The sequence below is a fragment of the Brienomyrus brachyistius genome, chromosome 15 (genome assembly GCF_023856365.1).
Source record: "Brienomyrus brachyistius isolate T26 chromosome 15, BBRACH_0.4, whole genome shotgun sequence".
In the NCBI taxonomy this organism is placed as follows: domain Eukaryota; kingdom Metazoa; phylum Chordata; class Actinopteri; order Osteoglossiformes; family Mormyridae; genus Brienomyrus; species Brienomyrus brachyistius.
Window position 1 is genome coordinate 1,648,479 of NC_064547.1, and position 143,673 is coordinate 1,792,151.

The 143,673-nt window shown below is 42.9% G+C and overlaps 7 protein-coding genes across 20 annotated transcripts; 4 read left to right on the forward strand and 3 right to left on the reverse strand.

Annotated features, from left to right (window-relative positions):
* Window positions 1-9,750: 9,750 nt before the first annotated feature.
* Window positions 9,751-24,770, forward strand: LOC125709178 (neurturin-like). Of its 5 annotated transcripts, XM_048977363.1 has the most exons (4): window positions 9,751-9,929; window positions 10,332-10,567; window positions 19,037-19,188; window positions 22,231-24,770. In XM_048977363.1, exons 2-4 carry the CDS (start codon window positions 10,422-10,424, stop codon window positions 22,662-22,664), a joined length of 732 nt encoding a protein of 243 aa, XP_048833320.1. In that variant the 5' UTR covers window positions 9,751-9,929; window positions 10,332-10,421; the 3' UTR covers window positions 22,665-24,770. The 5 variants fall into 5 exon arrangements, 2 of the variants coding, with proteins under 2 accessions (XP_048833320.1, XP_048833321.1); XM_048977364.1 differs by lacking the exon at window positions 9,751-9,929 and having other exon boundaries at window positions 10,428-10,567; window positions 18,933-19,188; XR_007382640.1 differs by lacking the exons at window positions 9,751-9,929; window positions 19,037-19,188; window positions 22,231-24,770 and adding an exon at window positions 15,910-15,927 and having other exon boundaries at window positions 10,459-15,622.
* Window positions 24,771-46,555: 21,785 nt separating this feature from the next.
* Window positions 46,556-64,998, reverse strand: LOC125708673 (ran-binding protein 3-like). 4 transcript variants are annotated; one of them, XM_048976382.1, is made up of 16 exons: window positions 64,854-64,998; window positions 59,010-59,065; window positions 58,815-58,851; window positions 56,975-57,055; window positions 56,569-56,640; window positions 56,099-56,164; window positions 55,093-55,185; window positions 54,538-54,665; window positions 53,271-53,377; window positions 53,112-53,187; window positions 52,885-52,984; window positions 52,624-52,748; window positions 52,376-52,496; window positions 51,651-51,793; window positions 51,308-51,494; window positions 46,556-48,913 (listed from the first exon to the last, which is right to left on the reverse strand). In XM_048976382.1, exons 1-16 carry the CDS (start codon window positions 64,873-64,875, stop codon window positions 48,861-48,863), a joined length of 1,467 nt encoding a protein of 488 aa, XP_048832339.1. In that variant the 5' UTR covers window positions 64,876-64,998; the 3' UTR covers window positions 46,556-48,860. The 4 variants fall into 4 exon arrangements, with proteins under 4 accessions (XP_048832339.1, XP_048832338.1, XP_048832340.1 ...); XM_048976381.1 differs by having other exon boundaries at window positions 54,538-54,668; XM_048976383.1 differs by having other exon boundaries at window positions 54,538-54,668; window positions 57,602-58,851; window positions 64,854-64,920.
* A 1,917-nt stretch (window positions 64,999-66,915) lies between these two features.
* On the forward strand, window positions 66,916-75,432 carry ctns (cystinosin, lysosomal cystine transporter). 4 transcript variants are annotated; one of them, XM_048977242.1, is made up of 11 exons: window positions 66,916-67,157; window positions 67,490-67,584; window positions 67,747-67,825; window positions 69,476-69,563; window positions 70,704-70,807; window positions 71,185-71,322; window positions 71,453-71,552; window positions 71,908-72,027; window positions 72,151-72,321; window positions 72,927-73,044; window positions 73,989-75,432. In XM_048977242.1, exons 2-11 carry the CDS (start codon window positions 67,524-67,526, stop codon window positions 74,117-74,119), a joined length of 1,110 nt encoding a protein of 369 aa, XP_048833199.1. In that variant the 5' UTR covers window positions 66,916-67,157; window positions 67,490-67,523; the 3' UTR covers window positions 74,120-75,432. The 4 variants fall into 4 exon arrangements, with proteins under 4 accessions (XP_048833199.1, XP_048833198.1, XP_048833197.1 ...); XM_048977241.1 differs by having other exon boundaries at window positions 66,917-67,157; window positions 67,454-67,584; XM_048977240.1 differs by having other exon boundaries at window positions 66,917-67,157; window positions 67,469-67,584.
* Window positions 75,433-105,894: 30,462 nt separating this feature from the next.
* LOC125709237 (serine/threonine-protein kinase NIM1) lies at window positions 105,895-109,639 on the reverse strand. Its single transcript, XM_048977502.1, has 4 exons — window positions 109,260-109,639; window positions 108,054-108,288; window positions 107,179-107,447; window positions 105,895-106,950 (listed from the first exon to the last, which is right to left on the reverse strand). The coding sequence occupies exons 2-4, from the start codon at window positions 108,247-108,249 to the stop codon at window positions 106,219-106,221; spliced, it is 1,197 nt and encodes a 398-aa protein (XP_048833459.1). The 5' UTR covers window positions 108,250-108,288; window positions 109,260-109,639; the 3' UTR covers window positions 105,895-106,218.
* Window positions 109,640-119,607: 9,968 nt separating this feature from the next.
* On the forward strand, window positions 119,608-121,998 carry ccl44 (chemokine (C-C motif) ligand 44). The gene is made up of 4 exons (XM_048977503.1): window positions 119,608-119,763; window positions 120,562-120,691; window positions 121,009-121,156; window positions 121,592-121,998. The coding sequence occupies exons 1-4, from the start codon at window positions 119,703-119,705 to the stop codon at window positions 121,598-121,600; spliced, it is 348 nt and encodes a 115-aa protein (XP_048833460.1). The 5' UTR covers window positions 119,608-119,702; the 3' UTR covers window positions 121,601-121,998.
* Window positions 121,999-128,509: 6,511 nt separating this feature from the next.
* On the forward strand, window positions 128,510-130,731 carry LOC125709329 (bone morphogenetic protein 2-like). Its single transcript, XM_048977647.1, has 5 exons — window positions 128,510-128,807; window positions 128,978-129,114; window positions 129,297-129,416; window positions 129,606-129,801; window positions 130,178-130,731. The coding sequence occupies exons 1-5, from the start codon at window positions 128,510-128,512 to the stop codon at window positions 130,591-130,593; spliced, it is 1,167 nt and encodes a 388-aa protein (XP_048833604.1). The 3' UTR covers window positions 130,594-130,731.
* A 2,128-nt stretch (window positions 130,732-132,859) lies between these two features.
* On the reverse strand, window positions 132,860-141,558 carry slc1a6 (solute carrier family 1 member 6). Of its 4 annotated transcripts, none has more exons than XM_048977545.1 (10): window positions 141,155-141,558; window positions 138,200-138,426; window positions 137,705-137,846; window positions 136,866-137,073; window positions 136,719-136,761; window positions 136,309-136,598; window positions 135,843-136,076; window positions 135,410-135,604; window positions 135,047-135,181; window positions 132,860-134,769 (listed from the first exon to the last, which is right to left on the reverse strand). In XM_048977545.1, the coding sequence occupies exons 2-10, from the start codon at window positions 138,392-138,394 to the stop codon at window positions 134,571-134,573; spliced, it is 1,641 nt and encodes a 546-aa protein (XP_048833502.1). In that variant the 5' UTR covers window positions 138,395-138,426; window positions 141,155-141,558; the 3' UTR covers window positions 132,860-134,570. The 4 variants fall into 4 exon arrangements, with proteins under 4 accessions (XP_048833502.1, XP_048833500.1, XP_048833501.1 ...); XM_048977543.1 differs by having other exon boundaries at window positions 138,200-139,361; XM_048977544.1 differs by lacking the exon at window positions 141,155-141,558 and adding an exon at window positions 139,261-139,770.
* Window positions 141,559-143,673: the final 2,115 nt, after the last annotated feature.

The window sequence follows — 143,673 nt, forward strand, 5'->3', positions numbered from 1 at the left end:
CCAGTGACTTCATGACCCCCCATACTCTCTCAATCTATCTGTTGATTTCATAGGAAGATTCTCCAGAGACATGAATGTCGCTGCCCAGGTAAGTGAATCTCTCGACAAGGTCGACATTCTCCCCGCAGACAGACACACTACTGATGGCTGTGCCTAAGAGGTCATTAATGGCTTGGATCTTGGTTTTTATCCAGGACACTCTCAATCCCAGACACTCAGACGCCTCACTCAGTCTTTGGAGAGCCCCGATCAGAGCCTACATTGACTCCATGAAAATCACAACACCATTGGCAAAGTCAGGATCAGTAAATCTTTCTTCACCAACAGATGTTGGACTCCACAACCTTGCCCAACACCCAGTCCATGCAAGTAAGGAACAAATTAGGAGCAAGAACACATCCCTGGCGAACCGCAGAATCAACTGGGAAGGACACAGAGGTTCTCCCTTCACTCTGCACAGCACTCCCAGTACCAGTGTACAGGTCGGCCATTACATCCAGCAACTTCGGGGGGATCCCGCAAAGTCTTAGGATATCCAACAGGGCAACTCGATCAACTGAGTCAAACGCTTTACGAAAATTGACAAAGGCTGCAAAGACCCTCTGCTGATATTCATGTTTGTGCTCGATGAGAACCCGCAGTGCCAGGATGTGGTCGATGGTAGATTCCTTAAGCATAAAACCAGGCTGCTCCAGTCATGGATCCTGTTAAGGATGACCATAGCAAAGACTTACCTGGCACTGAAAGCAGTGTTATCCCCCTGTAGTTGCCACAATCCAGGTGATCACCCTTCCCTTTCCATATAGGGACTACAAGTCCTGCTTTCCAGTCAGTTGGGATGATGCCTGACTTTCAAATGGAAGCAAACATTACCCGCAATACCAGAAGGACAGCTTTACCACCAACCAAGAGAAGTGGATACCAGAGATACCAGAAGCATTGCCTACTGCCAGCTGATTCACCACCCACATAATCTCAGTGAGATTGGGTGGTTTGCAGATGATTTGCAATGGTTTGCAGGTCAGCCTCAAGAACTATGGACCCAGAGATGTCCAGCATCCTAGCCGGAGGATCAGCTATAAACAACTGGCCAGCGAGTCGTAGCTGGAGTGTCGTTCGTAAGGAACGTTCCATCACCTGTCCTGACTGCAAGTCTCAGAGGAACAGATTCAGATGTACGTAATGCTTTAATTGCTCTGTAAACAATATGCGGGTCACTAGACCACAGATGGTGCATCACCAGCTCAAAGACTCGTCTAACAAATGCCTCCTTATCAGAGCCTCACAGCCATCCTCCTCAGTTCCTGATACAGATTGGATTTGCCACCAAGTCATGTGCTGCGACTCCTCGCGATAATATCCAGGGTACCTTGTGAGATAGAACACCTTCTTCTGGAAACACTAGTAAAACCAACACAACCCTAGGAAACCTTCAGGGTCTTATCATGGATGGTGTCCCACATCACATTAGAGTCAACAGTCCCACCCAAGTATGCAAGTTCCTCACACAAACTGCATGCAAACTCATCAGAAACAGCTTGATCTTGGAGTCTGGCCAAGTCTAGCCTCATTCTCCTAATAGGTGTTACCCTACTGGATCTAAGCTGAATCTTCAGAGTAGTACCAATAAGTCTGTGACCAGAATTCACAAAATGGGAACTTTTGTATACCCTGCAGTTCTGCGGGAGCCTCCAACGTCTGTCCACGAGGATGTGATTGATCTCATTTGCCGTACCACCAATATTGGAGTACCAAGTCCAACGATGCAGCTCAGGGCACTGGAACCAGGATCCGCTATCACCCCCCAAAAATTTTCAGTACAAGTTGGAAGACAGCAGTCTCCCAAAAATGCCTTGCACCAGAGACCTGAGATCCTGTATCCACCAACAAATAAACATTCGCCCCCAACGATAGCACTCACATACAACCCTTTTCCACACAAACTTACTACAGGAGGTCCTCCAGACACCAGGCCTTCCTTTATCTGAGTGGGTAGGTGGCCTACTCTTCCGCCCTTGGGAGTTTCCTGCCACAAAGGGGCAGTCTTTACCGAGGTGCCTCTCACACCCACTGTCCTAACACGCCATGCGTTCCCCTCATGTCACACCCTATGCCCCGGCTGGAACCACCTCCGATGGCGTAGTAGTGCTCCCACTGGGACTCGATGGGGGCCCACCCATTTTCAATGCACTAACCTCAGCACGCAATGCTTGCACTTCTTGCCGCAAACCCTCCACCACCCCTAACAGCATCTTGACCCGATGAATACGCAAGTCCCCAGACCCAACATGCAAAAGTGGTCATGGGATAATGAACTGAGGGGTTATTACGCGGTAAGCACGCATGAGCAGTCGCCTAAGGGCAGTACTGAACTCCCAGGCTGACTCATTTGGTAAATGAATGCCAGAGGCAAACTCTGCTCCATGCCAGTCAGCACTGCCGCTAGGCTCTAACCATGTTTACATGATTTGCGGTGGGCTTGTGGAGGTAGTCCCCCCTCCCATAAATTTCTCTTACTTTACCAGATAACAATAAGGACATAAACTTTTGCTTGATTCCATCATCTCATGCGTATACCACAGTGGCCATCTCAAATTGTTCAATGCAATCCGACCACTCTCTATTTGTACCGGTAAACGTATCTGGCATAAACACTGGATAACTGAGAGCACACGCTTCCACCCCAGGGTCCTCCTCTTGATCTACTCATGGAGATTCCAGTGATGAGGTGGTTTGTGCCGGCGCTATCTCACATTGTGACATTTTACCCGTCAACTGTTAAATCCACCACAATCATAAATTTAGCAGCGATGCCACCACTGCCGGCAGTATAATAAGTCTAGAGCAGTCCGACCAACCGCACAGAACCATAACTTCCCTACAATTTCACTCCCCGCTCTTGCTTCGCTATCTTCACCCGCGGCCGACCTCATATTGGCGACGGGCCGCATCCTGTTCTCCACTCCAGACCGGCAGCAAGCAACAAAGGGGCTCCGTGTCAAACAAGCACACACTTCCTATTCCGTACCTTCCCAGCTTTCCCCACCAACCTCAGTCTCCAATAAAAAGACATCCCCCACCCTTTCACAAGTGTTCTCCACAACCCCTCACTACAGAACTTATCAGCAGATTAATTTCATTTAAGCAACACCAAAAAAATTTGTCACATAAAACGCCATAACCATCACATAGAAAGGAACTAGGTACAATATACAAGATAAACCTGTGCTGCTGAAAGGCTAGTTTTATGAGCCTGACCACCCACAGACTTCTCATCCCAAGGAGAAACAGTTGATATCAGAATGCAATCTGAAATATTTTTGTTAAATATGTGTTCAAATTGCAGTCAGCTGACAATTCAGGGTCCATGCAGAAAGTTTTACTGCAGTCATCCAGTTTTACCATGGTCATGAATCAATTTATGTTACAATGCATATTATTATTATCTGACAAAAAATATGAAACTGCAGAATGGAGAGGTGCTTTACCTCAGTGATCTACGTGTAAAAACTGATTTCCCAAAGCATGTTTTTTAAATGCCGACGTCGAGAAATAGGAGAGTATTATAAGAGCTGTCAACATACTCCTACTCATCCAATGCATTGTGTTGAGGACCTTCAGGGAGAGAAGCTACTACACCGGTTACCCTGCAGTCATCTGTCGCCAATCAAAATAAATTGCAGTTAACTGTGGAACACTGGATCAGAACAAACAGCAGCCTTGTACTGAAAAACTAAAATTTAAACTGCAGCACATTCCAGGGTTTGCTGGAGGGGTGAGCCTGCGTGTTTAAGCCTGAGGCAGGAGATGCCAGGAAAATGCAAAAGTCCTGGGCTTGGAAATTCATGGAGCTGAGTTTCTATACAAACGTCCTAAGGTATCATTAGAGTTACAAAATGCATAAAACCTTGTCATTCTAATTCAAATAATACCAGGTGGATAAGTCATATTTGCGTGTGCGTCCTCAGCGTTGTCACAACACATACAAATAGAGGTCTGCCCAAACAAGCATCTTTCCTCTCGCTAAAAAAGTTGGTTCAGACTTGCTCCACAGAACCTGTGAAAAGCGTGAAGTGGAACAGAGAGACCATTAAAAATGAAATCGACAAAAATGTCACATTAGAAAAATGAGACCACATTGTCATTCAGTATAGGCAAATTAGTACAGACGCACCTCTACTTACGAACTTTCAGACATACAAACGAAGAGGACTGTAAGTCCAAATTGTGTTCCTTGGGCTCCCGTTTCCTGTCCGCAACATCAGTGTTTTCTTTCTGCATGTCAATTCCGCCTGGTACGACTTCTGGCCACTACTCCCGCCGCGCAGCAGCGTAGCGCGCGTACTCCCAGCATCGTAGTTCTTTGTACTTGATTCTGATAACTGTAAGCATGGACAGGAGTCTTTACACGAAGGGATGTGGGTCAACCTCGGACTAATATGAAGTGTGAAAGAGCAACACCGCGTTTGTGTATAGAAAGACAGCTGCTCAGTAGAAGGTTAGGTAAGGGGCTAAAGACTAATTGTTTGTTGCTGATTGTGTGAATCACTTCTGATTTTTGTTTTTTTGGCGATTTTAACTGGCTATAACAGGAGCCTGGTTGTCTGTTTGTACTTCAGTGCCTGCCTGTGTTCAGTGCCTGCCTTTCCTCAGTTGGTCATTGTTAATATTACTGTGTGTTTGTTACTTTGTTCTACCCCCACTTCTATTACCTGTGATTTGCTTAGTTCCTTAGTTGTACTTTTTTTCATGGTTGTAGTTAATGTATAATTTTCCGGAGGTAGAGGGGCCTCGGGCGGAGCAGGGACAGGTGGAGGCAGAGGGGCCTTGGGTGGAGAAGTAGCCGGAGGCGGAGCCGCAGCGGGGACTGCGGGCGGCGCAAGGACCTCGGGTGGTGCCGTACCAGGAGGCGGGGCCATAGCAGGGGCCTCAGGGACAGGCGGAGCAGGGACTGGAGGAGCGGGCGGAGCAAGGACGGGCGGTGCAGCAAGCGGAGTTGGTGCCTCGGGCAGTGCAGCAGGTGGAGGTGGTGCTTCGGGCGGTGCAGCAGCCGCAGCAGGGAGCTCGGGCAGTGCAGCAGGTGGAGGTGGTGCTTCGGGCGGTGCAGCAGGTGGAGGTGGTGCTTCGGGCGGTGCAGCAGCCGCAGCAGGGAGCTCGGGCGGTGCAGCAGGTGGAGGCGGCGCTTCGGGTGGTGCAGCAGGTGGAGTTGGCGCCTCGGGCGGTGCAGTGGGCGGAGGGGGCGCAGCGGCCGAAATTGGCGCCTCGGGAGGTGCAGTGGGCGGAGGCGGCGCCTCGGGAGGTGCAGTGGGCGGAGGCGGCGCCTCGGGCGGTGCAGCAGCTGCAGCAGGGAGCTCGGGCGGTGCAGGGAGCGGAACAGTAGCCAGCTGTGAATGGTGTGTTGGTCAAGTGACTGAGTGCAGACGCGAGTGTAGGAGAGACAGCTTGGAGGAGATAAGGGGACAGGGTCCTGAACACATTCTGTTGGTGAGAAGCTCAGAGACACTGGAGATTGTGAGGCATTAATGAGGGGAGTGATGGATTATGTGCAGAGGAGGTTTGTATGAGAGTTTGGCTGCAGAGAACCAGCTGCCAATAGCTGCCACCCTCTCGTAGAAGAAAGGGGCAAAATTATCAGCAGTCAGCATGGTAGAGAAGTTCTCCAATCAGTACAAAAGTTTACAATATATGAATCACGCAGTTTACTGGATGTTAGTGTGTCAAAGAACAGTTATTGATGCCATTGGAATTATAGGTAAAGTCAAAACCAGGACCAAAATAACAAATCCGAAGCACAAACTAAATCTGAGAACCAATTCAGATATATAAGCATTAACGTATTAAACAGCAGAGCTTAAATGCATCGAGTGTGGGTGTGTTACGGTGGGGCATGGCACAGGCAGGATAAAGTAACGATTATCCCCTCCGGCTTCCTCCTCGCCTCCCCTGGTGCCCCCTCCGACTCGCTCCTTGACTCCTCTGCCTGTCTCCTCACCTTGTTCCTTGTTTTTGTTCACCAGGTCCTGTGCCCCCGGTGTCATCCTGTCCGCCGCTCCCTTTGGGGCTCGCCCGGGGGGGGGGGGGGGTGTGCCATGCCCCTTGATCATCCACGTGTGCTTCCCCAATTGTGCCCACCTGTTTCCTGTTATCTGTTTCCGAATTACTTTCCCCAGATCCGTCATTAATGTTCGTCGCCATCTGCCCTGTCGTCCTTAATAAACCTTCGTATCCCGCAATCCTGCTTACCTGCCTTGTCCTTCCCCGCTTCCTGCTTGCCCGTCTACCCGCGATCGTTACAGACTGGTCTTCATCTGGTTATAGTAGCATTGCATAGTTTGTATCCTTATAAACAGAAAATGAAATGGAAGAAATGAGCTAAGTGAATTACCTAAATGTACTTCCTCTTAACATTTTATTTATGTACAAAAAGATGAAAAGGACTCAGGTGGCATTTGTTTAATGAGATAAAAGGGATCATGAACCCGTCCACACAGAGACTAGCGCATTTGTGACAAGACTCATCCGTGTCCTTGGAAAAACGTTTCGACTGAGAAAAAACGCAATGTAGGTGACTCGACCCTGCTGCAAAATTACGCAGGCTGCATTTTTAAATGACATGTCCGTGATAAAAAAAAAATCCATTTTGGTCAAAATGTGCTTGAGAATTCACCCTGAACTGCAGACCTTATGACTGACGTATCCCTGTGAAGCAGTTCATTGGTGTAGATAACTGACTCTGAGGCTAAAAGACAGTGTTGGCACAGACTGCGTGTGTTGACATGTACATTTTTCCTGTTAACAATGTGTTTGTGTACATGTGGCTGAAAATCTACAAGATATTGGCAGGCCCCTGGTGAGTCATCCCTTAAACATATCCTGGCGATTTATTATTGTGTTGCTGCGGTTTAAATACATACCTGAATGAAGCTTCACAGCCATCTTTCTGAACCACTTGTTTAGCAGAAGGTTGGAGAGAGCCTGGAGCCAGCATGTGAAACAGAGGACATTGGTTCACCCAAATGCCTTCATGCAGACATAGAGAGAAGACGCCAACTCCACGCTGCTGGGGGACAGATTTAAAACCCCCTAGCTCTGGGGGGTTCAAGGCTGCACTGTCATTGTCATACAGTGTATGTCCAGTGACATTGGATTGACCGTTTTTTATACAGTACTGTGCAAAAATCTTAGGCAGTGAAAGGAAATGATGTTCAAATGATCTTCATGTTGGTGTAAAACTATGATATCATGTCTGCCAAAGTGTGTCAGCCTGGCTGATTCCAAACCTCTGCTAAAGTCCATCCATCCATCCATCCATCCATCCATCCATCCATCCATCCATTTTCCAAACTGCTTATCCTACTGGGTCGCGGGTCTCCTAAAGTCACCCCAGTAATTACAGTAACCATCCAATACATCCATGGAGTTCAAGACCTCATACCTAATTAAATTAATGAATTAATTGAGCTGGGTGTGAAATGTAACCAACACATGTAATGGCTGGGGTGCCCCTGAGGAGAGGCTTGGGACCTGAAGTGGTGTTCATCTAGCCGTCTAACTAGGTATCAGTCACTTTTTGGAGAACAAATAAATACTTGTTAGTTTCTGTTGTGTTACTTTTAACTTACATATGTTCTAATGTAAAATTCTGGTTTTGTTCTGTGCAAATACGCTCTTACTACTCAGATAAACTGCTTTAAATCCATCCATCCATCTTCTACTTACACACCTTTCCAGTAGAGGGCTGCATGGCTACATGGAGCTCATCCTAGGCGGGGCAAGGCTGCGGCACATTGTTATGGAATACCACACTAGCAGGCGAACAGGCACTCAAAGAGATCCCGCACAACACGGAGCGAACAGGCACACTCCACACACATCAGAGAGATCCCGCACAACACGGAGCGAACAGGCACACTACACACATACTCAGAGAGATCCCACACAACACGAAGCGAACAGGCACACTCCACACATACTCAGAGAGATCCCGCACAACACGGAGCGAACAGGCACACTCCACACATACTCAGAGAGATCCCGCACAACACGAAGCGAACAGGCACACTCCACACATACTCAGAGAGATCCCGCACAACACGGAGCGAACAGGCACACTCCACACATACTCAGAGAGATCCCGCACAACACGGAGCAAACAGGCACACTCCACACACATCAGAGAGATCCCGCACAACACGGAGTGAACAGGCACACTCCACACATACTCAGAGAGATCCCGCACAACACGGAGCGAACAGGCACACTCCACACACATCAGAGAGATCCCACACAACACGGAGCGAACAGGCACACTCCACACGCACTCAGAGAGATCCCACACAACACGGAGCGAACAGGCACACTCCACACGCACTCAGAGAGATCCCGCACAACATGGAGCGAACAGGCACACTCCACACACATCAGAGAGATCCCGCACAACACGGAGCGAACAGGCACACTCCACACATACTCAGAGAGATCCCGCACAACACGGAGCGAACAGGCACACTCCACACACATCAGAGAGATCCCGCACAACACGGAGCGAACAGGCACACTCCACACACATCAGAGAGATCCCGCACAACACGGAGCGAACAGGCACACTCCACACATACTCAGAGAGATCCCACACAACACGAAGTGAACAGGCACACTCCACACACATCAGAGAGATCCCGCACAACACGGAGCGAACAGGCACACTCCACACGCACTCAGAGAGATCCCGCACAACATGGAGCGAACAGGCACACTCCACACGCACTCAGAGAGATCCCGCACAACATGGAGCGAACAGGCACACTCCACACACATCAGAGAGATCCCGCACAACACGGAGCGAACAGGCACACTACACACATACTCAGAGAGATCCCACACAACACGAAGCAAACAGGCACACTCCACACACATCAGAGAGATCCCGCACAACACGAAGTGAACAGGCACACTCCACACGCACTCAGAGAGATCCCGCACAACACGGAGCGAACAGGCACACTACACACATACTCAGAGAGATCCCACACAACACGAAGCGAACAGGCACACTCCACACATACTCAGAGAGATCCCGCACAACACGGAGTGAACAGGCACACTCCACACATACTCAGAGAGATCCCGCACAACACGGAGCGAACAGGCACACTCCACACACATCAGAGAGATCCCACACAACCTGGAACAGAGACAGGATTCAAACCGACTTGTCTACAAAAACATATGCAAAGGATAGCGAAGGCAGATGAATAAAAAGATTAAATGTGAAAGACACAGTGAAAGGCTAGAAGTGCCTAGTGTAACAATTTTTCCCACAATCCTGTATAATGGGAAATGGGGCTCACACTGTCTCGCTAGGGTAGTGCTTCCCAAACCAGTTCTCAGGGATCCCCAACTGGTCCACGTTTTTGCTCCCTCCCAACTCCTGGTAGAGCAAAATCGTGAACTGTCTGTGGGTCCCAGCGGACCGGATTGGGGAACACTGCAATAGGGCATAACTGCAGCAGACCATGCGCTGAAGCAGCAGGAGCTGGGCACCTCCCCGGCCAGTTCAAGAGACAGGCGCAGGCAAGCAACCACTTTGTCTGTTTCTCCCAGACCTGCCAGATCCAGTGTTGGCTCATTAGCATATTAGCAGCAACCTGACGCTTCCATTGGGCATCTCACGCACACGCCCTCACATGGCACCGCCCCCTCCACTGACACCACTCCTCAACAGCTCATCCTACCTAGAGTGCAGCAAGCTGAAGCTGAGCACTCAGCTGGGAGGAAAGCTCAGCACTGGAGGAAAGTACCTTTGAGAAGTAACTGTGTGATTTGCTGACGGGCACCTAATGCCCTGGATCTGACGGAAGCCCAGAGCGAAAGGAACTGGCAGAAATTGGAGGATGACAACATGACGGTTTTCAGTACTTTCTCAAGACGTAAGTGAAAACATAATTTTGGTGGACATATCATAGCGATGAATCAGTGAATTAATCAGTTCCGATGATGCTCCAATGTAGAAAAAAAAGGACACTTACTGTAAATTTAAAACAATCGGGGCGTGATGATGACAGGCATTTGAACCCAGATACTCAATAAGATTTTCTTCTGCATATCGTACATTTTGATGAGTTGCTCATTTAAAACTTCTTCATTTTTTGAAATATCAGCCTTTCACAATAGTGATTTTAGATTAAATACAACATATGCTTGGCTTCACAAAACAATATTTTGATTTTGATATATTTTTAACCTCAAAAAAGCTTATAATCATTAACCAATGGATCGGTGACCCCAACAAGCAAAATGGAAATTTCTGGTTATTTTTCCAAAACTGAAAGCCCTTGGAAGAATGAATCTGGTCCTGAGACCCTAAGGTGCAGAAGAGTTTGAGATTTGCCGTCGTCCCTGGGGGCTTCGCCGGGCCCTTGATGTACGCATGGTCGGACACCCAGGTACCACACTCCAGCTTTTCTGCATCCTTCTGCTCCTCGTGCCGGAATGTCTGCACGGCTCTGATCTGGAGGTCAGCTGAAGTGGAAAACGTGCAGGCGAGTCTGGATAAGCCCAGCCACCGGTAAGGACACATCCTTTTTTTGCCATTATAAGCTGGGACAAGATGATAATCTTGTGATGAAAACTAAATTCAACACAGCATCCTTTAGGACTAATACAGTAATATCTGCGTCTCCGAAAAAAGTACATGTGTTTCATTTCATACTCAAATTCCTTAATTCAATATATAATTTAGTCTCAAGGTTTAATTGAAACTGGATACATGTGGCTTGTCCACAATTTATAATATTAAAGTGAACCTTCAAGATAGATGTATAAGATGATCTCTGAACTAAGCCTCTGGCCATAACACCTATTTGTTTTGTTCTGGCGTATCTGTTTTGCGTATAAATAATGAACATAGAGGGTGAACATTAATGAAAAGTTTAGTGAAACTTGTAAAGCGAAGTGGCTGTGAAGTATAGGGTTAAACCTGCTGTCTAATCAGTCTTTCAGCTGCGTTAACCTGGGTGAGAATCTGATTTCAGCGGCTCAGCAAAGGTTACTGCTGATTAAAGAGGGGGGGGGGGGAAATCAAGGTTTATCCCCCGCGAATTCTCTGTGCCGCAATTAGGTGGCATCAGAAGCATAACGGATTTATCGTACATCTACAAACCTATTGCGTAAAATGAACGTGGAAAATATGTTTTTGCGCTGTATGGCGTGTAATGCAGGAAAAAGCAGTGTACCATCAATATACCGGCATGAATCCGGCTATTAGAGTGACAGTATCTGTAGATATATTTTTAAAAAAGGAAAATATGTTTGCAGGAGTGTAACTGAGTTTCTCGATCGTTTAAAACATCAGTAAAACAGTGTTCAACGATTTACTGATGTGTTGATTCTACAGTAAACAGAAGTAACAGTACAGGTTTGTGCTTCACAAATGAATGTTCCAGGGAAAATACTTGGCCTGGCTTTCTTTTTTGCTTTTATTACTTGGATAGAGAATTGTATATATATTACATATTATTATTATTATTATTATTATTGATAGTAAAAGCATTCTGAAAAGTAAATCCTGACAGGGGAGTCAATTTCAAGCCAAATATATGTAATGTTATCATCCTTACAGATTAATGTATTTAAAAAAAAACACTCACCAAAAATTCATACATATTAAATTCCTGAAATCCGATCCTGAACACCAACAATTACATTTGCAATCTCAGTCTGCAGTGTCAGTAATGTAAGTTAATATTAGGTTTGTGCTTGATTTTGTTTAATTTTAACATGACAATTGGCACTTGAATGGGCTGTTACATCAGCCGTAGCTCATTCACCGGCAGCGTTTCTCCTGCCAGCCATGGAGGCAGAGATTTCTGGCAGCAGCCTGCTCCTTTGAAAAGTGATCCAAAGTGGCGGCTTTATTAAATCACAGATCAAGTAAGAGGAGACATTCTTCCACCATTTCTACGAACGGAACCTGTCCGCCCGCGCAACAATGATTTCAATTACACCACTGACAATGATAGTAGCATGAGTTACCATGGTTAAAGGTGTTTGCTGTTACAAACACAGGTATGTCATTACACATCTGGTGTGCAATGGACTGGTATAATTCCTGTATTTTGCTTTTGGGTGCCTGTTTGTTCTATATTCTGTAATTATTTTACAGTATGTAACGTATATATTTTGACATTATTTTAGATTTACTGATCTAAAAGTATAACAAATAGTTAAACATATATAAAACATAGGAACATATTTAAAACATATAGAAGGTTAAAAATATTAATATTTTATAGCTATAAATAGTTTACCCCTACCATTAATGCAGGTGACAAGCAAAATGTATGAAGAAAATGAGCCAAAACACTTATCTGCGCCTATAGCATTTTAAGATAGACCTAATTACTCTGTTGATGTGTAACAATGCTACATAGTTCACAGAGACCCAAAGATGGAACCTTGTGAAATTGAACTAGAACTAGGAATGTTTTAGAATGTATCACATTTTTTATTCCATAAAATACTACACAAGATACTCAAGAAATATTCTACTCTAATAAACAGCTGATGATCAACTGAAGATCAACTTAACTGCGGAGTTGGAGAGTTCGGGTCCCGAAAGCACTAATCCAGAACAAGGTTTTGTTCCAACTAACCCGCTGAAGACTCTATACTCAACTGGCTGGTTGAACCAAAACCTTGCTCTGGATTTGTACTTTCTGGATGTGAACTTTCCACCTCTGCTAAACTGTCATATGGCTGCGTATCCACAACATAAACTTTCACGAATGCATGTGTGTTAATATCAGTTAGACATCTTAGGGGCATGTAAACACCACGTTTATCCCGCCACACAGCCAGAGGCAGCATTGTCTGTGATCTCAGCGCACTTCACTTTTGGCATGGACTGTATGGTATGCAGGAGCTGGGCGCTGGGCTCAGCTAATTCGCTGCACTTAGGATACGAGTTGGCTGATAAGACTGAAGACAATGGTGCTCTATTTGTAAAGATACACGCACGACCAAGGCGAAAGTACGTGCACATTCCGATGGTTTGGCCATGTTGCATCCAGTGGAAGTTCTTTTCTACTTTGTTTGTTTTTAAAGTCTGCCTGGAAAGGATATATACCCAGCAAAAAATAAGAGAAGATATATAACAAAAGACACAAAAACCACAATGATGTTCCCCCTCAAAGACAAGGCAGTGTGACATTAAGTTAAATAAATTTTATCTTGTATTTTAATGTAATACCCTCATACCTAGACCACTCTGTCTTGCTGGAGGAAATGTACTGCCAACAGCAAGACACAATTAACAGTGTTAATTGTTTAATCAGTAAAAACAATAGCAAAAAAAAAAGATTTCATGCAACTATCAAAATTAACTGCTGATCCTGGTCAGTGTGGTGGTGGTGGGGGGGGATGCCAGTCTATCATAGGGCAACGGGCTGGGGTACTCCATGGATGGGATGCCAGTTTATCACAGGGCACGGGGCTGGGGAACACCCTGGGCAGGATGCCTATCCATCACTACAAAACAGATCTTATCAGGTTAATAATTATATGAAAAAGCAAGTATGGATAATTTAGCTAGAATTTTCATGTTTCCCAGTCTAATTTTTCATTATGCAGTAGAGTACAAAAGTCTTAGGCACTCCTAGGAAATGTTTAAAGTGGTTTATCTGAGTAGTAAGAGTGTATTTGCTCAGAATACACAATTTTACATTAGAACATATGCAAGTTAAGAGTAACACAACAGAAACTAACAAGTATTTGTTCTGTTCTCCAAAAAGTGACTGATTCCTAGTTGGACGGCTAGATGAACACCACTTCAGGTCCCAAACTTCTCAGGGGCACCCCAGCCATTACATGTGTTGGTTACATTTCACGTCCAGCTCAATTAATTAATTAATTTAATTATTTATGAGGTATTGATTAGTCATATGAAGTGGGGTAGCGATCGGGCCAAACAAATGTACAGGTGTATTGGATGGTTACTGTAATTACTGGGGTGACTTTAGCAGAGGTTTGGAATCAGCCAGGCTGGCTATAGTTTTACACCAACATGAAGATCATTTGAACATCATTTTCTTTCACTGCCTAAGACTATTGCAAACTCCTGTTTGTCCAGTGAAGAGAAGGGTGTAACCCTTTTAAGAGACCTTTAGCCGCATGTCTAGAATGTTCCACCTTGTGCCATTTGCTTCTTGGCATAGTCTTGCACTGCGTGAATCACTGGACGGAGAAAGGATAACATAGTAATAAAGATACATCTGACATCTGCAAATCTTACCTCTACACAGAAATGTCAGTCAAGGTTAAGATTTGCTAGGAATGACTAGCTGGATAATAAAGTTTTTCTTTTGATATTCTTACATGTTTTGCAAAACATGTCTTAACTGAAACATTAGTTAACATCTTATTTAACACAACTGACACCTGACTGCATTTACTGTTGGTGGATAGTGCTGTGTAATGATCACTCATTTGGTAAAAAGGGTAACTCAGGAAAAATGATGGAGTGGACATTCGTTTCAGTTGAAATGTCCAAACAGTTAATTCAAAAGAAAACACGGAAGCAGCATGGTGAAAAGCGACAGGGGCCTACGGAGTTACCCACTGTGCCCTAGCAGACAGACAGGGGCCTACGGAGTTACCCACTGTGCCCTAGCAGACAGACAGGGGCCTACGGAGTTACCCACTGTGCCCTAGCAGACAGACAGGGGCCTACGGAGTTACCCACTGTGCCCTAGCAGACAGACAGGTGCCGACAGAGTTACCCACTGTGCCCTAGCAGACAGACAGGTGCCGACAGAGTTACCCACTGTGCCCTAGCAGACAGACAGGGGCCTACGGAGTTACCCACTGTGCCCTAGCAGACAGACAGGGGCCTACGGAGTTACCCACTGTGCCCTAGCAGACAGACAGGGGCCTACGGAGTTACCCACTGTGCCCAAGCAGACAGACAGGGGCCTACGGAGTTACCCACTGTACCCTAGCAGACAGACAGGTGCCGACGGAGTTACCCACTGTGCCCTAGCAGACAGACAGGTGCCGACAGAGTTACCCACTGTGCCCTAGCAGACAGACAGGGGCCTACGGAGTTACCCACTGTGCCCTAGCAGACAGACAGGTGCCGACGGAGTTACCCACTATGCCCTAGCAGACAGACAGGGGCCTACGGAGTTACCCACTGTGCCCTAGCAGACAGAGAGGTGCCGACGGAGTTACCCACTATGCCCTAGCAGACAGACAGGGGCCTACGGAGTTACCCACTGTGCCCTAGCAGACAGACAGGTGCCGACAGAGTTACCCACTATGCCCTAGCAGACAGACAGGGGCCTACGGAGTTACCCACTGTGCCCTAGCAGACAGACAGGTGCCGACGGAGTTACCCACTATGCCCTAGCAGACAGACAGGGGCCTACGGAGTTACCCACTGTGCCCTAGCAGACAGACAGGTGCCGACAGAGTTACCCACTATGCCCTAGCAGACAGACAGGGGCCTACGGAGTTACCCACTGTGCCCTAGCAGACAGACAGGTGCCGACAGAGTTACCCACTATGCCCTAGCAGACAGACAGGGGCCTACAGAGTTACCCACTGTGCCCTAGCAGACAGACAGGTGCCGACGGAGTTACCCACTGTGCCCTAGCAGACAGACAGGGGCCTACGGAGTTACCCACTGTGCCCTAGCAGACAGACAGGTGCCGACGGAGTTACCCACTGTGCCCTAGCAGACAGACAGGGGCCTACGGTGTTACCCACTGTGCCCTAGCAGACAGACAGGTGCCGACAGAGTTACCCACTATGCCCTAGCAGACAGACAGGGGCCTACGGAGTTACCCACTGTGCCCTAGCAGACAGACAGGGGCCTACGGTGTTACCCACTGTGCCCTAGCAGACAGACAGGTGCCGACAGAGTTACCCACTATGCCCTAGCAGACAGACAGGGGCCTACGGAGTTACCCACTGTGCCCTAGCAGACAGACAGGTGCCGACGGAGTTACCCACTGTGCCCTAGCAGACAGACATGCTCACCATTCTCTGAGGTGACAGATCCGGGATACACAAAGGTAGGTTTTGATTTACTGGTCGTATTGCAGTGTCTAAATGTCTAAATCTGGTCTAAACCTGCTTTTTAACAAGTGGACCTCAACATGTCCCTGGGGATTTTTGAAAACGCCAACCTTACATATGCAGGCAAAAATTACTGAAGTAGAACAAAACACAAATAAGCATAATATGAGATTTTTTTAAGTAACACTATTACAGTAATTCCCCTGACAGCCCCTGAAATCAGCATTGATTAGGCTGTTCTGTGAGGCAGGCAGTTTCGCCCTTGTCCAGTGAGATCCTTGAACTGGGAAACTGTAATGGACTGGTCTGTGCCACAGCAGTGAAGACTGTACAGGGCGCAAGCGACCTTTCACCTCAGGAATTACCCTCCCGGGGATGTTCGCGGTATTTACCCAGACCTGAAATGTTAATGACATCCAGAGAGGTGCTGCCCGCCCTGCTCAGGCCCTCAGGCAGGCCGTGCTGCTCAGCCCCTGCCAGCTGTCATTAAGTAAGAGATTAACTCTCACTCACTAACACCAGAAACTGACAGAGCTGTTTGTTTCATGGGAGTCAGTCGTCAGGGTGGTAAAAAACAAAACAAAAAAAAAAACACCCAAGACTGTGTTAGAAAAATAAACAAAGAAGCAATAAGCAGTAGGGTGTCAAGAAAGAGAAAAAGGAACTGAAAGTTAAAGAAGGGCAGCCGGTTGTTTCCTGCCTGAGAGCAGTGTCTGGGTGGCCTTTGCATTTAGTCACACAGGAAATAAACATCCCAAACCCAGGAAAGAGAATCTTCAGTCCAGTAGACAATGATTGAAGGTTAGCTTTTAGCAAATGCCCCCCCCCCCCCCATGTGACCACGTGACGGATATAAATAGGGAGGTATTAGCAAAATCCCAGCAGCAAAGAATATGGCGAATGTGTTTACTGTCCTGTATCGTGTGAAGAATTAGCATAACGTATTCAATGCCACTCAGCCATTGTGCCTTAAATGGCTGAAGGCATTCCTGTATTCCGAAGGCATTCCTGTATTCCGAAGGCATTCCTGTATTCCGAAGGCATTCCTGTATTCATTGGATTACTGTCTTTGCATACTTATTGGATATATTTTTGCTTAATATCACTGCATTGTCATAAACTTTACCGTTTCTTTATTTGCAAAAGGAGGGAATATTTCATTTGAGGTGAATCACTTAAATTAATATGAATGTATCTTTGAGAAGAAACGTATAAATTAATCACTTTAGTTTAGCTCTTCATGTTACTAAACATAATCCTCTCTTTGTTCAGTTAAGCAGAATAATAGCTGCGGTTGTCCTCCAAAAAAACTGTGATTTGGCAAGAATATTGTGGGACATGTACCTTTCATTACAATATGTTTGCCGTACAATATTGAGCTAACAGTTTAGCACAGAGATTGTTGAACACTTAAATATATACTGATCACTTTACCTGCCATTTCTTTCACAAACCCTTTTCTTCATATTTCTGAACTTCTTAATGGATGTCAGAAATCAAATGTCAGTGTTTATGATGATGGACAGGCCACTCTGGTCCATAAACATCATCCACATTGGTCAGCTTTCAGAACTTCCATTTCAAGTAATCAAACTGTCTGCATTAAGATCAGTTGTCTTTGAAATTCCGGAACATTATAATCTGAAACATGTGTCATGGCGAACCAAGTATTTTTTTATTACTGTTAGGTCCAGACACATGCTTTACATACTCTCTAAATACTCACCAGAGATCCTTTTTAGAAGATGCTATGGAATATGGAAATATTTCAAACTTAAAGGTTCAGTTTTGCTCCTTGAGGTTGAAAGTGGAGCAGGAACAATAAATCAGCCGATTCCCTCTTTGCTTTGAGATGTTTGACACCATCCCATGAAACAACATGGATTTATTGAAATTTAAATTTAAGTGGCGGAGACGCTCACCACTCACTGTTTGATGTATGTTTTTGAAATGCTAATGAGACAGGTTGAGTCTTGGTTGCCAGAGATAGAATTTGCAGTGCTTAATGCTTGGGCAGATTTTGTACCTGAAAAATTATAACCGTCTTTTGGAGACGTACCAGTGCACAGAAGGACTGTCTGTTATGTAGGTCATGAACTAAACTGTGCTTCTTTAGGCATTCAGTCCGATAGCATGAAGAATGTCTACAATGGGATAGTGAGCATAGCAACAATGCATCTTTAAAGTTATCACATATCTCCAAACAATTAATGCAATTTTATGTATCAGACAAGTGAAATGTTTAATGATAATTTTGCCTAAATGTTTCCTGAAGGTAACCCGCTTCAGAATCTGAATAGAAATGACACATTTCACTTTTTTATGAAGCTGAAGTGGGTGTTTAACATCTGCACCAAAAACGCGGTCAGACCTCGCACTGAAACCTCAGGGAGAGGATAAACTGGTTGAAATAAATCTTCCCCTGGAATGAGGGATCAAGAGAAGACGATACTACTGATATGTTTTTCATCTGTGTGTCGGCTGAAGGCCAACAGAGAACTTCTCGGTGTATCGTTTTGGCTTTCGCTGGTTTCATACACTCCCCGGAACACAAAACAAATCAAAACAGAACAAAAGCATGTGTCAAAATAACCAAGTAGGAAAATGCAAGGGACAAGCAAACCAACACGTGTAACAGTTCAAGCCTTTGTAGTTTGCAGACCAGCTTTGGAATGTCTTCCAGCAAAACAAAGAAATAGCAGGGTGAGAACACTTACGGTAATATATTTGGGATTAAACAGCAGTTTATCATCAAGTATATTTGCAGCAGATGACTAATACTTTTACAATAACTCATAACTGATGGTTTGATTACCTGTGTGTCTAACTGTTTAAAACTTCATCTTTTTTTGCAGAGCTTCAATGCTCCTTCTCAGTTTAAGATGAAGTTATGGACGTGCACCGCCACCACTTTGATCTTCTGTACCGCAGCACTCTTCCTCTTCCTCTTCCTCACTAGAGCCTGGCTCCATCCAGAGCCGCAGGCTCCGCAGTCTGTCACTTTGGGCCCGTCGTCGCCATCTTCATCCTCAGGTTCCGCACCCCCCATGATGGACAGACATAGGCGCACGAGGAGAAGTACAGACACCTTCAGTTCCCTCCTCAAGGAATGTAAGAGGAAACATGAATCTTTATTCCTTACATGGTATTTATAACCCTTTTGACGTAAGATAAGCCACTGAATTAAGGATGGATGGATGGATGGATGGCTGGCTCAGAATATGTACGAGGTTCTGTTTCACCCACACTACTACATTTACTTCAGTACTTTTGAGATTTACTGTATTGGAGTTGCCATGGTTAACATGGCAACTGGGAAAAAACACCTGAAGGAAATTTTTCTGCAAGTGAGAGTGAAAAACTCCAAGAGACCTCCATAAAAATGTAACTCAATAAGGAACATACGTGTACAAGAATGCTGCTGATAATTACGACAATAAGCAGTGAAACCGGACAGGCAGGTCAGCCAGAAACTGATAGTCGAATGTCGTAATCACAGTCACATTCAGCGCTATAAGAAGTGATTTATCAGCTCTGACCAGCTGACCAATCAGACCAAGCCCCACCCCCAGAACCCCATTGCACTCAGGCGTCACTCAAGCAAATTTACTGGGGTTCAACCAACACATCTTAAATATTTCATACATATGAGAATCATATTATTTAGCAAAAGGCAGGGTAAGGGGTGGATTCCTTTGTGGGGCTGGCTGCCCTCTGTAGCAGGTCCCATATGTGAAACGGCCTTCATCTCAGAAAGTCACACATCCATGGAAGAACCATGGAAAATGAAAAACAACAATGAAAAAAAAACTGTTACATAGAGTGTCTTGGAAATGTTATTATCCTGGAAAATTCCCAGATCAGAGACGAATCACTAGTTGCTATTACTTCCTGTACGAAAATGATGAAATAATGTCGTATTCGCTAGCAGTGTGCAGAGCTTACACCGCTGCTGTGCTGTGCAGATGCGGGGCGACAGGTTGTGATCTGATTGGCTCTTCGGTGAGCCTCTGTAGTCAGGTGACAGCTTTGGAGGGAAGCAAGTTCATTATCTCCACGTTTGAGTCCATTGGTTACCTATTTGTGTTTTGTATAAATGCACACCCTGTACTTAGTAGTTATAAAAGCTGGACAGATGGATTGTTTTGTGTCAGTTTTGAATTGTTTTATTTCTATTCCTCTATATTACTTTTAATGCATAGTTATATATATCCCAGGCAGTGAAGGTCTAACGCGACATGCAGTGTCATTTCATACACATTCTGGGGATTCTGACACTCGTTACCAATTCATTACCTTGTGACTGATCACCAGCAGATCCACACACTCTAAAGGGTTTACAGAATCATGCAATTTTAGGCATCATACCTGAAATCCAAGAAAAAGAATGTTCATCATTTTAATGCAACTATTAATAGCCCATTCCTAGTCCAGCCAGACAAGAACATCTTCAATGTTCTTTGAAGGCAGAAACTTAATTTCTTAGGTAGAAATGTTTTCAGCGACAGTGTAAGGCCAACAAAAAATACCTACATGTTTGTTCATAGTAAAGCCATTATGCATTCCTGCATATTTTGAGTGAAATGATTTTGTGAAGTGAGTGAGAAGCATGGAAACACCCTTTTCCTCAGGGCTACTGAAAAGGATCAGACCGTTTACACAGACTGTAGTGTTTAAAACAAAGCTTGTTTACTGACAAGAACCCAGCTACATATCACTTGGAATGGCCTGTCTAGTTTGACTTGCTTGGTACATTATTAAATCAGTTTTAAAAATGTAGCATAACATATGTATCCTACTTGTTGCCAAGTGTTTTATAAAAGTTACTCTCAAAGGCCTCTTAAATCTGACCTTCCCAGAGCAGGACAGGGTGGATTGATTGCTCAACATAATGTTGATAAAGACACAAAGCACAGCTCAGGAAAATAAATATCTTAATTAATGATACAGCTTGCAAGATCCTTTCTTTGTATTTTGTCACATGACACCTGTCAGGGTGAACCAAGATGGGATTTAATAGATCGGGTCAGGGCCTAAATTAGCTAATCTTCAGTCAGGTAATCTTACAAAACTACTAGTAGACAGTGAAGTGAGCTTTGGAGTGAAACCTGTTTGATCTAGTATCAGGACTCTCAGAACAGCACTGTCAGGCAAACAAGTCACACCTGAAATCAAACCAGGTCTTTCTCTGTGATTATTGTTGTATGTTGTCTTATTAAAACGGCTGAATAGATATGCATTACACTGCTTCAAAATGACATTTGAACACTCAAGAATGTTTGCCTTTGGTGATTTTCAACAATGCCACCTTCCTCACCTATATCATATTAAACATGTATCTCTGAAATCCTTTAAGTGTCAGAAACAACAAACTTTCAGAAAACACATAAAACAGATTATTTCCTCAACCTTAAAAACTCTCCCTTCAATTTCCTTTATAGGACATGCTGACTCACATTTAGGTAACTAGTCAAGGTTTTCACCATATTCAGCGAAATGTATTGTGTTAGAACACGCCTTTGTCAAACAGGCTGGTTTGCATTGTATTAATATAAGTTTTAGCTGTTGAATTTTTTTTATCAGCATTGTAAAATTATACAATACCAATTTTAATGGTGTATCAAGTAAACTTAGCAGGTTCCAACATCAGAAATAGTCACATTCCATAGAGAGAGAGTAACTAAAAATCCTTTCCCATCATCCACTTCCTGAAGTTAATTTAGTCCTGCCAACATTATAAATCTTTAGGTGGCTACAAGACATATCCTGGCATTGTCTTGCATTAGGTGCCGACTATTGAAATGGTCAAGAGGTCTGAGTTTCCCAAGGAGAATGTCTGTTCGACATATAAGGATTGTCCAAGAGAACATTTCCTTAATGGCAAATAAATCAAAATCCTGTGACTGCTAAAAATAGTAGCAAAGATTCATGAAGTGGCAGAGTGTTATTTTAAATGTCTAGCAATATTTAAATGAAATAAAACCATCCACAAAATGCAAGTGGATTCGTGCAAAGCTATGGGAAAATGTTTGACTAGTATTATCTATTCATTAAGATGCCCTTAGGGAAGTTGCTCTGGCATCCAAAAACAGCAGAAACCCGATTTGTCGATTTGCACCGACTGCTCTAAGCACTTTCCTCTCACTTTCTCAGTCATCCACCTGTTACAGAGCTTCACGGAAGGTGAGCTAAAACAAATAATTGGGACCTTCGTGGAGAGGAGGGCCAGGAGAGACCTTTGGGGACCTGACAAGAAGAGGAGGAGCAAAGGGACTAAAGGCAGAGTGAAGGCGTGCTCGCTGAGGCATGTGGAGGTCACCGTGAGCGACCTGGGTCTGGGCTATGTCAGCGACGAAACCTTTCCCTTCAAGTACTGCAGCGGAGGGTGCAGCACGCACAGACGCAACTATGACATCACGCTGAAGCACATAAAGAATGCAGGCCTTCTCAAGGCAGCGAACAGCGGCAAGGCCCGGTACAAACCCTGCTGCCGACCTACGGGTTACGACGACTTTTCTTTCCTGGACAACAATAACAAATATCACACTATTCCCAATGTGTCAGCCAGCCAGTGCAGCTGTGTGTAGCATTTTTTATATATGACAAAAATGCGAGAAGTAGATCTCTGGTATTGCCTTTCATGGAATAACTTCCTACTAGTACTGTACACTTATCTTTTTACATAAAAATATTTGGCTGGCAGAATGAAGTTGACTGGATGTGAACTCATATCATATGCGTTTTTATTTTGGCTGAATGCTTCATTTGCAGCCTTTGGTTTCTCAGTTTGAAAATCTACCTCAATGTCACCGAAAACTCATAATCAAAACTCGCCTACCATCACTTTCGCTAGCTTCTGAAAACAGGAATAAAGGTGTTATGGGGTAAAATTACAATTGTTACATCACTATGATCCACCATTTTTGTTTGGAACATTGAAAACCTTTGTAAATACTATTTGAAAGATCGAGAAGAGAGATTTCTTTTTTTCATAATAAGGTTTTAATTGTTGTTTGTCTTATCCTGAAAGTATTGCCAAATCACAGTCGTATTGCTATCCTGCAATATTCATGTTATTATAATATTCCAAGCTGATGCAATCCAAAGTTCCAAAAATCAGCTGTTCCTGACACCTGGTTTTTCCGAGTGTTCTGTTCATACAGTCGATGACATCTCCACTTACTGCAAAAAGTGTGCAGAAGAGCGTCAACCAGAAGAAGTAAAACGAATCATGAAAATATATAAACCTGTGACTGTAATAATCACATGTAGATGCACTATTCGCTTGCTCGTGAAATAATTTTCAAGGCTAGCCCATCATGGAATGTCCCTTGTGGTTTTTGGGAATCTAGGAAGACCAACTTCATGATATCCAGTAGAAAAATGTATTCAATCAATGTACTAATATGAAACAAACAAGATGACACAACCTTGTTTGATGAGAATATTTAGACTGATATTGGTTAAATGCATTGATATTACATTGTAAGTGTGACTGCTGAATGTGCTTCAAAGAAGTGACTGTATTTAAATTTAGCAACAGTAAATCACGGCATTCCTGTTAATCCTGTAATACTCTACTTCATACCTGTCTCATTGAAAAATGTTATACTTAAGCAGGATACAATTGACTTAACAAAATTAACAAACCAAACTATTTATAATTGTTATCAACAAAACACTGGAAATGAGTTTTCACATTTTAAATTAAATAAAATAAAATTTTAAATATTTTAAACTGTTGCTTAATGTTATGTGAAATGACATGTACGAAGCTAATATAAAGTTAACGTGTCCTCTAATAATGTCCAATAGCTGATCATTTTATTTAGTTGTGGATGAAAAACAAATACTTAGAGCAGGAGAATGTACTGAATCAGAGACAGTGAGGGGCCCCTTAAGTTAAGGCATCTCAAAAAATTAGAGCAATAAGACAGTTAAAGATGAAGGTAGGTCAAAAGCCAAGATATGCTGGACTGGAGGGACACCGAAGGAGTTTATTCTGTCGATAAGTGTAAGGTGTCAGAGGCTATATAATTATCATTTAGGTGCAAGCATTCAGCTATAAGTGATACAAAGGAATCGTTTGCAAAATGGCACGGAAGTGAATTTAACCATTATTCATAATTTACATGGTGCCGTGCTGTTATTCCATAATTCTTGCTGTAAAATTTATCGTGAAACAAACAAATGCAAGGGCAGCTGTAATGGCTGATAGTCAGTCTAAAGTCACATTTCCATAATCACAAAGATATCTGTCTCAATATATATCACATTCTTTTTAAAAAAAAAAAACAAAAAAACACTCAAATCAGTGATTTAGAAAAAATGCATTGCTGATTTTAATCGGTTTAGGATGTCGATTTAGATTTTTGAATATACAGAATAATACCTCAGTCAATCTTATTAAAATACTATTTTCTGCTTCTTCTTCTGGTAAACAGTAAACCACAGACAACATTGCTGGACTATGTCGTTCACCAACTGCTGTAAAGTTGATGCAATGCATCTATCTGTATTATATATAATCTGTATTTATTGGAAAGTAAGTTATGTTTTATTTATTTACATAGTATCTTCAAAGAGCAAAACGTTTTATTTATTGAACTACTGGTGCCAAAGTGAACTTTACATGTATTATGCTCAATTATATTCAGTGCTGACTATTGAATAAACTCAAACAACTTTAATAAGTTACAGTCGCAATTTCCTTCTCTGCCACAGTTCATATACACATCACAAAATTTTATATGCTTATGTTTTGATTGTTAATATTATAAAATTGATAACTGAGAAACATGGATTGTGGGAAGTCTTGACTTTCCTTTTTTTCCTTAAAAGACGAGCGTAAATATTTACTTTAGCTGTAGATAGTACATTTACTCAGGCTGTGAATTTTCCATAATTGAAAAGTAATTAAACAAACTATTTAAGCTGCATAACTGATTTTATAAAGATTAGTGTGGGGGGCTTTAAAAATGTTCTGCAATGCAAACCTCTATTCCAATGTATGGCAGTCTTTAAAAATCATTCTGAAATATATTTCCCTGATTCTACTTTATATATATCTTAGCAAGAAATCTATTCAAATGAGGTGGAGCATTGTTACATATAGCAGTCATAAAACTGAGTGTTGCGATGTTTTTGCTAGCAGCAACAACATGAATAACAAAGAAATGCTTACCCAACTGGGGAGACAATCGATATATGAAATTGGGATTCAAGTAACCCTGCCTTGTGCCCATTGCTTCCAGGATAGGCTCCGGACCTCCCGCGACCCAGTAGGATAAGCGTTTTGGAAAATGGATGGATGGATGGATGGATTCAAGTAACACAGTCGAAGAATTTTGGTCTTTTTTACAGAAACGTTACACAATGTGTAATTAAATATTCACGTTTACAGGGCTGACGTAACGAATGGCTTACATGGAAGGATGCTATTTGGTTATACACCCCGAGCTGTAAAAAGTTGTACTTTTCACATAACATGAAGCAGATGTTTAATTTTGAAATATTCTGCGGTCATGTTCATTTGTCTTTTTGACAACTTTTCCCCTTTTAATAAAGAGAAAAATTAGCGTTTTGACATTTTTTCTGGCACTTAAAAGCAGCTAAAAATACTCACACTCATTTCTCCACTGGACCCACATTTTAAACTAACCATTTCTACGTAACAAAACAACAATAAACTTTACAGAAATGTAGGACAACCTCAGCCCTGGGTTTGAGTCACAGCCCTGGTCGTGCATGGACTTGGTATGTTTTCACCATGTTATGTGGGTTGCTTCAAGTACAAATAGCTAAACACGCATTTCTGAATTGCCCATTTTGTGTGTGTGTGTGTGTGTGTGTGTGTGTGTGTGAGAGAGAGAGAGAGAGAGAGAATGCACACAAATGCTGTTGTGGCTGATCATTTTCAGGAGAAATGGATGCAATCTTGGAGAGAACTTGCAGATTGGATTCTGTCACAAGTCTGTATTTGTTTCACTGTATATTTTCCAGGGAAACACTGGTCTAGCTGCGTATGATGTCTAGAGGGGGCAGGGGAGGGGTCCCACATTCAGATTTCCCCTGACGTCTATGCAGAAGTGCAATTGCTACTTGGGAGAATCCTGGCATGCTGCAGCCTGTGGACTATACCAGTCTGAAATAGATACACAGTAAGGGTCTCTGGCTTTGTGGTTCCTATGACAAAATGAATGCTGATACTTATAAATATAAAGAAGCCTTGACTATGCTGTAGAAAGTGACTGAGGCGTCTGTAATCTTACCTGCCACCTCCCAAAGATCAAATGAAAGATCAATCTGGTCTGTCGGCTGTGTTTAGCACTTTTAGTATGTGCCAAAAGGTGAGCGAGCGCGTCCCTCCTTGGTGAATTTATCGACAAACTGCAGGCCTATTTCTTGCTTGCTGATAGGCCTTTTTAAGCTGGGCCCCCTCCAGCTCTGTAACCTGCATCTCCGAAATCAGGCATCCATTTCAGCGGCTGAAGTTGAAGGATGGTCTGTAACATTGATCTTTTGTAGCTCTTGCTGACCCCTTTGAATCAGTCATTGAGCAGAATAAAGAATAAGCAGATTGTAACCTAAGCCAGATATAGCTATATGCTAACTAGAAGAAACTTGAGTCATGTGAGCTGTATAGTGCAAAAAAAGGGCATCTTAGCACTTAGAAGCTTCCAGAACAAATGGCAAAATGTGTGATCTAATAGGAGCATGTGAGATCAGCAAACGGCGAAGGGCCGGCTTCTTGTGTGGAAACGGGACAAGCTGCATGATGTATTGGCACATTCACATTGAGCTTCACTCATGGTGTCTCCCATCCAATGTTTTTTTTGTGTGTCGAAAAAAAAAATTTGCGGAAGTTTTCAGATGGTTTGGCAAGATTTCTGTTTTACCCCACGGGCAGAATGGAGGACTCCAGAGGACGCATTTGCGTTAAAAGCAAAATAGAGCGATAAGGTTTCCAGATCAATCACAAGCGTTAACACGTTAACGTTGGCAGCACTGAAAAATACTACAGGTCGATGTCGAATTACGATCTATGCGACTTACGACTAATTGACTTTGCGACAGTTTCGCAAATATGTAGCCATGACTGCACCGTGTTGCCCAGTGTGAATGTTGCCCAGTGTGAGTGTTGCCCAGTGTGAGTGCGCTTCAAGCTCTGTTTGTGGATTACTTCTCTGCTAGTAAGTTAGGACTGTTTGCTTTCTGTTTACTGTCTGTTGAAACTGTTGTTGTGTGTAGTGTCTGGCAATCAAGCGTAGTTTCGGTCTCCCTGAACTGTTGTTGTGTGTAGTTTCGGTCTCCCTGAAGGTGTTAATTAGGGGGCAGGGCTTACTGAGTTTAAATTGAAGGTGACACCGCCAATTTAATAATGGCAAACGGTCTAGTTGTTACTACTGCTTCTAAACCTTTCTCTCCTACTCTATCCTATCCTCTACTTCGCAATCTCTCACACCATCACTACAGACATGTGCCTTAGACGTATACCAGTACACTTATCTTTGAGACCTAGAATATCTCATCCAACATCCAGGCGCCGCACTCTCAGTAATCTTGTCTACCCTCCCATAACACCCCAGTCCCAGCGAAGCGTGTTGGGTGGCCTCTGGAATTGCCAGTCTGCTGTAAAGAAGGCTAATTTCATTTCCGCCCTTGCTTCACACCACTCTCTTGACTTTCTGGCTCTGACGGAGACCTGGATATCGCCTGAGAACTCGGCTACCCCGGCAGCTCTCTCCTCTGCTTATGCTTTCTCTCACTCTCCTCGCCAGACTGGCAGGGGCGGTGGCACAGGTCTATTGGTAACTCGGAACTGGTGCTACACGCCCCTCTCTCTGCCCCATCTCAACATTTCATCCTTTGAATTCCATGGAGTTGCTGTTACCTCTCCACTCGATATTCGGATCATTGTTGTCTACCGCCCTCCTGGCCCCCTAGGCTGCTTTCTAGAGGAGCTTGATACTCTCCTCAGTCTCTTCCCCACTGACAGCTCCTCTCTCATTCTCCTTGGTGACTTCAACCTCCCCCATGACAAGCTCCCTTCTTCTGGTCTCCTCCCTTTTCTCGATTCCTTCTCTCTAACATCCAACAGCTCCTCTCCTACACACAAAGGAGGTAACGTCCTCGACCTGGTTTTCAGCCGCCCCTCTCCGGCTACTGACATCTCTTCTACTCCTCTACACATTTCTGATCACCACTTTGTATCCTTTACCATTGCCCTACCCGTCTTGCCCAATCCCAGTTTTCAACGTTTCCTCCCCACTCGACCAAACCTCCACTCTGTCTCCGCTTCTTCTGTTGCTTCCTGCACCCTGTCTTACCTTCCTGACCCTGACTCCTTTTCCTCCTTGGCACTGGAGTCTGCAACTGATACTCTCATCTCCTCACTTTACACATCCTTGGACAACCTCTGCCCGCTGTCTTCCAAACCAAGGAAAACTCGGCCTACTCCTTGGCTTTCAGCTGCATTACGTACCAACCGAAGAGAATTGCGGGTAGCAGAGAGGACGTGGAAGAAATCTAAGCTTGATGCAGATCTGTCTTCCTACCGAACTCTGCTATCCAAATTCTCTATGGACGTGACTGCAGCTAAAACTGCCTTTTACAAAGACAAACTAGAATTATCCTCACGAGATCCTCGCAAACTCCATAACATCTTTTCGTCTCTTCTCAACCCTCCCCCTCCTCTTGCTCCTTCCTTCCTGACTGCTGAAGATTTTGCCAACTTCTTTGCCGAGAAGATTGACAGAATCTGTCAGACATTCTCTCCCTCATCTACTACACTACACACTAAGGATTTCCCTCCCCCCTCACTGGCCCAGTTTTCCGGTCTTACGGCAGATTAGATCATGAAAGTCATCTCATCTTCCAACCCTACCACCTGCCCACTTGATCCAATCCCTTCTGCATTGTTTCAGACAATCTCTTTAGACCTTCTCCCCTTTATCACGACTATCATTAATGGCTCCATAACCTCCGGTCATGTACCAACAGCATTCAAAATAGCCAGGGTCATTCCCATCCTAAAAAAACCTACTCTAAATCCCTCAGACACTTGCAGCTACCGACTAGTATCGCTTCTTTCCTTCCTTTCAAAAATCCTCGAACGTACAGTCTACAACCAGCTTTCTCTCTATCTCTCTCAGAACAACCTCCAGGATCCTAATCAGTCTGGCTTTAAAGCAGCTCACTCTACAGAGACTGCCCTCTTAGCAGTCACTGAGAAGCTACATGCTGCCAGATCAGCCAAACTGTCATCTGTCCTCATCCTTCTTGACCTATCAGCAGCATTTGACATGGTCAACCACAAAACTCTCCTATCCATCCTTAGGAGTCTTGGCATTGGTGGCCTGGCCTGGCGCTGGCTGGCTTCCTACCTAGAAGGCCGAACATACCAAGTGACATGGAATGGATCCACATCTACTCCACGTTGTCTTTCCACCGGTGTCCCTCAGGGCTCGGTTCTTGGCCCTCTCCTATTCTCCCTCTACACTAAATCTCTTGGCGAAGTCATATCCTCACATGGCTTCTCCTACCACTGCTATGCCGATGACACTCAACTCATCCTCTCCTTCCCTCCCTCAGACACTCATGTCTCCACTAAGATCTCTACATGTTTGGCAGACATCTCATCTTGGATGACCACTCACCAGCTAAAACTCAACACTAGTAAAACTGAGCTGCTTTACATCCCGGCTGACTCATCCCCCCTCCAGGACCTTGCGATCTCTTTCGAAAACTCCCTGATCCGTCCTTCGGTTTCTGCTAGAAACCTTGGAGTTACCATAGATGATCGGTTGTCATTTTCCTCACATATCGCCAGTCTTTCTCGCTCTTGTCGGTTTCTCCTCTTTAATATCAGGAGGATACGTCCATTTCTTTCCACTCAGGCTACCCAGATACTCGTCCAGTCCCTCGTCATCTCATGCCTTGACTACTGCAACTCGCTTCTAGCGGGTTTACCACTGAGCGCCATCCGTCCCCTCCAACTGATTCAGAATGCAGCTGCTCGTCTTGTTTTCAACCTTCCCAAGTTCTCCCACACCACTCCTTTGCTGCGCTCTCTCCACTGGCTTCCTGTAGCTGCACGCATCAGATTCAAAACACTGATGCTCGCATACAAAGCCAAAAATTCTCTGGCACCATCCTACCTAAAGGACCTCATCACACCCCGCTCTGCACCACGATCTCTCCGATCCTCCAGCACTGCTCGACTGGTCCCACCTCCCCTCAAGGCACAAGGAAGACACGCATCTCGGCTCTTCTCTGTCCTGGCACCTAATTGGTGGAATGAACTCCCCCTAGATGTCCGAACAGCTGAATCCTTGACTGTCTTCAAGCGACGACTCAAAACTTTTCTTTTTCAGAAATACCTGACGTAGAACTTCTATATTCTTACTCGACTCTTTTCCTGGTGTGTGTTTAAAAAAAAATAAAATAAATAAAAAATACAGCATGCTATACATATTGTCACGGGAGATCGGCAGCGATCGCGAGCAGAGCAGCGATCGTGAGGAAGGAGCAGGCAGGCAAGCGGGATACGGGAAAACGGGGGTTTATTCGGGGAAACCGGAGCAGGTCGGGAAACAGACATTGACAACATCAATGACGGACGAAGGACTCGGGTAAGACACGGACTGAAATACACAGGACTGATTGAAAATAATCAGACACAGCTGGGTACAATCCGGGAAACACACGTGGGTAGGCAGGGGGCGTGGCACACAGGAGGAGCCGACGAGCAGGGCATGACAGAACCCCCCCCCAAAGGCGCGCTTCACCGGGTGCGCCAGGGAGGAGGCGACAGACGGGACACGGGAACCGGGACCTGGAGCAAAAAAAAACAGAACCATCAACGAGAGACGGGAAACAGGACCGAGGCACAAAACGGGGCAAGCGACAGGACGTGAGACAGGAGCTGACAAAGGGACGGGAAGGCAGAGAGACAGATCAGGAAGGGAGACACAGCGGGAACAGGAGGAACAAAAGGACCAGGAGTGAACGAAGGGAACAGAGGAGGACGAGGAGCAGAGACGGGAGGAACAAAGCGAGGGGGAGCAGAGACAGGCGGGACAAAGAAAGGGGAAGCAAACGAAGGAGGGACCAGGGCAGGAGAGAAGGGAGAGAAGGCGGGGGAACAAAGGGGAGCCCGTGGGAGCCCCAGCGGGCGACGGGAGGCAGCCGGAGGGGCCGCAGGCGGCCGGGAGGCCGGAGCCGGAGGGGACCGAGAAGGGGCCGAGGAGACAGGGCGAGGGACCCGCGGAGGGGCCAGGGAGGGAGCAGGAGGGAGCACCGGGGAAGGGGACGAGGGAGCTGGAAGGGGCCAGGGTGAAGGCAAGGCGAGGGGGGGAGCCGCCGCAGGCGGCGACGTCCTCCGACGGGCCGAAGGTGGGGGCCCCGCAGGCGACCGAGGAGCCGCCGTCGGGGAACCCCCAGGCAACCGACCAGGCACTGGAGGGGGGAGCGAGGCAGGGCGACGAGGCACCGGAGGGGGACCCGCAGGCAACAGCCGACCCGGAGGGCCAGAACCCGCAGGCGCCAACCGAGCCCCAGCGCAGGCGAGGCAGGGCGAGCCAGGGGGCAGGGCGGGCGGGACCCCAGCCCTGCGTCTGTGTCCCCTTCCCCTGCGGGACACAGACAGGCCGAACCTAGGTCGGGGTCGACGTCGCCGGGGCGAGGGACAAGGGGTCACAAGTTCTGTCCCCGAGGGGTCCCATTCCAGCTCCTCCACCTCCAGAGAGGGAGGAGCTGCGGTGGAGTCTTCGGGGACCTCCTCGGGAACCGGGGCCAAGGGACTTGGAGCGGGAGTAGGAACGGGGCCAGGAAGTAAAGTCACTCGGGGCGCCTCTGGAGCTGCTGCAGGCGGAGGGGGCGCCTCGGGAGCTGCTGCAGGCGGAGGGGGCGCCTCGGGAGGAACTGGAGCGCGGTCAGGAACTGGAGCGCGGTCAGGAACTGGAGCGGGCTGCAGTGGGGGCGCCTGCCCGGGAGCTGCAGGTTGCTGCAGTGGGGGCGCCTGCCCGGGAGCTGCAGGTTGCTGCAGTGGGGGCGCCTGCCCGGGAGCTGCAGGTTGCTGCAGTGGGGGCGCCTGCCCGGGAGCTGCAGGTGGCTGCAGTGGGGGCGCCGGCCTGGGAGCTGCAGGTGGCTGCAGTGGGGGCGCCGGCCCGGGAGCTGCAGGTGGCTGCAGTGGGGGCGCCGGCCCGGGAGCTGCAGGTGGCTGCAGTGGGGGCGCCTGCCCGGGAGCTGCAGCAGGCGAAGGGGGCAGCGAAGGCGGCTGCGCGGGCGGCAGCGAAGGCGGCTGCGCGGGCGGCGGCCGCACGGGAGCGGGGTCCGCGGGCGGCGGCGGCCGCACGGGAGCGGGGTCCGCAGGCGGCGGTGGCCGTTCCGACGGCGTAGCCGGGACCGGTGCTCTCCGGACAGGAGAGGCTGCCTGGGGAGACAGCTTAGCAGAGCTAGGGACCATCCGGGCGATTGGGGAGACATCCCGATCCTCCTCCGGGAGGGCCGCCGGGATGAGGGCACATGCCCTTAAGGCGATCGTTGGGGCGATCGCTGGTTCCTTCCGTCTCCTCCTCCGGCTCTTGGTAGCGGCGGGAGGTGGAGCTACGTCCGCCAATGCGGACGGCGGAAGGACGGGTCCCCGCTCGCTGGTAGCGACTGAGCGCTTGGTCCGGAGCTGAGCTATACGCAGGAGACCCTCGCGCAGCTCCTCGGCCAAGCGGGCTTCTAGGTCGAGGGCTAGCTGGCCGAGGGTCTTCTCACACCAGCGGACGAGGCTCCACGCTGGACGATCCTCAGTGATACCGGGTTGGGATCTCCAGTACGCTACCTGTTCTCCGAGGCGGAAGTACTCCTCCTCGGAGATGTATTCCGCCTTGTTGTGGTCCGTCATTCTGTCACGGGAGATCGGCAGCGATCGCGAGCAGAGCAGCGATCGTGAGGAAGGAGCAGGCAGGCAAGCGGGATACGGGAAAACGGGGGTTTATTCGGGGAAACCGGAGCAGGTCGGGAAACAGACATTGACAACATCAATGACGGACGAAGGACTCGGGTAAGACACGGACTGAAATACACAGGACTGATTGAAAATAATCAGACATAGCTGGGTACAATCCGGGAAACACACGTGGGTAGGCAGGGGGCGTGGCACACAGGAGGAGCCGACGAGCAGGGCATGACACATATGATGATTTTTGCACAGGAAATAAATGGCTGACTTACGACCAAAATCGAATCTGATTGATCAGAATGGATCGCTTTCTGATTTGTGTTTTTTGCTTGAATACTCTAAGGAGGGATGTTATAGGGTTGAAAAATATTTCACGGCAAACAATATTTTAGCCACTTTCATTAAAATGTATGAGGACTTCGGTTCTTGGACAGGTTATCAGAATCTTTTTTTGTTGTAACCCTACAAATTTTAACACAGCACTTGTGATGTACTCTTGGTCATCATCATTCTTTATTAAATAAAGAAATTTGTGAAAGCTTATTGCGATTACATTGTTAAAAAAATATAGATTTTCATATTATATTTAAGATAATGTTGCACGTTTTTAATTAATTTAGTTTAAGAATATCCTATAGCATGAATATTAAGTATAGCTTAATTTGATGCAGTTAAGCATAGGTTTGATGTAGCTACTTTTTGCTCTGTACAGTAGCTTGTAGTGTAGTTAACCACTATATTAAAACAGTAGATTAAATGTAGCTAAACTGCAGCCAATCATAAGTGGTTGTAGCTTGAAAAGCTACTGTTTAAACTAGCTTCACCAAAACTGCTCACTTGCATGTTTCTTTAGACGAAAGCATCTGTTAAATATGTTCAGTGTAAACGTAAACTGCCTGTGAAAGTAGGCAGTATAGATTATCTGAAGTGAAGCAGAAAGTATATCCAAAAAAGATTTATAATGCAAAAATGATTTTGGCATGTGAAGGGAAAAAAAAGCGAGCTGATAAGAGGAAAAAAGGATGGGGACGTTTTATTTACACCACAAAAAAGATGGTGCAAGCCGTCAATAGCCCAATGAACAAGAGCAGCGCGAGTGTAAGCAGCACAGGACATCCCCGCGTCACAGCCCTCGACTCGGACCATCAGAAGCATAACTGCCAACGCAAGTCAGGTATGTTTTATGAACACTAAACTTGTAAATTGCAGGAGGAACTAAGGACAGAAATAAAGGAGAAAACGTGGGGGCAGCTTATAGCACTTCACAGGTGTGTGACTTTGATGTCACTATCGTATGTGATAGGGATGCATGTTATCCGTGACGACTGATATCACTCCAGCTGCACATGTCCTGGTGATGGAAGCAGATAACCGATCAGCAGCTTCCAGTCTGAAATGAAAAGAGGGAAGCGCACAAGAGAGATCTCAGTTTTGATGGGCATACTTTCAGTTTTTGCGGTATGTGCAAAGTGAGTCATGTGTGAGGCATTTTGAAATCTAATGCTTATGTTTGCGGTGGGTAACTTGTGTTTTGCTTCTTACACTCATTTGACCTCCATTTTTACAAGTTTATGCCATTTATTTTATAGTTATTACAATCAAAATTCAATTATTTGATCACACCAAGTTTTAAAAGCCAGGTGGGGCGCTTTGGAAAAGGTAGCATCCAAAATCATAATATCAATTAAAATTTATCAAATCGCTCTCGTCAGAAAATATCACACAAAATAAAAAGAACCATAATTGTCAGATTAGGTAACAATGTTGACATGGACAGATTTGCATAGTCTGACAATCCCCATGATGAAAAAGCAACACATGGTAAACACAAACAATATCTGTGTGTGTGTGTGTGTGCGCGTGTGAGCGGGTATACCTATCCTTTTGGGGACACAATGTCCCCATAAGGGAAAACTCTACTTTATAAAAATCGGTGACTGCTATGAAAAAACTAAAAATGCAAAAAACTCTTGGATTTTGCTTGTTTACTTAAGCTTATGGTTAGGGCAGGATGGGGGTTAAGGTTGTCAAAGTTAGCGTTAGCATTTTTCCCATAGAAGTGAATGAGCGGTCCCCATAAGGATAGGTATACCCTACATGTGCGTGTGTGTGCCAGTCCCTCCATCCATCCGTGTCACTGTGACATCCACCTACAAAACAAGAAGTACTTCTTCACAAAAAATCCACTCTACATGGGAATTGAAAGTTTTCATGTGTAATATTTAGTTTTTTTTGTCATAGATTTGGAAACATGCAATTGCATGTTTTTGAAAGTTACCTGGAAATTCATGTAAAATAATTTACCTGGAAGAGAGATATGTTATGCATACATTGTATTCCAAGATTCAGAAAAAAGATTTCAAGAAGGAAAGTGAAAACAGCTAATCTAGCTGGCGGTAACTTCCTAGGAAAACAGAATTCCCACCATGTGTGCTATTAGAGTAAGAATAACAAATCTATGCCATTTTTAAGCATATTAAATATAAAAACAAACTGTAGCGCTTTACATTAACTGCACCTTCATAAAGCCTTTGAAACGCCTTCATAGAACATTCAAAAGTGGTGTGACAGCATCCCATGGCATCGTAACATACCCTAACAGCCTTAATATACATTAATAAAGAACATTATATGATAATAAAAACATTGTAATCATATAACTGTATAATGTTTGTTATTAATGTACCATAAATTAGTTCCCAGCCAATCAGGAACATTGGCTGCCTGGTACACGCCGCTAGGAGCTGAGAGGAAACAAAAACGAGGACTGTCCGGGGTTCCCCGAAGACTGGGTTGGGGAAACACTGTGTTAAGGTATGTTAGGATGTTAAGGTATACTTACATGTTGCTTATGAATGGTCTATGAATGCATTATAAAGGCATTATGAAGGTGCAGTCAATGTAAAACATTTTCAAATAAACACTTAATCTAAGCTAGTATGGAAATAATTTAGATGAGTCTCTGCTCACAGAAATAACTCTGACAGTTCCATTCTGTAAGCACTTCCAAGGTCATTGATTGCTTCACTACCATTAAAATCAGCATAGATTAATACTGGTAATGATTATCTGAGAAGCTTGCACACAAAAAGAGGAGGATCGCCTTGTTTGCCTAAGCTGGCCCTCCTGATATTCCTTAGAGCAGACAGATGCTGGAATGTTCTCCTTGCGACCGGTGTGCGAGTGTGACCTACGATGGATTGCCATCCCATCCTGCATTGTTCCCTGCCTTGTGTCTGTTGTTTTGGTGACCGGCTCTGGACTCCTCCATCGGACAAGGGGGTATGGAAGATGGATGGATGGATGGTTGATTCAAAGTACCAGCATAAGAAACGATAACGGTAAACGCTGCTACATTGCAACCTACATTAATTTTCAGAATGATTAGGTCTCAGAATGAGTTACAGCCACATAATAACCTTATTGAATGTGATTGATGTTCTTCATTCTGACCCGTTTCAGAACATAGTAACCAGAAATGTTTATATACTATTGATAATATGAAACTTAATCATAATATTTTTTGTTTTAGTCTGGGAAGATATTGGTACATACATAATACCACCCAGATTAGAGAGACAGACAGACAGACAGACACAGACACACAGTACTGATAGGATGCTGCATAAATATTCATGTTCCTGGCTGTACAGAAACATGCACTTAGGTCAACCGGTGTTTCAGAATTGTCCTAAATTGTAATTGTGTATAAATGTTTTCCATGGAGTGACAGTCATCCTGAACAGAGCCTCCACTTGTTTCATGCTTTTTAGATTTTTTAGATAGATTGTGGGTTTACTGTGACTCATCAGTGCTGGAGGAGCAGTTATGGGAGGAGTATGGATGGATGGAAAGATTAATATTACTTTGCATGAATCTTTAATGGAACCAGGAACACTGGAATTCCTGCAAAACACACATGCTGTTTGGAAATAATAATAAAAAAGAAGTACATAGCTATAGATTGAAAGAAATATGTTTTATAGATTGAATATTGCTGAAATAACCAGAAACAATGAAAGCTGAAAGCCGGAATGGTTGTACGACCCTTAGATTCTTATCACAGGGCACCAGAGAGTAAGAACAAAATGAATGTATACTTCTGAGAGCAATTCTTAAATATGTAAGACTGAATGATCTTGACATTGTTTAAAAAAAGGCTTTCAGCTACACTTGTAGAACATCTGGACCTGACATACCTGTTCAAAGTGCCTTTTTACGACTTGCACATATTTTGTGAAGATATTTATAACCTTTGAAACCACTAAATATTTGTATATAGAGCTAGCACTTTACTGCTAGCATATGGGTGACTGCAAAAGCTGAAATATAATTCTGATTACACCAGTCGTCTTTATTGTCTTATGAAGCCAACATGTAGGGGGCAGAGTGCACAGGCTGAGTGTAATTTAAGAGTATGAAAAATATATTTTTTTCCAAAAAAAAACAAAACAAACAATCTATGAACAATGGGTCATGAGGAGACAATAATAAATATACCACACGTCACACCAGATAAATAACTCTTCTAGATATACGGCTGGAAGATGGATGCATAAATGGAAGGATGGATTGCAGACTGATTTTCTGTGCTGAAGAATAACATCATAGTGGGATGGTGTGTGGCTCTGCAGTTCACATGATCAGAAGGTCATTGGTTCGAATCCCATTGTGAAAAAAGTGATCGCACTACTGTGCCCCAAACCCCCAGCTGCCCTTACGGCTGTCTGACTCTGCGCTTTCAAAATAAAGTAAATAAGATTGTATGTTGTTTTGGATTAAAGTGTCTGTAGAATATATTAAATATGACAGCAGCTGCTTATTAATTGATAGGACAAGCTGAGGGACAAGCTGAGGTCAGATCTGACAGATGAAGGCTCAGTTCTGCAGCATCATCAGCCAAACACATCAGTATGTGTGTTACAATCTGCCACCGTGCCTTTTTACTCAGGTGAGCATGTTAACTATGTTAACATGTTAACACCAAGAAAACCACTAATAGCATCAGATAAAAGTGCAGTTGAGACTAGACTCGTCCATATCTTTACAGATATCCAATGCCACTGATATTACATGCTATTTTTTAAATTACGGCTTAGAAACATTTTCATTTCAATGCTCCTTGACACAGACAGAGAACAATAAAAAAAAATAATTAAATCTACTGCGTAGGGAGAAGCCTTGGAACAAGCAGAACATTTGTATTAAAATGATTACAAAGACATTTCATGCAGGGGAAAACATCAGGCTCCAGAAGGATGAAGTGGCTTGTTACAAGTCATGGAGAAAAGGAACCAGCCGTCCGTAATCAGAGACAGGTGCAGGAAAAATGAAATACAGATGTGGGTCATATACATGACTTTAAATATATTTTCTTCGTTGTGATTTTCAGTGCTTCCACCTTATTTGGAAATTGGGTAATTTGATGTTAGGATAAGCAGCACAAAGTCATCTTGGCATAATATTATTTAGCTGCATTTGCTCCCTTAGCAATGAAAACCGTCACTATTGTTGCACAAGTGTAGACATTGATGGCAGACTTTTGAAATACTCATGACAGAATCGTCACATTGATATGCTGAGAAGTTCTCAGAATGCAGACCCAACCTGCTTCCGAAGGGGATACCCCTTTGAGGAGGCCTCACTGTGTCATTCCCCTCTGTGCTCGGCCCTCCAGCATAAACAAATGAGTTTTATGGTTCCAGGGCTTGTGGCACGTTTGAGGCCATCGCTCCTAATTCACATTTAACCTCAACAGTAGTGAAGATCTAAGGTATTAACATCTACAGAATCATCTAGGACCGGCGGGTCACATGACATGGGTGACCACATGGTCACCTGCAAAGCCTTCTGACTGTGTTATTCTGGTTGTTAAAAAGTGATCAATTAATTATCTAATTGCTAAATAAAAGATTCCCCAGATCAAAACAGATCAAACCTCTATAACGCTTCCACGTTCCAGTCAGAGACCCAACTACAGCGAAAGAGTTTAAATTATGAGACAAATGGAAACCTCTGATACAGCAGGGCAGTTAATGCAGAGAAGATCTGCCAGATATACTGTACTGTATACTGTGGTGGTTATACCCTTTATGGATGTACATAACCATTCACTTGAATCGATGGGTTGACTGCAAAATCATGTATGATTTATTTCAATGACAAATTACAGCAACATTCAACTGTCCCATCACATTTTAATATAATAGCTGACATCACTTATGCTGAGCAATAGCCTCAACTGTGGCATTAGGGGTTTAAGATGGATCTTAAGGCTGCTTTCTAGATTTGATGCAGAAGAGCAGAGTGCAAACAGCCATAAGTCTGTCAGGAAAGATCTTGTTTCTTCTCCGAATCTAACATCGACTGCTGCATTTGGCATGATCTGATTGATGCAGTGATGTCCGCTCCAGGCTCTTTTGCCCAAACTCTCAGTCCAGCAGACGAGACGTAAATCATGTCACTTTTTATGGTGCCTCCTAAGCAGAACACCTCTGGCAGCAGGATTTCTCCTGCACCTGCTCCTCATTGCATTCTGTGTTCATGCAGGGCAGGTCGGATTGGAGCAGGAAGCAATGCAGGCAAAAAAAGGCTGAAATGTGGGGTGGGGTGGGGGGGGGGTGTGTGTGGTGAAAGTACAGAGCGGCAGGCAGGCCAGGAACACCGGTAAAGGTCTGCTTTTCGAGGGTTAGACCTCCTCTTGGTGGTTTTAATTGGTACCACGTGATTTTCATTTTCATTTTTAAAAAAAGCATTTTCAGTCTATGAATTCTAAAATGGGCATCTCATTCATTATAAGTAACTGGCTGATTGACATCCTCAGAAATATTCCTGTTTAATGGCATCCAAGCCCAAACGTGTATAATATAATATAATATAATATAATATAATAAAATAAAATAATCCACTAACATATCTATCAAATCACTCGAGTCTCTATCCCATGGACCACATGTAACCCCAACCAGGGGGAAGGGGGGGGGATGTTCACTGGATGAACAATGAAATTAAGACTGTGTACAAAACGTAACTCACTTATAAAATAAACCAGGACAGAAGCTGAATCCCACATGCAACATGCAGGTACAAATCAAAAATACAATTAAACCAAAATCAATAAAAAAGGAAAAGAAACAACCTGGCCACCTTCAAACATGCAACAATACACAACTCAAGCAAGGGCAAGAAGGCTGGTGAGCAGGACCCCCCCAGAGGCAGGGCTAAGCAGGCCGACCTCGGCCTGGGTGACTATTAATGCGACAATATCCACTGCGCTACAAACAACCCAACGGCCTGAACACTGCACATCCACACCACAGAACATAACCCTGACATAGAACCCCCCCCCCAAAAGGAAAAAAAGAAACAAACTAAAGAAAATATACATGAAACACCATACTAAGTCACAGCAGACAATATACAAGGAGGTGGTTTTACAGCTTGATATCCTTCACCTATCCATATGACATGCAAGGTGATCAGTTCCGCTTGGCCCAAACCACTGACAGGCTTAACAGGCCTCCCGGTCTGAGTGGTAAAAATGCAATGAAATACCAGCAGGGAAAGACAGTGGTCATATAAGCCTCCTTGGCCACATCACCCAGCCAAACTGACCCAGCGTGGCGGCTTGTAGCCGTCATGAAATCTGCTCCCATCCCAGACAGCGGCTCTTAATCCATGGTGCCTTTAGTTTCCGCAAATACTGTTGTTCGACCGCCACCGACATAAACCAGTGCGGAATATGGAGACTTCTCACTCCGCGCGGCTGCCATTTAAAGGGAGCAGGAAATGGTGAACCCTGTAACTACCACACCACATGACCTGGATGTAGCCCAGTATCCCTCCACCCCAATGCTGCTGGAGACCACTCCCACCTGTCACACACAGACCAAAGGAGAGCAGGAGAACATCTAGATGGGACATCAATCTGTCATAGCAAACAATACTCAGCTTATAAGCAAGTTTTATTCAATAGAGTCAATATTCGCATGTACATAGCTAACGTGGTACTGAAGCACCAATATTTAAAGCGGTGTATGTATATAATTTAGAATTTCATTTAGGGTATTGCTTCACATTCAGTAATGATAACTGATAAACAGGAAACTTATTACATTCACCATAAGATGTTACTACAGTATTGGATGATGAATAAAACAAGGCAGGAAAATGACCTTTATTGACTGAATAGCACTAAATACCACTGACTGCACTGTCAGAATTATTAAATATACTTTCTCATAAATATGTTTGCAACCAGGCCAGTAAACTGGGAAACATGAGCGATGCCAGTAAATTACAAAAATTCACAGTTTCATGGCCCATCCAATTCTCAAAAATAATTGCAATTTAAGAATTCCATTTCTTGTTACTTTCCAAAAGATTAAAAAAAAAAAAAAAAAAAAAACCTATGGACATTTTTCAGGATTTATAGAGAGTAGTTAATGTAAGTAAAGAAGCAATATTTGCAGAGTTTCCCAGTGTAAGCTGTGATTCATTAAGTGAAAAGCTGCACAGATTTCCAGCAAAGTGAATGCTGATAATTCTTTCCATTCGCAGTTGTGGCTTTTGTGCACGGGGGAGATAGTGTGTCATGAATGATGAGCCACTGATGAGCATTTAAAGTCACTGGGGGGGGGGGGGTTTGAAAAGCTTCAACACAGCAAACATACATTCTACCAAACGCCCATCTTTTCAGAGGGAACAGCCAGTGGCAGACTTTCAGAAACCCAAGTACTCAAAATCGGAATGAATGTTTGAGGTGCATGGATGTAAAACTGGACGGTGTTTCCTCGATGGCTGAAGCACAAGCCTCTGTGACTCCGTGTTTAATCCTCTGCATCAACGTTGCATTTATTCACAGTATTTTAAGCATTTTGCATTGTGCTCACACAAAATTCAGCTTTTTATACAGTTTATGCTGCTAGATAAGTACAATTGTCAGCCCTGGGGTGTAGAGGAAGCCTTCGGTGCAGCCCATCGGAATGGATTACACTGCATTTCATTACATCCACGTATAACAATGAACAAGTTCATTATGCAAATCTCCAGTCAACAGTTATAAACTGCCAGACATATGTATTACATGGATTGCAGTCATCTGGCACTGTTGCCTTGTCAAAAAAATTGAAACAGGTGCATCTTGTGATTTACTTGTAAGTAATTGCCCTCCATTATACAGCAACCATTTACGCATAAATTTTATCTTCCAGCTTAAACTGCCAGTTCTGGAAACAAAGAATTACAGTTCTTGAAGAATATGGAACATCCAGGTATCTGACAGTGTGAACAGGCTGTTCTTGCAAGAGGACAAGAGGTAAAATGTGGGGTGGTTTTGTAAGAGCTATCAGGGGCGGAGGGAGAGTTCACAGGCCCTGGGAACAGACTTTCCAAGCACCCCCTCCCTATATGTGTCACACTGCCTGTTCCCCCCGGACTGTGCAGAGTGAGGCAAAATTACAAGAAAATAACACCAAAGCAGCTGAGCCCACAATGACAGGCCTTTGGCTGAAAACACAGCAATGCAGCTAAACAACTCGATGATCTGAGCCAACACAAGACATGACAATCAACATCAAACTGAGAAAATGCACCTTAATGGAGTGATTCACAAACTGCAGATCTGTTACGAGGTGCAAGAATAGACTATATATCCTAGTCCTCAGTGACATCATCGAAATATCATTGTGACATCATCGAAATCCAAGGCTTGTAGTAAGTCAGATTCTATTGCCATGAATGACATGGGATTTTAAAACCAATTTTACGACCATACTCTCTAGCTTCTCTTTGGTAACTGAAGGAGCTTTGGAACCCCAAAACCCGCAGTTTCTGTTAAACAGTGTACTATCTAACACAGCCCCTGGCCTTCTTAAAACATCTAGCATTGCCTTAGGTACTGGAACATTTAACTTAAAAGTGGTTTCAGACTGTCTTTACAAACAAGCAACAGGGCCAGGTGTAGTATCTAAGACAGCCCTACGGCTTATTAAATAACTGGCACTGCCTAAGCTACGGGATGATGTAATCGGCAAATGGCCACAGACTGCCTCCCCAAGCGGGTGGGGGGGGGGGGGGGGGGTCATCACTCAGGCCTCCGCTAAGGTCCAGGGCCCAAGCGGCCCAAGCCCGGATCCACCCAGGAGAGGCAGAGAGGGACACAGTACAAGGACAAAGGAGATACAGACACAGAGCCATTGTAAACGAAATGTGGCCCACAATCCTCTACGATGTACTCAGCCATAGCCTAAGCATGACATGCTCATCTGAGAGAGCGGCATAAACTGCGCTGTCTGCAATCCAGGGCCTCAGGAGGGAAGACAGCTGTTTAATCATACAGTATTTCTTCATGGTATTCCAGTAACCGTGCTGGATAACCAAGACCCTCAGGGCCTTGGGTGGCACTGCATTAACAACAGACATGATTCTGTAGTGGAAATCACGTTTTTTGAAACGTGTTGCTGGCATCAAATTCAAATTGAGCATAAATCTGCCATAAAACAATAAAATGTCTCAGTTTCAGCATTTGATATGTTGTCTTTGTTCTATTTTCAAATTAATATGGGTTTATATGATTTATAAATCACTATATTGTTTTATTTAACACAATTTAATTTTACACAGCATCCCAACATTTTTGGAAATGGGTGTATAAATGAAAACTACAGCAAAAGTCCCATCAGAGGGGATGAAGTTGCTATATGTACCACATTAAATATCAGTTGCAAGAAACGGAAATTCAAAATTTTTGTTATTTAGTCTAAAATACCAGTTGCAGTTTGCATTTATAAGACCGACATAAGCATTACATTTTCATGGACCACACTTACAAGTGACATTTTAGTGTACAACTGGTGAAAACATGGATTAACTGTTTAATCTCATTTACTCCCTTGACAGGATTCTGCATGGCAGTCTACTCGTGTAGTAAGCAAACAGCTATCAACATTGCGACAACTTGCTTATACAATCTAAATATCCTGTTGAGGTTAATTGGTGATTTGGGATTGCTTGTAAAAAATATGGCAAGGATTTCTGAAGTGTTTGGACAGCATACAAAGCTCAACTTATGTAAATTTTATGCATTAAAAAAACCCACCCATTATTTATGGATAGTGCTTACACAAAGCATCTGAAGTACATTAAAATGCCTCGTTTTTAGACTGTTTTTCTATATATACACCTGTTAGCAACAAATGCCTAGGCTAGGCTAAATGGTAGTGGAGAAGGAGGAATCTGACACATATTAATTTTTACGTAATTTACATGGAAACATTATGGATTAACCATGGTAAGAGGCATTTAATTCAATGTTAACTCTGAAGCTGCGGCATTTCATGGGATTCTGGATCGGCAGACACTTGCCTGCACTCGAAGCCTTCAGCCATGGATGGAGACAGTTACCATTCAGAGGAAGTTCTGATTTAGTTATGGCACCTTCGGAACAGGTTGGAAATAAAAGGATCCAAGAACTTAAGAGATTTTAATTTATTATTTTAATCCTCAATTAAATCCTTGACAACTAATGTCCTTAGATACGCAGGAGGCGAACTGAGAGACACTTTTATAAACTACTAGCTGAACACAAGCCGAGGCAGATTTTGTAATAATTAAATATTCATGGAAACTGTATGCCTTACCCAGTTCTGAAAAGGTAAGCAGTCTTCTTCAGAAGTGACGTAGTAGATATTTGATCCCCAGTCCGTCCACAGCTATTTCCACATGCACGGGATCGAGGCTGTGCATCGGCTTATTTGGAAGCAGTGAGACGCAGAATTCCCCCCAACACCAGGCGTGTTTTATCCCCCTCTCTATATATATCTGCAGGAAAAGCAGGACCCACTGGCTGTTCTGAAGGGTGGGCGGAGAACGACAATTCTTTCAATGGTAATGGCATCCTACTATTAAACATCTTCTGTTGCAGTACCACTGGCCAGTAATTTTATTATTGCAACACCATCAAGTCCTTCAACATCTTCCTTCATTCTTTGAAAGTCTGACACTCATAGATGCAAAAATCTGCTGGAGCTCAGTTTATATTCTCCGCTATTACAGCAGGGCGCACACAGAGTGCTAAGCAGATTATCTGATCAACTATAATATTCCCCATTAACCCTGGAGATAGGTGAAATGTTAGCATCTTCCACATTTAAGAAGCAGCTACGTTCACACAAAAGCTATGTGATTATAATTTCTAGCCTTAATATTACGTCTTGAAAAATTCAAAGATTAAGACAACCAGGAAGCCAATATTTTGTTAAAAGTTTTAATGTAATCAAATACATTTTGATAGGACAGTTTCACATAAACCATTTTAAAACACAAGTGATAGTTTCAGATTAGAAATTTGTTTTTACTGAAGCTGAAAGCATGTGAAAGTCTGGATAGTTGATAACAGGGCTCAAAAATGAATTCTGATTTTGTGGGCAGTCAAAATTGCCATTCCTCACTCAAATTTACCTTAAACCTCCAGAGCAAAAACCCAAAAACCTTCCTGCTCCGAGTAACTTTAGGCAGGATAAGTATTAATAAATCATCGCGATTCAAAGTTTGAGAAAAAGGTCACAAGTGACCATTTGCCAGGTCTGTCTTTTGGAGCCGTATTACTCAGTACATTAGGATCAAAAACCTACTAGGATGTCAGAGGGAAGATTTACCTTTAACAAAATATAAGCTCATAAGAGCAAGGTTACATCCGTAAAATGTGTGTATGATATATATTTTATATACACAGACACACAATTCGGTTAGTTGCGTAGCTTCGCGTAATTCCAGCTTAATGCCCAATTTCAATACGGTCAACATTTTACCTATGTTGAAAACAGACTGATACTTTTGCATTGCTTGCTATAATTCAACTTTGCACTGAAATGAATCCAGATTAAAATATTCATATGTGACCCGGGGAGAGTCTGAACACAGGCTGCTCAGATGAACGTAAAACCACCTCGACAATCAAACCTACACAGCCTGGAATTTATCCCCACATGCCTGTAACTCAGAAATCAGAGGCAGGGTGTCCGGAATGCTGAAATGTGTCAGGGTGTGGAAATCTGCTATTTAAATGATATTAAGAAAGGCAAAGAAACTATGCTGAATAATACAGCAACTATAACAAGCTGTGTGTAAAACACACTGGTTTATGCTCTTAAGGTAAAAACGATGCATAAGTTTAGACGGATTCCATTAAAATGTAATGGAGGTTCAATGGAGAAAGGGAAAAATAAAATGAGAAAAAAAAAAAATCTCATGAAAATTCTACAGTTACCCCACAAGTGGGTCAATGATTTTAATCTAAAATGATTAAGTGTTAAATAGAACAGGGAGGGTCTGAGTGCAAACGCAAAACCAGAGGGATTCCTACAAAAAACCAGCAGCTTTTTGTATTTCACTAGTATTATAGCAGAAAAGAAGCTCTCCGACGTGTTGGAATAAACATTCACACTGCTTATTCCCATTTGCAGTAAACAGCCCAAGTCCAATGTAAACAGGACAGGAAAAAGGACTTAAAAAACTCAGTTAAAGCCAATTCCATTGCATTTATATTTTGAAATTCCACAGTACTGAGAAACAATGCCTTGAATTGTACAAACACGACACATTCATTTGTGAGCCCTGCGAGCAGAGGAATCATCCTTTGTATCTTGCTACATAAGCATAATATAAAACAAAAGTTAAGCACGAAAACCGGTGACAACTACGAACTGCAGTGAACAGTACAAAATGAGAAGGAATAACCCTTTACACTATAAGGCTGCCTGTTCAAGAATATACACAAGGAATTTGTACACATCTCCGTCAGTACTTCTACTTTGTATTGTCCCTTTAAGTTAAAATACATATTTCACATCAAAACGCCTGCTACCATACAAGAAAAGGAGCACATGAACATTTTGATATCAACCAGTTTTAAACTTGAGAAAATGTTCAAAACAAGGGCATTTACATAAATTTACCATTTATCTTACAATAGGGGTATTTTTGCAATGAACGGACTGGTGACTTGTCTTACCCTCATGTATGTACAGCGCCACCTGGTGTTCAATATGTAACATAGGAGGAAAAAGGGATTATTGGCCGATCCCAAAGCAAGCCTTGAAATAAGGTGCCAGTAGTCAAATTCTTTGGAAACACACACAAAACAAATCCTTTGAATTATAAAAAGAAAAATGCATAATCTGATCTGAATGTACAACCCAGTCCTAAATCTTATGTAGAAATGCATTTGCCTGACAAGAAGGTGGCGAAGAGGAAAACAATTATTGCAATGACTGTGACCTGCAGGCTGTTCACTTATTGTGCAATGCCATGATCTGAATAACTTAGTATTCCAAGAGGATCTCTCCCAGTGCAAAACCTGGTGCAGACAAGCCACGTGTCACCTTCTTAACGAGTGCTTCTCTAATAGCACGTCTCAGCATATCCATGTACAACTCCAGACCTATGTGCACGTCCTGGGTTTGTTCCGGCCCATTACGCCCTCTCCTGACAACATCCGTCACCACAGCGCTCACAGCATCAACAGCAAAAATGTTAAGGGATGCTCCAGGAATGCTGCCTAATCAGACAAAAGCTAGAGTAACATAAGCGGAAGTTATCACGAGGTCCATTAAGTTGTTCGAACAGTTTACTCAGGAATCACAGAGCACTTTCTCCAATCAGCTTGAATCTCACCATCACAGTGGATCATTACGCGATGCACAAATCAATGAGGTTGCACCAGCAGGGAAAGCCTCTGAATGCAGAATGCAGTTCACGCTTTAGAGAGAGGGTAGCTACTGCATTAACTGCATTGCTGAATCCGACGTCCAACCACATTCTGAGCAGAGAACCTCACACCCCTGCAAGTGGATTTTTAAAAAAAGCTTCAAAACACAAGCACGCGTATCAGACATCGCGTGTGAAAGTGTGCGTGTTATTGATAGATGACCGTCGTATAATAAAAAAAAAAAAAAAATTGAACGCTAAATGAAAAGTACTCAACACAGAACATTTAATGTTGCAAAAAGATTGAAAATGTCCTAAAGAATTGGGCAAAAATTCACAAAAAAATTCACACCAATTCCAAACTGGTGATCAAATGTACAAATTTTAGAGCAGACAATACACAAGCAGAAACCAAATCAGCACACGAGCGTTAGCACGTCAGATACTAGACACAGTGTAACATTTTCATTACGAAATTGGTGTTTTGACCGTTTGTGCATAGACCAACTGGAAAAAAAGAGTTTGACAAGTTTTATTTGTCCTAATTTTTTTTAACAGTGTGAAATTAAACCAGTTGCCAAAAAGTGACTAAGCAGTATAGCTAGGGAATATGCAACATTAGAATTAACCATGTAATCATGTAACAGAGGTCATTCAATGAATGATAATATGCAAATTACAAAGTAAGTTCACAACAAAATTGCGGCAGGTGATGATTTTGAGTCATGCTGCAAGTCCCACGTCTCCGTTCTCCTGCCAAATAATGCGATCTGATCATAAACAGGAACAAGTCTTAAAATGTGCATAACCTCACACTGGGAAGGGGCGGGGGACCCAAATCCATCTACAGGGCACCCTCTAGCTCATCAATATGATGAGTATGCAAAGTCCTCAACCAATGCTGGGAAGGGGGAGGGGTCTGAGATTTCAGTAAACAAAAATAAAAATAATCACCCTGGTTTACTATGAACGCAGAGAGAATAAACTGCTCAGCCGTCAAACATCCGGCGTGGACCGTCTCTTCTAGGCTACTACCAAAAGATTGGACTGGAGAGAGGAGTCCCTTGCGGTGCCTCGCCTGCAATGTGCCAGCCGCAGTGTCCTGGCATGCAGACAGGGGGTGCTATGTGCTGCCGGCTGCGGGGGCTTCTGCGCTCTCGCCAGCCTCCGGGGGGCCTGCAGAGAGAAACAATCCCAGCATTGAATTTACACGCAAGCCCAACGTCACGACACACAGGCCCTACTCTGCACGGAAACCTCTTACCAAGCAACGCAAATTCATGTTAGGCCACGAGTACAAGAGGAAGAGAGATAACTGCTAGCTCAGGAATGGGGGCGGTAAGCTTTAAAATCGCAGTGTCCACCAGCAGGACAGCGCTGCACAGACACACAGACACAGAGGCTTGGGTCAGACGGAGGAAGGCTGCTATCATGAAAACACTGAAAGGCTACCCAGAGCATTTCCCTTCCTGCCCGGGAAGCCCACAGGATAACCAAATCTTAACTGTCCAAGGTTTTATCCTCCTTGTCCATGTGTTCTTGTAGACGCAAGACATCAAACTCGTATATAAAAAAAAAAGGATAAAGAACTTAGCGTGACTGATTTGTATTTGCTTCATCTCCTAAAAGCAGTGGAAAATTATTTCCAACTGTAAATAATATTTCAAGCTCCCCATTACAGCTTTTAAGTTTAGCTGTGGGAAGGAGGAACAGTGAGGCAAGTCAACAGCAACAAAACACACTTAAAAATCCACTCTTGTTATACAAGTAATATATTAAAAAATTCTTATAAAGCTCAATGGTTTGTACAATGTTCCCAAGTCACCCCCCCCCCCCCCCCCCCAACAAACGGTTATGTTTCTACAACCATAAGCCTGCGAAATAAAACAGTAAGCCCAGCTAGACGAAGTTAAGAAATTTCACTGGATAGATTTAAATCCAGCTAATTCCAGTTATACGTGTTATAACAATGCAATAAACACCATTGTCATAAAGAGTCAGGAAGGCAGTAAATACAGCAGACACCAACTCATTGGACTTAAAGTTGTCAGACAAAAACCAAACATTCTAGAAAGATATGGGCAACTAATTCTACACCACCTTACCACACACAAGTCGGGGAGTTTTAAATGTGTCTAGGACCCGTAAACATGTCTTTATGTTAAGATGCCAGCTCCAAAAAAGGGAGACACCTCCACATTTGGGCACAAAGTGCTGGCAAAGTAGTGCAAAAATGGTAAAATAATTCTAGGTCTTTCACTACCAGGACAGAAAATTGAACACATAGACAAGATTAAACTGATTGTACGAAGATACATTAACACAAAAACAGGTCAGAGTACAAGTGTGGCGAGTACAGGAAATTAATATCTGAGAATGAGTTTGAGGTAAAGCAAACTCGATCACCAAAAAAAAGCCCTTGAAAAGCGAGACAGCTGAAGGCTGCATAGACGTCAAGTCAGCAGAGGCTAGCTGCTACTCAGGTCCTCTGCAGAAAGCTCCAAGATACAAGATGTCAGTGCATTTAATACCATGAAAACAGCAGGAAGCTTAAATCGGCAGGATCTGAAGATGCCCTATGGAAGCAGCTCCGAGTCCGCATTCTCCACCACCAGGGGGAGTGCGCCGCGAAGCCGCATTTCCCAGATAACTTAAGCCAAATGTGAAAACTGTACAGTAGGAAGAGGGGTAGCGTTCCTATTGGACAATCCTTACATTTGCCTTAAATTATCTGGCTAATGAAGAAAATCTGCTTTGTGGAACAACCCCCCTCTCGGGTGGAGAAAAACAAACAAGGTTATGCTGAGAGTCCCAAGCATAAGTGCCTACCCTGAAGAGCATGTGGCTGACGGGGCGGCGGGGGCCATGAAGGTTCTGTCATACAGCACCACAAATGGGAGGGGGGGGGGGGGACAGCATTTCACTACAGAGATCTCAGGCAAAGCGGGGGACAGACTGGGTGCCACCACAGGGAAGTCATTCACAAACTAAAGAGGTAACTCTTCATTGGGCTGTTGCTCAAATTATCCTTACGGTCACATGCTGAGACTTCAACAGGGGACCCGCAAGACTCAAGAATTCCGCAAGAATTAAAGCCATTAGCACAGTGTTTCCCGAATCGGAAATTCCACCGGGAGCTGGGAGGGAGCAAAAACGTGGAACGGCTGGGGGTCCCCGAGGAGCGGATTAGGAAACACGACATTAGAGAAAGCACTGGTCCCTAAGGCACTTCAGAGTCTGCGATCGAGTTAAGAAACACTGAGGTAATAAGTCAGATTCAATTTGGGGCTTTGGCACTTCACCAGTTTGACACTTGGAGAGCAGGAAGGGAAAAGTGCTTATTGCCCACATTTAACGAGTCACAGAAATTACTCAAGGAATAGGTACTTGTGGTGTCTTATGCCAGATTAGAAGAGGTTTGCCGCTTTTACTTGATATGTAAAACAGCACAGGCTAACACACGTACAGCCTCACGCCAGAGCAGGAGGCGATCGGCTAAAAGCAGAGAGATGCTTCTCATGTCCTTTACGCTGCTCTAAACGCGCAGCCCGCAGCCAGGCAGCTATTTACCACTGGCTGGGGTGGAGCCGGTTGCGGGGGCGATGTCGTCTTCGTCACTGTCGTCCTCATTGGATGGGGGCACCTCTGTCTCCGGGGCAAGCGCCTTGGTCTCGGCTTCCTGCTCGGCGCGGCTCCGCAGGGCCAGGATGCGGTGGTGGAGAGCGGCGTACAGCTGCCCGGTGTCCTTTGAACTTGCCTGGGGAAGATCAGACACGTTTGCAGGACAGAGCTTTGCATGGGGCTGAGGGTGCGAGAGTACATGCGCGCTCGCCGCATTAACGTTACGGCACGCATGCCTCAGCGCCTTTGCGGCTGTCGCATGGTCCTACGCAGCCGGAGGAGCGACACTTACCGATATGAGGAAGACTTTGACCCCCTGGTCTTCAGTGTCCATAGCGGTGATGCGGATGCTTTTCTCACTGGCCTTATCGATCTGCATCTGGGCCCAGAGCTTCGTGTTGAGGATCAGACGCAAGCTTCCTTGGGTTCGCATTACTGAAGCACAGGCACATGCTTAAAATCAGCTGACTGTAACATATCCCCCCACAGCTGGCCGTGCCAAAGCACGCAGCCCAGCAGATCACATTAACACTCATAAACAGCACTGACACTTTCACAATGCAATGTCACTGGCAGCAACTGAAATCACATATAAAACTGAGCAATGTTGCCAGGATGAGGCCTGGTAGCTAACGACAGCTAGCAGGCCATCAATTCCAAATCACTTCTAGGAGAATATCCTACTGTAAAAATGACTCAGGTACAAACAGTCAGTGCAATATTACTACATTTAAGGGGCAATGTATTTGGGAGCTCAGCGGAGTAAGAGTGATTAACTAGTTTGGGTAAGAGGTTTGACTTTTACTTCACCCGTTCATGAGTGAGAGAGTGATTACTATTAGGTACCATGATATATAAAAAAAAGTGCTTAATTAAAAAGGTTATAGATAATTTAAATCACCGAGATCCTTTACTGCTAAGGTGTAATGAGACCACGTATAACACCAGACTTTATATATGGCCATTAGCCTGCTAGCCCTGACGGGCTATCGGTGCATGCAAAGTGGCCCTCGTTACCTAATCTCGACTGCAGGGTCCCGACATCAGTAGACGACATGTCATTGAGGCGGAGCAGGCCGCGGCCCCTTTCCACCCAAGACTGGGACGTCTTGTCAAACACAAATAACTTGCACTGAATCTAGGGAGACGAGAAACCAGGATTAACACACTTCTACTCGCACAAGCCAGCGCGTCAAAGCACTTGCGGATCAGACGGTGCCATCACTTGTGGTGTGGGGGAAGCCGCTGGGGATCGTCAGGCATACCTGCAGGACGTTGCTTTCAGACTCCTCTCCAGTGATGACTTCCACCTTCTCTAACAAGCACTTCTTGGCTGTGGCTTTAGTGTAGGCTGCTGCAGACTCCTCCAAAGACTCAGCTACGCTATTAGCTGTCAATGACACATGGAAAAAGTACTTTGTTACATGTTGTGCCAGGACTGTGGTAAAAGCACACATAGGCCACCAAAATTAGTATAATTATTAATAAAAGGCCTGAGACTCATTTGTGAAGCCTATTTAACTTGCCTTTTTCAGGCGTGGCATCCTTTGAGGTAGTCTCACATCCTGGAGCAGCCGGGAACTCTCTGCTGCCCTCTGCTGGCGACTCATTACACTTTGGGGGACTCTTGAATGGAGACAATAAGCAAACTTACTTCTGTTCGGAAAGCACGAACCTGTCGGTGTTCATGCTCATTTCAACCTATAAAAAGTATTTTGCTGTACTTTTTTTTTAATGCTTCCCGAGGACTCACCAGAACACGATCAGACATATTCTGTCCAAAAATAAATTTTGATCCTGAATCGGCATTGTCAGAGACCTTCTTTGAGCTGAAAAACAAACAATTAAATTTGGAATAAACCACGCAGGGGCTGTGGGGGGAGGGGGGGGTGCTAATTCCCCTAAGCGTTACCTGGGGGGGCTGATGTACTGTAAGAAGTAGTTAGTCTCCCCCGACTGTGATTCGCTTGCTACAGAACAGCTCTCTTTGATTTCCAGATGTTCACTATTCTGCTCCACCTGAAGGAATAAGAATGTTGTAACCTCAGTTCTTCCATGGATTCCCCATCATGATCTACTGTAAACATGAGCACTGCAAAAACACAATTCACAACTGCTTAACTGCGTCATTGTTCAACTGTGACCATTAGCACGGCGGCGCAGCGTACAGCACTGCGGCAACAGACGTGCAGGGCGTGGCTTTCACATCCCCAGTCCGCGCTCTCAGCACACCCATCTGATGGGGGAACCCATTCATTTTCCCGTCATCATCCACAAACAATGACATGGATTGGTGTCTCTACAGAGTCTGTGTGCCAGTGCGACAGACAGGCATCCCGTCTAGGGTGTCGCACGCCCTGGACCAGCTCCAGGCTCAACATGACCCTGCACTGGACAAGCATTTATGGAAAGCAGATGGGTATTTTAAAAGCTTACCATTTTAAAGCCAGGCACTGTAACTAAATATAGAGTAAAGATGCGATGTCCTTATGACAAGCCTGGCTGCCATGGTACAATACCAGCTCTGAAAACAGTGAATGTCACTCCAATAAATTTAAGGATATTTCATAAAAACAAATACATATGGAGGAAGTTAAAGGGGCCAGAGACATTTTGCCTAGTGTGCTTGTTGTGAAATCTGACAGTGTGTCAGTCTTCCGAGGACACAATGGGACAACTGCAGGCTAAAATGCAGCAACAAATTATGCTAAAGATGGACTCAAGTAAACTCTGTCCCATATGGTATCTATGCATTTGCATGGTTAAATAAGCCACTGGTTCGGTTAGCTCCCTAAGAAGCTGGACCAGCTGGGAGTCTCCTAGGACGGGGCTGGGAAACACTGAGTGAATCTGCTGTAAAATCTGAGGGACTGAAGGCCACAATGGTTAGAATTGCCTGCTTACTGTTAAGCAGCACATTTTTATTCTAAATTAAATATAGATATGATCAATAAATCACATCCCCAACCTGCAATATCAAGTTCACTAAACCTGAAATATCTTTGATATTCTGTTCGAGAAAAATCTACCGTGGGCCAATTGTTTTCACTGAGTTGTCCCATTTTCCTACTTCCCGGGCATTAAATGAGCATGAAACTCACTTGGACAATAATGCCCCACACAGAAACACCTCCCCCTCCACACCAAAGATGTCAGAATGGGTAGCCATCGTTTCTTACCTGCGATTTGGCCGTCCCCTCTGAAACGCCATCCAAGCTCTCCGCGGTGCTCCGTGAGGTCAGCTGCCCCTCGGCCTTCCCCTCGGAGGACTTACTCACTCCGTTTGTCCCGCTGTTAGAGTCTGGAACTGCTACAAAACAAGCTGCAGTTACAAATTTAGCTGCAAATACATCTCGACATAGCTGACGGGTCACTCGAGCAAGTTGATTTCCTTGGCATTACATCTGGATAAGTACGCTTCTGAAGGATGTCCTTAACAACGTGTTACGTTTGTAGGTTTATGAAACATCCTAGCTTCTACTGACATTCACTTCCTTAAGAAATTAAAGCTTTACCTTTGAGAAGTTCCATCAGCAAGAAACAATGAATGTACATGCACTGCACCAACAGTCCAGTTTATACACTACTATACTGGCGAACGCGTTCGGCTCTTAAAAATGCAGCACAGATTTACATCTCCTGTATTATGTCACTGGATAAACAGAGTTGGTCAGTAGACATTCACTGTATAATGTCACTGGATGAATAGAGGAGGTCAACAGACATGGACTCACTGGACAGGATGAAAGACTTGGGCTGCGGAGCCTGGAGGACGGCAGGGCGTAACACACTGCGCTGCTGCTCCTTGGGCTTTTGGCTTGGGACCCCTGAAAGAAGACAGCCCCGTGGTTTGGGCTTAAAGCATCACAGCCTTCACTGCCCCTAATACTCTTATATTTCAAGCCTATTTGACAATGAGTCTTTGAAGACACTGGGTTCCCCGTTTCAGCCAGAGTGTCATTTACTATATTCAGTACTGGTCGTTTTCATGCCTTAGGGGCTGACTGTTAATCTTAGACGTGTCATTCCCTTGGATGATTTCCTGACGTAAAGCACGTCCCCTGACCCCGAGCAACCCCCAATATCCTTCACCAGAAGACCTACAGAATACCGTATTCCCAGCCCAATGTGTATGATTCGCGATTTTGAGTTCAGCTGCGTTAAACATAAATGTGTTAAGAGGGCGGCTCTGTAAGCAGCACTGCTGCCTCAGACCTCCAGGGTTGGGATTGTGAATCTCAGCCTACAGTTCATGTGCAGTGTGCATGTTCTGCCAGTGCCGTGGGGGCTTCTTTGACATACTCTGGCTTTCTCACACAGGTTAGGCAGACTGGCATTTCTCCGCAGCCCACTGCGTGCGTGCCTGGTACCCCAACCTGCCTAAAATAGCTTGTGGTGGATAAGCAGCTGGGTGATGGATAAATAGGGGGATGATTTTTGAAACTGGAAAGATACTAGGCTTACCCATTACCTAAAATGGAGGACTACACACTGGAGTTACAGGCGCAAACCAGAAGTGTTAAGAAGAAAAACAATCATGACAGTTTCACTATAACAGTTATTCCTAACAATTGTCTGCAGCTAAAGCACCGTTTAATATTCATATCATGTTAATTAAGTTTAAGCAGTTCATCCACACAGTTCAATCAAATCTAATTAAGTGCTTCAATGGACAGGAAGCCAGCATATACTGAGAGACATGAGGATGAGGGAAGGGAAAGACGCGAGGGAGGGGCCCACCTGCACTGGGAGCCTGCCCATGGATCAGTGTCGGGGGCTTCAGACGGAATCCGAAAGACTTCTCTTCTGCAAGGAGGTCCAAGGCCCAGAAGGGCAGATCAACGTAATATCGTGATTGTAACTTGAACACTGTTAAATTAGCTCAAGTGGTCATATCACGATGAAAAGATGCAGAAAGGAAGGGGCTAAAATTTGTTGCACACTTGTTCCCACGGTCAACCTCTGGAATTTTCAGTTAACAGAATAGCTACAAGTGGGACAGCAAAGTGACAGCTTAAAGAGCTTAAATGCAGGCTGCGTTGATGACACGACATACTCCTGCTTAACCGTCAATGACGGCATGGGACACTGCACATTGAAAACTGTTTTAAAATACGTAGGAATTGAATAGCAACAAGTAGTACAATACAAAAATGTAATTTCCTTTAAATGACAAACTCAAGCAAACTAACAAAAATCCAAGGTCTCACCAGGTTCAGAGTCAGAATTTCCAGATGGCGACTGACATAAACTTGATGGCATGAAAACATTGTTCTTGGAAACTGCAATAAAAAGATAGATAAGATAGATGATAGATCTTCATTACAGAATATTACAGAAACAGTGAAAAACGGTTTAGCAGCTCTGTTTAGCAGCATAAGTTAAATTAAATTAAAACACCAATATTTAAAATTATGGAGCAATACTTAGGCTTCCAGGCAATTTATAAACAAAATAAGATTAATAAAATTATCGCTGCAAAAAAAAAAGTCAGTCAGAAAAGTATGCAAAGAACTGCTTATAAACTACGAATTTCCTACAATTAATCAAAAAGGTAGAAATAAGACTAAAATATAAGAAAAATGAATTGAAACAAAGTGTGGAGAGCTACCCTACCAGAATGTGATGGCGGGAACTGCGTTAAGGAGGATGTTCTCTCTCTCTTCACCGGCGGACCACCATCATCTTTGTCTGAATCTGCAAAGTAATAATGCCCTAGTGACAAAAAAGCAGGTAGATGTGCCTGTACTGACATAATGTTTCAGCAAACAGGGACGGCCAGTATTTGTAATACATGCAGTCCTGCTACAACACGACGTCACACTAAATCTGTTCGCGATTGATATTATTATCCAGGTCCAATGCAACATGGAATCACATTTGTATTTGCGTGATTTGCAGCCGGAGAGAAAAGCACTACGTACAATGTGATATGGTCTTAACGAGAAATACTACTTGCAAGCAAAAACAGCTATTCAAGGGAACTATAGTGATGTCCAATTGGTGAACAAATTGTTCTTCTGTACTGGTTCTTTTCAGTGAACCGGACAAATAAGTTTTCAGATCTTAAAGAATCAAACTTTTTGTGTATCCATGCATTTGCACAGGTCAAAGTTGCAGACTAACAATCTAAAAATATGACAATTTATCATATAAATACACAAGCAACCTTTTCAAATTCATTTATATTTGGTTTTTGTAGACTGTCTGTAGGCAACTTGGCTTCAGCGCCCCACCACATACCATAATCAGTTGTCTCTGTGCTGCGTGCATGCCTGGCCGCATGGTGCCCCTCTGCATATCATAATCAGTTGTCTTTCTGCTGCGTGCATGCCTGGCCGCATGGTGCCCCTCTGCATATCATAATCAGTTGTCTTTCTGCTGCGTGCATGCCTGGCTGCATGGTGGCTGTGGCTCACTACTCCCGACTCTCAACAATGGACAAGTTAGTGAGTTCGGCACGTTTGGTTGAAGTACTTACTAGGCAATTAATGCGACACTCATAAGACCCACAGGAGATGTTAATGATGCAAATTTCTTAATGTATTTTTTCCTATTTAAAATTCATGTAATTACATTATTGGCCACCAGTATTAATTTTATTATGCAATTCATTTTGTTTGGTGCGGGTTAATAAATTTTGGAATTGCAATCCCTCTAAGCTTATTTTACCATTGGATGCGTGTATTTGAGGTTTTTCGGAGATGTATTAGTCACGTTGACGCAGGACTGACTATTTCAAATATATATTAAACACAAATTACAAAATACAATTTTGCATTTCACTTGTTCCATAAAAAAACACTTTAATGTGCATTATTTTTGTAAGTACAAGAAATACTGCCCCCATAATAGAGAAGCAATAAGTCACGTGTGCTAAACGCTAAAAGTTTAGCGTTTCCAAATATTTTAATGAAAGGCGATAAGAGCCAACAGCTGATCACTTGTGTCGAACCAAAAGACTTACAAATTACATTCAGGTCTATTCGTATCTTAAGATTCAGATATTGCTGAGAGGTGTTTAAATCGTGTTTGTCATTTTCCATTTTAAATATTGTCGTTTTGAATTTTCATCTGTGGTACAAAAAAGGAAGCGGTTTTGTCAATTTTTTTTTTATTATGTTTTCATGTGCGTAGTTGGAATATATTTAAGATACTTCAGAATATCTGATTTTACTTAAGACAATACAAATGAAGTCAAGTACTCAAAAAATGTTGCTCCTCTGCTTAGCCATTTGAGTCAGTGTGCTTGTGAAGGAACAGGCTGATACAGCACAGAAATACATGAAATGTATTTTTGAATTTATTAAAATCAAAATACTGTAGTTTATTTTGATACTTTACTGGGTGATTATTTTATAGTTTTATTTTGACACACTTACAAATAGGATATTTTTTATCAAAATACATTTCGATGTATTTTTGCCCATCTTCTGCCTTACAAATCCAGACTCACCATCACCATCTTCTGCACTGGACCCATCAGCTGATCTCTGAAAGAGCAGCCAACATGCAAAAATCAGTGGTCAATCATCGTCTGCCAGAACGGCTTTACCCACATAACCTTAGGAAGGGAAGACCCATTGCAACAGGAACACTGATTTCCAGAATGAAATTCCCCAGCAAACCAGCACAAAGTCACACAGCTCACCTTCTGGGCTTTCTCTTTCTGAAACACAAAGACTGGAGGAGCTATGGCAGGTTTTTCTATGGAAGGGAAAGAAAATGGTCAAACCAGCAGACAAACATGCTTTCTACTACAGAACTTGGGCAAACAACTAAGACTAGGTAATATAAACTACATGGCGACATACGATTTAAATAAGAGAACGGGAAATGTTGATTAACTGTCAAAGATCACAGAAACACATACGATTCAAGCCAATCAGATGGCAGTCTTAAGAAGGCATGGCAAGATTGGTGGAGACAGCGAAGTCTGCCATGTGCTATTGTTATGGTTGTATTATGGAAGAGATAAGGGTCCCTCGGGGGGAGCTTCCAGTGTCAGTGCAGAAAGCGACAGCAATACTGGCGCGTTGACACTGTAGAGGCACCAATACATGTGATTATTTGTGGACATCTCTTATAAAAGGAGAACAAACAAAAAGGTCAGTAATGTGGCGATAGGTTGGCAATTTATAAGTGACACAGAACAGACTGGTGCTGCGTACCGGAAGCTGCCAAGAACTGGAAATACTGCACCTGAAGCCTTGATATCCAACAGAACATACTGAAGGTTTTCTACCTTCCGTTACGAAATATGAGACAAATCAGGCACTGCGTAGGTTCGGAATGGAGCGTTTTATTTTTCCAATACGGGACAATCCCATACAATCGGGGACGGCTGGCAACCCATCAAACCTGCGACCGTACTGTCAAGCTTCCTAATATTATGCCGAACCAGAAAAAGCTGATTTTTGTATGATTTATTAAAATTAGATTTCAGTTTTATGTCCATTCAGTTTGTCATCTTTATTCGGTTTCTCAATGTGAGAGGAATTCTAAGGGAGTCAAAAATGAAGCCCTGAAGGAAAGAAATAATGACCTGAATCACATCATAATTAATATCCATGGACTGATATGAAAGAAATAAAAATCAGGGTAATATAAAACGCAACAACTCACCACTCATAGCCGTCTCCATTTTAAAAGCAGAGCTAGACATGAGAGCACCCCACCTCCCTGGCAATGTTTCCCAAGACTATCCAGCTGGTTAATCACACACTAATAACCCACTTGAACCAGTAGTTCTAAATCCACGCCTCCCCCCCCCCAAATAAAACTGTCATGGCAGGAGTAACACTTGCTTGTAATATGGCACAATAGCTGCTACCAGACTCCCTGTTAATGGCCAATTGTACGAGGCGATTTCATTACCAACATGAATCACCCAAGAGCAGAAGTGCAGCACTCTCTGCTCCCAGATACCAACACATGCAGAGCAGATTTCAAAATGTCTGCAGCGTATGCAACGTCTTGAGCTTGGTGCTCCTCTTAGCATGGTAACCAGGATCATCCAGTCACAAACCAGACTGAATGTCTTCAGTACCAGGGACCAACATGTTTCTAAATTTCCTTTCTGCTGTTCCCGGAAACAAACAAATAACTAAACACAAAAAACGGGAGTATCCAGGGAACAGAAGGAAAATTTAAGGTTCAGTCTCATCAGCCATAATGGTAGGCATGGCTGGACCATGACATCACCCCCCTGTATGAGCTGCAGATCTTAGGGTTAAGGCTGGCACTTTCAATTTACATAAATAAGCAGAGCCAAGCCTGAAGCAGGGAAGGGGTTCCCCAACAATACAGTCTGCTGAGCAGGGGGTGGATGCACGATATTATATGGGATGGTTGGCAACCTCTAGGCATAGGGATGGGGGGGGGGCAGTGGGGTTAGTCAACCATGCTTTTGGGTGGTTATTTTTGGTTCGTCTTGTCAGCAGCTATTGCTGACGCGAGTGCCACAGATTGTGGGCTAACTGTTACCTGAGCCAAAGAAAAGCTAAAGTTAGTTTCACTAACAGCTACATCACCATCGTGGCTGCGAAATGCCAAAGGCTTAGTAACCAGCAGTAGATGGCTGCAATGGCTTGGTGAAAAGCAACATTAAGCCATTTTCGTATGTCCATTTCTTATCTTGGTCTACTTAACTGGATAGGCGGCATACCATCTCCACTGTCATGAAACCACTGCAAGTACTATATTCTTCAAACTAGCCTGTACTGATAGAAGATGAGGTTACTGGAGGACTTAAGGAGCTGGCCCAATGGCAATCCTTCACAAGACCAGAATTATTCCAAAAATACTATTCCATCCATCTTCCGAGCACTCACCCAGCAGAGGATCATGGTGAGCCTATCCCAGGAAGCACAAGGAGATGCCGGTTCATGGGTCAATAAGCCTAACCACAAGCTTTTCAGACTGAGGGAGGAAACTAAAGGACCTGAATGAAACCAAGGCAACACAGTAATAACATGCAAACTCCACAAAGGCACAGCGGACGCAGGATGCAAAGACCCAATGGACTGAGGAAGCAGTGCTACAAACCGAGCTACCACGCCACCAAAAGCAAAATCCTGATAACTTCAGGATGGTCACTAGTGTAATACTATAACCAACAACTTCTTACCAAGCTGACAAAATGCTAACAGTTGCAGGCTGAGAAAGCATTCAGAAAGTCAACTGTGGTCTGAGGTTTGTAGCAGCATCCATGTTTCTGAAGTATATTAAAACTGCTGTAAGCACAAACACCCACACAGCACAACTTCAACACTAAAGCCTCCCGTCACCCACAAAATACTCTCATGTTCTTCCTGTCAACAACTTCCCCAGCCTTGCTGGTTGGCTCTAGAATCTAAGATCGCAACTTCCTCCAAAACCTTTCCACTGTTCTGCAGCAGGGAAATTAGCTGATCCCTCTTCTCCATATTTAGGCCAACATGTACTCTACCAGGTTATTCTGCAAGTAGCGATCATTCAGATTATTCACTGACAGGCAATGAAGATCGTTCATGTCTCATAACTTGAAGATCTTTAGCGCGCGTCTTTGGATGAATGAGGCACAAGGCATGGGACACCCTGGATGGCATACTGGGCCCACACTCACCACAGATACACGAATTCCTTCAACTCTAGGAGAACACTGCAGTACCTACTGGAAACCCTTACGAAGATAACAGACTAACTCTGTATGCGCACGCACACACACGGTCAGGAACCAACCAATTCTAGATCCATGAATGTTATAGTGACAGTGTTTCCCATTAAGCCATACATAACAAAAAGTCTCAGGTATTTCATATATTCAACAAAACACAGGCCACACCATCTTAAAGGAAAGCATCTCGCTCACTCAGCACATGGGCAGAAGCTGGCCAATCACTGCTGTGGCATATTAAGGGATTTTGAGACTTCCTGCATTTATTCCAAAAAGACCAACCATGGATAACAAGGTAAACACAGCTCAAGTATGCATCTACCTTCTGATTTTGACAGACCTGCTTTTTAATTAATTACCTATAAACAGCTGGGGCGTACCAACAAACAAGCATTAAAACAACTAAAATTAACAACAGCCATGGAAATTAAACCAGCTGCATGCTATTTTACATACTGCACGTCAGCAAATTTAGCCACCTACATTATTATAGATAATACCATCTTACAGTTCCTTTCTTTTCAGAACAGAAATTCTAACCGTATTTCCTTCCTGAAAAGCACATCCGTAAAATGGCTGGTCAAAAATAAACTTTGGTTATAATTATGATGATATTTATCTTAAGACCCGATTTTGTGCAAAGAGTCACGCAGAGGAAGGTTTCCCTCAAAAAAAAAAAAACAATTAATGAAAAACCTGATGCAAGGGATTTTTTATGTCAACAGTCAAAAATTACAGGAATTTCTGGGTTCCTGCACAAAAACCAGCAATTTAAGAGTTACTGGCAAGAGTTCAGTGAGCTGCAAGTCACAAGACTAAACTCTGTCAATGTGCCTCCCAATATCTCATGACAACTTATGTTCGCTCCATAAAAATACTCACAGCTGCAAAAGCAATGACAGCCTCACATCCTGTTCCAGTAGACCAATTTAAAGATAATATCCATAAAAATTCTATACAAATACAGCCCCAAACACTGCCACTAACCTTAGCAGATTATGGACTGCTCAAATAAAAGGGAATTTCAGTACCACTGTACTTCTAAGAATACCCCAGGTCCAAGTACTACCAGGTGCAGCAAAAGGCATCAGAATTCACCACTACCAATGCGATACAAATACACAAGTCTCACTTTTACCAGAGTGCATCCCAACACCAGGAAAAATTAATCTATTATGCTGAAAGATCACTTGTGCATTACATGGGTTTTTAGCATTAATCTATGACGATCTCCACTATCACCATATCTGTTCCATTCAACCACCAATCCACAATCCAATATGCATGAACTTGTGGACACCTTGCAAGGTTGTTCCATATTAAAACTGAATAAGTTCAGCTAAAAACATTTGCAGCCCCAAAACCAAATTTTCACTGTACAATAGAGAACGTTCAACAGGCCCTATAACCCTGAGCAGGAAGAGATGACCGAAGATGGACACAAATTAATATTTCACATTTTGGCTTACAGTAAATATATCATTATGGTTCATCATGAGCTATTCCGGACAGAGTTTGAGCTGGGATTTTACTACAGTGGCATTCAGGTTAAATAAAGGATAAGCACACGTGATGAGCGCTACTGAGCCATAAACAGCACTGAAATCGTCAAGGGCGCGTCCTTCATGACACAAGGCAAGTCCGTGAGAGGAGGGGCAACATTTCGTGTGGCAATAACAACAGATGCAACTTCACGTGGATCGGCAAAACACACAAACCAACTGGAGTTGCAGTGGGTGAAGAAATAAGTCAGGCAGAGGTGGGGGAGTAAAAAAGCACAGATAAGTGGACGGCTCGGAGAAAAAAACTCCGCACAATGTAGCGGAGATGAAAAGGCTCAGTCGGGCCAGACAGGCAGTTCTAATAAAACACCTGGCCGGATCCATCTCGGCCCGAATGACACCGCGAGCAGCAGCTGCCCTTCATGCCCAGCTGCGACTGATATTTAAAAAATACACATAATTCTACCCCATTGATCATTCACCCGTTTGGCATAAGACACACCTATATGCAGTTTGTTAAAAATGAAACGTGGTATCGCCTATTTCCTAACATACCTGCTAACGCGCTGCTGTCATTAGGCTGTGTGCTGGGCGACAGCTGGCCCTTCAAGAACAAAACCGCCATGGCGACGTTCACAGAAAGTGAACATTTTGCACCTTTCATTGCTGCACCTCAAAGCATGCCAGCGAGACAGACTGGCTTTTTATTCATTTCAGAAAAAGCGAGCTGCCCGGTTACGTTATTGGGTTTGCAGTTCCATAAAAGAAAAAAAAGGCTGAAGATCCTAAAGGAAAGATGAATGTCTAGTAATAGATCATTTACCTAAAAATAAAGCAACAGTTTAAAGGATATCTGTAAGAATGCCATAGGAAAGCTATCCATTGACTATGTTATTTCATTTGACACTTAACCTACTACGGAGCCAGACGGCTATTAATAAGCCGATGCTGTCCAAAAGCAGCCAGACGTGCCGATGCTTACGGCCACCGACAAAACCGACAGCTCGTTTTTTTTCCGGTTCGCACTGAGACCAGGGCGATGCCCTCCGCTAAAGGGGCGCGTCCCGACCCGAATGCCCCCCGCTTTGGCCTGGCTGTCCCCAATTTCGCCCCGTGTGGGATTATCCCACAGGCCAGGAATTTAACGCGCCGTACGACGCCAACTGCCAGACATGTAACGCTATCGCCGTCCCGTCGATACCGCGTCTAGTCCCGGGTGTCTCGGTGCCGCCAGCCCGCCTCACACGGTCTCACCGGCCCCGGAAGCCTTTTTCAAACTCCGACACGCACGTATTAGTGTTTGTTTTGCTTTTCCCTCCGCTCCGCCACCCCTTACCTTCGTTTGCCAGGTCCGCCATTTTACTTCCTTACTTATAGCGACGATGCCCCGCGCTGGACATGCGCGCTATTTCTACCCGACGGCGGGGCGAGCATGTTCACGCGCCGCTGCGTCCTCGCGAAGCTGGGGGCTGCTTTACGGACACACCGTCTGCGAAACGTACATGCAGCACCAACACCTATTGCTGCTCAGTAGCGTTAAGATGTTTAATTGCGTGCACGTCGTATATTATTTTTCTTTTATTTTTGTGTGTACACTATATGATTCATCAGCTATATATAAATACTTAGGCCTTACTAATAGCCCTGTCTCACTGTCCTAAAAAAAGTAAGTGTGTAAAGGATGCACATTACAAACCGTGTTGCAAAATATACTTTCTTGACGTCCAGACAGTAACTGAAGTTCCTCTGTTTTGGGCACTTTTCTGCTTCATTAGTAAGTTATGGGTAATATGCGATAATATGGCATATGATTTACATTTGCAACTACAAACGAATAATTCTTTAAATAAAGAATTTCTTCTCTGAGATTAATAAAAATGCAATGCAAAGACAGAGGTTATAAAACATGAGTACACTTCGTTCAGCTGATGATGCAGTTCAGTTGGATATAGCTGGTTACGTTGTTGGAGGAACATGGGCTGATTATAAGGTCACTAACCAAGCATATTACAGCTTGCCTTATTTTTTAACTTAAACCACCAACCAAATCCATGGCCCTAACCCGTGAATTAGCTAATGCTCTTAAATTACTTTCTTACTTATTTAATAGCATTTTCATATTATATTTCAAAATCTTATATGTGCTGCAATTTATTGCATTTTGTTTTACACTTGCACTGTAACACTGAATGACATGTTTTTAATGGCAGGAGAAAGTATATTCGTCATGTGTCTCCTCCGTGCAACCTGCAGAGATTCAAAACTTCAGATGTTTCCTAATAAACATGTAAATACATTTTGGCAGTAATCAAGTATTACTGTACATGCTGAAATGCAGATATTATGCTGGGAACAGGCAGCAGATTAATATTATTGTGTATAAACAGGGGTAAACAGGCAATTGAGGCCAAAAAAACAAAACTTTGAAAAAACAAGTGCCAGCTGGTTTTACAATTTTAAAAAATATTTACATTTTTTTACAAGGCACGTGGAATCAGCAACATGTGAGTGGACCATTTATGTGGAGGCTATAGAAACGGCTGTGATAAGCTGATCGCACCCAGTGGCACACAGGACTAATGCTGCATTGAGTTGACTGGTGGTTTTGGTTTCTGTGAGATGAAAATGTAAGTCACGTGTTCCCGGCCATTCCATTGCGGCATCAGACTTTCCATACCAGCTATTCGTGTATTATGGCTTATAGGAAATATGTTTGTTCTTATATGTGATAAAATATCTGATCAGTTTCTTAAACAGAGATTTGTTGGGCTGGATTTTTCCTGATCAGGAAAACTTTTTGCATCAGGTTAGTGCGTGGTACACTTGATTGCACTCCTATACAGTAGGTGGCGATATGGACTTTGTTTTAGAAAAAGGAACTTGCCTTTATCCAGGTGTTCGGAAAAGATCACCCGTATACCTTACAGTCATAAATCATAAATCCGGTAATTTTAGGTATTTGATCTATTCGACCGGTTGACAACATCATTATTCTCAAGTACATACTTATTTTAATCAGGCGATGAAATATGATGAATATGTAGGGTATTCAGAGAGAGGGAGAGGGCCATCTATAGGGTTTGCAATGGATGGTATGCTAAATAAGCTTATTTGGAACGTTGTTTATCGTCATCTGTGTCTGGGGAAACATGATGTCAGTATGATGTAGAAAGAATAGGATATGATTACGGTGTTCATTGGCAAGTTTACAAGGCACGATACTGTTTTCTTTTCAAGAAACCATACTGAAATTTTAAAGAATTAATGGTGCAGTGATAGTCGATGCAAATGCACGTGTTTTTATTTTTTCATTTGTTTTATTCTGCTTTTGCCCTGTCAACTCAGTAACAAATAGCATTGTTATGTCTGTGCAGTTTTTACAAATATTTGTGACAACTACATCACAGATAGCGGTGGTAAATAATGTTGAGCATATGGCGAACATAGCTGAGGAAGTGAGTTCGCACAGATGGAATATCCGAAATGTGCGGGCTTTACTGAACAAACAGCATCTCGGAAGGTACAAAAAACTATACGTCACCCGCCCCGGGCACAAATCAGCTGACTTTTGTCATGTGACCCGCATGACGGACGCGGAAGAAACAACGTGAAGCCGGACAGTCTGCGGAGTTGTGAGTTTGTAAGTTGTATGTCTGTAAAAATATGGATGTGAGCGTGTGAGCGTTACACATGGAACGGCATGAATATGTGATTAAAATAAAGGCCGCTTTTATTTTGCGAGTTATTTGTATTTAACTTACTTTGTACCATACACTAAAGGAGAAGTATTTGTGTATATACATATACTGTATTACAGTATGTATTCAATGTGTTATGTTGTATATTACGTAAAGATGTGACATAATGAAGTTAAATTCATTGTTTAATGTTTTTCTGTTACGGCGTGAAAAATGAGCCATGTTGCTTGATTTGTAGTTTTTTTTATACCAGGAAAGGGATTTTTTTCTAAAGCAGAAGCCCACAGGTGCCATTTTTAACAGGGAGGATGTCAGCATACAGAGTTCTCTCTACTCTGGCTCTGGTTTTAAGAGTTCTTATGACATGTGGTGAGTTTCTAAAGTACCGTATGGAATATTCAACGAAATACGCGATTGCTTGGTTATCGTGCAGCTAATATTACGCTTTATGGTAAAATTTGAACAACATTACTAATGATGAGTATACAATTATCTGCAGTGCAATGCTGTTTTGGTTTCTTCTCCCTATAGACGCAAATGTGACCCTGTCTGCTCCACCAGTTGTAAGTTTAGTGGAGAATACTTCGCAAAACATCAGTTTTGAGGCAAGGTAATTTATAGAGTTTAAATTGAGAAACGCCATTATAACAGTCCATCGTTATACGTGATTACACCTATATGATAAATAAATTAGAATGTTTATTTTTTAAATGTATTGTGATTACGAAAGTCTGACAGGAACCTGTCATTTTTAAGAAGTCAGTAAGAACATGATACTGTATTCAAAGCTATATTTGCACACCAGTTTAATGTTCTTGTTAAAAATATGCTATACAGCTTGTTATTTATCTAATGGAGGCCACATCATTACAGTATCAAGTTATTCTATTATATCATCTTAAATGTATTTTGACTTCTCTTAATTGTCTTCAGTTGCTCAGTAGAGATTAATATAATCCATATACATTTGTTTTTTTCCCCATATACCCTTTGTATGGTAATACAAATGAATTGTTTAACCTCTACAAAGAGGGATCTCAGCCTATCGACCTGAATGAGAAAATGGCTGTGAAAGTCAGACTTCAATGGGATCAGTCTCAGAGAGAAACAATTTCCCTTTTCAGAGTCGAAGCAGATCCATCTTGTGATCTAAACTTATCGTGGCCCAATGTGTCAGAACCATTCTGGATCAGATTATCACAAAGGGGCAGCTTTAAGACTATTGTTGGAGTTCTTAGAATTCAAGACAATGGGTTGTAATGTTGACCATATGTTTTTGAGGAGTGTGTTGTGGATATTTCGGTCAGATACTGCTGGGGTGGCAGCATGTGTGAAGGGTGACAATATGAAAAGCTTTACAAATGATCCCACAACCACATGGGAAGGAAATTCAGTGATGAATATACTTAAGGTGATTTTTAATATTGAGTTTTAATGATTCAGGCCTTTTACTCCCATGTCACACATTTTAACACACAGCTCTCGGTAAAACATGTATGAACTGAACAATGCTCGTGTGTATAGGTTGCTTGGGTCAGTGGAATAGAAATCAGGACTGATCATCCCTGTAAGTGTAAGCAGCACTGTAAGCAGCACTGTAAGCAGCACTGTAAGCAGCACTGTAAGCAGCACTGTAAGCAGCAGTACTGGCTGGTTTCTTATCTGCTATGGGTTCCTGAAAAAGACTCAAGACTCTGCTCCGCTTGGTGGAAGACTTCAGGAGGGTGTGTTGGAGATCACGCTCCACATGTGAACAGTTACGATTAGTGGCACTACCTTTAGCAAAAACATGAATTTACTGTGCAGTTTCTGTTGGAAACTGCAAAACTGTTTTTCCTGTAGCATTGCACATACAGAAATCAGAAGTGGGATCTGCTGTCTAACCTGCTGTAAATTTACTTGAAGTGAAAGACTGTGAAATGGATCGTGTTGTAAATGGCAAACATAATATTGTAAGCTATGATTTGTGGTACAGTGATGCGGAATGTGCATAAGGGGTGTCAACTAGGCTTACCAAGATTATTGAAGGGTTTCCTACTGTGAGCTGGCTTTGTAGCTGGGACATTTGTATTATTAGTCATTTTCAGAAGAAAGTATTACATGATTGCATCAAGATGGTAGGGCCTTTGTTTGACTCTTTGAAGTACAAGTTTCTTTTTGCGTTGCATTTTATTTCAGGCAGAGCTGTGTTTAGATATTCAGTATATTTTGCCATTGAAGTTGATTACTTAGCAGAACAGTAACTCGTGTTTTTTTTTAGTTCTCCAGTGAACCACACTGTTGTCCTGCACTTCAATGTTACTTATTCTTCTCGAAATATCACCGGCATTATTCTGCTCCCTGAAGAGGTAAGATGTTTTGTGCTGAGGGCTTCTCTGGCATTTCTGTCCTTATTTTTGCCAAATATAGGTACTTTAGATTCCTCCCTTAGTCGAAAAAGGTATTGGCAGACGAATAAGCGTATTTAAATCGTGCATTTGCAGCAGCTGCTGCCTTTTGCCATGTGTTTTGTGCAATGAGTCTCAATACAACTCTATACTGCACAAGGATGGATGGATGGATGGTTGTTCATTAATATTTTTCTTGCCTTTTAATATATTTCCATATGAATTGTGTGCTCAGTGTCCACTTGAAATATGTGATGTTTATACGTGTGAGTTTTGAGGCCCATCGCGGCTTCCTGTGTGTGTGACTTTTGAGGCCCATCGCGGCTTCCTGTGTGTGTGACTTTTGAGGCCCATCGCGGCTTCCTGTGTGTGTGACTTTTGAGGCCCATCGCGGCTTCCTGTGTGTGTGACTTTTGAGGCCCATCGCGGCTTCCTGTGTGTGTGTGACTTTTGAGGCCCATCGCGGCTTCCTGTGTGTGTGTGACTTTTGAGGCCCATCGCGGCTTCCTGTGTGTGCGACTTTTGAGGCCCATCGCGGCTTCCTGTGTGTGACTTTTGAGGCCCATCGCGGCCTCTTGTGCGTGTGACTTTTGAGGCCCATCGCGGCCTCCTGTGCGTGTGACTTTTGAGGCCCATCGCGGCCTCCTGTGTGTGTGACTTTTGAGGCCCATCGCGGCCTCCTGTGCGTGTGACTTTTGAGGCCCATCGCGGCCTCCTGTGCGTGTGACTTTTGAGGCCCATCGCGGCCTCCTGTGCGTGTGACTTTTGAGGCCCATCGCGGCCTCCTGTGCGTGTGACTTTTGAGGCCCATCGCGGCCTCCTGTGCGTGTGACTTTTGAGGCCCATCGCGGCTTCCTGTGCGTGTGACTTTTGAGGCCCATCGCGGCCTCCTGTGTGTGTGAGTTTTGAGGCCCATCGCGGCTTCCTGTGTGTGTGAGTTTTGAGGGCCATCGCGGCCTCCTGTGTGTGTGACTTTTGAGGCCCATCGCGGCTTCCTGTGTGTGTGAGTTTTGAGGCCCATCCTTGTTGCTAGCAGCATGTCCTGAGGTCCATACCAATGTTAATGTAACACTGGTTTGATTATTGAATGCTTTTTGATAGGTTCTGCTGCTTGCAGGAGCCCAATCCAGCAGCTTTGAGGTCCATGCTGAAAAAGTGGGTCAGGTAACCGCTTACCTCTACAGCAACAGCAGTGACCTACTAGGGTAAGTCACCAGAACATGACAGCGGGCAAGTAGGACGCAGAGGAACCGGAGTCATGCTGACAGATCAGCGTTAAAGATTAATGAGAGTTTTAAAGCCCCAGCTAGTAGATGACAAGTAAATATACATTTTACGTTTTGGTATAGCTGAGATCAACCAACTTTAGTCATATCCAACAGTAGTCAGTTGTATTATTACTGAATGATTACTGAATGATTTTTATGTAGAACAGGAGGGCCTTGTAAATTTAATTTAGTAACTTTTTTGTTTTTGTCGTGTAGCGCAAAGAGATTTCGGCAGATCTGCAATGGGAAAGAGAAACTTTAAGACTTGGAACTTGTGTTTGCTTGTCCCAAAAAAAATCTCCTGTTCGTATCAGATTTGCAGCCCGGATCCGGTTCCTGGTCATACGCAGCAGAATACTTGAGATAATCAACCAAGTGATCGGCTGGATTTACTTCCTAGCATGGTCCATTTCATTCTACCCTCAAATATATGAGAACTGGAAAAGAAAAAGGTTTTTCTTTATACATATACTATAGTATAAGCTGTTTGTCTGTAGTTTTCCTTTATTGTCATTTCAAACTGAATACAAATTGGCCATGTATTGACCGGTAACATTTGTTTTTGTTTCCCCGTCTCTGCAGTGTGGTCGGCCTGAACTTTGACTTCCTAGCCCTCAATCTGACTGGATTTATTGCTTACAGCGTCTTCAATGTGGGCCTTTTCTGGGTCCCCTATATGAAGGTAGGTTTTTAACTTGTTAGCTTTTACACGGGGAGTGTGAGGTTTGCAAAGTAAGAGAAGCTTCGTGCATATTTTATTGTGTGTGGTTATATTAAGTAACACAATAAGACTTCAGTGGCTGTATACAGTCCTGGCCTTTCAGCCAAGTTTCAGTGGATGTAAAGGCATCTGCAAGGATGGGGAGGGAGGAGATGCAGGGAGGAGATGCAGGGAGGAGATGCAGGGAGGAGATGCAGGGAGACCCTCTGAGGGCACTCATTGCAGGGGCTCACTTCCTCGGGGTGGGGGCATATGTGTGCAGCCCATACAGGGGATATTATGTGTGCTGATAAATGTTGGGATTTTCTCTTCCCAGGAGGAGTTCCTGAAGAAGAATCCAAATGGTGTGAACCCAGTAGATTCCAATGATGTGTTTTTCAGCCTGCATGCGGTGGTGCTGACACTGATATACATCTGCCAGTGTGCGCTTTACGAGGTAAGCGGCCCTTTACGAGGTAAGCGAGCAGCCATTTTGCTGACCATTTGCCTGATGATCTCTCCATCTTCCCCCAATGAGAAAAAAAATGGCAGAATGTGACTCTTGTTTTTTGCCTTTTAGAGAGGTGGACAGAAGGTGTCTAAGGTGGCCATTGTTTTGCTGGTGATCGGCTGGTCATTTGCTCTGGTTACTCTCTTCCTGGCTCTGGCTGGCACCATCACATGGCTGGAATATCTCTATTACTTCTCCTACATTAAGTTAGGTGTGACTCTGGTGAAATACATACCACAGGTATACTTGTCTGTTGCTTGCTGCTCTATATTTTGTAGGCAGTTCAAATCGTATTGTGATTACAGGGCTGCCAGCTCTCACGCATCTGGCACGACACTCACACTTTCAGACTGTCACGCTCACATCAGAAATTTTAGGGCAAATCTATGTTATTCCATTATAAACCTAAAATTAGCTACATCAAAAGCACTGGGCCAGTGTGCAACCCCCACAGACCATTTACAAGGTAAATAACTCTTACATACGTGTAAATGTGTGCAGACTTGTCTCAGATTGAAAATCTCACTCCATCCAGCTGACCAAAGTTGGCAACCCTGTGATTAATGCTAAGTAATAAGTGCGATATCTGGCCATTTTAATTCATGTTATTATTATTAGCTGATGACCTTGGATGAGACGTCATGATTTACCTCATCTCTGAGCTCACGGTCTTGTTGTGAAGAGCTGCCTTTCTCAGCCATACAGAAGCTCTGATCCTCATGCCACTTAACGCCGTAACATGCCTTGGATCACAGCCCTGCCTGGCTCTGCATGCTGCCAGTAACACGGCAGTCTTCCTTTGTTTACTCGCGCCTCACTTCATGGTAGTCTGTCTGTTCCCTAAGGCTTACATGAACTATCAGAGGAAAAGCACTGAAGGGTGGAGCATCGGGAATGTCCTGCTTGACTTCACTGGGGGCACTTTCAGCCTTCTGCAGATGTTTCTGGAGTCCTACAATAATGGTGAGGTTCAGTACCCTACGCTGCATCTGGCGTGATACTCACACTTCCAGATATAAATGCATAATCTCCAGAGGGAGAATCTAAGAAATCAGACTTGCCACCTTATCCTTGATGTCCTGTGAATCTCCCGCAATGTGACGGCACCCTTCTGTCACTCTCAGATGACGCATAATGTCCTTGTCATTATGCTGTTCACTGGTTGTAAAATTACCCGGCAAGAAGTTTTACTGCCGAGACCCCGACCAGCACTATGCCTGAGTGGTATTTGATCTTTAATACTGTCATACCATCCAGACATTAGACCACATTATACGGTATTTTATAAGGTGACACTATTCTGGTGAGCGCATGGCGGGGATATTTTTGGCCAGAATGAACACGGTATGTAGTATCACCCTAACCCTACCCTGCCCAATCTGGCAGCCCAGCTCCTGGCTGGCCTTCATCTGCCTCCCTTCTGACCAGAACCTGAAATGGTTCTGTTAGGAGAGGAACTAATGGCAAACCAAAGTTTGATAGCATTCTGCCATCCATCCATCCATCCTCCAGCAGCCTATCAAAAGCAGGGTCACAGCTGGCCCTGTAGCCAATCCCAGCAGTACAGGACGTAAGGCAGGAGTGCAGCCTGTGGGGGATCAGTCAGTTATGGGGCAAACATAAACACACACTTCCGAGAGTCTGCATGCCTTTGGACTGCGGGAGGAGCCCAGGATACCAAGGCCCTCCCGCCTGGCGCAGGGGGATGTTGCACACTCAGATACAGACAGAGTCAAGGTGACACTCTTGTATGTTTTCCAAAATCATTTTCCAAGAAAATAATGGAATAATCACTGGGTACTGCAACGAACAGCTACAGGGTCTTGCGTAAAGCAGATAAACCTGAGAAATGTATTTTTCTACCTCTGTGCTTCAGTAAATACTGTTTGGTTTGTGTTTATTTGCAGATGAATGGCGGCTGATTTTTGGGGACCCGACGAAGTTTGGCTTGGGCGTATTCTCCATTTTCTTTGACGTGGTGTTCATGGTCCAGCATTACTGTCTGTATCGGAAACAAGAATACCAGTTACTAGACTGATCTCCACGGGACAAGGCATCTGCGAACTGGGACCAAACTATCAACGTGAAGCAGGGCATGGACTCTCATTGTCACCAGAATATGAATGAAGCACTTCAATCAGCAAATCACGTCAAATGAGATGTTTCTTAATGAATATTTTTGGTAAAACGATGGGCATTGTTTTGTAAACGCCACTTTGAATTTTTACATTAGTGACACTGAGGTTTGTTCCCTGTAATCTTGAATGAACTTGAAAACTCTTTATGAATGATTTTTGTAGCTCTTTTTACCTGCAATATTCAAAGAAGGGTTTTAAAAACTCGGGAGAGCTGTTTACCAATGACGGTAAGAAGCTTCGGTTGGGCTCCTTCCTGGATCTTTGTCAACCTCCCTCTGTGTGACATGAGGGCTGTTCCCGGTAGTGCAGTCTGCAGCTGGAGGGAAAGCTGTGAGCCTGGCTGCATGGTGGCAGGGCACCGTGCTGTTCTTCCTGCTGTTCTTCCTGCTGTTCTGTTCTTCCTGCTGCTCACCGGCGTCCAGCTCTGTGCGCTCGGCCCTGAAGTGCACGCAATGCTGGGCACAACGTAAGAAGGAAGAACATTTGTCGTGTTTTGTGATACTTTACAAAACGCACCAAATTGAGAAATAATACCAAAGCGTGCCGTCTAGAGGGGCTGTTCATCCCCTATGGTGTCACTTCAGGAAACCGGGGCCGGCTGGCCTCTGCTCGTGGGCCATCTGGTGGCACGAGGTCGGTGATCAGCTGACATGGCAGCCGCTCGCTGAAATCCAGCTCCTAGGTTTCACTCCTGGCACCGGCTCAGAAGAGTATTAATGTGTTTCCACAGCGGCGGGTGTTGTGTGATACTGTGGCAGATTGGAGGGTGTTCCGGCCTGTGTGACCCTCCCCAGCTCCAGACTCACAGACTGAGAGCTTTTACACACAGCTGGCTGCCGTTTCCCTAACAAGTGGTTTCTGAGTATAAGGACCGGCTGTGGTGTTGGGAGGGGAGCGGGGGGGAATTACTGCAAATGTGACATGACATGAATACTGACTTCTGTTAAAAACATACGTAAGAAATGGCCATTACTGTGACCTTGGCTGGTGCCTCTGGGATTGTTGGTTACCTGATTCGCAGTCTGTTGATGTTGCAGGCTCTTTGCATTAACACGGATACAGCCTGAAGCGATAACAGAACACAGATCGAAACCCCAAGCTTCTCCTGCCATGTTATGTGTTTTCTACCTATTTTTTCAAGAACACTGCAGATGTTTTCAAAATATGCAGAATTTTTTTTGTTGAATAAAAATTTCCATTCCTTTTTCCAGAATTTCTTGAAAATTACTCTGCCAGCGTCACTGACCCCTTAAAGATGAACAAAAAAAAAATCGAAACTGACAGATTTTGAAGTTTATCCAAGAAATACACGAGAACAAGTAGGCCTAACATGAGATTGTATATTTTCTGTTGTAAAAACACGAGCAGCATGCATGCAAATCCTATTGCAAATCTCCTTCTGTTAATGTTAAACTGTGTTTAGACTACCTCCAGCTTCTACACTAATAGCTGGGGGCTAACTGTGGGGGGAGCAAGCCATTACGAAGCGCTGTGCAGGTGGTGTATGTCACAGTCAGTGAGGATACCTGTGGTACTTTAGTACCCCTGAAGGTGAGCTTGTGGCTGGGCCATGGAGTGTGTCATCCTTGCTGGTCCTACAACTCTTCCATCAGCCTGAAGTAAATGAAGGTATTGCTGAGTTCCAGGCAGGCTGTACTTATAAATGCCAGGTTCTTGTGAAGTAAAAAAAATGAGACTAAGATGAATCATTTCAAAATTTTCCCACCTTCAATTTGACCTATAACCTGCACAATTCAATTGAAAAACAAATCTGATTGGGAGAGCTTACAAAGCATCAAAGGGATCTCATTGTAGAAAGATATGTCAGGAGATGGGTATAAAAAATTTCCACAGCATTAGATAAACCATGGAACACAGTGGAGAGTCATCGAGAAGTGGAGGAAATATGGGACAACAGTGACGCTATCAAGAACTGGACGTCCCTTCAAAATTAATGAAAAGACAAGATGAAATCTGGTCAGGGAGGCTGCCAAGAGGCCTACAGTAACACTGAAGGAGCTGCAGGAATTTCTGGGTGTGTCCTACATGTGACAATCTCCTGTATTCTCTATATGTCTGCACTATGGGGTAGGGTCGCGAGATGGAAGTCTTTTCTTACAAAGTTGACAAGAGACGCCCTCATAATCTGACATATTTGGGGCACTTTTTCAAGGAAGAGTGGGCAAATATTGGCAAGTCAAGATGTAGACTCGTATTCAGAAAGTCTGAATGCTGTAATTAAATCAAAAGGTGCTTCAACAAAGAATTAACTTAAGGGTGTGCAGACTTATGCAACCAGCTTATTGTACATTTTTTACATATTCTTCCAGACACCACCAGACCCAGTTTTCCTATCTCACAGCATAGAATTATGGGTATTCTTGCGTATGCCACCTGATTTTCTACTTCCACTTGGCTCAACAGCCTTCTAGGTTTTCCACATTTGCTCACTGGAATTCCTCATGTTGCCCGTCACGGGGAGGTCAGCAAACTGTATATGTGCCATTTTTTAAAGATGACTTAAATGTCATATCATACATTACACAGGTATCCCCTGTCTAACGTCCACATTACCTTAAGAAAAGGATGTCAAACAATTTGGGCGTTGATTGAATATTTCCATAGTCACTTACAAAGTTATGGTACTTTGCTCTGCCATAGTGTAAGATGTCTTTCATACTGTACTAAGTAGTTTAGATACTTTGCAGATAAATAAAATATAGGTAACTGGAGTTCTTTGCAGTACTGTAGCATTATACACAAGGCAGCACTGTACAGTACACTGTCTGTTGGCTGAGAACGCTGCCTACAGCCTGCCTGCTCTAAAATGACATTTCGACAAGTGAAATGATCTCACCTTCCTTGCACTGCTCATGCTAAATATTTAAAGGGACATTGCCGCTGGGTTTTCCTCCAGTGTCGATATATGCATGTCATCTTAAAAACAGGCAATTTAATCAGCCAGATAATATATCTGCGTAAGGTAGGCCATGTATGCAGCACTCCTGTGGTTCTTTTTGTGGCACAAATGCTCCTTGTGACAATCTTTGCAACTGCAGATTCTGCGGGGTGTCTTTGAGGAGCTTTGAAGGTATACAGTGTTTCATACTTGTGTTCGTGCTTTATGTTCTCTCCCAGCTTCAGTGACCTATGCACGGTCATGTAATGTGCAGTTCCAGTGATTCCTTCCATTTGCGGTCATCCTTGTAAGTGTATAAAGGAAAGAAGCAAGAACATTTGGGGAGAATCATGTCAGCACACTGCAGAAGATTCTAGAGAACCAAAGCACACTTTTGCAGCTGTTCCTGATGATATTAAGGACCTCAGATGTGCACATCCATCTTCCAGCCACTTATCCAGTACAGGATGCTGGGGGGCCTGTCCCAGTCCATACAGGACATAAGGCAGGGCTGCTCTCTGAATGCAGTTCCAGTCCAGCATACAAAGAGCAATTTATTGCATGTGTTTGGACTGCTGGCGAATTCTGGAAAACCAGAGGCAAACTGTATAACAAAAGGGCGACGTGCCAAGAAAGCAAAGGAGGGCTATGAGCCCCTGATCTTTGGGATGTCAAGCAACAGTGGCACCCATCTGTGTGTGTGACCAAATGTCCCCCACAGTGTAATCAAAATCATTTTAATGTTGTGGGGGGACCATTTTTCAGGTAAAACCTAAAAATGCCAAAAGTCTCATATTTTGTTTGATTACTCATGGTTATGCTTAGTGCTGGGTAGGGATTAAGGTTGTTAAAAGTAGATTAACGCTAATGAATAAAACCTAGAGGTTCTGACACTTCAAAAGGAGCTCATTCAAAGTGACTGGAGAAGTTTCACTTACTTCATTATGTGCATCACGTTTTATGCTATACATACAAAAGCGAAAATGCTCTTCTTTTCAAATATTATTTTATAATTATTTGCATACTATGCTGCAGATTCACTTTTAGCACGAGGTGGCGATCCAGGGTAGCAAATATTAATTGGACTATGATAAATGTCCTGAAACAGGCAGACAGAATGGGCCATTTCTGTCTTTCAAAACTAAGGACTGTTAATGTTTTAAATTGCTTCATGCTAATTGGATGGTAATATTTGGGGTTCATGCTATACTCTGGGTCGGCATTAAAAGCATTTTTGTATTTAACAAATAGCCAGTTAAAGGTGGCACGCTGCCTCGGTGTTCAGCACCCTCCCACGGACGGGTGAATCTCGCCTGTGCAGTTTGCACCTCTGCATTGCCCCATCTTTGGAAAGTCAGCCTGGCATGGTGAAATTGCCCATTGTGTGTTACCCTGTGATGCACTGGTGTCCTCTTCAGGATGCTTGGTGCTACTTCAGCTATAGGGAGATGGCTGGTTGGATGATGATGTCGGCACGTATCTCGGCACAGATCTCGTTGTGTCTTGAACTGTACTTCCTGTTTTCTTGGTCCCCGTTTATAGCTTAGCTTATAAAAATCTTTTTAGTGTTCTCAGCACATGCTAATTTACTCACAGAGCTGTTTTTTTCCTTTATATGTCAGACGTACTGCCTGATATGTGAACGCTTCTGAACATCGATGATAACAATACTGGCCTTTGATCACTCCCCAGGGGTATCAGTTACAGGGCTTATTCTTGCCCTGTGAGTTAAAGGACTTTCTCTAAGGCTAAATGTAGATCAAAACTCCGTGGGGCTTATCTATCCAAAGATAGGCTGGTACGATACCCAAAGGAGAAATGAACTCTGTTACGATTTGTGTTATATGCAAGCGTGTAACCCAGTCAGCCCCGCATTAAAGCTGATTCCTACAACTATGTTTGCTGCAATTATTTGCTTAATTTCCCAGAAATCAACAAAAGCAGGGTGGTCGGAATTACCCAGCTGCTGACCTGGTCTGAGAAGTTTGGTTTGACTGGTCCATACAAATCCATTATGATGCAGCAATACAAACAGCATTCCTGTCGCAGCTTGACTTTATTTTGTTTTTAAGCAGAATCCATGCCAAAAATAAGAAAAGCTAAGTGCTTTTTAGATTATCCGAGAACAGTGAGTCCGTACTGTAATATGAGAAAGCACAAGCGAAAGTAATCGTGATATGTGAGGTGATCCAATTACGTGCAGTAAGTCCAAAGTGAAGTCATGTGGAAAGATGAGTTTTGCTTTAGTGTTAATGTACGATTCCATTTCATTCTGATGTTACTGTTAATGGATGTGAATAGCATACCGCTGAATATTATCTTTGTTTAAATATTTCATACTGAATGAAGTTCAATATATGAAAGGAACATTAAATGAAAATTTCAAAACAACTATAAGCCATTTGACTGAATTTTAAATGAAACTGCATGTATTAGGAAGTGATGTATAGGTGTTTTTGATTAAACTTAATGCAACTATGACTTTTCAAAAGTAAAAAAGTAAAGAAAGGAAAAAGCCGACTTAAGCTGACTTTTTATTGTATTGATCGGAACCATCCCCATCTTGGAGATTCATTGTTGTAGTTTTGGCTTTTCATTAATATCAAAGTTCATTACAATTACTGCGTATATGACCTCTATGAGGGAATTTATTTTGTCAATTATTATTATTTTTTTTAATTCTTGCGAAAACTTTAAGTCTGCCAAGAAGGAGGGGTGAGCTTCAGGGGGCTGAAAACAGGGGGCGGGAGAGATCATAAAAGGGCCCTGATCAAATCCCAGGCAAGAGAACTTTCTGGAAGGAGCTCAAACATCCAGCTTTGTTACTGCTTCTCATTTGAAGAGTGTAAGTACCTTTAAATTTTGTCAGTCATCCTCCTTGTTGAATATCGTGAGCACAGTGGTTTGTATATATCATTGTATAATTTTAAGGATAATAGTACGTACACTACAGTATCAGATATCATAGTAACTCTGGTAACTGAAGTCAATGATAAGACCCAAACCAGTGCATTAATTTGCAGCCTATCACCATACATTAGTTATGGAAGCCGAGAACAGTCATGGCTGCAGTTATTCTGTAAATGCAGAGTAAATTATTACGAGTTAATTATTTCATTATCTTGAGATAACAAAGCTTGTATTATATTATATGTTATATTATATTAAGACGTACTGTTTGTATACGAGTGCAACTGGTTTAAAATGAAGACTGTAATAGCTCAATAAACACTATAATTTAATACTGGGATTTTTGCATTATTTTTAAGTAATAACACATTATTACAATGAGATATAATGCTGACACTGCCAAGAATCATTTGTATTAACCACCATCGAATTAATCCTTGCAGCATTTTGATTAGAATAGAATAGTATGAGCGCTGATTTTAAATAAAACCTTTAACGTGGCATAAAAATGATTGCAGGCATGGCTGTTCTCGCCTTCTGTATAACGCTTCAGATAGTCACATATTCTTCATCGTTTATGCAGCCCTATCTGCTCAAGCCATGAAGTTCAGCGTGTTTTTCTGCATCCTGATCTTTACCTGCCTGTACCTCACCCTGGCACAAGGTACAGTATGTCATTTACGCATGGTGTATATATACTCTATGTAGATCCAGAATTTCCCTCCCGGATCAATGAAGTTCATCTTAAACTAATGTACTGCACAGTATGAAAGCGTATAAGGATGCTCTTATACTGTATACTAAGCTTTTCCTGACCATGCAGTCCTCAAACCGTTTTCCTTAAGGTATTCAGCATTGCCTCTAAAGGAAATATATGCAGTGATATGGCTATTGACTGAGCTTATGTTATCTGCACAAAAAGATCTTGCTGATCTTAAATGACACAGAGAGATATGCCGACATGGTCGAGAAACGTTTGTATTGACCACAAACTCAAAAAATATGCCAGTGGTACGACGCATACAGACAGATTTTGCTCATTTTTTTCCAAACATGCAATATGTATTTGGATCACATGCTGATGATTATGATAGACCAGCTTAACATAAAGAAGTGGGAGCAGCTGAAGGGGTGGTAGCCAGAAAGCTCTCCAGCGGCGCACTGGGGCAGCCGACCCCGGAGATGCGGTTTCCATCACCACTGCGCCACATTAACTTGTCTGCAAAAGGAAAAAGGCAGAGAATAGAGGCTGGTTCGGATCCGGCAGGTCGCCGAGATGTTTGGGTTCCCACCAGTCTCACCGTTTTGGCTGGAGGGGCTGGGGCGGAGGGCGGGGGGCGGGGGGCGGGGGGCGGAGGGCGGGGGGCGGAGGAGGAAACAGCTCAGTCTTCCAAGCTTGAGGAGTTGCTCAATAAAGAGAGAGAGAGTGTGAGAAAAGCAGGTAAGTGGTGAGCGTTTGTGTGGCGTGGGAATCCACCAGCATGGCAGTGTGCGCTACGGGGGAGGACACTGCATGTACATAGGGTTATGTGTAAAAGAAGCAGATATTTTACAATTTCGCTGAGGCATTTGTGAGCATTAAAACTCATTTTGTACTACAGAGTGGACGGCACTGTATGCTAACTGTATGTCAGTTAGCATGTGATAAAGAGATTGATACAGTCGTCAGTTTTCAGACTTGAATACTCATGCACTGTATATTGTATCAGACCACACTCCTTAGCCGCTGACAACAGAGCGAAATGCTTACATGCTTCTGAAGGGGATTAATATCATGTTGCTGCGTTAGTTTCAGATTGAGGGAGCTACATGTTCCAGCCTTGAAACTAATGCTTACAAACTCAGTACATTTTAGCATGAGGCAAGTTGCCATTCTGTGTATCACAGGTGTTTCTGCCTCTAACTCGAGTCCCATCGCTGACGTTTTTCATGTTTTCTTTCCTTTTTCCCCACAACCCTTGGGGGGAGGGGGCTTGTTTTTAAATTTACTGTATGTGGCCCCAAAGCTTATTTTACTGTCAAAAAACATTTTTATGGGCCAATCGACACCAACCAAAAATGATTCACCACTTTACAGTAAAAGTCAATATCTAAATCAATGAACAGGATGCAATACTCTTTGGTTGCTGTGGATGGCAACGAAAACAACATTTGCTTTGTTCTTCGTTGTTACCACTTATAGGAAATGGAATTATGTTTTAAAAGCCTAAAAATGTATTTCACTCTTGAACATGGAATAGTAAGCTGTGGTGCAGAAGCGGAATTATAAATCTGAGCAAACAGCAGTGAAAATGAATTTTAAGAACATGTGTTAGGTAATGAGTCTTCTGACCTCTTTGGCTGGTATTGGCTACAGGGCAGGCTACAGGGCAGGCTACAGGGCTGCCTGTAAGGGAGATGATGGTGTATCTGCTAATGATACTTAGTAACATGTTGACTTACAGGTTCATACGAGAACTGCTGCCTCAGGTATGTACAAGGTATCAGGAAGTCGACGAGGAGACTGGTGGTGGACTACAGGAGGCAGGAAACAGACGGCGGCTGCAACCTGCCGGCTATCGTGTGAGTACTAGCCAGTGAGCGCAGCATTACTCTCCTTGTCATGGATACAAGTAAAAGTTCAACAATACCAAAAGAGTAATGTTACTAATATTTACAGCCATATTTATATCTCTGTTTCAAGTATACTAACATGGAAAATGGGAGAGAAGCGGATTTATCAATTGCACTATAATTTTGTCCTACAGGTTCAGAGTGAACTACAAAGGAAAATGGAAACAAATCTGCACTAATCCCAGTGATGATTGGGTAAAATCACTGATGAAGATCACTGACAGGTCGCTTTTGATTAAACAAGCTAAATACTGATACACTGTAATTGCCATCACAGTAACTTCTGCTTTGTAAGAGCTGAACACCAACCCGTCATGCATGTAACCTTGTAGCTACATAAAAGCTTGTTTCCGCATATACTTTGGAATCTCTAGACACCATTAGGTTCTAATTTTCAGGAATTTATATAGAAGGTCATTTTCTCCAAGGTTACAAAAAGCTTATATCTCTACTCATTCTGATCATAACTAGTTTGGTTCGATAGCGGGACTTTTTCCATTACGCTTTGCTGTAAAAGCACTCTTCTTATTTGGATAAACAGTGAATTCTTTTATTGCACCATACTCAATGGAAATGTGCATGTGGAGAAGGCAGTAAAACCATTCATACTACTCAGTATGCATCGTGTATAAGCGTCATGCATATCATACCGGCCGGTGAGAGCTCGTGCAGGTATATCAGCATCTAAAGCGCGTCTCCCAGTAGAGGAGCCAGCGAATGGACCCAAATGGGGCTGTGACCAGTGGTTAAATGCTTTTGTGGATAATAGCAGCATGTTAGATTCTTAGGAAACCGCAGTAAAGTTCATCTAAGAATGACATACAGTAACGTGCAAAAGGCTGTCAAAGAAAATGCGTAAAAGTATTAATCTGTACGCTTTAATGTGCTTAGAAAAAAGCACAAAAAAAATCTTTTGTTACCTAAAAAAAGCTACTGGTGTCTTGTTGATGGATAGAACACTGCTTCGGCTCCGGAGCCTCTCCGCAGGGGGGCTGCTGCTTAAATTTCACCATCAACTCCCTTAATTAATTAACTTAAATGGTTAAATGATGAGGTATTGATTAGCCAAACATGGTATGCTAACGAATAGATGGGTGTATTGGATGGTTACCGTGGATACTGAGGTATGGAAATAGCTAAGCTAACACACTGTAACAGATTAACTGTTATCGTTTTACACCAATATGACCAACATTTAATCATAATTTGACTGCATAAGACTTTTGCACAGTACTGTACATATCCTTCAAAAGTGACCTAATGGCCTTTAAATGTATATATGATAAAACATTTTAAAACATTGCTTTGAAAACGTATGAATGCCTGACCTGGTTAAATCCTGAATTGTTTTCCTCATCATGTAAATTGTTTAAAGTCCATGACAGACAGAGGACAGAAGGGCCGCCTGCGTTTGCTTTCTTACAGCAACAGAAACAAAAATAACATGTTTCTCCCAGAACTGAGTGGTGTTGTCTTCGCTGCTCACTTGAAATATGTTAATTATTTTTAATACATTTTTGAATCATATGTGAACATTTCCAGCTTTTTATACATTCCTAATATTTCACGTAAACAGCTATCAGAAGAAAACCGAAGGGATTAATGTATCGGTTACTTTGTGGTTTCCTTGAGTTTGTAATTTTATATTATGCATAACTTAAATATGTGCCACTGCGTTTTTGTAAGCTAAGCTGTAACATTGAGAAAGACAGTGAATGTGATGTTTTTAGAGAACAGGTTCTATACTTACTGCATATACAGTATCTATACTTCTTGATAGGTGCGGCATCAGGGACGAATAAGATCAAAGAACTCAAGATGCCTCAAAGAGGCTCAGGTGGCCTCGACTGTGAATGGAGATGTAGGAATTGCTGAGTTTGAGCCAGCACTCTGGATTGTCTATGTCCTTCTTTTGTCTTGTATTCTTTATGTACGCCTTGGATGTTTAAGCAATCGTCCTATACACATAATAAAACTGATTTCTTCTTTTTGCATATAAAAATGTGTCTGCGGGTGTATCATATACTGGGGATGTGGCTTTATTAAAAGGAAAGACATTGAATTTTTATGTGGATACGCATCACTTTTACTGTTAAGGGCTTAAGGAAGGGCAGGTTCACACTTGTGCGCCTCTGGCCTTCGGTTTGGCTGTTAATGAGCTTTTCTAACACAGCCCTGTGAATACTTCTGCTTCATTGAAAACTTACGACAGCTTAAAAATGAGTCGCTACTTGTTCTGGGTTTATACAAATCCCACATAAAAACCAGTTACCTTTGGGAGCTTGGCAGGGATGTTGGGAAACAGGCCTGTGCGAAAGTGCTTTGGCACACAGACACACACACCCCCAGACACACACATTCATACACGTATAGCATTTCAAAGCCAGACATTCCATAAGCATAATCCATGTTTGGGGAGTTATTAAGGGGCAGGTTATGCAACCTGACAAGTGTCTCTAAGCTTTGTTTGCCCACAAAACTAAAACGAGGAACTTGAATTACATCCTCGCAGACGGTCCCTTAAAATAATGAATTCAATGAAGGTGTAAGATACCATGCAATCCTGGAAACTGATGACTGTCAAAATAAAAAATATAAAGAATATATGGAATAAGATGTTAACTACCGAAATGGCACCTCGGGCAGGCAAACCAATCGCTCCTTCAAAGCCAAAATATTTCCTTTGGGCAGTTAAAATAAGTCACGCAGTACAAAGGATCATGTTTTACGATTTCTGTTAAGTGCTTTGTAATTTATTCAGCTAGTGTCTGCCCAAATTAACTCTCCTTCCTGTCAAACTTGGAAACGCATGTGAGACTTGACATAGCAGATTAGCATGGATCAGCTTTTAACAGCTTTTTACACAGCAAACATTTTAGGTTTTTAGCAACAAGAAAGAAAAAGATAATGAGATTTGTTGTGAGAAATAACCCTACCGCTCACACGCATCTACATAAACGATGATACATGATACTTCAGGATCAGCCTGCTGACACTCAGAGACGTATATTGATGTTCGACTGACAATGACACACCATGGTGTTATTGTATGTTATTGTAGTCATCACGCAATTCTGAATATTGATGTAAATAGGAATGGTGTTGTGAATTACTCCTTCACACTGAAGACAATAACATTGTAAACTAATATTTATCTGTGTAATGCTAACAAACAATGGCATCAGAAACATGGGGGCAAGCCCCCCCCCCAATAAATAAATAAATCCGCGCATTGCTGAGGCTCTTTCGCTGCCCATGCAGAGAACGAAAACGAAAAATATAGGCCTAGCTAATGAAGATCGTAGTTTGGTGTCAGACAAAATGATTCTATCATATGGATCACTTATTTTTTGTTATGTTTATTTCTAAACTGTTAAACTTATTTTAAATAATGAAATCTTTTACTTTTATTTATTTTTTTAAAACCCGATGTGGCTATCATATGTGTGCCTGCTGTATCACAATATACATTGCACCCCCTGCTGCAACAGGGGCAAATCCCCCCCCCACACACACATCAAACTCCTTCTGACACAACTGCTGGCAATGATTGATATCCATCCTAACCGATATCCATCCTGATCAATATCCATCATAACCGATATCCATCGTTAATTGTAATCCTGTACACTCACACATAATGTGAGGAATGGCAAATCATGGGCAAGATACAAAGCAAAAGGCTATTGCACAGTGATGTGCAATAAAGCACAATAATTATCTGGTCAATTTGCTGAACTGCCAGAGAATTTGAAATTGTACGCTTCAGTGATTCTGTCTGCCCGCGGGGCTTTTAACAGAATACCCCTCGGGGAATATTAACTTTGTGAATTTTCTGATATTATTATCAAAGTGAACAGGAGAAAGGCAGTTTCTTGAAACCATTTAAATAAACACTAAAAACACATCAAATGTGCAAAGATAGCAATATATGAGGATGCCGTGTAACTTTATTGCACTAATGTAGCTGCCAAGTATTGAACATATGGAACAAATGTTTCTGTTCAACAATAGTTCAGAAAAAAGGCGCTATACACTTATTTCACGCAGATGTCAAGATCACTTACTTGGTCCCTTATTCTCCTTTTTACTTCATGATCACTCAACTCACTCATTTCAGCTCAATGGATCCAATACAAAAAATAACGACACAAGACAGAACAAAGATAGTCACAGAAAGAAAGTGCGATTCCCTTACAAATATGCAAATATTTCTGCAGAATTTATCTATATTTCCAGCATGACAAATGATGCTTATTCATACTCACTCATGCATCTTACTGCCCTCCTGCATGAATGGCCTTTGGTCTCTAATGGCATTCTGTCATAATACCATTACAGTTCTCAACTTGCAAACAAGTATTTATCATATTTTAACCGTTCATCCGACACCATATCGCTGGTCACAAACAGCTGGATCCTGTCCCCCCCTCCTTCCCAGAAACCTGCCCCACCATGCATGTGCTCCTGCCCAATTTCAGCACTCGTTTACCCCTTTTGATTCCCTATCTGCTTTGGGTTGGAGCTTAAATCGTGACGCGATGGGCATCTCCTGTACCACAGCGATTAGAATATTAGCTTGCGTGTTTGGATGCTGGTGAATGCACATAATGAAATGGTTACCCTTGCTTCGACTGTAAGGTGCTTTTGATAAAAACTGCAATCAAAATAAAATGCATCGTTTCTTTATGCCTCCAAGGCTAAGTGTTCCATTCCTGCCTCTGCTCTATGCATCAGGAGCTTGCATGCTCTTTCTATGGTGAGTGGCTTTTCTGTGGGTGACCTGGCTCTCCACTGCAGCCCAATGACATTTCTCCATGCTGGCTGACCCAATAAGGACTCCTTCCCAGTAGCTTGTGAGATTCTCGCTTGCTTCAGTAATTGAATGGCAAGCCTGCATGTGACTAACAAGTAAGTCTCCCATTAAAGCCAGAAAATTCTGTGTGTACCTTGTGCCAACCCCACAGGCAAGGGTGTAGGTCTGTGTGTCAATGGTAGGCGCACGTCCCTACCAAACAAGCGTGCAGATATGGGACTGGATGACAGGGACATTTAGCAATCTCCAGACTTTCTCACGTTAAGGTGAGAGCAGAATTAATGATAAAATGTTTCCTGCTGATGTTCGTTGTGCATCCTGATGTCGGTCCATTTCCTTCCCCGTCTGTCTTGCTAACTCGTCCCCTTTAACGTTCACGAAGGAGAGGAGGCAACTAAAAGTATCAAGTTACACACTAATACACAGGTTTGCGAGACGTTTGTCGCTCCCAGTAACAACATGCAGCCACTTTAGATGGGAACTGACTCACTGATTACCAGTATCGTTCAATTTGTTTATTATAAGTGTGTTCCGTGAAAATTTTTGATGATTATGTTAGGTACAGTTTTTGCACGTGGCTCAGTGTGAGTGGTAACATTTTGTGACAGACGAGCTTCTTCCGTCTTTACACCATTACAGACGAATCTGCTGTGATTCTTTCCCCAAACAAATTATTATTGCATCTTTAGACTATTTTCTTTCATTCTTGCACTTTTTATATTTGTTATAGTGCATTTTTATAATAATTATTAATTATCATAATATAATTGTTTTGATAACCTATTTTTTGAGTTAAAGTTTTGGTAGATCTATTGTCTAGTTGACAGGGTTGCAATTCTGGTGTAATGCTCAATTAATCTTTGGGTATTCAATGAACAGCCATTTCGAAGTATGCATGACTGTGTGTGTGTGTGCGTGCGTGCGTGTGTGTGTGTGTGTGTGTGGGGGGGGGGGTCATGAATTTGTATATACAAAATGTCCCCACAGTGTGATAAAAACCTGTTATTTTGACCTTTCCTCACAAGGGGAAACTCAATTTTATCAAAATATGTGACTGCAATCAAAAAACTAAAAACACCAGGAGTTTTGTATTTTGTTTGGTTAGTTATGGTTAAGCTTAGAGCTCGTTGCTGGGATAAGGGTTATGTCCATAGAAATGAATGGATGGTCCCCACAAAGATATGAATACAAACATGCATTTGTGTGTGTGCCTGCACATGTGTGTGTGTTTAGGGGTGTTGGGGGCTGATTTTGTCCTCACCAATGTTGAAAGTAAACTCATTCCCTCGCCCATAACTCTGCCATCTCTTTTCAGCAGCTGTTCACAGATGTTAATCCGGCTTAAACCGTGTAACTGACCAGCATTATCACATCACTCAAAAGCTCTGCTGACTTAACCAAAGCAAATATTATCTCTTTGGTAGACAACACTGTCTTCTCATTTTACACAAGTTATCCCTTAGACCCGAATCATGTCCTCTGGCTCTGTGTGTGCTTTTCATCCTCTTGTTTATGTAAAAACAAATCACATTAAAACAAAGTCGAATCTGTCGCTTGTGTTTTTTAGATTGTCAGTCAGGTTTCCAGTCAGTTGAATCTTAATCTTTGGTATTTTACATTACAGGGAATCATGTCAGGGAAAACTTGGTCGTAAAGTAAGTAAAGTAAGATGATATTTTAAATAAGGAAAAAATACTTTTAAATATATGTTATGAGAAGGCAACAAAAGGACAGTCTCTTTCTTTCTAGTTTTGCATTCATGCAATATTGGCAAGTTCACAATCAAAATAAGAATTAACTTTAATCACCAATGACATGGCATCTGCCCAGAGCAACATCTTCTGAGGGGTTGAGCCCTGAGTTGCTTCGGCTGCCCTGAAAAGAACCTCTGCTGTCCCTGTTTTATGACGCAAACGTTGTTATCTCACAGGAGGAGAACAGTTCCCAAGAATTTCAGTGACTCGACCATGTCAGATGTTGAGTTCTTTAAGACAAACTTCTTCTCCAGAAGTCTGTTACCAGCCACTGTGTCTTATTGCAGTCATGGGCTAGATAGTTTGACTGCACCAGGATGACCGATGTTCCACCTCATGCTTGTATGTCGACAGATATCAATTTTTCAGGGTTCCCGTTTTACAGAGCGGTTCAGGAAAACTCATTAATATTCATCTCTCCTGTGTGTCCTGGGTCTGCCCTGGGGTCTCTTTCTGGTCGGACATCTCCGAGACACCTCCCCAGGGAGGTGTCCAGGGGGAATCCTACATCAATGCCTGAACCACCTCAGCTGGCTCCTTTCGATGCGGAGGAGCAGCGGCTCTGCTGTGAGCCCCTCCCAGATGTCCGAGCTCCTCCCAGATGTCCAAGCTCCTCCCCCTAACTCTAAGGCTGAGCCCAGAACCCTGTGGAGGAAACTCATTTCTGGCGCTTGTATCTGCGATCTCAGCCTTTCACTACCCAAACCTCATGACCATAGGTGAGAGTAAGAACGTAGTTCGAATGGTAAATCCTAACACTTCTGGCAATATAGTGTAGCAACAACTGCCCCATGTTTTAGCGTTATCAGGAACGATGCATATCATTCACGTCCTTTAACTGTAGGCCAACACACAACTGACGAGCAACACATTTTTCCTAACCCTTACTTACGCCTGTAGACAATCGAACCATTCACATCCAGATTGGATATTTCGAAAGGGCTTACAATGATCACAGCTATCTAAAAGTTGTGGAAACATATAGATTAAACAAAGATGGGTTTATAATATCTCGTCTGCATATGCCAATTTCAGAAGAAGTTCTGTCATTAGTTTTGAGAGTATGGCTCATGTAAGCAACCGGATGGTTTTAGTCAACATGCTCATTACAGCATCTGTTAACAATTAAGATTTCAACATATATAACAACGATAACAGCATATGTTAAATCTCATCTCCGCTCTTAAGAATGTTGGAATCAAAGAAAGTAATTAAATGATCAACAGTATATAACAGGTGGGATTTTCCGTAGCTGCCTGTGTGTCGTAGCTATGTAAAGTTACTGAAGATACCGTTAGATATTTCTTAAAGTCGTCAATGTGTCAACACAGGACATCGTGTGTCGACCTACCCTCTGAGAATACTTTCCCATTAAGCAAATATAAGTGTATTTGGCTAAAAATGACCATGCCATTGTGTTATTTGGGAGAGCTTTCACAGCCAGGTGTGGTGCCTGTCCCAGGAGACTTACTCATATGTTTTTAGTTTTTCACAGTTACTGCTGCACTGTTTCGCTTAGCGTGGCAGTGACACGTTTCAGTTGGTTTGCCAGCCAGAGTCCCAGTTTAAATTAGATGTTATTGAAAATAATGTCAATGTTATTCAGATGGTATTTGTAACATCAGGACACTTTATTACTTTTTACAGCCAAACTGGTGTTCCCTTAATTTTTTTTCCCCCTTTTTCCAAGTTTGGGCACAGCACACATTTACATAATTGAAAAAATGCTATAATTTGTTTCCACTATGAAATTGAAAACTGTTTTGCCAGACTAGCATATGGTTGCATGACAAAAGCCCATAATATTTTCCCATATGAGGATATATACACTCAGCAGCTACCTTATCTTGCACGCGTAGCTAGTACTGTGTAAGGCCAGCTTTTCCTTGAGAGCTGCTTCAAGGTTGGACAGGGTGGGCTGTGTGTTCAGACAGGTCTTCCTGCACACCTACATCAGCTTTAATGATTCTGGCTGACCTCCCTCATTAATAATGTTGCTGCCCACAGAAATGCTTCTGATTGGATGCTACTTGTTTACTGCACCATTCTCTGTCTTATACCATTCACACATCCTAAATGATCACAGGTAAATGGTAATTAACCATTAACCAGGTATGGATTCACTGGTGGGGAGTGGCTTGTCCCCTGAGACTTACTGAAGGATGTAGTCTGGTTGCTGATCTTTGACGAGGTTTTTCAGAGGTCATTGTGTACTGACACTAACCATAATCCAAGTTATTCATGTCTGTGATGCGGTTTCCTTGTGAGGGAATGTTTAGGATTTTAATGAAGAAAAATATATAGTCATGCTCTTTCTCTGTTAACCTAGTGGGATAGTTTATGCTATCATAAAACAGGTTTCCTGTATACTGATTGAAATAGTTTCTCTTTGCATGGGTGGATACAATTTAATTTTGTCATACAACTGCCACATTTTAACACAAACATTTTCCAGAAGTTTTACAACAGAAATATGTCTTGTAGCATTATTATAAATTGCATGGCAGTGTTCTACCCAGTGCTTCTGCTGTAAAGGTTATATGTTCCCTTAAAATACAGTCGTCTGTCCTTACAGGTAAGTCCGCAATGAACTCCTCTCCCCTCGAAGTCTTCGGAAGGAGGTGGATCCCTTCAAAATCGCAAAGCGAAGTTTGCTTCAATGCCATGGATCAAACTACCGATTTTTTAAAGAGCTTGAAAAGAGGAAAAAGACTGGAAAATGATGGAGTCTTTCTTGAGGCTATGACTTATTCGTGAGACAATTTCAGGAAAGATCGCAAAAAATGAACCATGAAAATACCACAGAAAGAAACACATGCTAAGTGAAAGCGACACGAGATATTTCATCATTGCAACAGGCCGCGGTATAGAGCACATATGGCAGTACAACTGCCGCACTGAAAGAGCTCCATATGGGGAGGCGAGGGAAGGGGAACATAAATATGAATTGCAATTGTATCCAGATTAATGGCAATCCATCTCAATTAAATTTAATAAAAAACCTCTAAATTTCCCCTTAGAACAGATATCAGACACAAATGCATGAAACCAAGCAGACTTTCTCTGGTTGGGAAGAAATTCTGGAATTTCTATTTGAGGCTGAAGAAAGAAGAATCTCAAAGACCAAGAACATCCTAAAAGAATGAAGCTCTGGATGAGGATGAGGCTCTTAAAACGGTAACAAACTCGTAAAAACAGAACAGTGCAAAAAGGCATCAGATTAATAACAGAGGATGACACTGCTGGTTGTACTGTCATTCTGAGAATTTTGTGGTATTCATCAATCGCTCTCCAAAGCTTTTGTGATGAGGTCGGCTTCATATTGTGATTTAACAGCCTGCACCCTGCTGACTTCAGAAGGGAAGTTAAACCAAGTCAACAAAAAAATTCAGTATGATGACAAAGTACGCTGTCTTTCACTCTTTCAGTGTGATGGTGGACCTCGATTATCATACATGCAGAGTCAGGTAAAGGAGCATAGATTGGACTGCTGGAAAAACATCAACAGTACAGTATTGAGCCTTAATTTTTTTCATTGGAAAAGCTCAAAGCTTGGAAAAAACTCCTGATTCCAGCTTGTGTTAATTGAACCAATTACGTTATTTGCAAGTTAAAAATATCAGATGAATGGATTTTTGAAGAGATAAAGGAGACTGAGTTACGTCCTCAGAAAAAAGAGTTTCTATAGTTACATCCGGGGTCCGTCTGTTCATGGTGGCTTATGATTTTCATGTAATTTTTTTGCATCTTTTGGTTTTCATTAAACATGGATTCAAGTATTTAGTGCTTTTGCACTCTCCTTATTTAATATGATATATTTGCTTTTATTAATAAACCTCACCCCTGTCCCTGGCAGAAGTCCTCCTTGTTATCAGTCACCATATACATTTTATGAAATGTTCAGCAGCTGTGTTCAGAATTTTTTCATTCGATGGCATTCACAACGTGCGGCACAATGTTGTGAATTGTTTTAAAATGAATTTAAATGTTGTTTCGATGCTGACAACTGTAATTAATAACAGTAATTTAAACTGAGAAAACTGCTTTCCGGTTCACTGCCGCAGTTGTGCTTACAGATGCGTCTGTACACATTTTAAGTATAAAATGTGTCACCGCAACCAGCTGACGATATATTATCTATATTTCTTCTGAAGGACAAGGAGAAAAATGAATAGCTAAGGACTGTTTCTATAGTTCGGGGGCTGAAGGAGCTGCTGTCATGTGCCACAAAAACTTTTCAGTGTCGTCAGATGAATATGGGGAAGAGCAGCCTGCCTCACAGAGAAGCAGAAAGCGAGCAGAGACCCAGATGTCCACTGGCGATACTGAAATGAAATGATACTTTATTGATCCCTATGGGGCAATTCTCTTTTTGCTTACCCCATGACACACAGACACATATTCAGATGAGAGCGAGCTTGGCAGTGGAGGGCAGCCACCTAGAGCAGCACCCACACTGCTGGGGATTAAGGGCCTTGCTCAAGGGCCCACAGGCGTGACTATTCTGCCGAGGCTGGCATCAAACTGGTGACCGTCCGATCACTGGTCACAGAGGCTCAGCCCACGGAACCAAACGCTGCCTGGATACATGTGGCAGGATCAGGATCAGAAAGCAGAACCTGGCCAGCTTTCCTGGAGCAGTTGGAGATAAGAGCCTTGCTCAAGGGCCCAGCAATGACTTGGTGACTATCTGCAATGGGATTTGATCCCACAACCTTCTAAATGCAGTTGTGCTCATACATTTACATACCCTGGCAGATTTTGTAAAATGGGTAAATTCTTTAAGGGAAACATGAGTAATCTGGCAAAACATCTCTTCCCCGAATGCTTTTTAATGGGATTCAGATTAAACTACGAGATCTCAAACTAGCACAATCGTTAAAGAAAACATACCAATTAAGAAAATACTGAGATGGTCCCTGTTCAAAAGTTTGCATACCCTTAGTTCTTAATATTATGTATCCCCCCTCTAGCATCAATGACGGCTTGTAGTCTTTTGTGATAGTTGTGGATGAGGGACCTAATTTCTCAGATGGTAAAGCTGCCCGTTCTTGGCAAAAGGCCTCCAGTTCCTCGAAATTCTTGCCCCGTCTTGCATGAACTGCACATTTTCAGTTCAATTTTGGTCTCATCACTCCAAATGACTTTTTTCCAGAAGTTTTGATGATTGTCTTGGTGCTGTTTTGCGTATTTTAAGCAGGCTATTGTGCATCTTGAAACATCCACACCACTTTTCTCTAGAGAAGCCTAGATGTCAGCTGAAGATATTTGTGGCTTTTTCTTTGCATCCTGAACAATTCTCCTGGCAGGTCTGGCTGAAACTGTTGTTGGCCTAACTGACCGTGGCTTAGTGTCAACAGAACCCCTCAAATTCCACTTCTTTGTGAGAGTTTGAACACTACTGATTGGCATTCTCAACTCTTTGGATATCTTTTTATATCCTTTTCCTAATTCATAAAGTTGAACAACTTTCTCTCTCCGGTCCTTCGGTCTCCGGTACAGTTCTTTTGCTTTCCCCATGGCTGACATGTACAGGTGACTATGAAGAGCAACAGAAGAAAAGGATGCAACATAAAGAAATTTTGATCCAGGCCATTTCTGTGTTTCCACTTGTCATTATGATTTAAAAAAACACAATTGTGTAATAATAAATGATTTTGCCCAAGTGCTAACTCTGAATGTAAGACACCACGCAGTGTGTAATCGCCTCACATTTGTCTATTATTGACAAAGTTCACTTCCTTTAAGAACACAAGGAAAAGCCAAGAATGAGGCTGACTGAGAAGATCCTGATAACATGTCATTATTAATGGATATCTGAGATTGTTCAGTCTTGCATTGTGTTACAGGGCTGTTTCTTGTCTAGGAAGCAACAATACAGAGAAATGCTTCAAGAGTTCTCCCATACTATGTTTGGGTTAATGGATAAAATTACTCCTAGTGCATCTCATCCATTGCCAAATGCTCAGCTTTTATTACACGATGTGTTCTGTGAATGTGTTCGTGATCTAGCTTTGCACAGAGAGCTGAAACAATGTGTGTTTCCAACACAGATGCATGGGAAGGAATTCAATGGCTCTTGGATTCTTGCTTCTATGTTATTGTTAGATGGGGAGGGGTTGCTGTACCTTGCTTATTAGATGACTGATCCATGGTGTCTATGCTGACTGAAAGTTTCCTTTTACAGCATTTCCAAACATGGGGTTCTGAGGGGCTTCAGTCCTGTCATTGGCTGCACCTAATGGCATGGAGATCCTATTTGTAGGATATTTAGAACTTGACATTGAGGTGGTCATTCCAGATCCTCCCAATGCCTTGTCCAGTGCTCCTGTTGTATTGGGTATAAATGTGATTAGGGAATGTTATCGTGAATTGTCTGGATGAAATGGTTCCACTCATTTGGATGCAGTGGACATCATAGCTTCCAGCCCATGGCAGCCAGACTAACCTTCATCCACCCCCTGTCCAGTCTACAAAGGTTAGTGTTTGAGGGAGGAGACCAGTCTACATACCTGGTGGTTCCATGGCGTTAGTTACTGTCATCTGTGCCACCACTTGTTATGGGGCTTTTGAAATGATGATGTTTGAACCTTCAGGCTGGGTTGTTGGCTTCTCCTGCTTTGGTTTATGTAGTTAGAGGCACGACTTCTATCCCCAAACTAAATGTTGGGCACACTGATGTTTTGTTGTACCCATATTTTCAGCTAGATGCCCTGTACCATGGCAGGCTTCCTTGCCGGCATTATGGCGGGTTTCCATGCCTCTCCCTTTGTCTTGCTGAAGAAAGATATGAGCCTGTGAATGTTCCCATTCTATTACATTCCCTGCCACTTATCTGGGGTCAGGTTGTGGGGGGCAGCAATCTAAGCAGGGATGCCCAAACCCCCCACTGGCCAGCCTCCTCCTCCAGCTCCTCTGGGGGAATACCAAGGCGTTCCCCGGCCAGTCGAGACACATAATCTCTCCAGTGTGTCTTGGGTCTGCCTCGGGGTCTCCTCTCGGTTGTCTGAAACACCTCCCCAGGGAGTCATTCAGGAGGCATCCTAACTAGAAGCCCAAACCACCTCAACTGGCTCCTTTTGATGCAGAGGAGCAGTGGCTTTACTTTGAGCCCTTCCTGAATGTCCGAGCTCCTCTCCTTTTCTCTAAGGATGTGCCCAGACACCCTATGGAAGAACTAATTTTTTGCTGCTTGTATCCGTGATCTCATTGTATCGTGAACTCACTACCCAGAGATCATGACCATAGGTGAGGGTAGGAATGTAAAATGAAAGTTCCACCTTCCAGCTCAGTTCTCTCTTAGCCACGACAGAATAGTACGGGGTTTGTATTACTGCTGATGCTGCACCGATTTGCCTGTCAGTCTCCCGCTTCCTTCTTCCCTCTCTCGTGAACACCACCCCATGAACACCACCCCGTGAACACCACCTTAAACTCCCCCACTTGGGGCAGTAACTCATCCCCCCACCAGGAGAAGGAAATTCACCCTTTGCAGGTCAAGAACCATGATCTCAGGCTTGGAGGTCGCTGGCCAGCGATGCCAGCAGAACCACATCATCCACAAAAAGCAAAGATGCAATACTGCAAAAGATGCAATCCCTCAGCCCCTTGGCTACGCATAGAAATTCTGTCCATAAAAATTATGCGCAGAATCAGTGACAAAGAGCAGTCCTGATGGAGTCCAATAGTCACTTACTGCTGGCAATAAGAACCAAGCTCTCGCTCTATTGTACAGAGACCTGATGGGCTGCAACAACGAACCCCATAACCCATACTCCCAAAAGCCCCTACAGGACCCCCCGAGAGCCATGATGATATACCTTTTCCAAGTCCACAAAACACATGTTGACTGGTTGGGCATACTCCTACGAACTCTCCTGTATCCTTGTGAGAGTGATGAGCTGGTCTAGTGTTCCAGGGCCAGGATGGAATCGGCATTGTTCCTCCTGGAGCCGAGGTTCAACCAACGGACAGACCCTCCTCTCCAGTACCCCTGCATAGACCTTACCAGGGAGTGAGATGCCCCTGTAGTTGGGACACATCCTTCAGTCCCTTTTCTTGACAATTGGAACCATCACCCCAGTCTGCCAATCCAAAGGCACTGTCCCCAACGTCCATGCATGTCAGCCAAGACAGCAACATCAAGAACATTTAAGAACTCAGGGCGAATCTCATTCACCAGAGAGGTTACATTCCACGTACCAAGAGCCAGTTTTGATCACAGACGATTGGTCCATCGAGGCTCCAGCCCTAGGTGGCCACCAGTTCTACACTGCACCTGACCCCCACGGTCCCCCCTGCCGGTGGTGGGCCCACAGGGGGAAGAACAGAATTACAGAAAAAGCTAAAATGAAGACTGCATTTTGCACTTCCTTTGGATTATTTGTATGGAAACAACTACCTTTTGGATTGTGCAATACACCAAGTCCTTTCCAGCATCTCATGGAAAGCATGTTTGGCGCCCTGCACTTCAGTTCCCTATTGTTTTTAATGGATGATATCATCATGTTTTCTTCCAATGTGACAGAGAGCCTGAAAAAGCTGGAGATGATGCTAGCATGTTTGAAACAAAGGTTGAAGACAAAGTTTAAGTTCCCATTTCTAAAACCAGAGGTTGCTTATCAGGGTTATGTCATTTCTAGCCAGGGGGTAGCATCTGATCCAGGTAAGATTGAAGCTCTAACCATCTGGAAACCCTTCACATCAGTCATTTTTAGTATTTGCTAGGTATTTGCTATGGCTCTTTATTGAGGGTTTTGCAAGATTGGTGGCACCATTACATTGTCTGGTGGCACAAGGCTTCCCAAGCCTACTGGGAAGTCCTTGACAGGCTATTGGACGGAGGATTGCCATAATGCATTTGAAGAACTGAAGCAACGATCAGTAAGTGCACCTGTATACTGTATACTATATAAGAACCTCAGCTTCCCATTGACTTCTCTTGGGGAGAATATTGAAGCAGTTCCTAACAGTGTGTATGACTGGGTACATCAGAGAACATCAAAGAACACAACAGTTCACCTTTGAGGGTGCAACTGAAGGTCTTTGTGCTGCTACTTGATCATGCGGCCCAAAAAACCTGAGAGTATTGTTGTGTTCACCCCACAGGAACTCGGTCCAAGTTTCCTTGGAGGTAGTTCTGGAACCTTTTTTAGCCCCTACTAGGGCTGTGTTCATATTCGGGGGCTGCAACCTTCGAAGGACATAATCTACGTTGAATTTTCCGATGCAGAAATATGGAGATACAAACATCAAGGTATTCATTAATGCATTAAATGTAATTCAGGTACAGAAACAATTTCACCTGCTCAATTTTTGCCTTCCAAGTTAAAACCAGCGCTTGCCGTCAACTAATTGGCAAGTTTATCGCTATAAAGGTATACGAAAAGTTCACCATTTTATATTCTGTGAAAAACAGAAGATCGATCTGCTGGCCAGATTTAATAATAAATTATAAACCTGTTGTGGGTCATATAAATTAAAGACCGAGTCCCATTTTTTGGACTGCATGATCAATCAGCTAACAGATTCTTAACAAAATGACTTGTTCATCCTCCATGATTTTAGGGTGGTGTAGTTTTGTATGAAATTTCACGTGAACTTTAATCTAAATCCTTTTTTGAGTCTCCCATGCATATTTAGTACAAAGGTAACAAATTGCGTTGGGAATGTCCAAGAACTCATAAGCAGGAAGCAGATCCCTGTTCTTGAATGGGAAACCGTCTTAAGATGAATCATGGCCGGTTAGTCTGTTGGCTGACAGAGGAGAACAGGCAGTGACTGGAATCTCATAGGTGAAGTTGCCGTGTCCTGTGTGTGTGTGTGTGTGTGTGTGTGTGTGTTCGGAACCCCTTTGATCTGTTGCACCATACAAAAACCAGTACAGCAGTACAGAGGAAACCTGGATCGTAGGCCGCATTCTGCCTGTCCTGACACACCTGCGGTATTATCTGATGGCAGATCAGAGAGCACAATCACTGTGAAACATACCATCATACCCAAAGACAGTTCTTTTCAAGGAAACATTGCAGAGTAATTGAGCACGCTGATGCTATTAAGAAGAGAATGAAGCAGCCCCTTTATCCTCACCACAAATATAGGATGGTTCTGATTAATGCATCCTGCCATATCTCTCTTTCCCTCTGTGCTTAAATCAGTTTCTTAAAAGCAAACTTAGCCAGCGCCTGTTTGATGCCTTAATGTTCTTCTTTTACATACTATGCTTCCACATGATGATTCTCTGTCAGATTTTAAATGTGTTCCACTTTTATTTGTTAACATTTCACATTAGATTATGGGATGAATCCCAGGCATTCCAAACAGTTCTTATTTAATGGCAGTCTGAGAAACCTTATCTGACTCCCCTGCTGGACCCCTGCCAGTTACTCTCTCGTTTCTGCACTTCCTGTCACAAAGGCAAAGCAAATAGTTTGGATTCTGGCCCTATCTGGACGAATTATCATCATTTTGGAGTCATTTTATGAAAGTGTACATTTAACATTCATTAGTGCCCAAAGAGAACATTTTGAAATGGTAAAATTAATTATTAGCTTCAATTATGTTCAACTGAATAAATATGAAATTATAATTTCAAAATATAAAGGTAATAACTAAAAGGTGGCTATACAGAACTGTATTCAAGTACATTTTTTACTGTAGTATGTGAAAATCCCAACCCATATGGTGCCAACAATCATATCCTGTTCAAAATGTCTCAGGTCAGGCGTCTTATCCATTCTAATGCTTAGTGATCATTCTAATGATAAGTGAACCTTTTGACTCTGTCTGTCTGCTGTATGTATTCAGTTGCAGTCACATGATTCAGTATTTGCAAAGAACATGCTGCTTGCATTAGCAGGCAGGTGTACCTAATAACCTGGCCACCGAGTGTTAACCATGTTGGTATGAGATTTCAAGCCTGAAACCATTTGATATGTACATCATATTACCTTCAAGGCGAACCCTGGGAAGTGCTTCCTTTGACATGCATGCTCAACATATGAAAATATGTGTTTCACAGAAATTCAGTTCCATTTCTGATTTCCATAAATAATTTTAAAAGCACGTGATACTAATTGTGATTTTCCCAGCAGTTGCCAGAAGTCAAATTAACACATAAAATTTATAAAATGTACTTACCGGTACATTACTTATCACAAAAGTTCACCTTTATTGGGGTTGAATCGATATTTTGCTATTTACCAGTTTTACATAAAACATAAAAACATAGCAGGAAATGTTTTTGGATACGTTTAAAAAGTATTTTTATTAAACAGAACTCAATGACTGTCCATATTACTATATAAAGATAGTATTGATGAAAGCCCAGCTGCACCAAACCCCCCACCCCCGCGCCCCGACTGATTCCTCAGAAACCAGACCATATGTTTTTGTTTAATAAACGCAGGCACAAGAACTTATAAGCAACAGCACAGCATAATTTTCATCAGAAAATCGACTTTGGTAAAAGGGTACAAGCAATTTCAGTTCTTTTTTCATGAACGCATGGTTTAGCCAACAACAAACCAAATACATTGACTTCAGAAACGATAAAATAGTGCATTAACTAGGTAAAAAAAAAAGTAAGGTAATCTAATTTGAAAACCGCAAATGTCAAAAAATCCACTTAATTTATATTTTACATTTGTCAAAAATAACTTCATGAATTCATCAATCTTCCAAACATCTTCAAACACCAAACATGGAGGGTTGAAGCATCACCACTGAGTCTTCATGCTATTAGGCGAAACAGAGAGTGATTGAATCCCAGCACGAGCTTCCGCACCCCAAACCCCGGTGAAAGTGAGCTGAAGTCATTTGAGTCACATGTACCGCGTGCTTATTACTCACGGCACTGTGCTGGTGCTTAGCGAAGCAGTTTGGCTCCCGCCCCCTTCAGCCCATTTACGCGGTACGGGGTCCTGGTAGCATAGAGCCACGGGTCTGTGGTAAGCTGTGGATCATCACAGACGGCATGCCGGCCCTTCGCAGGGCACAGACTGTTTTCAGGAGGACCTGGTAGCTCTAACCCTAACTTCCAGTAGCTCCAAGGACTGGCTAACTATGACCCTAACTTCCAGTAGCTCTGAGCACCCTGCTTCCTCAATTGTATGTCATTTTGATTAAAAGTGTTTGCTAAAAAATAAATGTAATCCGTCAACTGAAACCAATGAACATAATATTCTTCTCAGAATTGATTAGACACATTATTTTATAGCTGTAAGTGTGATAAGATAAGACAAGATAAGGTAAGATAAGATAAGATAAGATAAGATAAGATAAGATAAGATAAGATAAGATAAGATAAGATAAGATAAGATAAGATGAGATAAGATAAGATAAGATAAGATAAGGTAAGATAAGATATGGCACGATGAGGTGAGGTTAGATGAGATAAGATGCGATAAGATAAGATAAGGTAAGATAAGATATGGTACGATGAGGTGAGGTGAGATGAGATGAGATAAGATAAGACATGGCACGATGAGGTGAGGTTAGATGAGATAAGATAAGATAAGATAAGATAAGGTAAGGTAAGATAAGATAAGACAAGATAAGATAAAGTAAAGTCGCTGCTGTGCTTTATGATTCTGACTGTTTCTGCCTACATATGAAAGGCTATTTTTCAAAATTTCAGCTGTCAACTAATTACCAGAACAGGAAAATTTATACATGAATAATTACATAATTACACGCACATGATAATGGGCATTCATAAAAACCCGATTCTGATCAAATGTGCCTCTGAGAATGGATTTATGGCGTCTTGCGTTTTGAACAACTTTGAAGAGGCTTTGCAGAGATTTCTCCGAGGTCTGTGGACACTGTGGGTAAATTAATGCCAGATTTCGCCGTTTGGCAGAAACCGTCTCAATCTTTTATCAGAGAATCTTGCAGAAAAGTTGTTAAATTGTCAAAAAATATTTCTATAAGTAATACATAGAAGCCTTTTTCCTCAAAGGTGTAATATTTTATAAAGACCAAAAGTTAAATGTTAACAGCAGGGACACAGTGATAAAACTGGAGGAGCAGAAACTGAGTAAAAAAGTCCGTTGATCCATTTTTCTGTTTCTGATCTGGGAAATACTTTTAGATTGTCTCTGCATTTGAAACTTCGTGGGTATTTATACGTGATGATATTATTTTAATACTTAAGCTGATATCCAGAACAGAACCTTTAATAGCTTCTATATCTGGCAGTAATTCTTGTTTTAATGTCCAATAAATTAATCACTCTTGCTATAGATAGAATAAAATTTTGTTTAAATTTTGATATAAGGTGCATATTTCCCAGACACACAGTGACGCCGATGATGAGGGAGCCATATTCAAGGATCAGTGTTCCATAAATGCTCAGTTTAGTGGAAATTAGATTTTATTTAGTTTCCGGATCGATTGCCCCCGCAGTGGCCCCTGGCCCCGTATCCACAAGATTGAAGTGCTGTACTGAGCACGACTCACAAATTGCATTGTCAGAAATTTGCCAAGAGTCATTAGAAGTGAGGTATATACATATATTGCATATCTTGTATCGTCCTGTAAGATGCACGGTGTTGCATATTGTGTGTCTGCCAAATGACAGATAATAAAATGGAACTTACGGGAAATCGTTTCAAGTCGGGACAGCAACCTGGCAGGACAATGAAGGCTTCAGGTTATTGCTCCGGTGCATAGATGACAGAATCTAAAGTAAGCGTCAAAATATTAGATAAACTGGAGATTCTTGAGTTTTATTCAGCTGAGACAAACACGCAATAAAAAACGAGTACGTTTTATATATAATATTAAGTAATACAATGATGATGTTCCGCATGTTTATGTAGCTAAAATAATTTGGTTTTATTTCATTAGCAATGCAAACTGCTATTAAACTTTTAGAGCAACAATAATGAATTAAAGAATATTATTAGGCTACAGTAAAACCTTCGTTTCTTTGGATATGAGATAATAAGAAAATGTTACAGGTCATACATTAACCATACTTGCTAACATTAGGGTGTGATGAGAAGCACGGATGTCTTATTATGGGGGTGGAGGGTGTCTAACCATAAAAACACGGGCAAGGGGGGATGGAATCGATTCTCATGAAGATAGGGAGAATCCCAGCAGGTGTGAACTGATTGACGTAATTTCCCCAATATGATTTAAGACATTGTGCCAAGCCACAAAATGTTCACAGATACCAAACAGAAAGCAGTCTGATACAGAATTAAAAAGAATTTAGTTTTTTATGAAAATGCTCTTTATTGCATTAGATCCATACATATTATTGCTTTTCTCATGCTAACAGACAGAAAGTTGCTTGAATCACCGTAATTACAGTATTATCCCAAATTACTGGTATCCCAGGTAAAGATGAGCAAATAAGGGTATAAAAATATCCTGTAGCTGCTTGATATTACAGTAAAAATAAGAGAAATCTATCCTTTAATTGTGATGTAACTACTTAAAGAAAAGAAGATAAGTTACAAGAAATAATCATGGGTAGAAATAATTTTCTCATTTTTAGCAGAAAAATATAATTGAAGTATATTCTACAGATTCAGATTCCACATTTTTCATGCATATCTGTGTCCTGTGGAGGTCTTAAGTGGTCGTGCATGTGTGACAGGAGCATGAATACGAGGTGAAACACAGACCAAACATGTAGGATTGCAAAAAAAAAAATCTCTACTTTTAAGGCAATAATTAAGAAATTGGAAGGAGCGAGTGCATTATACCACAATGTGCAGTGAAGAATTACAGGAGTTTGTTGCATTCACAAAGCTACTAGAAAGGCCTTTGAGAAGAAAACCTTTGCTGTTAGTTATCAAACCTCTAATGCAATTTGCTAAACATCACTAAGATTTAACATTTCAGTTTAAATGGGGATCTATGGTCAGATGTAAGACAAACATAACTTTCTGTCAGTGAATTCCGGGGGTGAGTCAGGCATAAAATGGGGATGCTGAAATGCAGAAAAGCTCATACTGTAATCAGCGCTTTTAAGCATGGTGGTGGGTCTCTGATATTTTGGGGCTGTTTTTCTTCCAAACGTCCTGGGAAATGTGTCAGGACACATGACCGCAGCTATGGTCGTGTTCCGATCTGGATCTGGTCGTGGTCCTTGCTGTGCCACCCCCCCCCCCCCCACCCCCCACCACCTCATTGGACAGCATATGAGAAAAATCAATATTGTTACTTTGGCAAAGTCTTGTGTTTTATAAAACATATAATTCTGTTTTGCTGAGCATATAAATATTTTATAAACACTAAAGGGAATACTCTGTAGTTTCAATTGTTCATATTAAGTGAGTGTGCCAAAAAGGGCATCGCGTATCTGGCTGCTAAAGGAAGAAAGGACTGTAAGGATGCAGCGCCCTCTGTTGGAGCTTTGAAGAAGTTTCATGCAATTTGTATTTCACTCTAGTACTGGTCCATCCATCCATTCATTTTCCAAACCGCTTATCCTACTGGGTCGCGGGGGGTCCGGAGCCTATCCCGGAAGCAATGAGCACGAGGCAGGGAACAACCCAGGATGGGGGGGCAGCCCATCGCAGGGCACACTCACACACCATTCACTCACACATGCACTCCTACGGGCAATTTAGCAAGTCCAGCCTCAGCATGTTTTTGGACTGTGGGGGGAAACCGGAGTACCCGGAGGAAACCCCATGACGACATGGGGAGAACATGCAAACTCCACACACATGTGACCCAGGTGGAGACTCGAACCCGGGTCCCAGACAGAGGTGTGAGGCAACAGTGTTAACCACTGCACCACCATGCCACCCTTGCAGATAGATCCATGCAGTGTATATCCAGATACACTATATTGCCAAAAGTATTGGGACACCCCTCGAAATCACTGAATTCAATTGTTCCAATCTCTTCCATTGCCACAGGTGTATAAAGTCAAGCACCCAGGAATACAGGCTGCCTCCACAAACATTTGCAAAAGAACGGTACTGCGTTGTGCCAAGTGTAAAGTTTGGTGGAGGGGGGATTATGGTATGGGGTTGTTTCTCAGAGGTTGGGCTTGGCCCCTTAGTTCCAGTGAAAGGAACTCTTAATGTTGCAGCATTCAAAGCCATTCTGGACAATTTCATGCTCCCAACTTTGTGGGAACAGATTGGGGATGGCCCCTTCCTGTTCCAACATTGACTGCGCACCAGTGCACAAAGCAAGGTTGGAAAGGACATGGATCAGTGAGTCTGGTGTGGAGGAACTTGACTGGCCTGCACAGAACCCTGACCTCAATCCGACAGAACACCTTTGGGATGAATCAGTGCGGAGACTGAAAGCCAGGCCTTCCTGTCCAACATCAGTGCCTGACCTCACAAATGCTCTCCTGGAAGAATGGTCAAAAATTCCCATAAACACACTCATAAACTTTGTGAACAGCCTTCCCAGAAGAGCTGAAGCTGTTATATCTGCAAAGGGTGGGCCAACTCCATTTTAAAGCCTATGTATTAAGAATGGGATGTTATTAAAGTTCATGTGTGTGTAAAGGCAGCTGTCCCAATACCTTTGGCAATATAGTGTTTCAGTCTTTGGCTCTTGTTGAATCCCTACTAAATCAGTGATAATTGTAGTATTAGTCATTTTTGACAGGCAGAATTTAAATAACCTACATTTTATTTATACAGCTGTTTAATTATCCAGAGATTCAGGTCAGGCACAGTGATTCACAGAACAACAGAATTGGTCTTCCAAGAATTTTAATTTTAATCAGCTTATGCTAAAGTTAGCTATCCTGCGTCAGCTGCTGACAGTCCGTTGGCCAAACGCGGCCAGGGAAAGACCCTGCGCTTGTGACACTTTGACAGGCTATAAGGCTTTACAGGGTCCTGAGAAACACCACACTTCTTAACATATGTTTATTTACAGAGAGGATTAGTAAAATACTACTTTTACACTACGGCAGACTTTACTGAAGTGATGTCGTTATGGAAAGAGCTTGTGCCTTCCGTCTGATGCGGAATAGAAGTGTTGCACTGACGACACGCGGCGTGCGCATGACGGTGGTCACCATGGAGTGAGCGGGGGTGTGCGCAAGGCCATTGTTCTCCACAGCCATATTCTCCTGGGCACGATGCACAAGCAGCTGGCATTCTCCAGTGACTTGTTCTTCTGGACACGATGCAGTATGATGCGGTAGGTGCCGATGATGGCGCTGTATGAGTCGACACAGGTGTTATTCTTCAGATGAGCATTTGAGAAGCCTAAGCTTAGAAGGGTTGACTTCACTTCCTTCTCCTCCTCACACAGGGTCCAGGACGGCTCTGTCAGATAAGCAGGCGTGAGCTTGATGGCGGGATACGGCTTCATGTACTCAGCTCCCTTCAGCCACGGACTGGTCATGATCTGCTGGATGGTAAAACGATCGAGCGGCGCTTTCTGCAAAATGCCCTTGATGACAATCTGGCACGACTCGGAGACTTGGGGGGGGGTCTGGAAGGTGGCCTGAGCGATACGGCGCCTCAGTCGGGCCAAATTGGCACCACGGAATGGATAGAGGCCTGTGACCATGAAGTACAGCAGAACCCCAAGTGCCCAGATATCGACATGACGGCCCACGTAGCCTCTCCCCCTGAAGATCTCGGGGGCTGCATAAGGAGGAGAGCCACAGAAGGTGGTGAGGACTTCGTCGGGCTTGCTGACTGTGCTAAAGCCAAAATCGGCCACCTTAGCCAGGCAGCTGGAGGTGAGTATGATGTTCTCCGCTTTCAGGTCCCTGTGGACGATATTCTTGTTATGCTGTAAAGTTCAAAACAAAAGAATGAATGACCTCAAAATGTGGCTGGCTTTACCGAGAGCGTGCAGATCCATTCTCTATAGCGTAAACAACGAAAAGGACTTCACATGAAACGGAAGATGATCTGCAAAATTTGAATTGAGAGCAGAAAAAGAGCACATAGGTTTTAGACAGAATGCGTACTTAAGAATTTAAAAACAATGAATCGTCATTTATGCACCGGTGCTTACCATGTACTTGACGGCAGACAGGACTTGCCCAAAGATGTCTTTGCTCTCCATTTCAGACAAGTAGCCCTTGGCTCTCGTGTGAGAGTCGAGATCCCCTTTACTGCCGTACTCCGTCACCAAGTAAATGTTCTTTGTTGTCTCAAACGCCTCATACAAGCGAATGATGTTTGGATGTGACAGTTGTTCCATGCAGGATATCTCAGATACTATCAGCTTCTTGAGCTTCACGCCCAGACGGATCTTATCCATAACCTTGACCGCAACCCTCTCTTTGTGACAGAGGTGCAACAGGAGAAGCAAGCAGAGAGGTTAAAAAGAAGAGTCATTGTATTCCAAGATTCTCGCAGGCTAACAGAACCCAGACAGAATTTCGGCTTTTTAAATCCAGTTACGCTTGTTTTTTGCTTGGGAATCTTTGACAAACTCATAGATGAAAACGATGAGTTAAACAATTTATTTGATGAATTTATACAGTTTTTTTTCTCGCACGTGGACTGAAATTGATAGTGACATTTGATCATCATGATGTCATTCTGTCAAAAGTGACTTTAGCGGGGATTACTGCTGCTAATTGGCCTGTGATACAATGAGAAATAATAACATCTAATATCTCTCAAGGTGACTCCGTTAAAAGAAGAATGAATAATTATTGAAATAAACACATTTTGTAATGCACTGAATGTGAATTTATGAGGGTCAACGCGCACTTTAGCTGTTAAAACGTAAGCATAATAATAATAATAATTATTATTATTATTATTATTGATGTTTCCATAAAAATTATCGTAAACCTCTAATTCCAGCATGTCTGTCTCTCATTCACCCTCATTTACATGGATATTCCTGTGCAGAAATAGCAGTTCCCCCTCTCTCACCTTTGGTCAGGGTGTGGATGCCCAGCTTCACCTGCGAGAAGTTGCCCTTTCCCACCACCCCCCGGAGCTCATAGAGGGCGACGCGCCTTTCCAGCATGATGTCACTCAGCACGCGCTCGTTCTGTGACATGTCGCGCATGGCTTTCTCGAAGGGCGTCAGCTTCGCTAGTCGTGTCTCTGCTTCCTCTGGCTTCATTTAATTTCGCTTTTGTTTGCTCTTCTCAGGTTTAATTCCCTGAGGGCACAAAAATGAAGTGAAGAGGAGTTTATTGCACATAACCACAACAACAACAGGATACCAACCCTGCAGGTTTACAGAATTAGCTAAAAATTAACCACAGCTCTTTTTGTCTGTAATGGGTAATATTATAGCTAAAGACTGACACCCTTTGCCTTTGTGCAACCATCCAGTGAAAACAGTTTGCCTTCGGCACCTCGATAGCAAATACGACATGAAAGCTGGTCTGCCAGCAGCATTTTTGTGTGATACACCTACCAGCGACATAACAGTGAGTAGACAGTAGGTGGCGCTACTTCTTTTAAAATGTATATTAAAACCTGTTGTTTTGAACTGCATGAGAAATTTAACATGAGTAAAAATCATAAAATGAATCACATTGCCAAAACTTTTAAACTTTAGGGTGATTGTTAATAATTTACACAACATATAAATGTCACAGATGGTTCTAAGATGTAGGAATATAGCTCTTTTTTGTCTATTCTTTTGACTGTATATCTTTTATATTATTTTGCAAGAGAACAATCACCTATTAATCTGAAAACCAAAATCAGGATTGAAAAGACTGTAATTTCATGCAGATTACTCTACGTTAGGTGAACTTTATTGATCCCAGAGGGAAATTCTTGTGTATTACAGCAGCGGAGGTTCGTAGAGGCCAGACAGACAAAGATTTACTATAAAGAAGAAGAGGGGCAAAGACACACAGTGCAAACAAGTCAATGTCGGGCTAAGAACACAAGTAGAATCCTGAATGTACTAATGCATAAGAAAATATTTATACATATTTTACATGTTATATATAATAGCACTTTTGCATTATTTTGTGCTTTTTGGATTAGGTGGCAAACTGCATTTCACTATCTGGGTACTTTTACTTTTTACACTGACGAATCTGAAGCTGATCTAAATCTAATCAAATGCTTCATAGTTAGTTCTAGCTTTGATAAAAGAAATTACATTCTTACCAGATGTCACTTTCTGTCTCTGGTTTTCAGGGGGGATTATATTCTGGTGAAAATCTGCAGCAAGTTGAAAACATGTATGTGAAGAATCAGCTTTTCTGTAAAAAATAAGCAATTCCTTAAGTGGAATATACAAATTAAAAAGAGCAAAGTGTCTGGTCCAGTCTATGTCTTCATGCCACAATGGACACCAAAGTGTAGGTCTGGTACTGGCTTTCCATTGATTAACTTTCCTTCTGAGAAAGCTAGTGCTTCAAGCCTGGATTAGAGCTAAGCATTTGAAGCAGGCAGGCTTTAAATAGGTGTTTTCACTTGAATAAAATAAACAAGGACTGGATGGCAGCTTGCGCCCCACGCTTCATTTATAAACAGTTAGGTCTTTGGCAGGTCTTAGATGAGTACACATTGGAAATAGGCTGAGGTGTTGGTGTATTGCAGTCAGTTAAGTATGCCTCTGCAGTCTTACTGGAGCAGGAAAAACACATGATCTGGTAAATTCTAACTGCAGTGAAACCTGCAGTGTAACGTCAACCTAACTGCAGTGAAAACAGGGAGGTGGGTGACAGAAAGCTTGTACATTTCAGTGAAAACTGTGAGCCATCAAAACGACCAATTATGCTCATATGTATTAATATCATTCTTATTTTATTATTATTATTACTACAAAAAAATCATTCTTGTTAATGAAACAGACACTGAAAAAACATCATTAATTACAGACCAATAATTTACAGAAAATAACTGTGATCAAAAATCTAACAGTGTATGTTACCTGGGGGTGCGTTAATAACATGGAAATGAGTGCAGTGAGGCTAAGGGGGGGTGGGGGGCATATAGTTTTTAGGTGTATTCAGACAAGCCTTCACAGCAGGTCATGTCTGATACCGAAGGAAACGTTTTGCTTAAAGCACATTACAAAGTGACTGTCATGGGTCAAACATGAGACTTGACCCCTGTTTGGGGAAGCAGATTTAGCTCTAAATGATATCTTCCCAGATATGCTTTGTACTTTTAATAGTTTCACAATTCTAATTTTATAGATTTTCACTTGAAATTCTATATTTATTAGTGCTTTTCAAGCATATATTTGGATGTCTATTTAAACAGCCTGTATTCAGTTACTATTGCTGAGGCACATACAGTGTTACCAAGGAAACCTAACTGTAACTTTTTTAACCCTAACTTGACAAACAAAAGCAGCGAACAAGCTGGTCTGTCAGGACAATGCATAAATGAAAAATAACTGGAGAAACTTTCAGAATTTGCCATTATTACGTTGCTGTTTACTTGTAAAAATTATGCTTTTTTTGTGAAATTTGAAGATGGAAATAAGCAGCACAGTTCAATTGACATTAATGCTTCATTTATTATTGAGATTTTACAGGCTGAAAAGATCTTCATCCAGTCTGTGATTGGCAGCACTATTCAGAAGAAAGAACGACTGATAACCGTGTTGAAACATGCCGAGGTTAATTGGAGTCGCCAAATTGCCCGTAGGTGTCTGCGTGTCAGTGAATGGTGTGTGAGTGAATGCCGTGTGAGTGAGTGGTGTGTGAGTGAATGGCGTGTGAGTGAGTGGTGTGTGAGTGAATGGCGTGTGAGTGAGTGGTGTGTGAGTGAATGGCGTGTGAGTGAGTGGTGTGTGAGTGAGTGGTGTGTGAGTGTGCCCTGCGATTGCTTGGCCCCCCATCCTGAGTTATTTCCTACCTTGGGATAGGCTCCGGACCCCCACCACCATGAATAAGACAAGTGGTTTCAGAAAATGGATGGATGGATCATGGATGAATGATATAACTGTGGAAAGATACTTGCTGAGTTGCATGTATACGTCTAAATCAAACTGAATCATGTTTATTGCCTGTGTGTGAAATTTTTGTGTGCAAAGCCTCTCAGAACAGCCGTAGTAAGACATGAATTAACATACAATCAAAATACAAGTATAAATATATAAAACATAAAACATTTCTTATATAGTATGAGTGAGTGTACTACACCATTAAGAACCATGTATAATTCGCCTGGGCTTTATCATATTAGTATGAAGTATTAATATCCTGATGAAGGTCAGACACTGAGAATAACATCTATGGCGACATACTGTTTTAATAAAAAAAATAAGTGGTTTCTTCTTCTGTTTCCAACCAGCTGGTATAGTTTTGTATGCTCCTTATGGGCCCTGTATGCTTGTAGCTCTACTTGCATGCACTGCAAGCCACGTAACTGACTCACTGGAAGTATGAAAATGTCTTTCGATGAATTCTCATTTTCCCCTTAGCGGCTGTTATTCATTTCTGTATTTGGGCACCAATTCAAAATGCTAGTGATGTTACAAAGAAAAGAACACATATTATAGTCTGCTTCACTGTAATTCCTGCTCTCTGATGTCACACCGAGTAACAGTGTGCAGTCTGCTTAAACAGTGAGTTCAGTGACAGAGTTACAGGCCAGTCAGTTCAGTGTCAGAGGTACAGGTCAGTCAGTTCAGTGGCAGAGATACAGGCCAGTCAGTTCAGTGACAGAGGTATAGGCCAGTCAGTTCAGTGGCTGAGATACAGGCCAGTCAGTTCAGTGACAGAGGTACAGGCCAGTCAGTTCAGTGGCAGAGATACAGGCCAGTCAGTTCAGTGACAGAGATACAGGCCAGTCAGTTTGGTGGCAGAGGTACAGGCCAGTCAGTTCAGTGACAGAGATACAGGCCAGTCAGTTCAGTGGCAGAGGTACAGGCCAGTCAGTTCAGTGGCAGAGTTACAGGCCAGTCAGTTCAGTGTCAGAGGTACAGGTCAGTCAGTTCAGTGGCAGAGATACAGGCCAGTCAGTTCAGTGACAGAGGTATAGGCCAGTCAGTTCAGTGGCTGAGATACAGGCCAGTCAGTTCAGTGACAGAGGTACAGGCCAGTCAGTTCAGTGGCAGAGATACAGGCCAGTCAGTTCAGTGACAGAGATACAGGCCAGTCAGTTCGGTGGCAGAGGTACAGGCCAGTCAGTTCAGTGACAGAGATACAGGCCAGTCAGTTCAGTGGCAGAGGTACAGGCCAGTCAGTTCAGTGGCAGAGGTACAGGTCAGTCAGTTCAGTGGCAGAGATACAGGCCAGTCAGTTCAGTGACAGAGGTACAGGCCAGTCAGTTCAGTGGCAGAGATACAGGCCAGTCAGTTCAGTGACAGAGGTACAGGCCAGTCAGTTCAGTGGCAGAGGTACAGGTCAGTCAGTTCAGTGACAGAGTTACAGGCTAGTCAGTTCAGTGACAGAGGTACAGGCCAGTCAGTTCAGTGACAGAGGTATAGGTCAGTCAGTTCAGTGACAGAGGTACAGGCCAGTCCTCCGGGTACTCCAGTTTTCCCCCACAGTCCAAAAACATGCTGAGGCTAATTGGACTTGCTAAATTGCCCATAGGAGTGCATGTGAGAGTGAATGGTGTGTGAGTGTGCCCTGTGGTGGGCTGGCCCCCCATCCTGGGTTGTTCCCTGCCTAGTGCCCATACCTTCCGGGATAGGCTCCAGACCCCCCGTGACCTAGAAGGATAAGCGGTTTGGACAATGGATGGATGGATGGATGTATGTCTTGTCTACACACCATGCAAGGGTGAATTTAGACTTTTAACCCAGGGGGTGCAAGGTGAGAGAGTGGAAATACATTTTGAGTAAATTATTATTATATATTGAGTAACAGAAGCTGGATTTTGAAATATAACTTTAACAATACAGTTTAATGTTATTGAATGTAATAAGATGAAACAGTATTTTCATCTGTCGAGTTTTGGTGCAATTGCACCCCCTGCAGCCTCTGTAAAATTGGCTCTGCTGGCTTTTAGCTTTAGCTTTTGTTAGCTGAAACGATTTATCTACAAATGGCAGTTTAGCTCACTGTTAGCACTTGTGAGTGCTGTGCTCTCAGAGGAGCACTGGAGACTGATGGAGTATTTGTTTTCGCAGTCGAGGAAATCGTAGTTTTTGAAAGTGGGATTCCACTGCATCACCATCAACCTGTAAGCCACACATCAAAAGGAAATGGTATCATAACTAGTGAACTGCTGTACTTCAATTAGAAAGAAAAACAGCTTTGCAAAGCATCAATATTTTATACATCTCAGTCTGAAAGGGTTTATTCCTGATTGCATTTTGACTATCAATGCACCTAAAATTCAAAAACGTGTACGATATGCAAAATGTCAGGGTCCTAATAAACTAAAGAGTGTGTATTTCATTTCGGGGATGCGTGTGCGTACCTCAGTTTTGAAGAATTCGGGACTTTAGTTTGCAGTCCTGTGACTGCACAGCGCCGTGTGGAGGTGGTGCCAGGCCTGCTGGGGTCCGACGCTGCGATCGGAAGGTCATTGGTTCAAATCGCTGGGTCAGCAGTGTGATTTCACCCTTAGGCTTCTGAAAAATAAATGTAATATCCCCTGTTCCATTAACTCCCTCCTCAGCCCTTGTATATCAGTATTTCATATTTTTCTCCTGTGAAATAAAACCCGATTTAATATTTGTGACATTTATCAGCAATACCCCTCGTAAGACCCCATCGAGCCATGAATAGGAAATGAATCTGTTTCTCGTTAACGTATCCTGCAGGAGCCATTTGGGATGATGCCAAGGAGCTAATTCTCATGTTGGAGCTCTTGGGGGGGGGGGGGGGGGCAGGTCTGTTATAGACCTCTTTCTGTTTCCTGACAGATGCTACGATCTTCCTAGTCCCCTCCTTCATCTTGCCAATGTGTTCCGTCGTGTGCCATTGAAAGGATTGTTGACCTCAGGTTTCTTCTACCAGAACAATCAGTCCATGGTCCTGTTGCGCAAAGAGGATTTTGGATGGCGTCTTGGGGAATATCACAGGCAGCATCACGTCCCACATTTGGCTTAACAATGACTCATCTGAGCATCTGTTTGAGCATTTGGTTAAAACGTTGGACAAGGCTTTTAGTCTGGTGGTGGTACTTCGAGATGCAGAGGTGGAGGACCCTGAGGAACCATGAGGATCAGCCAGGAGATGGACAGTGTGTCCTGGTTTGTAAGGATGTATTTGGAGATGCTCACATGAGTAAGTAGTTTAATCATCTTAATCATTATATTGCTGTATGTTCATGTACAAATCCAGTGAAAAAGTTACCGAAAGCTGACAAAAAGGAATAAAATAAGAATGTTATGTCTGCCTGCTTTCTCCTGCCATCCTCACCATGTGAGACAAACTGAGGCCATCGCTGGAATTCAATGTACGTTCTGGTACGTTTTTGGCTAGCAGGAATGCTAAGGTCCGGCGATGTAAAGTGATACGCGCAGCGATACGGTGTCACCCAAATACTGTAAGTAGCACATTCCAGGTTGCTAAGAGACTGGAGAACTTCAGGAATTCCTGCAGTAGATCATGGCTTGGATGGCAACACGCTGTCTGAAGACCAGAAGATTCATTCCAGACTTTTGACAGCTTGGCATCTTTATTAATAAACGAATTTATATATACATGAATGTTCCTTGATATGATAAATTTGATATGAACATTGTTGGGCAGTTGAAGTCCACTGACCTGGTAAAAAAATGAGAATTTACTTTGAGGCACCTTTGTGTGCTACAAGGTCTCTATGCAATATGCATGTTTATATATATTGTATCTTTTGATATATGTGTTTTTGTATATACCTTTTGGTTACTTAAATTACTTACAATTTCCTCGTACTACTGAAAGTACACGTGAGCAAATTCTGGGCAACATATATTACTATAGACAAAGTCCTTAAGTCTTGCATTTATTTCACCAGTCACGGTTCTCCTTGGTGCGGACATGTCTACTCCACATACCAGCAGCCCCCCTCCCTCCCCCCAGCAAACAAAAAGCCCCAGGAGGCTCGTCTCCTTATACATACCAGGCTTTCCTAGGCTAAAGCATCTTGGATTTTCCAACTTGCATGACTGCGCTTTATCCCTTAAGGAAATCCCTAGATTTGACCATTACGCGTCCCAGGTGTCTCTCAGCAATATCCATACTGGGCAAATACATCCTAAGAGAAAAGGTAAAAGAATCATCCTTAGAATTTCTATCTTTATGTGGAAAAGGTAGCTGTTATTTTCAGGACCTGTTGGTGTGCTTTCCTCTGTATGATGATCCTTTAACAGCCAGAAAATCTGCCAGAAATGTGCTTGAGTTACAAACTTAAGCCATGAAGATATTCTGCCATTTAAAAATTCCAGATTTTAATGAAAGACTGTTTCCCATTAATCAGTTTAAAATAATTGCAGTATTTGTTCATATAGATTTATACATATAAAATGGGTGCCATAACCAGGATATCTCCGCAGTATCTGGAATGTAATATCTGAATGCGTTTGATTTGTATGATTATACGGCAATGATGCATAAAGTTGGGGTCCACCAAGGCCAGTTCTGGGCCCTGTTATTTTTGCCCAGACTTCTTTGCTATCAAACAGCATAAATAAGGGCTCCGTTTGTAGGTTTCGGTCAAACCATGTTAAAGTATTTTTAAAAGTGTAAGAAAATCTATATCGTCTGACCCATTTCCTGACCCTGCGATCATCAAGGCTATCAAACTGTATTCCTTGACAGTGTCATAAAATCATACATGTTATATGTGTTACATGGTAATTTTAAGAACATAATTTCTATGTCGTAGCTCTTTGCACTTCCTGTTATGTGGGTCTGATAAGACAACAGTTTGATTGTAGCGCTCAGAGTCAGGGATCGTCATATCGGAGCCGGTGAGGGTAGAATAAATGATGCATTCATATTTAACTGAAACCACGCAAGTAATGCAAGACTGATCAAGGCTGAAGATAAACCTTTAGTGTTTTTAGAACATGCCAGTCGTAGAGCTAACCAAACTATTACCAGTGCAGGAACCAACAGTGAAATTTTCTAGACCACAAGAAATTCTGCTTAACGTACACATTTGCCAACTTCCCTATAATATCTTAAATTCAGTCACGTTAATGTTGAAAAAAAATAGTTGAGTTTTTCTGTGCTGTACTTCTATGATTCAAGGAGCAGATGTTGCAGCTTTGTGTCTAATTTAATAATAATACATTTTGAGAAGCTGTTACCATAATATTCCAATGACAGGGATTCACTTGTATGCAATATGGTTTATATTTTTGCTTCCGCTTTACTAAATAGGGGCAGAACATTTGTGGAAGTAAACAAATAAACAGAGTCTGTTCAGGATAAAGTTTCAGCTCCATCTCAGAAGTATATATATATATATATATATATATATATATATATATGTATATAATAACTGACTGCTGCAGGTGTAGCTTCCAAGCAGGAGAATTCATCCAGTGATGACACAGCGATAACCAGAAGCGTTCCTCCTTTTCTGATGTTTGTCTCTTGTAGCTGTGAGTCTCATTCATATTCAGATTAAAAACCGGTTAAGACCAGCTCCAGCCACTTCGGACTCTTTCACTGTTGCTTTTTAACATTTAAAAATGCAGTGGGGATACAAACAGAGAGGTACACGGCTTATTGCAAGTACAACCCTTTAGGAGAAGATGATACATCGCCAAAGGATATTTGAATTGTGAGGCATGTGACAGTTTCAGGCATATGTGATGAATCATGAAAAAAGGCAATTCAAGCTGACTAGGTCCATTCCATTAAACACAGAACAGTATGTGTGCCTTTAGATGTTTATTTTAAGTAGAACTTTTTAAAAGTCCACTGCATTTACTTTTATTTATTACAGTTGGGTCAGACTTTATAGTGAAAATAGCTTAATTTCACTGCATACTACATTGCTTAAAAGTTTGTAGGTCTCTAAAGAATGCTATAGAATGTTATAGAATGCTAAAGCATGCTAAAGGATGCTGAAGAATGCTATAGATTGTTATAGAATGCTAAAGGATGCTAAAGAATGCTATAGCATGTTATAGAATGCTAAAGGATGCTAAAGAATGCTATAGCATGTTATAGAATGCTAAAGGATGCTAAATGATGCTATAGCATGTTATAGAATGCTAAAGGATGCTAAAGAATGCTATAGAATGTTATAGAATGCTAAAGGATGCTAAAGAATGCTATAGAATGTTATAGAATGCTTAAGGATGCTAAAGAATGCTATAGAATGTTATAGAATGCTAAAGAATGCTATAGCATGTTATAGAATGCTAAAGGATGCTAAAGAATGCTATAGATTGTTATAGAATGCTAAAGGATGCTAAAGAATGCTATAGAATGTTATAGAATGCTAAAGGATGCTAAAGAATGCTATAGAATGTTATAGAATGCTAAAGGATGCGAGATGCTTCAACATTATCAGACATCTTCAGTCACTTTGATGAGAGGCGGCTATCAGCGGAGTTTGATTAGTGGACATTTCCTTCTAAACTCCCTGTATAAAAACATATTACTATATGAATAACACCCTAAAACAATCAATATTCATTTTTATTAACCTATGCTACAGTATTTCCCTCTTAGACGGTGCTTCTTTAGAACCTGTTTCAGTTATTTTCATACTAGACCTGCTGATATAGGTTTCATTTGATTGCATTACCACTAAAGGGAACTATACAGTAATTAAGTAGTACCGAGTGCCTTTCGTTTAGGGGGATTGAAGTAGTTTGCTTGTTCTCTATTAACTAGTATAATCAATAATCTATCATTTTCACTGACTAGTTTTGCTGATTTAAATGCTGATGGGTGAAAGCTGTTCACTAATGAAATAATGAATTCAGGCCATTAGTGTTTTGCTACTTTCCACAGACAGCAGATAGCTGCGTCACTGTCTACAAAGCTGTTCGCTAATAAAATAAAGCATTTGAATCTGTCATGTTTAGCTGCATTCTGCAGAAGCTACAGATTGGGTGTTGGGTTCTGTCAGCCTGTAATAAGCGGCCTTTCTGAGGTAATAATTGCATACGCAATAGTTTGGCGATGTTCTATTTTATATGTAATAATTTAACACTGTAAGGAAATATTTGATGGATGAAAGGCTTTTTAAATATGTCTTTTGCCCCAGATTTATATAGTTATAGGGCTACTTCAATTCAGTTGATATCAGCAGACAAAGCCTAACTGTTAAAATTAAAAGGGGGGGGGGGGGGGTGTTGATTTTTGTGTGGAGCTGATTAGAATAAACCAGTAAGCATCCTGGTAAGAGACCCAGAGAAATGGGGAGAACCTTCCATGACACTTTGAACGCAAAGAGATTTTCCACTCATTCATGCCTCCAAACTTTTGTATTAATACTATTAGTACTTCACTACGTATTAAACAGTGCACATCCAACAGCATGGAAAGGATTTACCCCATTTAAATGAGACGAATCAATTTTTAAATTACGGGTAAAAGAAAAATGTATATATATTTTTTACATTTAGAGTAAATGTCATATATTAAGATATTTGAACTGCTTTGAAACCAGTTACATCTCAGAGTTCTACTGAGGTTTTTAACAGTGGTGCTGGGTTTAAGGTCACCTTTGTGCACACTTGATGTGTTGGTTGGTTTCACATGGATCTCTGAGAGCTTCCCTGCACCACCATGGATGCTGGCTGCTCTTCATGGGCTGACAGCTCCTGCAGGTCTCTGCCGCTACATTCCCGAAACATGGAAGTTCTTTAATTCTAAGCCCGTCCATCTTCCAGCAGCTTATCCAGTATACGGTCACGGAGGTTTTGTACAAGGGACATTGGGAAAAATACACTGAATTAATTTTACGGTATGTAAACTGTGTACCCAATGGTTTTTGCAATAATGGCTCTTTTGAATTTGAGGAATAATAAAAAATGGTTCCTCCATTTAGCTTTCATTTGGCAGAAGGGTGCTCAGGTTTCTGAGAACTGGGCACAAGGTCAGGCCTTGCCGTATTTTACCTCGTATGTTATGTTCGAACAGTCTTTGCTTGTTTCATTGAATTTCATTTGCAACATTCCTGGCATGTTTTATAGCCAGGGTAAGCAGAGAAAATTCTGGAAAAATCTGTAAAAGCTAATTAGGGTTTCGTTTAAATATCATCACTTGTACATCCTGTTGAAAAGACCAAGTTGTAGATCCCCGTTGATGTAACTTGTTCGTGTAAAACTGCTGAGCTTGGTGTTGCGTATAATTTTTACATGCTTTTCAATATCATTTCATACTCAGTATTTTTGGAAGTATCTGCAGTGCTCCGGGCGAGGGGGGGGTTCTTGGCCCAGTATGAAATATATGTGTTGGCTACCCTGTTATGGGTTGCAAATAATCAGACACCCAGAGAAATAAGCACCCCCCCCCCAAAAAAAAAAAAGCTGGGAGGAGACATAGGAGTTGTCAGTCGGAGTATGGAAGAAAAGGAGCGAACGGGGGGAGTGAGAGAGAGGGGGTGTGTATGTGTGACAGAGAGAGTGAGGGGGGTGTGTATGTGTGACTGAGAGAGAGCGAGAGAGAGAGGGGAAATATAAAAGGAATCGGCAAGAGAGGGAAAGGTGTAAGAGGCGATTAACTCCCCGTAAGACTCGCCATGTCCTCGAGAGCTCTCTCCGTGGCTTTGCTCGCTGTGACTCTCGCTGGATTCCTGCAAGGTAGGACCGCATTGTGCTGAGGAACTTGGATTCTGGACGTTGAATTCTTTCAGTTCCGTACGTGATGCAGAAACGCGGCTGTGTGAATCAATTGCAGGAGCCAGGCGGAGAACAAGAGGGAAAACAGAGGCTCAGGTAACAGAAGAATGCCTGAGTAGGCAGAGTGTCGCTGCGAGGAAACAAGAGAGTCGCTAAGGCGAGACGCACACAGCAGCAAGATTTTTAACATGAAACAAAGAAACTTCTATGTATCTCAAGCCATGTAATTACACCAAAAAGGGAGAGCAGTCTCTAGTACTGTAGATTACTGTAGCCCTGAATAATTTGTGCTGCTTATCTGTGTGGTTAACTACCCTGGTAAAGTGTGATCCCAGGCAGTGTGTGATCTCTAAACTGTGTGCAAGGGGTTGGTTAGCAACAAGCAGGATGCGAGACGTTAACGATCATGTCTCCGCACCATCAGTGGACCTGCTATCGTTGGAAAGCAGGCTGCGTGCGTTCAGCTTCCTCGTCAGGTAGACTTGCCGCCTTGACCACCCTAAAAGACAGAGCAGGGTGATGAGCTAATGCAAGGAACCGTCCTCGGGCTCTCGCAGGAGATGCTCATGCGATCGCATTGGCAGCCGTTACATGTCACCTCCTCTTTGAAATGCAGAAACAGGATCAGATAATGAAGCCAAAACTATCGCTGTCATTCCCAGACACATTCCTACCCCAGGCTCATTCTGCTCTGGGGTTACCTGCAGTAACCAGGCATGGGGGGGCACTCTAACCATGAAGCCTGCCTCTGTCTGACAGGGAAGGGGGTTCAGATGCAGAGGGACGTTCAGTGCTGCATGCGGTACTCCCAGGAAAAGATCCGAGCAAAGGATGTGCTGAGGTTCGAGGTGCAGACAGAAGGGCCCGACTGCAGCATACAGGCTATCATGTAAGTATTCGGAGCATCCTGGGACACTGGTCAGAGATTCCTTTCAGTGCTGCAACACAGAGTCTAACTAAAGGTGATTGTGAAATAGTTCAGATTCCTTTAATGTTAGCTGGATAGCAATCAAAGGAATCTGACTCTTCCAGGCAGGAACACAATCTGAGCCTCTAGTTATAGAAAATAATCACGACCCTCTGAGAATTCCAACACTGAACGTCGAACTTGTATCATATATCTTAGATAAACATTTTACTTATTCTCATTTTCTTGTCCAGATTAGTTAACTTTGTGGCTCATTAACTTTGGTGACATCACTACAGCCTGTACACCAAGAAATCCGTGAAGTGTGCCGACCCCAGGGATAAGAGAGTGAAGAGGTTAATGAGGAAGCTGACCCAGAGGCAGAGAAGCAAGGCCCGCACCACCATGTGGCTCCACCCACACAGGAATCTGCCGGCCATGGCTGAGGTAGCCCCGCCCACTCACCAGCCCCACCCACTCATAAGCCCCGCCCATTGTAAAGGGTGACGCTCAGGGATTAACATATACTGGCATAGTATGACTCACCAGGAAGTCTAAGATGACTTTGATCTCTGAAGTTATTGTATTTTTGCAATTATATTCTATTAAGTGGGTATAGAAAATGGATGGATGGGTGGATGGATGGATGTTCTGGAATAAATCAGCATGGTAGCATGTCACTGAACATGTTGTATAAGTTAAGCTCTTTTGCTCTTAAACCTTTTAGGATCTGCAGTTATCAGTGCTTAGTCACTTTTATAGCTCTTCGAACTGCCTTAAATCAACATTTTATTATTTGTTGATTTTTAAACATTCTGATTCAAATGATCATTATTGTCATTAGATGTCAACAGAGTTTAATCGTATTTTCTTTCATTTCAGGCCAAGTAAAATACCCTGAGGCGACAGTCATATATAAACGAAGTTGGACTCTTCGACTGTTTATTTGTCCTTGCTGTTCTTTTGGATATACATAGAGGCCAAGCTTCTTTATAATACTGTATGCAATTCACACGCTTTGATATGTAGCAAACTCTCCAGACCATGGTTAAAGAACTGTTGTTGAATATACCAAAGCATTCCACTAGTTATGCTTTATTTCATTTTTAAGAACAGTTTTATTATCTGTAGCTATTTCTTGTAAATTCTATGCCTGGTTAGGAGCCCGGCTGTAAGTCATTGAAGATGCTATGATATATGATTATGTAGAATAAGGGATGTAGGGGAAAAAACTTTAAGAAATGAAGTGCTCTGTTTTAAATTTTTATAAATAAATCCTTTAAAAAACATTGGTTTTCATTTATTTTGCACAATGGTTTCTTTTCATGACTCAGTAGGTAGTGCTACAACCTCACACCTCCAGCACTCTGAGCTGGATCCCACCCCTGGCCGTGTGTGTGTGTGTGTGTGTGTGTGTGTGTGTCTGTGTGCCTGCTGTGTTCGATGTTTCATGTTCTCTGTTGTTCACACAGACTTTTGCCCACAGTAGAAAAACACAGTTTAGATTCAGGTGTCTCTAAATTGCCCAAAATTTGTGACTGTGGAAAGATGTGCCCCACAATGGACTGTTATTCCCCATGTGTCCTGGGGTAACTCAGCTCGTCACGGGGGTCTCACGCAGTGTGATTCCCCTGCCCCATTCCCTGTGCATTCTGGGATAGTGCAGCCCATCACAGGGCTCCCAACGCAGTGCCTAGACGGGACACCAGTTCACCACCCAACCACAGTGTTACCTACTGCCTATAATCCAGTCACATCTCTGCATACATTATTATCAGATACCAAATACCGTCGTATTATGAATATTGTGCTTGCACATAGTTCTTTGTCACTGCACACATATCAGTTCATGTTTTATTTTCTAAAATACAAAATAGATTTTCTGTACAAACCAGAATACTGCACACTAATTCGTCTTTGAAATACTGATCAGCTCCTCTTTAAGGAGCTGTAAATGCGATGATAACAGCATAAAACAGACTCTGTTTCTCTCTGCGGTGTCTCTCTGTTCATGCTGTGCACAGGAGGGGCCTTGATTCCACGTGTCCTTGCAGAGCTTGGGTGGGGATGCTGTAAAGCACTGTGAGACAATGCAATGTTGTGTTACAAAAATAAATTTGTTTGTTATTGTTTGCTGCATTTCAAATCTTACTCAGTGCTGAAATAAGAAAGAACAATTGCTTAATGATTATAATTCATTTTGGTCTCAATATTGTTATCGTCAATATGAGTATTAAACAGCAGGGCAACATTTAGTGGGAATGCATGCTTTCACCTCTTCTGAACATTCAGCCTCGACCCCGTCCTCACAGAAGCTAAAATGACGACACTGAAAAGTGACATTCCATCACCTGCGCCTTCCACTCGACTCTATAAAATTAAGTTTTATGGAAAAGGATATTTTACATTATATACCTTATGCGTTTATGACCAATCGGAACAGAGGTAAGCCTTGAATAGAAAGATAACAGCATAAAAAATACAATTCCCTTTTGCAGGAGTGCTTTTAAAACAGGTAGGTGTTTACATGAGGGGAACTCCAAATTTGCTAAATCAAGTATAATAATAATAATAATAATAATAATAATAATAATAATAATAAACCCAGTTGCCTTCTGGAGTTTGTCGGTGTAGCTGGTCCACCTGTTGCACTACCTAGTCTATCCATGGCAGTTCTACGCATATAAATTACTCTGAAATCATGTTTAATTTCTTGGGTTTATAAGTCATCCCTGTATAAAGCTCTGTTACGTGGCTTGGTTTTGTTTTCCTTCTGCCTAGCAGTCCACTCACATGTTATCTGGCATTTCGGCTGGAAAATTGCTTACGATGCGGTCAGACTTCTCCTGTTTCCCCGAAAATGAAGTCGACGTGAACTTTGTGATCCTCGGTGGACAGCAAAAAAGAAAATTATTACTCTGCTGGTTGTTGTAAAGTCTAAAGCTGTGGTGTAAAAAAACACATCTAATGTAAAGGTACCATTCCGGCGCTGTGACTGAAACGAAACAAGGTAAATTACCGTGTTATACCTGTTAAATCATTTTTGAAAGTCTGTTATTTACTTTGTATTATGAATAGATTTTTCACACCAAATGGTATCTCCTAGTAAATGTTAATTCGTGTTATTACATTAGAGCATTATTTCCCTGGCATTTCCTGTTCTCTTCTCTCCTGTCCCGCTGACATCCTGGCACCCCGGATTAATGACAATCAGTCTGCAGCTCCTTAGAATAAACGCTTAGTCTCGATGATAACAGCTCCCTTCCTCTATGATCTGTCCAATTTGCATGCATTCAATTGCTTAACGTTCCTGAAGTCGTACACATGGACGAACACAAAGACAGTTTCCTCTCTGATTAGTGGCCTTTTCGCAGTTTCACAGAACTTGCCGTGTGGGTGGAGTTACAGCCAGAGTCATGTGACCAGATTTGGAATGCTGGTAAATGCTAACAGACCCTTGTTTCTGGTGACAGTACAAAGTGCGTGCTTCCCTTCGTCCTCACCCGGCTGCGGCCCCTTCCCCTCACCACCCCCTTCCCCTCATCACCGTCCTCATTTCCAGGAAAGCCGCATTTCTTCTTTGTCTCCTTTCGCTCCCATTGCTGCCTCCATGCCTGCTGAGAAAGACACTATTTTCACCGAACACTGATCCCATTTCCTGCCAGGCGCCGTGTCTCACGGCTCGGTTCTCCCTCCGACCAAAGATGTTAAACTGTCTCTTCCTGGTCTCTCGTGTGCCAGCTTACATTCAGCGAGTCATTTTGCTGAGTGATGTATGTGAATCTGCTTGGGTCTGTCCAGAGGCTGCACTGCACTTTGATTGAGAAAAAGGGGCATCTAATCATAAAAAACACAAACATTCCCAAATGAAACATTCCCTGCATCAGAAATTGATCTTTAATTATAACATCAATGATCTCTGTAGAGTTTCAGCAGTGAAATGTCTGACTAAGCTTTTGAAATATATTAGTCAACAGATATAAGACCATATACCTCACTAGGAAGGAAGGCTCGAAAATGGATGTACACAACATTTCACTGATCTTTCCTCTGTCTTGCAGTTATCTCCGTTAATTATTGAAGGCAAGAGTTGAAACGAAATACTATGTATATGTGACACAAACATATTACAGAAACTGAACACAGAAGCGCATTCAACACCACCAGCTTCGACCTCATCTCCTAAGCGGACAGCAGTCTTCTTGTCAAAAATATTTTAATGCTTCAATGACTAGAAGCTCCATTAAATTTTATTTATATTCTGACCACCATAGCATTTTGATGCTTTTGGGAAACAAGGTTCAGATCAGTTACAACCTGCAGTTGCTCACTAACTCTGACAGTTAACTCACTGTATAACTGTCAGCATTGCAGTGCTTATTAAGCACCATCTCCCTGCCTGGCGAAACTTTTACTTTGTACCGAACAGCTCAATTAACGTTTCTGATTAATGCCTGCGGGTGACAGCGCTGGAAATCGAGAGTGCGGCGATCTTTAAGGTTTTACCGTTGCGTGGGTGCACTGGCCGGGTTTCAGACCGCACTGATCGAGAAGCTGACTTCGTCTTGCTGTTGATGTCTGGTGAGACGTCAACGTTCTCCAGGATGAAGACCTTTTCCTTTACATCTCTCTGAACCCCTCTGGATTCTACCATGCTTTTATACCTGATCTATAACTAAAACGGTAGAGTTTCAGGATAAATGTTGCGATTACAATTAGACCAGGAAAGAAACAAATACAAGCATAATTTCCATTTAAACAGTCATCACATTTTAGTGACACGTTTACAGTGTCTCATACTGGAATGTGCTTTGCCAGATTTAGCTTTCAACATGTTTGAAATTATCCGTCTCTTATAGCTGAGGCGATTTCCTAATTCACTCTTTATTAAAGTTAATAAACGACACTCTGGTTAAACAACAGCTTCCAGTGTTTAATCTGTTGTTTTTATGCTCACATGTGTGGCCTCTGAAACTGACTCAGAAATTAATGTAACTTAGTAACAGCACAACAATTTTTACAATAATAATTTCTTAACCGTGTTATGAAAAATGTTTATCTATTAAATGTCATGTGATCATATTAGATTAACGTCATTACAATTACAGTCTGTCTTAAATATTACTATTTCAGCTCATTTGTACTTTGTACTGGATACAATACTTTTTACACTTTTTCCAATCTTCATGTCATAAAGATTAATTTGAATGAAAAGTCCCACATGTTCAGCTATATGACTATGTGCTTGTGATGTCCCCATATTCATATTGGCTCCCTTTGCAAATGTGACACATGTAAACTAAATGGTTCACACTGTAAGTCTAAATGGACACAAATGAGCTCACCAGGTGTTAAGTCAAACCAGTTAGTATGCTAAGTCCCCCCTCCCCCGCTAAAACCCTGACCTGCATACAGGAGACATCGGCGCCTGCTGTGAGCTGAACGTCCCTGTTTTGTTCTGCTAATTTTCTCCAGGAAATTGACATGGGAGAGTGTCTCGGATGTGGCTCCGCTGGAATTTGAGGCCTAATCAGATACAGGTATAGCTGTCCACCTCCCCATGCCTGGACGCAGAACAAACACAATCCAAGTCGTTTATTTAAACAAGTACGACACTGTTTTACTTGAACAGCTCGCATGGAATCTTATAATATTAACATGTTACTACAATCTCAGTTGATTTGCTTTTGCAAGCCACTATTGTGCGAGATGGAAGAATGGGTTTAACAAATTGTGTCAATACGAAATTTCATTTTCAAATCGTAATTTATTATTTTGAATTAGTTGCCCTGCTGATTACCAGCAGGATACACTTGCAAGAGGAAATCTTACCCAGAATCGTCTCACTGAGACCCATTACACTGATAGTGAGAGGGCTGTACCCAGAGAAGAAAAACACGATTGAAGAAACAACAAGTGTTCCTCAAGATGCCAGAGCAGGTGGATACTGCTAATGAGGACCAACCGCCAGCCGTATCCATCAGAATTATCAGAGGAAGTTTCCAGAACTTACGACCAATGTATTCATCTCGCTATCTTTCCACACTGTGGACAGGACCCTCCGCGGACTCAAACCCACAAACCCTCTCGCTCTTTCACACACAGGTTTCTGTCCCCTCTGTTTCTCCGGATTTCATGTTTTCAATTGTTTACTGAACATTGAAACCATCTGGAATCAAGCAAAAATAACTACAAAGAATGAACTGTTACTGTAAAGTGATCACATATTTTGTAGCAAAACAATTCCTATTAAATCCAAGCCCTTAACCATTACTCAGCCAGGAAGAGCGTGAGAGCGTCCTGTGACGGAGCGGAATCCTGTCTAGCAGGTAAGGAACATTGCAGGTAAGACCCTGGGTACCACAGTATAATTCAGGCCTGTGATGTCATCGCAAGAGAGTAAGATGGGATACGGGGACATGGGATAAGGATCTGCTGGCTATACTCCAGCCTATATATTAATATCTATACATATTTACATATGTTACACAGCCACTAGGCACTTGGAATCCAGCCCCTCTCCCCACATCTTGCATATTGCAAATATCAGGGTTCATCTGGCACTCACTCTTACAGAGTCTCACGCTCAGTCTTACGACGAATCTATATTATTCCATTATAAACCTAACATTAGCTACATCAAAAGCATCGGAGTAGCTTGCAAACCTTACAGACAATTTACCAGGTAATAAACTCTTCCATGCATGTAAATGTGTGTGCAGGCTTGTCTCCAATTGAAAATCTCATTCCAGCCACCTGACCAAAGTTGGCCCCCCTGCAAACACAGCCACCTACATTCCGCTGGTTAACTTAAACCTCAGGCTCAGATGCATTTTCATTAGAATTAAACCAGGATAATAATCTTACTAGCAGAGTCAGACCCACTGATTTCCTTCTGTGAAATGTCTACTTTTCTAACGGCAAATGAATCCCTAGCAAATCACAAATCCCAGCAGCCCTGCCCTGGTTTCACAGCTTCACGGACGCTGCCGTTAGCATTTCAGAGGGAGGTGGAAAACTGGGCTGCGGAGGAAAAACTTCATGCTTGTTCATTTTACTGCCGCTGAATAGTGTAACAGCAACATTTACCATGGGGGACCCCAAAGTCCTGGGCCGATTCGTCCCAGTGCAGCCCTGTATACTGGTCTACTGCATGGACAACAAAAATCTTTTACTACCGTTAAAATTCTCACTTATTTTATCTGTGTTGTCTGTGTCACAGACCGCTGTGTTTGATCAGAAAATCAGCGTAAGTCGGTAGGTCAGTATCTGCCACTGTGTTCATCCGGGGAATTGTCATTCCTGTGGGATTTATCACTCTGTCTGACCCGCTGAAGGACTGCAGTTCCCCTCCAGTGATCAAACGGCCTCCTTAAAGGTCATTCTTTCAGAGATGAAATCACAGATCTTTTAAGTCTCTTTCAGTCTCTCTCTCTCTCTCTCTACACACACACATATACAGTACTGTGTAAAAGTTAAATGAAATGTTTAAAGCTGTTTCTCTCAGTATGAGGGTATATGTGCTCAGGACAAAAAGCACAATGGATTAAGTTCTCTGATGGACTTTTCAAAGCTGCTATTAGCACAAGGAACTGGGGTACCTATAACGAGTATTTACACGTAGTTAACGTCGCGTTAGCTGGTCTTTGCAAACACTGATTGTTAATTTACATTTGCATGACTAAATGGAATTTTAACAATCGTGATCCCAGGCACATACCAACGGCACCGCTGTTGTTTTGTATAAAGCTGTAGGTAAGAGGATGGAGCTCCATCACTGCCGTGAAGCGTCCCTTCAGCATGCTTACTTGGCTGCTTGTGCTCCTCCAGCTGCTCCGCCTCGGTGTCTCCGGGCCGGTCGTCAATCCCCTGGAAAAGTACTTAACACTGGCGAACGAATCGGATGATGTTCGCTCCGAAGCGCTGAAGAGGCTCTTGGAAGTCTTTGGCATGGAGGACGTGCCCCCCGCCCGCGCCCAGCAGAAGCAGCCCCCCCAGTACATGCTGGACCTGTATAACACCGTGGCAGATGTGGATGGGGTGACCAAAGACCCCGGCCTGCTGCAGGGCAACACCGTGCGCAGTTTCTTCGATAAACGTAAGCGCATCCGATAAGCTTTCATGTATTGTCCATGGATCATTCATTCATCAGTTTGCCCTGCATTGCATGCGCCACTGGATGCGCTCACTGCTTTATACTAACGGTTTGCTGTAAGTTTCTGCGGGTTTTTTGTTCTTTATCTCTTCTAAAACCGCGATTTTCGCTAGTTCACAGTGAGCAAATTCAGTTCCTGTTCAACTTGACGACTGTTGCCAAAAATGAGAAGGTTTTGACGGCGGAACTCCACCTGTTTAAAGTGAGACCGCAAGTCTCCCTCGCGTTCAATCGACACCATTTCTGCCAGGTATGATAAGCAGCATAATACTAAGTGTATTTTTTGAATGGGTAAGTAATGCTATTATACAATACATTTATTTAATTATCTTTTGAAGCTGAAGAAAATGTTTTAAATGACTAGAAATTGCTGCATTAGATATACAGTGGACTGGGGGATAGCATTGCCAACGTGGACTGTTTTTCTTGCAGGTTAGTATTTACCAGCTTGATAACCGTCAGATGAACCCACAACAAAACAGGAGGCTGTTATCCTCCAGACTGATTCCCGTTCACTCCATCGGGTGGGAGGTGTTCTCCATCACGCACGCGGTAAGCTTCCTACCCCGTCAGAGGAGCAGAGGGGGGAGAATCACAGCAGACCCCCACTACCCTGAACAGGACAAGCGGTTACAGAAATTGGATGGATGGATGGATGGAGTGTGTACGGATTCCTTAACACCCAACCATGCCATTTGTGTGTTTGGTGGGTTTTTTAGATTTTTATTTATTTCGTTTAAGGTGAGGTCTTGGATGTTGGACGAGGGTAATGACTTGGGTCTGATGGTGACGGTGCGCACCCTGGGGGTCAGCCAGGTGGACTCCAAGCTGGTGCGCTTCGCCTCCGGCCAGGACCACCACCACAGCAAGCAGCCGATGCTGGTGCTCTTCACGGACGACGGGCGGCGGACGGCCTCGCTGGAGAGCTCTCTGAAAGGTGTGAGGCTGTGAGGCTGATCTGAACCTGCTTCTTCCAGGATGAGTGTGTATCTGACCGGCAGCAAGCAGCATAGTGAATAAATAACTGACTGCTGACCATGCAGGTCACATGTGAGAAACTTGCTATTCTATTCAAGTTTGGAGCTTTGCCCGAATGGCTTCTGTAAAATAACCTACCTTGCAAGACGTAAACATTGCATGGAGGAAAGTGTATGATGACTAACATTATCGCCTACAATGGATGCTTTAGATTGGCTCAGTTTAAAATATTGGTGAAACATTGAATATACATGATTGCTTGCGATGTATAGAAGTGCATTCTACTTAGGGTGATTGAATTATATTGTTTCATGAAGAACACCTTTCTTCTCCAGAGCCTGAGGTGCGGCCAGCGCCCTCTAGCCGTCCGCATGGTCTCAGGCCAGAAGACCGCAGACGGCGCTCGCCGGTTAGCGAGGATGAGGAGGAGCTGCCTCCCTGCCAGCGCTTCCCACTCTATGTAGACTTTGAGGAGATCGGCTGGTCTAGCTGGGTAGTATCTCCCCGGGGTTATAATGCCTACCACTGCAAAGGCTCCTGCTTCTTCCCGCTGGGCCAGAACATGCGGCCCACTAACCACGCCACGGTCCAGTCCATCATCCACGCCCTCAAGCTCACCGAGGGCATCAGTACGCCCTGCTGCGTCCCCGACAAGCTCTTCTCCATCAATCTGCTCTATTTCGACGACGATGAGAATGTGGTGCTGAAGCAGTATGACGACATGGTTGCAGCCAGCTGTGGATGCCAATAGGAGCAGAGTGCTTGTTGCTATTTGTAATGGGCATGAAAACAAGCCAGATATTACAGAGTATACGGTATTACCGTAATACTGCTAAAGTCTGGCCGGCACCCACCTCCCCCAGTTTTCAGTCCTCCTCCCTGAGATCAATATGCCAAAGGTGTGATGTCTGCTATGTGAACATCGCTGCATAGTAGCCCATTTTACTTTTGTGGTTTTACAAGCCTAAGAGACACAATTGATTTGTGTGGTTTTATCACTGGGCATGGAGGCCACGAAGTGTCACTTCCCGACTCATATAACTCGGCGCTGTTGCTGATTTGCTAGGGATACATTTGCAGTATGAAATGTAGAAATTTGATGGAGGTTAGAGTGGGTCTGATTGTGCTAGTAGGTTTACTAAGCTTTAATCCAAAAGAAAATTTGATTGACCCTGAGGTTTAACTCAACCGAAAAAACGTGTATGTGGCTGTATTTACAATATGCGGGGAGAGGAGCTGGATTCCAAGTGCCTTGTGGCTGTGTAACATATGTAAAAAGGTATAAATATTAATATATATGATCCTGTACATGTGTAAATATGTAAATGCTCTTTGTTTTGCAGTTTAAATGAATAATGGGACATTGTTTATCAAAAGGTTTATATATATGTTATGCATATTTTATCTACAAAAGGACATTAATTTGTCTCTTGCAGTTTAAAAATGCAATGGAATCTGATATAAATAAATTGAAAGTAATTTTGTATAATGCCCCTGGTAACAGTTTTCTCTAAGTGTTTCACGAAGATTTTACATGAAGAAGAGATAGATAATGGAGGAGAAAGTCAAAGGCATGTGCTAAATACAGGCCGGTCGAACCCGTGTCAGTGCAGGCGTGGGGGGGAGACAAGGAGTCGGTCAGTACTGATACAGGAGAGAAATGGCAGCTACAGCTTCCAACAGCAGGAGTTTTTAATGCTGTTAGGATTCACCTGAGGAGCAGCATCATGCAATCTGAGAGTATTCCAAATTGCGAGCTTGGGAGGGGGTGTAGTGGCTGGGATTACCTATCCCTCCCTCACTCACAGAAGTATATATTTTGTATATGTATTCTGTCTTCTTTATGCAGAAATAAGGTTAAACAGATGGCCGGAGATTGCTTTCTCCAGTAAAATGTTATCTTCATTTTCATACTTGCATTTGTATGCAGTTTGTACCCAGACATACTGGTGGCTGGCTCTGCCAGGGTTATGGGACCGAAGTACAGCCCAGCTGGGTTTAACATTCCTGGGTCCAGTTATCAGTATGTGTGTGTCCAGGTATATATTACCTTGTGGGGACCAAATGTCCTCACAATGTGATGAATACCCACTTTTTACCATATGGGGACCAGTTGCAAATATTAAACAAAGTTCAGATAGTAGTTTGGCAATATTCTGTACTTCAAAAAGCATCTTAGATATATAAAAAAGATGGATGTGAATAAAAAATAGTGTCCCAGTTTGGAGTTGATATGGTCAAAAAAACTTAATGTCAGGATAATGTCATTCATCCATTTTCTATGCTAGCTTGTGCTATGCAGGGTCTCGAGAGTCCGGATTCTATCCCAGAAGCTATGGGGACATGGGAGGGAATAACCCAGGACGGGGCGCCAACCCATCGCAGGGCAGGGAATAACCCAGGATGGGGTGCCAACCCATCGCAGGGCAGGGAATAACCCAGGATGGGGTGCCAACCCATCATAGGACAGGGAATAACCCAGGATGGGGTGCCAACCCATCACAGGACAGGGAATAACCCAGGACGGGGCGCCAACCCATCGCAGGGCAGGGAATAACCCAGGACGGGTTGTTCCCTGATTTTTGGGTTACCAAGAGAACTTGTCACATTTTAGGTCATGTTGGCTAAATGTAAGTCAATAAAGATAAAGGCCATTTACGCCGGGGTGCCTTAAATCCCACATGTTTTCTGGCTGACCAGCAAATTTCACTTTGTGATTCAGACCCAAGGGTAAGAGGTTGGAAGGTGGACGCATTCCCTCATAAGAAAGAGGCTTTTCAGAGCCCAGGAAGTGTCATGTTCATTTATCTCCCTCGTATTTCATTAAAACGCCGCGCCAAGGCGGACAGGATCAGCGCCCCGGTTGGCCGAATGAAAGATTTATGTATTATCTGCACATGACAGAAGACACTTATGTTTTGTTTTTGGTACAATCTTCCCAGGGAGCTGCTACACAGAGAGAATTACACCTGACAGGATATAAGGATATTTATTTTATTTGTTTAATACATGGCACCCGACAGCACAGTGAGCTATGAAACAAATACAAAAAGTTTACAGTACAAATTTTGTACAAATTACATTCTGCCATCAATATTTTTTCAAAAACATATACAACTTAAAAAGTAAAAAAAAATGTGACATAATTGGATTTGATTAGTAAAGTCATCCATAGCTCACTATTTCACCATAATATATATCATATCAAAGCTGCATCAAAATGATTGGACATGCATTCAGTATGGGAAAGACTTGAATCCACATAAATAAACCAAATATCATATAAAACTCAGAGCACAGAACACAGATAGTAAGATTTTAAAAATGAATCAAGAAGATAGTTAAGGCTCTATAAGTACGTGTTATCATGTGGGGGCCATGGAGTTCTCTTTAAAAATTGCTACTTGGGGGAACTATTAGTGTTACTTATAATCAGCACCCAGATCATAATCATTGATCGTCACAAATATAATTAGCTCCACGTCCATTTTATACCCATATATAAGAAGCACACACACCCAAGATCAGGGGTTACATTGTAACTTTGCAACAGAAAACTGGAATCACAAAAGTAAATGCTGCATTATGGCAGTATGACAGTACGAACCGAAGAGCAGAAAACTGACAACTGCAGAACAGAACGGCAGTCGCCTCAATTCTAGTATTTAAAGACTCTCCAAAAACCATACAAATAAAGTTATACCACCAAGTCAACTTTCACTAATAAAGCTAAAGAGGATAATATTTTCTGAAAAGCTGTCAAAAACAAACTGTAAAACTATTATATAATTAAAAAATTGTATAACAAATAATTACATAACTTGCAAAGAAACGCCAAGTACAAGATGTACCGAGTGATTAGCATGCACACGTTTGTGTGTAAAATCATACTGCAGCTTTGCGACGCTTCGCTTTGAAAGCACCAGCAGCCCTAAAACACAGACTTTAGCCAGAGCATCGCACTGGGCCCCGTTCTGAACTCCCATCTCTGTCATGGGAAAGGGGCACAGTGCCGGCAGGAAGAGGGGGTGACGAGCCACTAGCAGCTCTGAGACAGTAAGAGTAAATATACCAGGTAAAACTACAAATGAAAAGACCACAAGGGGTCTACAAATAAAATGGGGAAAACCAATAACTAAGTATAAGAGATGACAACGAAATAAGGGCCAGGCGTGGGAACAGAGCGCAAACTCATAATATAGCACAGGGTCACACATAACATAAGGACCAACCAACCACACTAAGGCAGGAACATAAATACACAAACTGAACCAGGTAACAAAGCAGCAGGTGTGAGACATGGAACAATTAACCAATCAGAGAGGGTGCAGGACAAGGAACAATCAGGCAGAGTAATCATGACAGACAGGGAAACGGGGGGGTCAAATAAAGTTAATCAAGGAGCCCAGAGACCAACAGGGAAACTAAGAAAGAGAAGAATATAACAAGGACAAGTAATACATAATCACAAAGACAGGCACGTGGCAAAACCCAATACAGAATGCAAAGCAAAAACTAGGAACAAGAAAACTAAATTCGAAAATAAACACTGGGGAACAAAATAATCACAAATAAAGAAGAAGCAGGTTTCAAACTCATGACCAAAGGTAGCCACACACTCGACCCATAGAGCCATGCTGAAGTCTGGAGAGGTAGGGAAAACACGCTAACGGATTGAAGGACACAGGGAGGACCTGATGGCCCATATTTCTTAGAGAAATTTCTCCGTCACGTGGGTGTCTTACTATTGCGACGTTCATGGGCGTCGTTTCCCAAGCAGATGCTCTGGATGGGCTCCTCACTCTCTACGACAACAGAGCTGCACATCTCAGTGTCCCGAGTCTGCAGCTCCCGACGGGAGAGGTGCTCCACGATTCCAGCGCCGAGAGAGTCTCCCAGAACGTTCGTAGTTGTCCTCAGGCGATCACTGCTCAAACATGCAAATCCGTCACTGGGTTTGGCTGTCAGACATATTGATGTGATTTATCACATTGAAACAGGACGGTGCATCGTTTTACACTGCAGTTAGAATAATCTAAAGAAACCTTGTTACTAATAACTAAAAATGCATCTGCAGTGAATCAAACGGAATTAAAATGCATTAAGAATCTGAAACTTCAGGGTTCATATTTGCAGTCTTAACCTTTCAAAGAGAATTCATTGCTCTATTGGCCTTCATTGGGGTGACATTTAGGAAGACTCACAGGAACCAATCCACAGCGATGATCAACGATATGTCCTCCGTGGGCAGTCCAACTGATGTCAATACAATCACCATGGTTACCAGTCCTGCTTGAGGAATGCCTGCGGCTCCGATGCTGGCAGCTGTTGCCGTGATACTAAGCAGTCAAGAGAAAACCATTAGGGACGCGGGATGAATTTTTAAGGCTCCATTTAATTCTTGGAGCAGAGAAGCAAAACACAGCCTAAGTATTGGGAAGATGAAAAGGAAGCTGGTCTTTTTCATTAGTGTCTGTGAATATAAGGATGGGAACAGTAGCAATGTCTGGAATATGGATAAGGGCTAAATGAGTGTCTGAAATGGCCCCTGTGTCCAGCACCGTCACCTGATGGTGAGAATCTGCCCAAAGTTTAGCTCCACCTCGTTGACCTGGGCGATGAAAATGGCGGCCACAGCTTCGTACAGCGCGGTGCCGTCCATATTTACAGTGGCGCCCACAGGTAGGACGAAGCGTGTTACCCGCTTGTCCACCCTGTTGTTTTCTTCGAGGCAGCGAAAGGTTATGGGAAGCGTTGCTGAGCTGAAACATACATACAGAATGCACGTTTAGCCCCCGTCATGAGACGCTGTTACATCAAGTCAATGGCTCAATGAGAATTATGCATCATTTTTAAGGAGTTTATGAACGCCTTTAGAAGGAGAGGTGGCCTGCTTCGTTATACACCTCGGCGCCGTTCGGCTGAGCAGCGTTCATTGTTTTCAGATTGAGCCTCCTGTGTAGTTGTCGGTAAAGGCATCTCTGCTGTCGTCCCACCCACCTGGACGATGTGCCTAAGGCCGTCATTAGAGCTTGCAGCAGCCCTCCGATAAACATAAAGGGGTTCTTGCGTGTGACAGCGAAGTAGATCAGCGGCAGGACGATGAGACCGTGGAGGAGGAGGCCGAGGACGACCGACAGCGTGTACATCCCCAGCTGCCCCCCCACCTGGGCCAAATCTTTCATCTCCACTATTTTCCCCGCGATCAGGAAGAGAATCCCCACCGGAGCGTACCTGGTCCACAGGACAAACTAGAGTCATATCTTCATAAACGTGCGTCGTTATAAATCTTTATAAATTCAGGTTATAAAACAGCATGTGATCTCATTAGGCATTTTAAAGGGGAAAATCAAGGTGATTTTTATATACACAGGGCAATTTCTAGATCAATGGCAGAAACAGCTGTGAAGTCTCAGCATAACTTCAACAAGCGCATAGAGATAAAGGCCAAAATCGCAGTACCAACCAGATTATGACAGCCACCAGACGCAAGATGGCTTCATTGAGACAGTCAAAGAAGTCTCGCAGGGCTCGGCCCTTGTCCTTCATGTTTCCAATGACCAATCCAAAGCACATGGAGAAAACCACCAGGCCCAAAGCATTGACCCCGCTAGAGGAGCCTGCCATGGGAACGATTTCCTCCATAGTCTGCAGAACGGGGTTGAACAGGACCCCGCTGACATTGACCGCATCGGTCACGTTAACTAGCAGAGTCACATTCTTCTGGATCATGCGTCTGGAGTACAGCGTTTTGTACTGGATTTGTGAAAGAAAACAGAGGAACTGTTATTATTTCCATATTAACCCTATACAGAATGGCATTAAGTTATAAATATAGAATCATTTAGAACTAAAATGTTAAAGTGGCGGCTTTACCTGCTTGAAACAGGCTTCCACTAAATTAGGAGGGAACATATTTCTGCAAAGGCCAAAGCAGAAATGAACATTAAGCTAAAAATAAGCCCTTGGAGTTTGTTTGTTTAAACTGCGATCTGTAATTGAAGCAGCATCCACCCGCATTACCTGATCAGATCCAGGAAGGCATCTACCGCTTGCACTGACTCAATGCTGCTGCTAGAGGGCGCCGGACTTTCCCAACCACCTTTCCCGGGCTTAAGCACCATCACGATGGCAATGCCAGTAAAGACCGCGATGATGGTGGTCAGCATATAATACACAACAGCCCGCATTCCCATCCTTCCAGATGCCTTGCTGTCCAGAGAGGACATCCCTGTAACATAAGAGTATTTCATGCAGTATTCATTACGTGTTTACTTTGGGTGGTGTGTTTTTCCGATACAACATCTGACTTTACTCACTTAAAGTGAAAACATATTTTATTGGGTACTAAAGGATACAAATGTAGGCACAAACAACTTTTACACATGCATCTACCAAGAATATCATGCTGAGCTATGTATTGTGAATCTAAAATGCTAATTGGCTCATTTGATTTATCTTTGAATTGAATAGATGTGACAAATTCATTTGAGGTCTCAAAAAGAATTGGAATCAAATACTGTAGTCACTCCAAAACTACAGCAACCAGCAGCCCATTTTGAACTAATAAATAAACCATATGAATGAACCAAGACATAAGATTTATAGTCTGAAAGGAAGCTGTAAATGATTATTGACGGTAGGTGGGGACGTCATAGGAATAACTCACTCAAAACTATTAGTTGCAATAGTTTCATACCTTCTAAATACTAGGCTAGAATACATAATTTCAGAAAACACACAAACAGCATGTATTTGCATTGCAATAGGAATGCTTTGATAACACGAATTTCAGTTCGAAGGTTAAGTAGACAGTCAGTCCCATTCTCCAGAGAGACAGGAAAAGTTCACCAGTCGCTTACCTGTGACCAAGCTGGACACAATGAGTGGCAGGACCAGCATCTGAAGCATCCTCATAAGAAGCTCTCCAGGGAAGGCAAAATACTTTATCTCTCTGAGAGACAAGTTGTGGGGACGCAGTGCAAAGCCCGCCAAGACTCCTAGGTGACACATAAACAGGGCTATCAACATATCAACATCAGTGCCAAACATTCCAAGCCATAACTTTGCAACATAATTACCCAGCAAGCAAAATAAGCTGAAAAAGTCTCTGTAAGTCATAACTAGGAGCGGCGCAGTGGGTTAGAACAGGGTGCCTACGACCAGAAGGTTGCCAGTTCAAATCTTGCAGTCTGCAGAGTGACTTTGTTGTTGGACGCTTCAATAAGGTCCTACATCCCAATTCCTCAAGGGCAACCCTGCTTGCTCAATCGTATGTTGCTTTGGATAAATAAATGTAAATATACGGGCTGAGCATTGTAAATATGGCTCTGAATGTCATCGACTTGCTTGCCTAGTGCCACCGAAACCATAGTGAAGATCACAAAGGCGTTCCGGCAGAAGAAGTTCCGGACGCCCTGGCGGCCGCAGGGCCCGGATGCTCCGGTCGGCATGTCCCGAGGCTGTGAGCGTCTGTCGGGGGGGTCAGCCTCTTTGCCGTCGTTGTTCAGGAAAAGGCTATTGGAATGCTTCTCAGTCATGACGGGCTCCATAACCTGGTCCAGAAGACGAGGTGCACTGGGAACTGCAGGAGGGGAAGGGATAAGAGGAGAATGCATAAGCTGTGTGTAAACAGAGGGAACACGGAATGTCAGCAGCTAGTAAAGAGCAGCAGAGAGGATCAGGGGTGCCGTGTTATTGGCACAAAACTAAAGATGTCTTACCATAAGCATTTACATGTATATGTAGCATTATTGTTTTTTCCAAATTAAATCCTTCAGCCAGAAGAAAACAACACATGTAAACAAAATCATTTGGAAGGCAGTATTCATGCAAGCAACAGTAACATGCACAACAACAGAGCAGAGAAGATGCTAAATAAATGAGCATCCAGCAACCTTTATGATAGTAGAGAAACGTAAGACTTGACGTTCTGCACCCATGATAGGGTGCCAGTCTGCCACAGGCTACACACTTACACACAGACTTGCTTGTATTTTTGTCTTTATGGGGACCGTTCAATCCCAACGATGACGACCTTAACCCCTACCCAGCCCTAACCTTAACCATAAGTAACCTAACAAAATACAAGACTTTTGGCATTTTTAGTTGTTTGATTTTTATAAAAATTGAATTTCCCCTTGTGGGAACCGAAAGAATGGTCCCCACAACTTCAAAATAACAGGTTTTTATCACATTGTACTGTGTCTCTGACCCACACACACACTCAGACACACACATACACTCAGTATAGAGAGAAACCTTCATTTAACTGGATGTCTGTGGATTCTGAGAATGTGGGGGGAAACATGTCAAATCCACAAGCAGCAAGAAGTCATAACCCAGGGGGGTGTGAGGTCACAACCCTACCAGCTAAGTCACTATATTAGTTGACAGCTCATTAATGATAAGGACGTACATTACCAAACTGACGTTGGCTTTGGATATTACGATCAAGAGGAATGGAAGTCTGAATCTATGAAGATGGCGTGTCCTTGCTGGAGTGCTGAGCCCGGGCTTCTGTTAAGGGAGAGATACTGAGGAATGGAGATAAGGCTGGGAGGAGAGGTGGAACGATGGCCCATGTGTCAGTCCTCCATTATCTGCAGTGTACTGATGGTGAGCTCAGCGACACGGGAGCTACGAAACAGATGGTGCAGACAGGCAGCCAGGGGCGCTGTAAAGGGGGGGTGAACGATGACGATTCTCGGGGCCCATGACTGAGAGGGGGCCCAGAGAAGCCCCCAGTAAAATTGTGTCTCAGCTGTGTTGGGAGCCCTGTCAAGATTCTTTTCATGGGGCCCAAAATCCTTAGCAGCGCCCCTGCAGGCAGCACAGCAAAGTTCCTTAGACAGAAAGTAGATTATACTCTTAACATTCACCAAAAAAATTATGAATACTAAAAAAATTTATTGTGAAACTTTAAGATGTTCAAGGATGCATCACTGAGACACTTTGATCATCGGTTTAGAAAGATAAAAACTATTAAAAGAAGTCAGAAAAATATTTATTAATCTTTCCAATCCCAGAATGTTAGAACTTCTCTTAAAGTTGTATCGGGTTGGAGAAGGACTGGGTGACAAATAACAGTACAACATAAACCGAGCAATGCAGGGACACCCTATAAGTGACACGGAAGATTGATGGATTTACGGACGAAACGCCCAGTAGCCATTATAACGGGTTACAATGTCGTGGTAGAATCTGCCGTGAATTAGAACACCGGTAACAGGGCGTATTAACCATACAATCATAATAGTGTCTAACAGGGGATCACAATGTCTCTCGTGACGATTTACTCACCTTCAAACCTAGAAATTAAGCTCATCAGCTCGCAGACTCATTTATACAGGCGAAAACAACAGCTGAACGCTTTTATATACACTATCATGAATACAACTACATGTCAGCTAGGATGCAGTTCTTACCGAAGCAGCCCAGCTGCCTCGTGGCTGCCAGGTTCTACCCCTGCTCAAAAAAAGGACTGATATGCGTTTTATAAGAGCCCAGTCTCCGATTTCCCCCAATTTCACAAAAAGCGGACATAAAAAGCCCGCTTGACCTGACCTGACCTTCCGGAGTATCTGGGTGACACACGCCGCTACAAAGCAGCCGCCGGGCGGCCAGTCAGCCCCGGTCGGCGAGCTCCCGTCTCAGTAAAATAATCTCACGTTTTGCTGAACTTGCCAAAATCAGAAAATAAACCACGTAAGTGCAGCGAAGGGCCATGTTACCAATGAAGCTGTCACTGTTTTCCGTTTACCGGTGATCAGGACTTCGAGTAGAATGCAAGTTCGTTCGAAACTTAACCTGTTTCAAAATTGCAGCATTTTGACACAATTCACAAATGCTGCAAGCTTCAGAAAGTTTAAACTATAAGACTTCAACCACTGCTTTAATAAATATTGATTCTATATAACAGAAACTATTTAACGGCTTTTTCAACGGCGACAGAACGCAAGGAATTATATTCTATCATATTTATTCTATTCTGTCATATTGCCATTTCTATTTTGTTTAAATTTCGATGTGAATTATTTACGATGAAATAAAATGATCATTAAAAATAGTATGATTCATTATACTTGCGTTCATTTGAAACGCAAACTGAAATAAACTGCCATATTAATACAATAAAGAGAAATTAAGTAGCACTTTCATTCATAGAAAAAAATACATTAAATTGCGTGTATCTGCATTAAAACCAGTTCCTTCCGTTTCAGATAACAGTAATAGCAGCGGTTAGTAAAAGGCAGCCCAACCTTCCGCAGTCCGCAAGCCGCTAAGCGGACAGACGCCGGACCGCCGCGTACCTGCCTGCGGCGGGTTTCTCTCTCCCCCGTTCCGTTCCTCCGTTTGCTCCCGTAAACACCGTGTCAGCCTATGGTGCCTATGGTAGAAATCCAGTGGTCGTTTGTTTCTCCTCCAGTAAATTTCCCTCGGCAGAGCGCGCAGGGATCTTTATTGCGCTAAACCGGCCGCCGGAACAGCGGAGAACGCGGCTGGAACGCGGCGGTGAACGCGGCTGGAAGGGTCGGTGCGAGGGAGGCGGAGGTTAAAGATCCTCAGGCGCTGAGGGACCTGCTACCACTTTCTAGGTGGCATCGCCCTTTTTTGATCTTCACTTGGGCAAGGCGATCATGACTATGGACTCATGTGGGATAATATGCAAACGATGCGTAGTTCAAAATAGAGCAGCTATTGTGTGAGTGTGATTTTGTTGTTATACTTTCGTGGTGTATGTCGTTCTACGTTTGACTTCTCCATTATTACCTACCCCGCACAACATGTTTATGGGACCCGCGATCCAACAGCCTACACCGCCTGCCAACCCACGTTGCCACCCACGTAGCTGCCCTTGGACCTTTGTGCACGCATATGTTCTCCACTATATGAACGTGCCAAAATGATCTGAATAACGATGTGTGTGCTGGGTATGCTATATCCAATGCCATCAATATCAGCCAAAACCTTAAGTAAAACTTTAATAATCTACTTAGTCTAGGCACGGTTACAGCAGCAGTAGTGTACCTCAACATCTAAGACCAAGCCACGAGGCTTATGTTGTCTATCTGAAGCAAAATGTGTTATTAAAATATTAAATCATATTTCAATATATTACATATCGGACATTACTTTAAAAATTGCGTCTGCCAAATAAGAAGTGAATTCAACCACTACAAAATCATAAAAAGATGACTAATCTTCTTTTAAAATTGTACTGTAATCTTCCACATGTTTGTCATTTAAAAGGAGTCGACCACCGACTCCAAGGTAGTACAGCAACAGAATCCGCGACTTCAACATTCCTGCCAGTAGGGGCGCGCAGTTGGCGGGTCGCGGACTTGGTGCCGCTGATGGAATTCGGAACTCCGGGGGGAATAACAGAGTCGTCTTAAACTGCAGGCATACAAGTAACTGGAACATAGGGGAAGAAGTTAAGGAATATATTCTACTAGGAATTTGCATTCTATGATTCCTTCTGGAGTCATTTAGCTTGCCTATTCTGGGCAACACGGGATATTTGTTCTGGATGAGAACATCTTCCCAGTGACCAATACGTACAGCCCTGTCATTACAGATAATAGAGGCTGTACTTATTTCCATTATTGGTTCATTTGCCTTGGTGCAAATTATTCATTCTAAATTATGTTATTTATATGTATTATCAGTGATTTCAAACAATGTAAAATGTCCAGACTCTCTTTGATTTAAAAGACACTAAGATCAGTGTATTCATGCAAAAGCAGCTGATTTCATCACTATGGAAACCCGCGGGGCCCGTCGCTGTGTGGGAGGTGGTTGAGCATCACACGTATTTAGCCAGGCAATTATTCTGTAGTATGCAGATTAAAATCATGGAATATACCTGATTAATGGTTTTAATATTTCACTTTTATTAGGATTTATGTACAGCGAGGACACTAAATACCAGAGAAATATTTCAATTTCAGAAAATTAGGTAGTTAAAATTATATCCAGCAAAGCGTGATTTATCTTCAATTTATGATTAGTAAATTATTTACCCCCATCTTGCAACCTCTTCAGAGGAACAGGGTCACATGTGGAGTTTACAGACATCACAGGGCACATGGCTGGCGTACATCCTGGATGGGATGCCAGTCCATCACAGGACAGAGGCCCACACATAGAATCACACACTATACCACAAGTTAGACCCAAATCAGCTTAACTGCAAGTATCTCCACTGTAGGAGGAAACTGGAAAGACAACACACACAGCATGTGGAGAACAGGCAAACTCCACACAGAGAGTGGGAGCAGGATTTGAACCCCAGACCCTGGGGGTGTGACACAACAGTGCGACCCTGTGCCACCCTAAACTAAAATATTTTATTTAAAATACATGTGTTTTATTTACATATGTATACATGCAGGTTCTAGCTGTACCTTTCGAACCTTTTCAGGAATATCGGCGTCTGTATTTTATTTTCTTCATTATGTATTTATAATCTCGCAGTTACCTAGCAACAAGCAAATTTTGAAGACTAACAATGGTAGAATAGATGACTATTTCACCATAATCTCTTCATCTCCATAACGGCACCACTGAGACGTGTCCCTGGCATGTTGTTGGCATGACCTCTGCATGTCACCATGGCTACTGCCTTATACTCACTGACAGCCCATTTAATCCTAACACACCATCACATTCCCCCCCCCCCCCAACTTGACATGTCACACATTTCGGGAATTCATCATCTTCCTCATGACCACCACTCACATACCAATGGGGGCCAAATCATGGCTGTAAAAATTTAATTAGTGATTTTGTAAAATGTTTCTATAACTTTTCACAAAATTGTTAAACA

What these genes read in the sequence shown, in the direction of transcription:
- LOC125709178 (XM_048977363.1), top strand. Translation starts at nt 10,422, where the DNA reads ATGTACGCATGGTCGGACACCCAGGTACCACACTCCAGCTTTTCTGCA. An exon ending in CTGGATAAGCCCAGCCACCG is followed by an intron (nt 10,568 to 19,036) that starts GTAAGGACACAT and finishes CTTCCTCACTAG; the next exon opens with AGCCTGGCTCCATCCAGAGC. An exon ending in CAGTTCCCTCCTCAAGGAAT is followed by an intron (nt 19,189 to 22,230) that starts GTAAGAGGAAAC and finishes TCACTTTCTCAG; the next exon opens with TCATCCACCTGTTACAGAGC.
- LOC125708673 (XM_048976381.1), bottom strand. Translation starts at nt 64,875, where the DNA reads ATGGCGGACCTGGCAAACGAAG. An exon ending in CAGTACATCAGCCCCCCCAG is followed by an intron (nt 53,188 to 53,270) that starts GTAACGCTTAGG and finishes TTTGTTTTTCAG; the next exon opens with CTCAAAGAAGGTCTCTGACA. An exon ending in CTGAAAGCAACGTCCTGCAG is followed by an intron (nt 52,497 to 52,623) that starts GTATGCCTGACG and finishes TCGTCTCCCTAG; the next exon opens with ATTCAGTGCAAGTTATTTGT.
- ctns (XM_048977242.1), top strand. Translation starts at nt 67,524, where the DNA reads ATGTCAGCATACAGAGTTCTCTCTACTCTGGCTCTGGTTTTAAGAGTT. An exon ending in AACATCAGTTTTGAGGCAAG is followed by an intron (nt 67,826 to 69,475) that starts GTAATTTATAGA and finishes GTTTTTTTTTAG; the next exon opens with TTCTCCAGTGAACCACACTG. An exon ending in TGGTGAAATACATACCACAG is followed by an intron (nt 72,322 to 72,926) that starts GTATACTTGTCT and finishes CTGTTCCCTAAG; the next exon opens with GCTTACATGAACTATCAGAG.
- LOC125709237 (XM_048977502.1), bottom strand. Translation starts at nt 108,249, where the DNA reads ATGAAGCCAGAGGAAGCAGAGACACGACTAGCGAAGCTGACGCCCTTC. An exon ending in CATCCACACCCTGACCAAAG is followed by an intron (nt 107,448 to 108,053) that starts GTGAGAGAGGGG and finishes TCTGTCACAAAG; the next exon opens with AGAGGGTTGCGGTCAAGGTT. An exon ending in TGTCTGCCGTCAAGTACATG is followed by an intron (nt 106,951 to 107,178) that starts GTAAGCACCGGT and finishes TGAACTTTACAG; the next exon opens with CATAACAAGAATATCGTCCA.
- ccl44 (XM_048977503.1), top strand. Translation starts at nt 119,703, where the DNA reads ATGTCCTCGAGAGCTCTCTCCGTGGCTTTGCTCGCTGTGACTCTCGCT. An exon ending in TCTCGCTGGATTCCTGCAAG is followed by an intron (nt 119,764 to 120,561) that starts GTAGGACCGCAT and finishes TCTGTCTGACAG; the next exon opens with GGAAGGGGGTTCAGATGCAG. An exon ending in TGCAGCATACAGGCTATCAT is followed by an intron (nt 120,692 to 121,008) that starts GTAAGTATTCGG and finishes ACATCACTACAG; the next exon opens with CCTGTACACCAAGAAATCCG.
- LOC125709329 (XM_048977647.1), top strand. Translation starts at nt 128,510, where the DNA reads ATGCTTACTTGGCTGCTTGTGCTCCTCCAGCTGCTCCGCCTCGGTGTC. An exon ending in GCGCAGTTTCTTCGATAAAC is followed by an intron (nt 128,808 to 128,977) that starts GTAAGCGCATCC and finishes GATTTTCGCTAG; the next exon opens with TTCACAGTGAGCAAATTCAG. An exon ending in TGTTCTCCATCACGCACGCG is followed by an intron (nt 129,417 to 129,605) that starts GTAAGCTTCCTA and finishes ATTTCGTTTAAG; the next exon opens with GTGAGGTCTTGGATGTTGGA.
- slc1a6 (XM_048977543.1), bottom strand. Translation starts at nt 138,460, where the DNA reads ATGCATTCTCCTCTTATCCCTTCCCCTCCTGCAGTTCCCAGTGCACCT. An exon ending in GCCTTAGGCACATCGTCCAG is followed by an intron (nt 135,605 to 135,842) that starts GTGGGTGGGACG and finishes TGTATGTTTCAG; the next exon opens with CTCAGCAACGCTTCCCATAA. An exon ending in ATCGCTGTGGATTGGTTCCT is followed by an intron (nt 134,770 to 135,046) that starts GTGAGTCTTCCT and finishes ATGTTTGAGCAG; the next exon opens with TGATCGCCTGAGGACAACTA.